This window comes from Sciurus vulgaris (assembly GCF_902686455.1).
Source record: "Sciurus vulgaris genome assembly, chromosome: X".
Classification (NCBI taxonomy): domain Eukaryota; kingdom Metazoa; phylum Chordata; class Mammalia; order Rodentia; family Sciuridae; genus Sciurus; species Sciurus vulgaris.
The window spans coordinates 17,639,758-17,783,936 of NC_136471.1; the positions used below are offsets into that span (position 1 = coordinate 17,639,758).

The 144,179-nt window shown below is 39.3% G+C and overlaps 1 protein-coding gene across 6 annotated transcripts; it reads right to left on the minus strand.

Annotated features, from left to right (window-relative positions):
• Positions 1–33,755: 33,755 nt before the first annotated feature.
• Positions 33,756–118,444, minus strand: LOC306651773 (integrator complex subunit 6-like). Of its 6 annotated transcripts, XM_079124579.1 has the most exons (18): positions 117,850–118,359; positions 117,641–117,718; positions 92,759–92,908; positions 91,880–91,969; positions 91,458–91,641; positions 91,075–91,203; positions 88,133–88,296; positions 85,419–85,571; positions 82,221–82,353; positions 47,361–47,455; positions 46,252–46,362; positions 43,766–43,984; positions 42,831–42,954; positions 41,433–41,575; positions 39,526–39,760; positions 36,219–36,593; positions 35,113–35,206; positions 33,756–34,747 (listed from the first exon to the last, which is right to left on the minus strand). In XM_079124579.1, exons 1-18 carry the CDS (start codon positions 117,958–117,960, stop codon positions 34,645–34,647), a joined length of 2,691 nt encoding a protein of 896 aa, XP_078980705.1. In that variant the 5' UTR covers positions 117,961–118,359; the 3' UTR covers positions 33,756–34,644. The 6 variants fall into 6 exon arrangements, with proteins under 6 accessions (XP_078980705.1, XP_078980707.1, XP_078980708.1 ...); XM_079124581.1 differs by lacking the exon at positions 92,759–92,908; XM_079124582.1 differs by lacking the exon at positions 46,252–46,362 and having other exon boundaries at positions 39,658–39,760; positions 117,850–118,357.
• Positions 118,445–144,179: the final 25,735 nt, after the last annotated feature.

The following is a 144,179-nucleotide window of genomic DNA, read 5'->3' on the forward strand; positions in this document are numbered from 1 at the left end:
CCCACTCCTTGGCCTATACCCAAAGGACTTAAAATCAGCATACTACAGAGATACAGCCACATCAATGTTCATAGCTGCTCAATTCGCAATAGCCAGATTGTGGAACCAACCTAGATGCCCTTCAATTGATGAATGGATAAAGAAACTGTGGCATATATATACAATGGAATATTACTCTGCCATAAAGAATGATAAAATTATGGCATTTGCAGGCAAATGGATGAAATTGGAGAATATCATGCTAAGTGAGATAAGCCAATCTCAAAAACCCAAAGGACGAATGATCTTGCTGATAAGCAGATGATGACACATAATGGGGGATGGGAGGGGTTAGTGTTAGGGTTAGGGTTAGGTTTAGGGTTAGAGAGGGGGCAAGAATGGAGGAAGGAAGGACTGTATAGAGGGAAAAGAAGGGTGGGAGGGGTGGGGGGAAGGGAAAAATAACAATGAATCAAACAACATTATCCTATGTAAATTTATGATTACACAAATGGTATGCCTTTTCTCCATGTACAAACAGAGAAACAACATGTATCTCATTTGTTTACAATTAAAAAAAACTCGAAAAACTTAACATCAATAAAACAAGTAACCCAATCAATAAATGGGCTAAGGAACTGAACAGACACATCACAGAAGAAGAAATACAACTGATCAACAAACATGAAAAAATGTTCATCATCTCTTGCAATTTTACAGAAATTCAAATAAAAACTACTCTAGGATTTTATCACACTGTAATCAAAGTGGCAAACATCAAGAATGAAAGCAATATAAGTGTTCCCGAGGATGTGGGGGGAAAGGTACACTTGTTCATTGCTGGTGGGACTGCAGATTGGTGCAACCATTCTGGAAAGCAGTATGGAGATTCCTCAGAAAACTTGGAATGGACCCACCATTTGACCCAGCTATCCCACTCCTTGGCCTATACCCAAATGGCTTAAAATCAGCATACTACAGAGATACAGCCACATCAATGTTCATAGCTGCTCAGTTCATAATAGCAAAACTGTGGAACCAACCTAGGTGCCCTTAAACAGATGAATGGATAATATTATATTAACATATTCGTGTTATATTACTGAACCTTATATTTTTATATTAATGTTATATCAATGTTATATTAACATATACATGTTATATTACTCAACCTTAAAGAAGAATGAAATAATGGCATTTGCAGGTAAATGGGTGGAACTAGAGAATATCATGCTAAGTGAAATAAACTCATCCCAATAAACCAAAGGCCAAATATTTTCTTTGATAAGTGGATGTTGATTCATAGTTGGGGGTGGGTAGGGAAGAAGGAAGGAACTTCGGATTATGCAGAGGTGAGTGAGGGGAGGAGTGGGGCATTGGGGATGGGAAGGACTGTAGAATGAGACAGATGTTATTACCCTATATACATGTATGAAAACTCACAATAAATAAATAAAAATGAGAAAAAAATAAAATTTGAGAATCTCTCTTGGCACTTCTTGCCATAGATTAAGATCACCATTTTACCATCAGATACTAGGTCACTAATGCCTTTAAATAGAATCAGATTACAGAAGGTTTTCCGGAAACCCAAAGTAATTTCAGGAAATTCATCCTTAATATTGTTTTCTGGAGTGTCTTCCAGTATCAAAGTGTCTATCAGTCAGGCTTTAGTCAGAAAAGGAAAATCAGTAGACAACAATATCAGGAGAAGATAATATGTGTCCAGATACATATAAGTACATACATGTATATGCATACATATATACACAGACGTTTGTGTGTTATGAATCTGTCACAGGGAAATGATGTTCTGCAATGGCAGAAGCAGTCCTTCTGTGGTCGATGTCCCCTGCTGTAGCAGGGCAGACATTCAAGAAGGAAAGATGAGGAGCAGGCCACAATCCATGCACATGAACTCGAGTCCCCATGAGGACATAGGCTCTTTCCTTTTGCTCTGACCTGAGGGAAGAGGGTATTCTGCATGCACAAGGCATTTCAGAAAAGAACAAGGAGCCCAAGGCCCTCCTCTCCTGTCTCAGGTGCTGTCTTCTCCTCAGAGAGGTCTCCTTCACTGCCAGTCACTTGTTGGACTCACACCATCTGCTCGTCTCCAGCTCTTCTCCCAATTTCAACCTTCTTGCAGTGCTCTGGAGGCTTAGTGTCTTATCTCCCAGTTGGAATCCGAGGTCCATGGAAACGGTGGTCTGTTCACTGTTTCTACCTCCCTGGACAAGTGCCTGGTGGGTTTCCAATAGATATTTAATGAATGAATGATTTTTTTAATCCTTACAATAAGACTAAGCGGTAGAAGCCTCTATCACCATCAGTTTACACAAGAGTGTATGGAAGCACACAGAGGTAAGGTCACTAGCCCCAGGTCACAGGCATATAAAGGCATGTCTGGAAAAACACTTCCAACAAGGTCTGTGTTGAACTCAAAGTACTATCCATTCCTCCCATGTGGCCTCACCAGACTGCACATGCATAGGCTCCTGCTGACCAACTCATTGTCTCCTATTGGTCCCTGCTCCTTGAGTGAACGTGGGTCCAGAAAGTTCTCTATTCTTGCCCTTTCTGTCAGGATCACTCAGAGGGGGGATGAACTAACTTTCATGTGCATTTGCCTCAGTTTATATTTTTTATTTTGGTAAAACACATGACATTAAATTTTCTACCTTAACCAATTTATTTTGTTATTGTTGTCACTGGGAATTGTACCCAGGGATACTTAACCACTGAGCCACATCCCCAGTAATTTTAATTTTTTTTTTTATTTTGAGGCAGGATCTCACTAAGTTGCTTAAGGCCTCACTTAGTTGTTGAGGCTGGCCTAGAACTTGTGATCCTCCTGGCTCAGCCTCCTGAACTTCTGAAATTATAGGCACTGCATCCAGTTCTTGACCATTTTTAAGTGAATAATTCAATAGTGTTAAGTATAGTCACATCATTCTACAACAGTTCTCTAGAACTTTTTCATCTGCAACACTAAAATTCTATGCCCTCTGAACACTCATTCATTCCTCTGCCCCTCCTCTTAGCTCCTTTTAACTATCTGTTTCTGCAGTTTTGACTATTTCAGACACTTCATGTGACTGGAATCATACTGTATTTGTCCTATTGTGACTACCTAATTTACTCAAGGTTCATCTGTTTCAGAGTGAGACAGGGATTTTTTTTGGTGGGGGGCACTGGGAATTGAACCCAGGGGCTTTTCACCACTAAATTACATTCCCAGTCCTTATTTAAATGACTTTATTTTTATGTATTTATTTTTATGTAGTGCTGAGAATGGAACGCAGTGCCTCACACATGCAATGAGAGCACTCTACCACTGAGCCAACAACGCCAGTCCTCCAGTCCTTTTTATTATTTATTTATTTTTAATTTTGAGATGATCTTGCTAAGTGCTGAGGCTGACCTTAAACTTGTGATCCTCTTACCTCAGCCTCCTGAGTCACTGAGATTACAAACAATCATCACCATGTGCCGCAAGAATCCTTTTTAAAGGCTGCATAGTAACCCAGGGGTGCATATACCTCATGTCCTTTATTTGCAATGACACTTGGTTGCTTCCATGTCTTAGCTATTGTGAATAGTGCTGTGATGAAGAGGGTATGCAGATATCCCTTGAAGATCCGTGTTTGAATTCATATATATATATGTATATGTATATATATATATATATATATATATATATATACCCAGAAGTAGGATTGCTGCATCATTGGCTAATTCTATTTTAACCTTTTAAGAACCTCTATATACAGCTTTTCATAATGGTTGTACCATTTTACATTCCCACCAACAACCTTACTGATTTTCTGCCTAATGGATTTGTCCATTTCTGTCTGATATAGGGGTTTTAAGGTCTCCAACAGTAGTGGATTCACCTATTTCCGCTGGCTGGTCTGTCAGTTTTATCTCATGTGTTTTGATTCTTTGTTGCTATGTGCATACAGACTAAGGGGTTTTTTTATCTTCTTGGAGAATTCATCCCTTTATTACTGTGTAATGCCCCTAATTTGGGCCATATGAAGCTCTAAAAATATTGACTCTTTGGATTCACAAGCACCAGATAGCTCTCATTTATTACTTTATTTTGATTACTTTGTGGATTCTACTTTCATTCCACTGGGGTTGTAAGACACTTTGTGTTATTTCAATTTTCTTAAATTAGCTAAAACCTGTTCTGAAGCCTAATATGTGGTATATTATGGAAGATGTTCCATGTGTGCTGTTGTTGAGTGGAAGGTTCCTTAGATGTCTTTTTAGATCTAATTGATCCAAAGTGTTCTTCAAGTGCTCTGTTTTCTTATTGTTCTTCTGTCTGCTTTCCATAGATAACTGAAAGCATTGAATTATAATATTATTATTATATTTCAGTTTATTTCTCCCTCTGGTTTTGTCAATGATTGCTTTGTATATCTGGGAGCTCCAATGTTACATGCATATATAATTGTTACATCTTCTTAGGCACTGGACTCTTTTATCATTATATAGAGTCCTTATTTATCTCTCATAACAATTTTTGTCTTAAAGTCTTTTAGTCTGATATGAATATGACCACCCCTATTCTCTTTAATTTTCCATTTATTTATTTATTCATCTAGTTTTCCATTTATTTATTCCATTTCCATTTATTTATTTACATTTGTGTGAAATATTTTTCCATCCTTTAACTTTCAACCTATATGTGTTTAGATTTAAAATCAGTATCTAGTAGACAGTGTATAGTTGGATCTAATTTATTCATTCAACTGTTGCATGTCTTTTAATTGATGTATTTAATTGATGTAATCCATTACATTTTGACTGATAACTAATGGAGAGGAACTTACTCTTTTCATGTTGTTAATCATCATTAATAACAATAATATCATTATGTCTTGTAGCTTTTTTGGCCCAAATTCCTTCTCTTGTTGCCACCCTTTATGTTTTATTGATTTCTTTGTAATGACCTTTTGATTCTGTTTGTGCCTATTCTGTAGGATTTTCCTTGTGGTTATCACTACAATTTCATAAAATTTCTCAAAATTCAACCATTTATTTAAAGTGATAAATTCAACTACATATGAAAATGCTAATCCAATAATTACTCTGTCCCTTTATGTTTTAATGACACAAATAACCTCTTTTATGTTGTATATTCATTAATATAGATTGGTAATTATGCTTTATGGTTTTGTTCTTTTAAATTCTATACCAGATTTAAATGTGACTTATGTACGTATGTTACAATACTACAGAATTCTGTAATTGTATACATATTCACCTTTACCAGGAAATTTTATATTTTCACATGATTGTGTATTGCTGTTTATGATCCTCTCATTGAATCTTTTTAAAAAGTATTGTAGATGTAGATGGACATAATACCTTTATTTTATTTATTTATTTTTCTGTGGTGCTCAGGATCAAACCCAGTGCCTCACACATGCTAGGTATGCGCTCTACCACTGAGCCTCAACCCCAACCCCTCTCACTGAATCTTGAAGGGCTTTTCAGAATTTTGTTCCAGTGGTGATGAACTCCCTCAGCTTTTGTTCATCCCAGAAAATCCCCTTGCTCCTTTGTTTTTGAAAGACAGTTTTGCCATAGGTAGTATTTTTGATTGGCAGCTTTTATTCTTTCAATACTTTGAATATATCATCCCACTCCCTTCTAGCTTACAAGGATTCTGCTGGGAAATCTGCAGATGATCTAATCAAAGCCTCCTTATATGTGACAAACTGTTTTTCCTCTTGTGGCTTTCAAGATGCTCTCTTTGTATTTGATTTTTTTTTATCATACCCAAAGAGATAACTTTATTTAAAATATATTTTGGAGAAGTTCATGTTTAAGGGTGCTCTAGAGAATCATGGAGAGTATGGTAAAAGGCAACTGAAAGGATATTTAAGGCATGGTCCAAATTGTAGTTTGGCTAGTTTGTAAGAGAGAACTATATTATAAAAGCTGGAAGTCACCACCCTGGGGTTAAAAAACAAACAAACAAAAACCTGACCCCGACAACTTCTTACAAAGGAGACAGAATTTGGTTGGATTATATTATAGAACAATTTATGCTCTGGGGCATTGTGAAGAATCGACCAATCACCAACATTTGAGAGTATGATTTTGATGTGTCATAGTGTAAGTTTCTTTGAATTTATTTTCTAGTTGGAGCTCTTTGGGCTTCTAGTGTTATATCCATTTCTCTCCTTAGATTTGTTTTGTTGTTGTTGTTGTTGTTTTCTTTTGTTTTTGTTGATAGGTCTTTAAATTGTTTCTCTGCCCCTTTCACTCTTTTCATAATCTGAGACTTCCACAGTACCTTGTTCCAGATACCTTGTTCTTCTTGATGGGGTCTCATAAATCCTTTAGGAGCTCTTCATTTTTCTTCATATATATTTTTTTATTTTTGCTCCCCTACTTTGGTACTTTCAAAAGTCTTATGTTCAATTTCATTAATCCTTTTGTCTATTATCAAGTCCCCCTACTGACTTTTTGAATCCATTTATTGTATATTTCCATTCCAGAATTTCTCTTTGGTTTTTCTTTGTATTTTCTGTCTTAATCTCTGTATTCTAATTTCATACTTAGATCATTTCCCTGATTTCATTTGGTTGTCTGTGTTCTCTTTTAATTCTTTAACCATACTTCTGATTGCTATTTGATTTCTTTGTCAGACCACTAATATATTCCTATTTTTTTTTAGAGTCTGTTTTTGGAGATTTAATTCATTACTCTAAGTGGACCATGTTTGCCTGTTTAGTGTCTCTGTTGCCTTCTGTTAGGATTTCAGCTTTTGAAAAGTCAACCACTTCTCCCAGAAGTGGTCTGCGTTCATACAGAGAACATTTTTTTTTTTTTTTTTTTTTTTTTTTTTCCTGGCTAGAGATTCTGGACACCTCTTTAAGTCTGCGGATGAATCCTAATTGTTTTGCTGATTTCTGCTCGGAAGTACCCCTGGTGTCTATCTGTGGTACTGCAGCCTCGCAGGTGCGGCACTAATCCGTGGTACTCGCCCTCCACCTAGTGTCCATCTATGATATTGCAGACTCTGGTGCACGCGGACTTCAGTAGCCTCCAATCTGGAGCCCGGTTCTAATCAGTGCTTGAATTCAGGCAAGACAGTAACTGGTCCTTTGAGCAGTCCCCTGAAAAGCCAGAACATCGAATGTAGATTGTACTTCTTTTCCCTGTCCAGGGAGAAGATGGAAGTTGAGGGTTTCCTCCTAAATATGCTTCCCGGCCCCAGAATGGGAGGGGGTGTTTCTCTGATGAGAGGGAATGTCATGAACTTTTGTGCTAGTCTTCCATGTGGTTTTATCCTCACCTGGGGTGCAGGAACTTAACTCGTTTCTGTATTTTTCTAGCAGATTTCACTAGTCTTACTGAACTATGACATTTAATTCTCAGAACCATTGTGCAAGGTGGGAGCTACTCTATTCTCTTCAATAAGAAGAAATTAAAGCACACGGTGGTCAATAGCTTGCCAGATTGATAGCTTATAAGAGATAAAACTAGCATTTGGACCCATATCTTTCTGGCTCTAGAGTCTGGATACTTCACCACTCATCCATATTAATATGTTAATGTGAAGATCAAGTAAACTGTGATCTTGATGTTAACAAACTTAGTGTGAATGGACTGTGTTCTTGACATTTCAAATTTAGTATAAACTGGTGGCAAAGAGTCTGGTTGTTGTGGTGCAAGTAGGAATCCCAGCAGTTCTGGAGGCTTAGTCAGGAGGATGGCAAGTTTGAGGCCAGCTTTGGCAACTTAGCAAGACCTTTTCTCAAAATTAAAAATAAAAAGGACTGGAAATGTAGCTCAGTGGTAAAGTGCCCCTGGGTTCAATCCCCAGTCCCACAAAAAGAAAGGAAATGCAGTTTACTTATCTTGTTTCCATTATGCAGATCATCCATGTCCCATGTAGAGAATGACTGTGTCTAAGTGTTTTGAAATATGAAGTACCAGTTAAGACTGTAGTGTTATAGCTGTTCACTTTTGGCTTGTATGGTAGGTGTTATGGACCTAATATTTGTGTCCCTGCCCCCAACACATATGTTGAAACCCCTGTCCTTGATGTGATGGTATATGATGGATGCGGGACCTTAGGAGTTGATTAGGTTAAGAGGAGATTATGCTGGGTGTGGTGGTGCACACCTGTAATCCCAGCAGCTTGGGAGGCTGAGGCAGGAGGATGGTGAGCTCAAAGCCAGCCTCAGCAACTTAGTGAGGTGCTAAGCAACTCATCAAGACCCTATCTCTAAGTAAAATACAAAATATGGCTGGGGATGTGGCTCAGTGGTTGAGTGCCCCTGAGTTCAATCCCTGGTACCCTCCTGCCCAAAATGAAGTTATGATGATAGAACCTCCATGATAGGATTAGCACCCTTATTAAAGTGGAGAGATCTTGCTCTTTCTCTGTCCACCACATGAGGACACAAAAAGGTAGCTGTAAGGCAGGAAGATACCCTCATGACACATGCTGACACACCCTGATCTTGGATTTCCTAGTGCCCACAACTGTGAGAAACAAATTTCATTTTTTAAGTTACCCAGTCTATGATATACTGTTATAGCGGCCCAGGCTGACTAACACAGCAGCATCCTAATGATATCCCTCCCAGATTCTCATATCCCATATCCAATACCAATGTGAATACTGCTATGGTGGAATTTTGCCTGGATAATTAAGGTCCCAAGTCAGTTGACCCAGATGCATAGAGATGATGTGGGTGGGCCTATCTCAGGGCAGTCCTTAAAAAAGCAGAGAGCTTTCCCTACAAGGAACACAAGAGGAGGCCACAGAGTTGAAGCAAAAGGACGAAGTGACACAGCAGGCCTGTTAAAGAATAAAGCAGTGTCCCTGCGAAGGGGTGGGGGTGGTTGAGGAATTTAAAGCAGCTCCTGGCATGGAAATTGGAACCCCATTCCTACCACCTTAAGGAACTAGAATTGAATGAGCAACAAGTCAAATGTGCTTAGAGGTAGATACATGTGCTTTGAAACATGGATTTGGCCTGATAAAATATTTGGAGGTGGTTACTCTGTCTCTGGAAGGCTATTGGGTCATGCATGATGCTAGAGCTGTTGGCAAGCATTTCTGGACTCACCAAAACATATTTTGATCTTGAGCAAGAGAGTGGACACATCCAATCAGGATATGTTTACAGAAATGTTGTCCCAAGTGAGCAGAGAGTCACTTACCCCAAACACTTCAGACTCCTGGGTCTGAGCAAGAAGTAGCCATATGCAGCAGGTTCTCTGGACACGTGGCTTCTAGACTCTGCCCTGGCCCTAGTTCCCTCGACCTTGGGTGCAACCTTTCCTTCTTGGGGGCCTCATTTGTATCTCTGTAAGATGGCGACTCCAACACAGAGTGTCTGAAAGTCCCTGCAGCCTTGCCATTCCTGTCTGGGAACCTGGCTTCCTTCCTAAAATAAATTCCTTTATTTTCAAGATTAAAGTCACTCTTTTGGCATGGCAATCAATCCCCATGAAGAACCCCAGACACAGGTTATGGTGTTTCCTTCACTCAGCAAGTACTTCTGGAGAGCCTTCTATGACTGGGTTCTCTCCTGGACACTGGGGAGATAGTGACAAAGATATCGGGTAATTGACTTTTCTCATCCCACAGTTCAGTGGTGGTGTGATTTAGGAGTGCAGCTGGCTATGACTAGTTGCCTGCCCACAGGGTTTCTCAAGGCCTCACCATTCACAAGTCCCCAAAGAGGTAGGCAGGCAGATGGTCAGGCAGGAGGGACTGGGTGGGAGGAGTAAGACACTCATCTCTGGTGCAAAATTGAGCACTTGGTAATCAAGATGAATAATAATTTATTGTAATTTTTTTAAAGTCAAAATTGATACAAAACACACATGATGAGCAAAACATTTCAATTATAAATAAAGACAGGATCTCACTTGCACAATCTGAAAGTCATGTGTGCAGAGGAGGCAGGCAAGGGCCACAGTTTCCCTTGAAATTTCCTCCAAGGTCATGCCTTCCTCCTTCCCCAGGGTGCCTGGGCTCCTCAGTGCTGGTGAAACAATCACAGAGGGAAGACTCTGGTGACCTCTGAACACACAGGAGAAATGGGGAAGGGGTAGAGATGTCTGTCATAAAATGCAGACAGGAGACAAGTGACCATACACTTTGGAGGAAAGAACAGACCAGGTATGAGATGTTGGAGCTTAGCTTTAAGCAGAATTTCCACTGTCTGGCATGAATTGGGTTTTTGAGTATCTCTTCTTGAGAGGAGACTTGTTCTAGGTGCAAATTTTTATGAATGAGAACCTCCTTTCTTCCTTGAAAAGGTCCAAGCTGCAGATGTAAGCCTTGTATTGTGGTCTCTTGAGCCCAGGAGGGGGTTGCATTGTGCTTGGAGAAGAAAGGGGTACTTGCCATGGACTTTACTTGGCAAGGCTACCTTTTTGCACTTTTTATTTTTTAAGCTCTCAGTTTAGTAAAGAATGTATCTTCCTTATGTGTAGGACAGTCGCATTGTTGTAAAGTTCTTAGAGATGGGCAGGAGTGAAAGGCACGTGGGTTTAAGTCTGGGTTCCACTGACTGCCAGGCATCTGATCTTGGGGGATGATTTAATCTCTCGGCTTCCTCAGTTGTTAAGGGGAAATCACAGCCCCTCTCTTGAAAGGTTGTATGAGGGTTTAAGGTGAACCCAAAGGCAGAATGGGATAGCTGGTGTCTGGCATGCTTTGCATGTTACATGGGAATGTGTCCTCCTGAAAAAGACTCCCTCTGAAATTAAGAGAAACTTTCATTGTTTTAACTTGTAAACTTCCTCATACTGAGAGTGGAAGCTGAAGAGCACACCACACTCCAGATGCCAAAGACATTAAGACTGACAGGTTCTGGGCTAATTCATTCTGCATATGTATATTTTCTACCTTTTGTCCCACTTTGCCAACTCTGCTATAAAAATTTTCCTTACCCTTGAGTTCTCTGAAGATGGTGATGTAAAACAAGTTTCCTCTATCTTCCTTCAAAGTTGACTTTGAATGAACATATTTTTCCTGCCAATATGACACTGGAGTATTCATGGAGCACAAGGAGTGATATGACCTAGCCTCTCGCCCACTGTGTGGTGACACTCTCAATATTGGTGATGCATATAGAAGAGTCATGGCCAAATACCTAGTAGAGGCTGCAAGTTCTGGGGCAGACCAGAATTCAAGGTGGGTCACTGACTGATTTCAAGCATCTGTTTGAGGGAACATAGAGAGGCCAGCGGTGAGGGTCAGGGATAAGCTGAGTGAGAGTAATGGGGCCATCCTGACAGGGGCAGCCCTGGGAGATCAGAGCTGATGGGTTGAGGCAGAGGCTGATTCAGGAGTGCTTGCCCTTCCTTCTCCTTGGAGATCTTATCAAGGAGGGAAAGTGAGTAGAGAATGTTCTGAATCCAGGGTCACTTGATGAGTAGGGACCAGTAGGAGACAGTGGGTCAGGAGAAGCCTAAGGGTCTATAGTCTGGTGAGGCCACATAGTTGGAGTGGAAAGTACTTTGGGTTCAGGCAGATCTGGCTTTGAAGTGTTACTCCAAGTATGCCCGTATTTACCTATGACCTGGGGCTAGTTACCTTACCTCTTTCTGTTTACATAGTCTCTCTTAAAGCTGAAGGTCCTAACAGCAAGCCACGCCTCTGATATTGTTAAAGGGAGGTGTCTAATGGAGATGACTGGTCACCTCTAATGTGCTAGAGCTCTTGGGGAAAAAAGTGATGTGCCAAGGGCTTTGCGCTCCAAGCAAAATTTGAAATGTCTTTCATTTCACATAGGTGAAATGAAATAGTCTGTGATCGCTGTGCAAAAGTAACCCAAAACACCCCCCACACACACACACACATTATCTCCTATAGCCTCAGGGTCAAGATTCATCCATCTAGGGATAAAGGACATGACTTTCAGAAACACTATGGTAAATGACTGTCTAAAGAGAGCCCAGGTATCTGTGGAGACCTCTGTGGTGGCTTTGTTCTATTGGTCAGGAATTGCTGTGGTCTTGCCTTTGAGGAAAGACCATGTGTGATGTTTTGTATGAGTGTCCCCCAAAGACCCATGTGTTCAAAGCTTGGTCCTCAGACTGAGATGTCGTGGCACCTTTAGAAGGTGGGGCCTTGTGTGTGGTGCTTAGGTCTTTGGGGGTGTGCCCCTGAAGGGGAATGTGGCACCCCAACCCATCCTCTGTCTTTTGCTTCCTGGATTGTGATGTCAGTAGATTTGCTCTACTATACACTCCTGCCATGTGCTACCTTCACCAGACGTCCGAAGCAAAGGTATCACCTAATCAGGTGATACTGATCTTGGACCAGAACCTTTACAACCATAAGCCAAAATAAAACCTTTCCCTTTATAAATTAAATACCTCGGGTTATTTCCTTACAGTAATATGCAACTAATATACCATGCTACACTGCCAAACGTTTATGCTAATTGTTGTCCCAATCTTCCTCAAATGGACCTGTGACCACTTACTAGTGTGTAGAAAATTAAGTATCCCAATTTTCAGGGATGACATGATACTGGATCTGAATGGCACTAGTTTCAAGGGTGCCAATATGACACTGTGGGCCCCCAGAGTAGAGACTTATGGAAGTCAAGTGACCAAGGACTTCTGTTTCAGTTGTGCCTTATAGTGGGCCCAGGTTTCCCGAAAATCTGCCCTGTGATGATTTGTGATATCATCAATGATTTGAAATATGCAGGGTGGTTATTATTACACCATCCATTTAAACTTATATATTTGTGGGTTGGGGTTGTAGCTCAGTGGTGGAGTGCTTGCCTGGCACATGTGAAGCACTGGGTTTGATCCTCAGCATCACATAAAAATAAATAAATAAAATAAAGATATTGTGTCTACCTACAACTAAAAATATTTTTTTAAAAACACAAACCTACATTCGTTCTATGCAGAAACAGTTGGATTGTGGAGAATGACAAGCAATTATAAACCCAATCTGACAATTGTTTTAGTTACCACTGCTATTCTACCTGTGGTTTTGATGCTTTGGCAAATCAACACATCCCTGAACACCTGATAAACATGTACTTATTGGAAGAATGTGGTTTTTGTTTTCCTTTCAGTAATTACCACAAAGAAGAGTTTGGCTTCACAAGGAAGGGTAGCAATACACCATACTTACTACTTCAGGTTGATATTAACTCTCCAAACACATGTCATGAACTACTCCTTAGGGACTTTGATCATCTTTCCCTTACACCACACATGACATCATCCTGTAACATCAATGACATGATTCTCATTAAGAAGAAAGTAGCAACTAATTCACACACTTGCAAGACAATGTGCGACATCAATTCCACACACAATCAGAGCCTTGCAAAAGAGTGAAATTTTTGATGATCTAGTAGACTAGGGGTATGTCAAGATAGTTATAAGCTAAAGAGCAAACTGATATAACTCAACTTTCTTACTGCAAAAAAATAAAGAATGCAGCAATAAGTTGGAAGTTGGACTACTAGATGCTGGAAGTAACATAAAACTTATGTTCTGTGCTACTTTGACCAATTGGCAAGTAACCTTAAAGCCTGCTAGCTTAGAGTGGGGTCCACATTAAGAGAAAAGTTCTCTGTGGTCTCACAGGGAGTTCCCTATGATGAGTCAATTGGAAAAGAAAGACACATTTTACCTGATTTTTGATTTCTTCTAAATATGCACACACCTCTTGTATTAGGTTTCTGTTACTGCATAACAAAATAGCCCTTAGCAGCTTGCAAAATCACAAATATGCAGGTCAGAAGTCCTGGCAGGCTCAATTGGTTTTTCTGCTGAGGGGCTCACAAAATCAAAACCAAGGCATTAACCAGGTTTGTGACTGAGTACTCAGTATTATGGTTGATTTTGGGTGTCCTCTTGACTGGATTAAATGACACTGAGATAGCTAGTAAAGCATTAATTATTCTCAATGCTTCAGTGGGCACTGAGCCTCTTCCTTCTGTATTAAGAGGGAAATCCAGGTGGTTGGACATTGGATTAGAGGGCTTGGACTACCCCAGGTGCGTCTGAGAGGGTGTTTCCAGATGGTATGGGCATGTGGGTCTGTGGTCTGAGAGATACACTCTCAATGTGTGCAGGCAAAAAAAAAAAAAAAAAATGTGTGCAGGCACCATCCAGTTGGCTGGAGGCCCGGATGGGAAAAAAAAGGCAAAGGGTGAATTATTTCTGTTTTTGGAATGAGGACATCTTTCACCTTCCCTTGGATGTTCGAACTTCATATTTTCTTGCTTTTAGACACTAAAAGCACACCAGCACCCTCCAGCCCAGGCTCTGCGACCCATAACATTGGCCTGACAGTTATATTCTTTGGCATCCCTGCTTCTAAGGCTTTCAGATTTAGGCTGAGTCATGCTAACAGGTTTCCTGGTGTTTCGGCTTGACCTATTGTGGGATATTTCAGCCACCATAGTCAAGTGAGTGACTTCCCCTAATAAATTTCTTTTCACATTTATATGTTCCCTATTGTTTCTGTCTCTGGAGAACCATGACTAAAACACAAAAGTGCTCTCCCCATTTTTTTGCTATTCCCACTGAGGCCAATCTAAGCTCCCAGAACAACCCTTTTATCTCATTAAGTATACACCTTAATCTTCTAAGTGGTGGTGCATCGTGGTCATGGAGTCAGGAAGAGAAGTTGTACACAGGCCCATAAAAATGAATTTCCATTTACCAAGATTGATGTTGCAATAATCACTGCCAACTGTCAAATCTACCAGAAGCAGAGACAAACTCTGAACCTTCAATATGCACCATAGCCCAGTGTGGTCAGTGAGATATCAGATTATAAGGTGATTATCTTGGTCTGTGTCCATCAGGGAAAATGCAGCTCTTCGATTGCACTTGAATAGATACCTATTTTGAATATGAATATTTATTCACACCTAATGTACATTACAAACACCACTTGGAATCGTAGGAAAGGGCAAATCCACAATGATGGTATTTCAATCACATCTAAACACGGAAATTGCTAATAGGAAATGAAGTACAGCAATGGGCTCAAGCTAGCAGATTTCACTAGTCTTACTGTTTCTCACCATTCTAAACAGGCTAGCTCAAATCATGGGATGATCTTCTAAAGTTTCAGTTATAGTTCTAGATTTATGGCAGTCACTTTGAAATTGGATCAAATAACACAAGAGACAATGTTCTCTCATGTCTTCCCACCATACACTCTTCATCCAGGATAAGGCCTGTTGCTCTCAGGGGTAAAATCATATCTTCAGCAAAGAAAGTAGCAATGTGAGGTCTCCTCTTCCTAGTGAGTACCCAGGAGCACATGTTATCTCCCATCCCAACAACTCGGTTCTTCTAGACTACAGATCTTCTTTGGAAATTGGATCCCTTTTCATAGGGGGATACAAAAACAGCTCCATAGAAATGGAAGCTGGGTCATCCAGCACGTTCATCACTGTGGATTGTTCTTCCCTTTCCATCCACAGATGCAAAGGAAGGTTTCCCAAATGTCTGGAGTGACAGAACCTGGCCATCACAGGGGACTGGGATGCTGCTAAACAGAGGCTAAGGAGGAAGATGCATGGAAGACCTGGAGTCCTCTTGGCACTCAAGGGTTCTGCGCTTACAGACGATGGAAAATGACAATTCAGCAGGACATGAAATGGCATAGACCCTTCTGTAAGAAGGCTGTATGTCATCCCGCCACGCCAAGCACCAGGACCCGCTGTGGAGCTGCAGGAATAAGAAAGACGTGGTGCAGAAGATGGTTATAAGTAGCAGCCATCACTCTGCGACCTGCTTCAGAAAGGAGGGCTTATGGTCTGAATATGAGGGTCCCCCCAAAGACCCGTGCTGATGCAGGAGTGAGGTGATTAGATTACAAGAGCTGCGATCTAAGCGTGGGCTGATCCAGCTGCTGGAGGAATTGAATGGACTAACCGGGTGGTACCTGGAGGCAGGTGGGGCACAGCTGGAGGAAACAGGGCCCAGGGAACGCGCCTTTCAGGTTTCTCTTTTGTTGTGGCCCCTTGCATTCTCTCTCTCTCTCTCTCTCTCTCTCTCTCTCTGCTTTCCAGCTGTCTGAACACAGCAACTATCCTGCACCATGGCTGTCCACCATGATGTTCTGCCTCACTTCAGGCCCAGAGTCATGGTGTAGCTGTCCATGGACTGAGGCTCTGAACCTGCGAAACCAAATTAAACTTCGGCTCTTAGGTGTTCTTGCCAAGTACTTCTTGGGTCACAATGATGAACAGCTGACTGACACTCGAGGACTAAGGTGCATCGGGCCTGAAGAGTTAAAAATATCTCCCACTCAGGTGGGTGACAGACAAACAAGCAACTTCCAAAACAATGAGGGCAAAAGCCAACTTTAATTAAGAAAAACTCATAACATCAAAACGCCGGGCCCCTTGACTCAGCCTCTGGAAGGCCAGCCTCTCGAGTAACACAGGCCAGGAAGCTTCAGTGACATGCTGCTCCATTCCCAGGCACAGCAAACTGGTTCTCCTTTCTAACTGATCACTGCGAGGACAGGATTGTGTGTTCAGGTGCGATATCTTACTTGTGGGAACCTGTTTTCTCCAGCACCTTCTCGAGTTGCTTAATTAAGTCTCGACGTTTAAACCTGAACATGAAGACACAGGCCATTAACCAACAATCCCAAAGAAGCCAGGAAGTGGAGGCGCCATGGGAGACAGAGAGGGCGCTTGCTGTCTACGTGGGGAGGGAAGATGCATGCACAGGCGCGAGAGGCCCTGGTGCATGAGGAGTGTCCACTGGGGATCGGAACCCAGCTCAGACCATGGCCAGCCGGCTGGGCCAAGTGGGCGTGGGAGGGTGAGTGGACTCACAGGAGGTGAGCTGAACAACACAGAGGGAGCCTGAACCGGGCGTGAGTGGGGGCAGGACCCAAGACGCTCTGGCCGGGCTGGCCGTGTCCCTTACCACTCGACCCGGCACTGCCCCAGCCCAAATGCCGAAAGAGATCAAGCAGTTTCTCGCTCCACCCACCTGGCTGCTTCCTTGATGGTAAACTCAACAATCTGCTTCTTGACTTCCGCAGAGCCTCGCACTTGCTCAAGCAACCTGAAGATCCTTTCATACTCTGAAGATAGTAAAAACAACTCAATCTCCCCCCAAACGAAGAAGAAACAGAACTCAGTCTTGCAGGATGTGGGCCTCGCTAACCCTGCCCTCTGGGCTAGGATGTTACGGACTGGAGGGGACAGAAAGGCTGACATGGAGATCCCTGCACGCAGCTACCAAAGGAACTCTAGGAAGGGGTAAGCATCCAAGAGAAGACAGGACGTATAGGGGGACATGGCAAGCAAGGAGGGGGCAATTGTCCCAAATTACCCAGGACTCAGCTCTGGCAAAGGCCGAGTGCACTCGGCCTGCTCCGAGCTCTTCCGAATCCCAGACTCAGAGCCTTCCTGTGTTTCCATTGCTACATCCTCCCGCCACTTACTTCGTCCAAACTGTCGAACTTCCTTCATGAGCTGATGTTTGATCCCAGCATTGATCTCCTCAAAACTCTGTGGAAACGGATCAGGCACCACCTCCACCATGGGCAGGGCTGGAATGTCAGGGCCACGTGCAGAGGGGCCACTGCTAGCGATTGCTGCCCCCAGTGGGTCCCCACCAGCTTCCAGAAGCAGCCCTGCCTTGCTGAGACCAGTGGAGTGATCAGCTGGAGAAGCCAGTGGAAACAAGGGAAGAAGACTGCCAGCTGCCATGCTGGTGGACAAAAAGCCTTCCAATGTGGGGGATCCACTTTCCACGGTCTCCTCATGGGAACCACGGCTGGCAGAAGCATCTGGAAACCAAATGGAGAGGCTCAGCTACGAGATGGGCAGGCTTCAGCACCCCACACAGACATGTGCGTGCTCATGTTCTGCTGTGCTCTTACTCAGAGCAGGTGGGTGCAGCAGAGAAATTGTCCACCTGAAAGGTGGACTCCAGGACACAGGACAGGAAAAGCACCTCCCAACTGTGGCTCTATGACTGCATGGAGAGACACAGGGACAGGACATCTATCGGCAAAGCATCCAGAGTCCTGGCACTCAAGATTCTGTGTCCCCTGGAGGCACTTTGGGTGCCAAGAAGATGGAAGTCTCACATGCTGTCAAGATGCCTGATGTGATTCATAGTCAATCACCAGAGATCCCTGTCAAGAGGACGGATCCTCCTCATCCATGCTTGCAGTATCAGAAAAATGCATTTGCTGCCCTCAAGGGTGACACCTCTAACTACACCAGCCTCCTTGGTGCCAGGAGCTGGGGATCAGCAGTGAAGAAGACAGACAGAAAATGTCCCTGCCCTGATGGAACCTGCAGCGTGATGGGAAGCCAGACAGGAAGTGCATGGCGAGCCCCAAAGCCATCCCAGCTGCACTGCTGTGCGGAAGAAGTGAGCAGGGAATGAGAGGGAGCAGGAGAGGGAGCCTGCAGGGCTGAGGGTGGTGGCGGGCACTTCTGGGTGGTGTCCTCTGAGCAGAGCCTGAGGAGGAGACAGAGCAGGCTCGTGCAGATGCAGAGGGACAGAGCCAGGCTGCAGTGGGGGTGAGGGTAAGGGTCACAGGGAGGACCTGCTGAGGACCATGGAGTGGAGGACAGAGGCAGAGAGAGAGGAGCAGGCCACAGGCACCCAGGAGAGGCCGTGGCCCACAGTCAGGACGTGAGGCTGTGTTCTGAGAGCTTGGGAAAGTGGAGGACACCCTTCCAGGGTGGACATGGCTTGGGCCCATTGCTTACCTGCCGACACCATCACGCCCACTGCAGGAGAGAGAGTGGGGGGAGGAGGGGGCGTCATGGAAAGCAACATGGCAGGGGAAAAAGGCATCGGAACAGGTGGTGATCAATCAGGTCAGAGTAGAGTAGAAGACCAGGGCAAACTCATCACAAAGGTAGATTGGAGAGGAAAGTGGAGGCAGGATGCAAGCAAGATCGGGATCCACCAAAGAGGAGAAGCAACAAGATTGGGCAGATGGAAGTCCCACAAAGTGCCCACCAAGGAGTGAGTGAACGATTGGCCACATGCAGCTGAGAAACGACTGGCAGTGGCGGCTCCCATGCTGGCCTTCTGACCCTGGTTTCAGTGGCATGAGGAGGCAGGAGGTAGGCCCCCTGTGGTTCAGTGTGAAGGAGACTGGGTGCACGCTGCGTCCCAACCCACAGCAGAGCCCAGGCAGAGAGGGGCTTCACTTGCATCTCCATGGCTGCTGTCCCGTCCTGTCCTGCCTGCGGAAGCTGCTTTATGCTGTGACTCCTGAGCATCTCCCAACAGTCCCCTGGCCTCCCAGGCATTCCGTTCCACGTGCAAACTGCAGGTTGGCCCACGCACCACAATTACCATCTCCCTGGGGCTTGGCGGAGCGCTCCAGATGGGGTTCGCCCTCTCCTTCCTCTGGCACTGGCTGCAGGACCAGAGGCTGCTTCCGCTTGAATGGTCTAGGGCTCCTGTCTTCTGCAGCACGTTTCCCTCCATTTTCAGGCCCTACAGAGAACTCATCTGCTTTGTCAGCCATGGTGTCCTGAAACACACCAGCACAAACATTCCGCTCATTGCAAATGTGACCCTCACAAGACTGCAAACAGACTTGCATGCATGAGGAACCGTGCTCTTGTGTCCCCATGTGAGTTCACCTGTGGGCCAAGCTTGGCCACGCCCCCACAAACACTGTTCTCAGAAAAGTCACCTCATTGTAGGCCTGTCCAGAGGGATCGAGGGGGACGAGAACATGCAAGGTGCTGCTCACGGCCACACACGGCACATGATTAATCAACGCCTGTGCAACGAGCAGATGTCACCAACCATGTGGGAACATGCCTGATGACCTCATTGAGGAACGCCGCACTGTCCCGGGCACCCCCTCTTTGGAGCGGGCATTCCCTTGCTTGTTCTCATACGAGAGGCAGTTCATCAGGTACGGGGGTTGGCACTGATAAGCTAGGGTGTGCCCCATCAGTGTGGGTGGCAGGTAATGGTGAGAGACAGTGACAGAGAAGACCAAACCCTGCCGTCCAAGGGAAGCTCAAGAATCTCCCCACTATTACTGGAGTAAAAGCAGGACAACCGCTTTCGGAGCCACTTACATTACCCATGAAAGAGGAATGCAAAAGGAGGAAATTGTTTTCCTGAGGCCACTTAATAACAGCCAAGACCTCTGTATTTTATTTTAAGTACTTTTTCTGATGCATTAGAATTTTACATCAGAATGGGATTCTTTTTCATATCCTCATCCATGCACACAGCATAACTTGGTCCAACGCCTTCCATGTCTTAGCTGGCTATTCGGCAAAGCCACAATTCTGGGAAGAGAAGATTCAGCGGTTAGGAAGATTCAGCCCCATTGGTTGGGATGGATTGTCCCAGAGGCACCTTGTCCTGGCCCAAGCTTGCACCCCAAATATCATCTGCTGAGCAAACCTCTCTGGACTTGGAGGAGGAACACCACGTGATGCAAGGAGGTGTGCAGAGGCGGGGCAGCAAGCAGGGAAGGAAATGGAGGATTATTGAACTCCATAGAGTGAGGCGCCATTGGCTGTGTTCGGTGACAGTTTGCAGGCACCTAGGAAGCAGGTATAGTGTGAAAGAGGAATGCAGTCCGCCCAGCAGTACCAGGCTTCTCACTCGATCCTGGGCATTCGTGGGCATCCAGAAAGCTCCCATGACATTTCTGAGTGTGACTCAACACTTGTGGCAATTACCAAGCACCTGGAAACTGCTAGACTGATGTTTGAACCCAAAATGGTGCACATCAGGCTGAGTGTCTGGTGAATGTATGGAAGCTGAGCAGCACCGTCACCTCCCAGGGACTCCACCTGCAGCCAGGGCCATGGCGAGCCCATGGGCTCTATGGTTGGGGTCATCAGCCGTGGGCTAAAGGCTTGGTCCTCAGCGTGGACGCTACTGGTTGGTGGTAGGAAGTTAAGGAGGTGGAGCCTACTTGGAAGCCATGGGACACTGGGGTGTGCCTTTACAGTCTCTACCGTTTACACACACGCATCTTATTCTCTTTCTCTCCCCCTCTCCTCCCCCCACTTCATCCTAAGCAGTGAGTCTGAGGCCAGTGTGGGCAACAGGCTGAAACCCCATCTCAAAACTATTAATTAAAGTGAAGTCAACAAATGCACTCTGCTCTGAGGAATATGTCACATAAGAAAACCTGTGGAATGCAGTCATGTCAAAGGTGGAGGGAATTTGAGGGAGTGGCAGAAAGATATTCTGAAAATCTCTAAGCTGTGACATCTTAGGAAGTTAGAAGAGGAGTCCAAGAAATCCCAATGCAAAGAAAATAGAAGAAGCTTTACCTTCTTGGTGGGCAGGGTGCTGCGATTGCAGCCAGGGCCTGGCACTGGCAGGCAGGGATTCTACCACTGAGTCACACCCCTAGCCCCAATTTACTTCTTAAGGGGAAGCAAAACTAATGAAATGCAATGAGAAAGGGACAACGCAAAGACCAACAAGGCCAAAGTTCATCTTTGAAACACAAACAAAGTGTAGACATCTGTGGCCTCGCTAAGCAACAAACATCTTAGTGCTCCCTGGGACAGCAGGTCCACTACAATTGGAGAGACGCAGGGCAGATGAGCAGTGCCCTTGAGCAAGCAGGACACGCAAATTGTGGACACATCCCGTGTTTGTAAAAGAAAACAAACAAGAGCAAAATCTTATGTTAAAGCATGCTAAGAATGGAAAAGGAGATGTGGCCACTGATCCAGGAGCAGAGGAAAAGAAGAGGTTGAGATTAATATGAAAATTATCATTTCACATTTCAAAAAATGAGATGACAAAGATAACACTTGTAGGTTAAAAAAACAAAAACTTTTTTGAAAACTCAAGAAAAGTTAACCCAAGGTAAAAGAGAAAATCTGAAGTTTCTTGGGTTTGGTAATTTTTTTTCCTTGGTACCAGGGATTGAACCCACCATGGGTAGCCCTGAGCCACATCCCCAGCCCTCTGCCCTTTGTAAGTTAGAGACAGGCTCTCACTGAGTTGCTTGGGGTCTAAGTTGCTGAGGCTGGATTTGAACTTGAGATCCTTCTGCCTCAGCCTCCTTGAGCCACTGGCATGGTGAACTTTGGAATAAAGAAAAAATTCTGACCAAAGTGATCCTACAATATGTATAAGCAGAAGAGTGAGAAATTACACTCCATTTATGTATGATCAATCAAAAGGCATAAATGCATTCTACTGCCATGATGGAAATTATAACAAAATAAAAAATTAATAAACAAAGGAAAAATTCATACCTTCCATTTCAGACATCTCCTAAATCAGTCCTCCAAATGCTCAGGAGAGACGTGTGTCTTATACGAGCTCCTTTGAAAAGTAGAAAAATGGAGCAAGCTTTTGGCTCACTTTTTGAGGCCAATGTCAACCTGAGGCCAACACCTAACAGGGACGTTAGAAGCAAAGAAAACCATGGGCCAACAACTCTCCTGAAAATACTGAAGAAATTCCTAAAAAAAGTTAAGTGCCCACTGCAATGAGAGATGAAATCATGTACCTCAAGGCATGGTGTGTGTAAGGCGGGAAGGCAAGACTTGTCCCCACTCTCAAGCCAATCACACTTAACCACGTTAACAACACCACCACCACAACCAGAACACAAAGGGAGCTGAAATGATCATTTTTAAGTTTTGTGAAAAGTTCAACTCCTATCATGATTAAAAACGATCAGTAACCGAAAATTGAAGGAAACTTCCTTAACCTAATCAAAGTTTTTTCCCCATCCCTGAAAACAACTCAAAAACTATGCAATACAAATAAGGAGAAAAATCATGGAAAACACCTAAATTAGAGGTGAAATATTGCACAATTTGTCCCTAAATTTTGTAAACAAGATGAGGATGTCTACACATATTCGATAATGTGTTGTGGGTCCCCAAAAAGGCAGTACAGCCAGATAACTATTACAGTGTCTGTACACTTCTACTTCAAGTAGAAGAATGAAATTGCCATCATTCACCAAAGACATTCTACAGAGGTAGAATATTCAAAAGGACATAAGCCATTGCAAGTAGGAAGTGATTGTAGCAAGTTCCTGGATCCAGGAACAATCATCCAAAACCACCAGCATGAAATCAGCAGAAGAGAAAATTTAAGGCAGGGTTGAAAGCAGTGCCCAAACATTGAAAATCTAGGAGCACATTTCACGAGAGATGTTCTGGGGCATTCCACAAAGAGAAAAGAGCACAGAGAGAAACTGAGAGCTGGGTGAGTGGAGACAAATGGTCTTGTGGTACACAGGTGACTGCTTATTAAAGCTCATGACTGCATCCCAGCAGCTCGGGAGGTTGAGGCAGGAGGATCTCAAGTTCAAAGCCAGCCTCAGCAAATTCGTAAGCCCCTGAGAGACTTAGGGAGGCCCTGTCTCCAGATCAAACATTAAAAGGGGTGGGCTGGGGATGTGGCTCTGTGGGAAAGCCCCCTGAGTTCAGTACCCCAGACCGAATGAAAGATGAAACAAGCCAACAAGTAAACAAAATAATCTTTGTCAATTCTTCCCAGAATGGTTCTGCCAATCTTATTTAAAATCTCTCCGTGTCAGTTTTGCAAACTGATAATCTGATCATACAAAAATGGAAAGCAAAGGTCTTAAACAATCCAAACACCCTTTAAGAAACAGGGCAGATACCAGACTTACGATAAAAGGTAATGTAAGCCCAAGAACCTGATCCTGGAGCAAGGACAGCCACATACACCAATGGAACAGCACGCAGCCTCACGACACATTTGGAAATAAAAATAGCTGGGTTTATGACACTGGGGCCAGAGAACCTCTGAGAAAAAGGGTCATCTTTCCCCTGGCTACTTGTCTGAGACTCCTGGTGGAAGCCAGGCTCCCCGTGTGCGGAGGGGGCGCTCCACTGTGGAGCTGCATCTTTGGCCCAAGACCTCCTTTCAACAAGCCCCCTTCTTGGACACCAGCAAACCCTTACCTGGAATCCCACTGGGAGAAAAAGCAGGGTGTTGCCTTTGTGGATTGGGGGTAGCCAGAGATATGTTTGTAAAGAATGCAGACACCAACCATAAAATCCAGTCTGAATAATGAAATGGAGAATTTCTGCCCCTAAGGCCACATTAAGTCCTGGTGTGTGGGCGCTGGCCTGTAATCTCAGACACGTGGATGGCTGAGGCAGGAGGATCCCAAGCTCAGGCTGCCAGGGCCACGAAACCAAAGCCCGTCTCAAACTTAAAAGTCAATACAAAACAAAGGACTGCAGGTGTCCTCTGGTGGTGGGGGGGCACCCCCCAATTCAATCTCCAGTTCGGGAGGGGTGGGCTATAAAAGCAAAACAGCGATCTGAATAGGAAACTCAAAATTCTCTTTTTGCCTATGCGCTTACATACGTCAATGTACATAAATCTAAAAAACCGAGTGGAACCCCGAAATATGAAGAATACGTCTATCTAGCCACGTCTTCAAGTACCAACACACCAACAGCGTGTGTGCAAAAGTCCCGAACAACCCTCAAACCCTCCTCAGCCTCCTCAATGTGCAGAGAAACGCAAGGGCAGACAGAGCGGAGGGCTGCGCACCCCCCAGGGTAGCGGATATTCCAGCGGGACTTCGCAGGGCACCTTCCAGTACTTCCAGTACTTCCAGTACCAGGAGCTGCTGGAACCTTCCCACACCCAGATTCACACCCAGGCGCCCAAGGCCGCGGTTTCAGACTCCCTGGGCCCGAGGCGGAGCAACCCTGCCGGCAGCCCAGCGGTGTAGTGTTGCTCCCTGACCAGGTGCCCGGGGCAAGGGCGGCAGGGCCCCAAAGCGGAATCCCCAGCAGACCCACCTTGGCTGAGACCCGACACGAGACGACGCGGCCACCCCCACCCGGTGGAGGAATCCACCTCACCTGGGGCTGAGAAAGAGCCTTCAGGAAAGAAGCCCCTTCTGTGCGGAGATCCACACTTCGGGGGACGGTCTCAAGGCCCCGATGTCAAGGGCGCAGGCAAGGAGCAAAGCCCTGGTGGCCAGAGAGCACCAAAGGAACAGTCCCCTCGTGGGGCTCACCCAGGACGCCAGGGAACACTGCCCCCTTAAGGACGGCTGCTCACCTGCGGAACACTGCCACGTGTGTGCGTGCGTGTGTGCGTGTGTGTGTGAGTGTCGCCAGCACAATCCAGCACAATGTCCCTCCCAGAACCGTGGGGGCTCCCTGAGGACACTGCAGAGCTCAAAGAGGGTGCCAAACGGAAAGCGCTCCTGGGCCCAAGAGCATCAGCCCAGATGGCATCCACATAGGGCTGAGCAGAACCACCCCAGGTAGAGTAGCCCAGACTGCACCGGGACCCCCCAAACAAGACACACCTCCCGGGCTAGATGAGTGCTGACCTTGGAGGGAGCCTCGGATGAAGCACCTCCCCAAACGGCAGTGAGGATGTGGCGCCCCCAGCAGTGGGCCTTCTAGGAAGGCGCCCTCTGGGGCTGCTGCAAATGCGCCCTCTAGGGTATCTGGGGGTCGCTGGGGGTGTCTTTCCAGAAGCATCTGGTACAGGAGTGCCAATGGGGATGCAGGGAAGCCGCTGGCCACGGAATGTGGCCGGCCTCTGTGCCCTGCCCAGCCGGGTCCAGGGGAAGCCGCGTCCGTGCCAGAGCCACGTGGGCACAAACCCGGCGACCAGCGGGACCCGCTGTGCCAGCCAGGGAAACCAGGGCGCGCCACTTTGCCTTGCGCTCTCTCTGGCGCCCCCTACACACAACCTTCCCTGACAACCGCCACCAGAAACAGCTCCAAAGGAACCGGTACCTCTTCAACCGAGCAGGACTGAGCGTGCATTTGGAGCTGACAGGCAATACAGGCGGCACACGACAAGAAGGAAGGGGCTGATCGATCCTCCTGAAGGGTGAAAACACGTCGGACAAATCCCACGCCTCGCCGGGAGGAACAATTAAACGCACTCGTTGCGAGCCCGCGCAGTGCGCACACCTGTGACTCAGCGGCCCGGGAAGCTGAGGCAGGAGGCGAGCAAGTTCAAAGCCAGCCTCAGCAATGCCCCCAGGCCCTGAGAAAATTAGCGAGAGCTGTCCCTAGAGCAAATAGAGAAAGGGGGCCCTGGGGATGTGGCTCAGCGGAAAGCACCCCTGGATTCAATCCCTGGTGCAAGGGGAAAAAAAGGAAAGGGCATGTTGGGAAGGGCACTCCCCAGAACCAAGGGCAGGCATCGTTCCGGGGCAGAATGTTAGAAGCAATCCCAGTAGAGTCGACATGAGACAAGGACGGCCTCACTTTTTCTTCATTTTGCCCCAGTGCCACAGGCCTCCCTGCTCGTACCTGCAGGTCCTTGGTGGGCAAAGCTCTTCCCACAGAGCAGGTTCTCAGGGACAGCCCTGAGAATGGTGCTTTTCAGGGAGTCGTCTTGCATGTCAAGTAGTGACACTTGTGTGGGAATAGAGATTTGGGGGCATCTCCGATCAGCTGTCCCCTCTAGTGACAGACAGACTGCTCCAGTCCTGAGCTCCCATTAAGAGGATTGCTGGTCTCAAGGTTCCTGAGGCGCTGAGGTGGGGGTGGGGACGGGAAAGTGGACACCCACCGTGCTGACGGAAGAAAGACTCTTCCTGTCGTTGCAAGATTTGGGTTAATCTTTAGACTTCTGAAAACATGTACTTTTTTTACTCTTTGAGACTGGGTCTCCCTGTGTTGCCCAGGCTGTCCTACAACTCTTGAGCTCCCGGGATACTCCCACCTCATCCCCAGAGACACTGGGTCCACAGGAGGGTCCCAGTTCTTGGAGGAAAACGTTTACTGAGATGATATTTACCAGCGTTCACGTTGTTTTTATGCAACAGTGGCTTCCCCCGCCAATTCAGTCCTGGGGATTGAACCCAGTGGGCTGTTCTACTGAGCTAGATATGCCGCCCTTTAAAAAGGTTTTTAACTTGGCAATGGACCTTTATTTTATTCATTTATTGGTATGCATGCTGAGAATCGAACCCAGTGCCTCACACATGCTAGGCAAGTGCTCTGCCACGGAGTCACAACCCTAGCCCTTAAAAATTGTTTGAAACATGTTCTTGCTCTGTTGCCCATGCTTCCCTCAAACCTGTGATCCTGCTGCCTCAGCCCCTGGAGTCCTTGGATTACCCACCCAACAGCAGTGCCTTTTCAGAAGTCCCTACTCCCCTGTTATGCAACGTGCTTTTTCTTGTGCGGAACATTTTTTTTCCTAAGGAATTCTCATTTTATTGTACATATGTATATATCAGGTTTCTAAAATTATTTCCTCTATACTTTATTCTGTTTTCAAACATTGTACAATGAACGCTGCAGTAAGAACATAACATGTTGATGACGTTTTCTGGAGACCTCTGCAACACTCCTCTGTGTTCTTGAATAGTCTGTGCAAGTGTCCCTGGAAGTGTCCCAGGATCACCATCACCATCACCAACACCATCACCACCACCATCATAACCCTAACCCCTGTGTGGAACATTTTAAGGCCCTTTACATCCAGGCTATTAGACTATAGATTATTTACATTGTTTTTCATTTTGTTCTGGTAGATAATCTTTTTTTTTATTGTAAACAAATGGGATACATGTTGTTTCTCTGTACATGGCATAAAGGCATACCATTTGTGTAATCATAAATTTACACAGGGCAATGTTGTTTGATTCATTCTGTTATTTTTTCCCTTCCCCCCACCCCTCTGGTAGATAATCTTAAAGGCAGTGTGCACATACTGTGGAGAGTTCCCTCTAAACCAGGCCTAAGTAATTGCTTCCTTAGCGAGCTTGTTACTGCAACATCCACATGATGAGATGGTGTGCTCAGCATATTCCATGTGTGTGCGTGCGCAGCCAGTTACTCTGAATTTAGTGGTTCAAAACTTACTCCTAATTTAGCAACTTACAGTAATAACCTATTATTATTTATTATATCTTATAATAACTAGGTATATGCTATATCAATAGAAATATATAGATATAAATATATATAGATATACATAGATATATAAAATATAAAAACCAAGTGTTTGTGGTCTTGACTTGGTTCTCTGCTTTGGATGTCAAAACATTGAAATTCCAATCTTGGGCAAGCTGTGTTCTCTTTCCGAAATTCTGAAGTGGAATACAGTTGAAAATTCATTCAGATTTTTGGCAAGATCTAATTCCTTGCAGTGTGGAACCAATGTGCTTGATGTCTTGCTCATTGTGACCTGCGTTTCACTCCCATCTCAGAGGCCGTTACGTGTTTTTGTGTGTCCCTCTCTCCAACTTCAGGCCAGGAAGGGCACATTATATTAAATATAGTATATAATGTGTATTTATAATTTATATAAATAATGTAAAAATATATACTGTAGTCTCTATTGTGCTGGGCTAGCTCAGACGCAAGGTAATGATGCAGAGTGAAGACCCAGACTCCGGGAATTGGGTGGACCCCTACAACATACATTATTGTATCATTTATATACACTGTATATAATATATGTGATATATAGTGTATATGTTTTATTTACACACACACACACACACATCATATATATATGCTGTTAGTTATCTCCTACTGTAATGCTAACAGTTGGAAAACATGCTTTGCTTTTAAGGGCTCCTGAGTAGTGATTAGGTCCACTCAGATAAGCCCTTATATAAATATCAAAAGACTGCTATCTTTGGTTACATCTGAAAAATTGTTTTTGTCCAGTAATATAATTTTGAGAGTAACACTAGAGGGTAAGAGTCAGGAGACCATCTTAGAAATCTTCTAAAGAAGCAGGATTTGGATCCATGAGTTGTGGCCATTACTTCATTCTGTGTACTTGTACCTTCAGTACCTGAGTCTGATCTTTCTATGTCTTTCCTTTGATAAGGAAGTATTTTTTGCACATTCATCACTATGAATTGGTGAATCAGAAAACACCTAAGATGGCAGCTCAGGTAGCATGGTAAATTATAAGGCAATTATTTCTATAAGGTACCAGAATAACATTTATGTGTCCAGGAAGTTAATGCCAGTTCAGAGATGAGTTCGTGCTGTGATGGAGAAATCTGATTTATTTCCTCCCACCTCTACCTTCAAAGTTGCTGGGATTAGAGGTATGTGCCATGCTGCCTGGCTTATGGAGATTTCTTAACCACATTTCACAATTGCATAAGACAAATTTTCTGTAACAGTAGCAACAATATACCCATCCCTTACATTTCTGGCTTCTATAGTTGAACTTTGATTGATAGGTGACTAAACCTTCTTGAGCATCATTACACCGCTTGCTTCTAAAGTTTGGCTGTTTTACTTTTTGGAGTTCTTTTACACTTTCCTTCATCAGATCAACACATTCTAACCAAGCATAACAAAATACCACTATTGATGGTAACTGATTTCTTAGAAAAGCATGATTTGATTCCATTTCATGTTTTTCTATATCAGTAGTTTGAACAGGGAGGGCATAGGCTCTCATGCTGCTTCATGTGGCAGCTGGGCTGCTCTGGAGAATTTGTTCTTGTTAATATAAAATACAATGCAAAATTTACTATTTTAACCATTTAAAAATATATATATATTAGATGTTGATAGACCTTTATTTTATTCATTTACTTAATGTGATGCTGAGAATCAAACCCAGTGCCTCACACCTTAGGCAAGTGCTCGACCACTGAGCCACAAACCCAGACCCCCATTTTAACCATTTTAAAGCATACAATGCAATGACATTTAATACATTCACATGTTGTGCAACTGTCACACAATTATGTAGTTCAAGACTTTTTTCACTTTCCTAAAGGGGAACTGTAACCATTATCAATTATTCATTTCCCCTTCTCTCCAGCCCTTTGCAACTAGTAATTTACTTTCTCTGTAGATTTGCCAATTCTTTATATTTCACACAGATGGAATCACAACATGTGTCCTATTTTGATTGTCCTCTTTCACTTGACCTAATATATTCAATATTCATCTGCATTGTGGCATGTATGAATACATTTCTTTCTTTCTTTTTATGGCCAAGTGCTACTCTGTTGTATGCATATATCACATTCAGTTTATCTAATCACCCATGGATGGACATTTGTAGTTTCTACCTTTTTGTTATTGTGAATAGTGCTATTATCAATTGTGTAAAAGTTTTTTCCAAGTACCTGTTTTTCAAGTCTTTTGGAAACGTATGTAGGAATGGAATTGCTGGGTCATATGGCAACCCATAATGGTCATAAGCCAATATTTAGCTTTTAGAAAAAGTATAAAAATGTTTGCCCCAGGGGATTTACCATTTATTTTCTTGGCAGCAGTGTATGATGATTCCAATTTCTCCACATCTTCCTCAACACTTGTTGTTTTCATTTTTAAAATTATGGTCATTATAGTAGGTGTGAACTTCTACTTTGTTGTGATTTTGATTTGTTTATCCCCAATGACTAAAGATTTTGAGCATCTTTCATGTTTGTCAGTTGTATATATTCACTGGGGTCTTCCTCATCTCCTTTGCCCATAATTCATAGGGTCATCTTTTTGTTGGTGAGTTGAAAGAGTTTTCTAAATATTGTGGATGCTTGATCCTTATCACCTGTATGCATTTCCAGTATTTTCTCCCATCCTGTGAATTGTTTTTTAATTCTCTTGATACAAAAATGTATCAACTTTTTTGATGCAAAAAATGTTTCTAACTTTGGTAAAATCAAATTATATCCATTTTTCTGTTGTTGCTGGGCTTTAAAATATTTTTAGTTGTAGGTGGACACTATAACTTTATTTTATTCATTTATTTTTATGTGGTGCTGAGAATCAAACCCAGTGCCTCACACATGGTAGGCAAGTGCTCTACCACTGAGTTACAACCCCAGCCCTGTTGCTTGGGCTTTGATGTACTAAGAAATCATTGCCAAATTCAAGGTCATGGAGGTTTACTTCAAAGTTTTCATACTAAGAGTTTTATGGTTTCAGTTCTAATATTTAGGTATTGATCCATTTTAATTTTGTGTATAATGAGTTAAATGTCCAACTGCTCTTTTTGATTTTTAGCTTGACTCTTCTTTAATTAAAGAAGGTACTTTTTCAATATTTTACAATTTGTTTTTACTTGTTTGGTGTGCTAATATATGATCAACCTAGAGAATGCTCCATGAGTTTAGAAAAATGAGTAATTGATTGTTGTTGAGTGGCTTGTTCTACAGGTGTCTATTAGATACAATTGGCTATAGTACTGTTCAAGTTATCTATTTCTTTATTCTTTTCTAACTAGTTGTTCTATCCATTATTGAAGTTTCTAATTATTATAGAACAGTGTATTTCTCCCTTCAATCTGTCAATTTTTGCTTCATTTATTCTGACACACTTTGGGGTACATGTTTATAATTTTTACATGTTCTTGATGGATTATTTATCACTACATAACATCCTTTCTGTCTCTTGTAACAATTTTTGACTTCGAGTTTTTTTTTTTCTGGTATTAGTATAGACACTCATCTCACTTTCAGTTAGTTTGCATGGAATATTTTGTTTTTATCCTTTCAGTTTCTGTCTACTTGTAGATTCAAATCTACAGTGAGTCTCACACTCCATAATTCGTCCATTTAAAGTATATGACTCAATGCATTTTGGTAGATTATATTATTAATTTAAAAATTATAGTTAAAATATATAATAATATTTGCTATTTTTACCAATTTTAAGTGTACAATTCAGTGCCTTTAATTACATTCACAATGCTATGGAACCATCACCAATATCTACTCCCAAAATGTTTTCATCACTCAAGCAGAAACTATGCAACCTAAGCAATACTCTGCATTATCTCCTTCCCATGGCCCTAATCAAAATCCCTTTCTCATAGGGAAAGTGTACTAGTAATGAACTGCATTTTTTGTTTTTCTGATAATGTCTTAATTTCTCCTTCATTTGTGAAGATTATGTTGGTCCGAGACGGACTTCTTGGTTGAGTTTTTTGTTGTTGTTTTGCAGTACTAGGAATCAAACCTGGGCCTCATCATATTAGGCAAGTGCTTTACCATTGAGGTACACATTCAGTCTCCTTTTAGAATTTTAAACATCTTTATATTGCCTTCTGACCTCCCACACTTCTGATGAGAAATCAGCTGCTAATCTTGGTGTGGATCTCTTGGTGTGACAAGTGTTTTATCTCTGGCTGGCTGCCTTTAGGAGTCTCTTTATCTTTGAGCATTTTGATTTTAATTTCTCTCAGTTTATCTCCATTACAGTTCTTTGAGCTTGTTGGGTATATGGATTCATATCTATTATTGAACTTGGGAGTTGGAGGCCAACATTTACCCCTTTATTCTTTATTACCCCTTTATTCTTTCCAGGGATCCTATGTCTATAAGTTATGCTTGATGATGTCACTTAGGCTAAGGGTAAGTTTCTTAGTTTCTATTTGTTTTTAAAATTCTTTTCCTTTTGCTCCCCACACTGGATAATTTCAATCATCCTATTTTCATATTCAGTCTTTCTTCTGTCTGCTCATATCAGCTGCAGAACCCTTTGAGGGAATTTTCCACCTCAACTATTGTGTATTCCAGGTCCATAATTTCTATTTGGTTCTCTTTATTCATACTCTCTTTGTTCCTACATCATTCTCCTGGTTGTTTGGTTCTTTACCCAGGGTTTCCCTTAGTTCTTTGATCATACTGAAGGCAGTAAAGTCATTTGTTTAAATTATTTGTTTATTGAGTTCAATTCCTATGCCTTCTGAGGGATACTTTGTGTTAATTTCCTCCTCTTCCCCAGTATTGGTCCATACTTTGTTTCTCTGCAAACCTCATATTTTTTATTGAAATTTGGAAATTTTGAATATTATGATATGATGACTCTGGAAATTCTGGCTCCTCCCAGGATTTATTGTTTACTTGTGGGTTATTTTGTCTTATTTATTAACTTTTCTGAACCATTTTAATGACTGTAATCTTTGTCATGTATAGTTTCTGAAGTCTTTGTTCCCATAACTTGAAAGTTAGCTAGTAATTCAACAGATTTCCTCAAGTGCCTGGAATAAAAAGAAAAAAAAAATACTCTCCAGGTGATAGTAGATTGGCTGTCTATTGAGATGCTTCTTTAACACTTAAACAGGCTGTTTACAACTTTGCCTTACCTTAGACTTTGTTTCCTGCTTGTCTAAAGATCAGAAAGAGATGAAATCTGATGCTTCTCTCAGGTCTTTTGTAGACAGGAGTCCTGACTGTTGGCATGCATACGGTTTCCTAGATTTCCAGGTATACGTGGGAGAATTTTAAAGTCCTAATTCTCCCAAGTGTCTTAAGCCCCAGCTTCTCCTTCCAACCATTTGGCATATTGTTTGCTGCAACTTGTTCATCTGCCTTGAAATATTTTTGAGAAATATCCTCCACATAGCTGCTGAGAGACTTTGGAGTTACGTGAAACAAAGGCAATTAATCCCCTTTTGTCAGTACAGGGAGCCCTCCAGATAGGTGCAAACATACAAACACAATTGCTTGGGAATATGGTCCATTCATTGCCTGTTTCTGGAGAAACAGGAACCCATACTTGGAATGCAGGCTGCCATCTTAAAAATCCATGGAGGGATATGGACAAAGGTAAACCAAAGTGCTACAAAGCTCACCTAACATGTTCAATGGTTTTTCTCATGATATAGCATTTGCTTGGTTGCTGTAAACTTTTGACTTATATTCCAGAAATCCAATAAACTTGATTCTGACAGTTTTTCCTCTTTAGTGTTTCTTGGGAGGGACTGGTCTCCCCTGTACTTCACTAACATCATTCAGTCCTGTGAGTGATATTTGGAAGCTTAAAGTCTTATGTTAACATCTTCTTAGTTGTTTAATAATATACATGTTTTCTGAAAACAACAAATCAGAAGAAACACACCACTAGACACTTCTCTATCATCAATAAACTGTGAAAATCAATAAAATGATTTATTTTATATATGCAAAGTCAAAATCTCTTTGAATACTTAAATTTTTACAAATAATACAAACATAACAATACTGTTCCATATAAATTTTTGTATAAACATTAAAGGAAACATACACATTATTTTTTTCTTTTAGTGCTTCCAAAGCACATAAGTCCACCTGAAGACGTTCCTTTGTCACATGCAAGAACAAAAGCCAGGGCACAGGACAGACTCAGGTGCACTTTGTAATGTCTTTAGACAAAATAGAAGAGAGTTGGAGGTAGATTGTTTGGTGACTCTCCCTGCCCCTTCCCACAGAGAAATAAGTTACCCAAATAGCAGCTTCTTACTCTTTGATTCAAACTTTCCTGAATATTGCATGGTTTAAAAGGCACAACTAGGAATTGTTGAAAGTTCTGTTCAGCACACACAAGATTAACACTTGGATTCTGTATGCTTATTCTTTCGAAAATATATTGTAAGACCATCAAGTGGTCTTCCACTTGCAGGTAGCCCCTCATCACTCTGAAAATGCCTGAAATGGCAAAGTTTAAATGAGTGATCCCTTATTACCTGTAGTAGGGGCAGCAGGTTTTTATGAATTTAGCCTGCTGAATTAACAACACCACCTTCCTCTAATTGGGGAAATCAACAAGAAAATTTAAAAATTGATGATTTCCACAAAACTTTTTAAGGCAATGTCCAACTTTTACTGTCAGATAATCATAAACTTTAAAAGCTTCACCACTTTTTCTTAGACTCTTGGAGGCTTCAACAATATCCTGACCAGTCTTACAGCTCAGAAATCTTGTCTTGTTTTTAGTTGTCTTTGCATTAACACTATGGTCTGCTGTTAATGTGATTCACATTGTTGAGAAGGTGATGGGAATCTATTTTTTCTAGTACCTTCTCAAGGTGCTGAATTAAGACTCGTCTTTTAAACCTGAAAAAAACAAGAAAACTTTATTAACCAGATGGTACTTAGAAGCACTTATGGTGTCCAAGGTACTGAATGGGATACAAAGTAGAACTTGCAATCTATAGGGGAATATACAATTTGTCCTCCCAGGAAGATATGGCTTACAAATACAATGAGTGCCAACTGAAGGCCCAAGCTTACATTAGTCTAGAGGAATGAATGAGGTAGATGCAGATAAAATCAATATAAATACCTCTAGAGGCAGCCTTAACTATGACTTAGGACCACAGTGTGAGAAAATCAAGGCAAAGCTTATTCTCTGTCTTGCATTGAGCCCTGCTGCTAAAACAAAACAAGACATACTCTGAAGAGTTTTTGTTTATACCAACCTTGCAGCTTCCTTGATGGTAAATTCAACAAACTGCTTCTTTATCTCCAGAGAGCCTTGCACTTTTTCAAGTAAAATGAAGATTCTTTCATAGTCTGAAGAGATTTAAACAGCTTTAGTATTTTTTTATTAAATTTTTAAAAATTTTTGCAGACTGCATTTTGATTCATTGTACACAAATGGGGTACAACTTTTCATGTCTATGGTTGTACACAATATAAAGTCATACCACTCATGTAATCATAAATATACATAGGGTAATAAAAATATGAATGAGATATAAAATTGAATCATCATTCATCCTCAGTAATCATTCTTCATGGGTAGAAAGTTAGATATAGTTTAAACACTCAAATGAAAACATCTGCTTGTATCTACTAAGGAAACTCTTGCAAATACCACCCAAAGGGGAAGGCTGAAAAATGGCTGCCCAAAGCTTCCCTAATCCCTGGAGCTTATGAAGGTGTTACCTTATATGTTACCTACTAAAACTTATTTGCAGATAAAATTAAGTCAAGGATGTTGAGATGGGGAGATCATCAGGTTTTTATGTGCAGGTCCAATGTAATCATTCAAGGATCCTTATAAGATGGAACAATAAATGTCAGAGAGAAAAAAGATGGAAGGACAGTAGTGGTTAGAGAGGAGAAAAAGTGCTATTGCTGTTGACTCAAACATGGGAGAAGGAGCTAAGAACCAAGGAATACAGGCAGTCTTTGGAAGCTGGAAAAGACTCTTCCTAGAGCCCTCTGAACACTGGTCTGTTAAGACCTTCATATTAACCCAGTGAAAGTGTCTTCAGAATTCTGACTTCTAAAACTATCAGATAATATATTTGTGTTCTTTTAAACAACTCAAATGGTACATGATGTGTGTAATAAACACAACAATAATTGGGTGTAGCAGCAAAAGGGAACTATTACAAGAAGCAATGAGAAAGGGGATTGTATCTTTTTAGTTAAAGTCAAAAGGAATTGTATTAAATTATATGAGAACCCAATGTTGCCCAAAATGCACATCAAGAGGTAGGTTGAATCTTTTTTGAACCATAGAATGAGAGGTACCTCTTGTTTTACTGTTATATTATTGATAGATATTCCTACTTACTTCGTCCAAACTTTCGAACTTCTTTCATTAATTGATGTTTTATATCAGCATTGATTCCCTGTGCCATTGCAGGAGTGATATGCAATGTATTTGATGCAGTTCCCAGAGAAGATACTACTGCAGTTTTTTGGTCATCTACAGAGAGATTGCAGTTTGGGGCTCCTCCTATAAGTACGTTATTACCAGGTTTGTGAAACGGTCCATCTCTCCTGAGACCAGTGAAGTCATCAGACAGAGAATTCAATTGGCTGGGTGGAACACCATCTCCCATTGTGTTCATAAGCTCTGCTGAAGCAGATTTTGATAAGAAGCCATCAGGTGGGGTTTGTCCATATTCTATATTCTCTTCATGCACATCATGAATGACAGTAGCATCTGGAAAGCAATTTAAGAATTTGAGCTATGAGGTGGGTGCATTATGTCAATCCCACAGATATAGTCCTGTGCTCCTCAGTTTCAAGGAAGTTATTAATTTCATAAAGTAGGAAGATGTATGAGGTGGAGATCTGAGACCCTCACACTGAGCTCAAGAAGATAATACAACACTACCATCTTCTTCACTCTTGCTTCTATGAAAACATCAAAACTGAGATAGTACAACTAACAAACATTTGGAAGTCCCTGGAACTCATGGTTTAGTGACGGACTGTTACTCTTTACAAGGTGAAAAACACCAATCTTACTTGATGTCATGTCTTCTCAAAGTCACATATAAACTGCCATGCATTACCTGAGCTACCTGAGTTACCTGAGCTTTAAGCCAGGTAACATGAATAGACCATTCTGCCTCCTTTCTACATCAAATATTCTGAGAAAATGCACTGGGGCTGAACACTCTTCTCTACTACATCACCCAAATCCCTATCTATATATGAGTTTCCTTATCTTTCCCTTCTGTGTCAAAGTCAGGTTTCTTTTTACTCCAAGCCTGACACGTCTATATCTTTTACTCATGTTTTGCTGTCCTAAGAGCTGGGGATCAGCAGTGAAGAAGACAGACAGAAAATGTCCCTGCCCTGATGGAACCTGCAGCGTAATGGGAAGTCAGACAGGAAGTGCATGGTGAGCCCCAAAGCCATCCCAGCTGCACTGCTGTGCAGAAGAAGTGAGCAGGGGAATGAGAGGAAGCAGCAGAGGGAGCCTGCAGGGCTGAGGGCGGTGGCGGGGACTTCTGGGTGGTGTCCTCTGAGCAGAGCCTGAGGAGGAGACAGAGCAGGCTCATGCAGATGCAGAGGGACACAGCCAGGCTGCAGGGGGGTGAGGGTAAGGGTCAGAGGGGGGACCTGCTGAGGACCATGGAGTGGAGGACAGAGGCAGAGAGAGAGGAGCAGGCCACAGGCACCCAGGAGAGGCCGTGGCCCACAGTCAGGACGTGAGGCTGTGTTCTGAGTGCTTGGGAAAGTGGAGGACACCCTTCCAGGGTGGACATGGCTTGGGCCCATTGAATGGGCTGACACCATCACTCTCACTGCAGGGCCAGGAGTGAGTTAGGAGCAAGGATGTGAATCATAGCCTGACCACTGTGGTGCTCGCCTATAATGCCTCAGAAACTGAGGCAGGAGGATCATGAGTTCAAAGTCAGCCTTAGCAACTTAGTGAGGCCCTAAGCAACTTAGCAAGATCCTATCTCTAAAAAGAAAATATAATAAGGGCTGGGGATGTGGCTCAGTGGTTAAGTGCCCCTGAGTTCAATCCCTAGTACAAAAAAACAAAACAAAACAAAACAAACAAATCCAAGAATGGGAATCAGGGAGGTCAGAAAAGAAGTTATCATAGTAGCTTGGTGAGAGATCATGGTAGTGTAGACTCATGGGATACAAAGAGATGGTAGTGTACAGGGATTATATTGAATGTCAAGTTTCCTGGACTTACTAAATGGATGGACATAAGAAAAGAATAAAATAATAATCATGGTGACTCTGAAGTGTGCCACCTGAACCACTGAGTAAATAACTGTGCCAGGGGGGTGCAGGATACTGCTCTTGAGAGTGAACTGTGCCCAATTCTTCCTGAGTCTGATTCAATAGTCTCAGATTGCTATTCTGGCATTAATAATATTAGCATTATTTACTCTAGAGAAATCTGCAAATGCTATAGGCTAGAGTTTCTCTGCCATCCCAATCCCCACAGATGCTGTAGATTTACCGGCCTGCCACTGGATGATGTCATTAATTGCCATGCATAAGGATGTCAGTAGAGTTATTTTGGAGAGGGGCAAGGTTGGGAGCCTAGTTGAAACACATGCAACCTATTGAATTTTTTAAAATATTAATATATATGTATATATATATTTTAGTTGTGGATAGACCTTTATTTTTATTCATTTATTTATATGTGTGCTGAGGATCGAACCCAGTGCCTCACACATGCTAGGCAAGTGCTCTACCACTGAGCCACAACCCAGCCCCCCACTGAGTTTTATATGTCTATTAGACACCTAAGTGAAGATGCCATGTCCATGATTAAATGAGAATCTGGAGCTAAGGAGCAAGCTGTAGACCAGAGGTATAAATATTGAGGTGGTTAAAATATAAATCAAATTTACATCCCCAAGACTGCATGGGATCAACCAGGGAGAAAACACAGTGAGGAGAGGGTGCCCTGGAATTGGACTTTGGGGCCCTCTAATTTCTAGAGGTGGGAAAGAATGGGGGAAAAAAAACAGAAAACAGAGGATGATTTTTAAAGGGAAAAGGAAACTAGATATCTGGGAACCCATGAAGTTCTTCATAGAGAAGGGAGGGGTCAACTGTGTTAAATGCTGTTGAGAAGTAATGGCAAGGTGCAGCAGACACTGGTGAGCCTGAGAAGGGTTTCAGTGGGGTCAAGGAGGCAGAGCCCAGGCTGCGCTTGGTTAGAGCATGGACAGGAGGTGATAGTACAGGGAGCAAGTGCAGATTCACCCTCTTAGCCCATCTGCTCCAACTGCCTTAGAAACCTACTTTGTCACAACTCTTGAAGCTGCTCCAAATGGTTGCAACAAACATGCCCATAACTCTCCATCTCTCCATTAGTTACTGTATTTACTTACTTGGTAGGTTATGAATTAATTAGTAATTACTATGTTAATACCATGTGTTAATCACTGTGTTACTATGAATCTCTTCTCCTCATATACCCAAAGATCCTTGAAACATGTTGTCTGCTCCCCACGGGGCCTTTTGTACCTACCACATAGATGGTTTAATAAATGATTTACTTAATGAACAAAAACTAAGCACAGAAAAAGGAATACAAAGGAAAATAAAACTGTTTAGTGTCTTAGTCCTCTAGGAGTCATAAGGAAATCACAACCACTACTCTATACCTGGATGTACAAGGGTGGGTTTTATGAGGTTTGTATAAGATGGGAACCACGAAGCTGAGAGTGGTCCCTTTCCGCCCACATGGTTAGTTACAGTAGGCGGTGTTTGTGGTTTCCTCAACTGCAGGGACATACTCCGCCTTCTCTTAGATGACATAGGACTGTTGAATTCTCCAGGACGTTTCACTTTGTTCTGTGGCCCTGCTAGAAACTCATCTGCTTCATCAATCATCATTCCCTAAAAAACATTAACAAACATATTCCATTAAAGACAAAAATTCCACTATCAAAAAACTGCAAACACTAGTCTTATGCATATAAAATCAATCAATTGCACATTACATTACTTTACATAAGTATAAACACAGGCCAAATATTTACCAACTTTGTTCTCAATAAATGGCACTCAAGGGGGCTGTGGTTGTGGCTCAGTAGCAGAGCACTAGCCTAGCACTGGGTTCGATCCCAGCACCACATAAAGATAAATAAAATAAAGGTATTATGTCCATCTACAACTAAAATATTTTTTAAAAATAATAATTCTAAGAAAAAAAAATAGAAAATGGCACTTAGACTCTAATTCAATCTAAGTGGAACAAGGAGGAAATTAACATACAAGGTGTTGTCCAAGGCCGAATATGCTAGGATAATGATTAATCAGATAGCTTCAGGAATGACCAGCTCTGATCAACCAAAACGGGAAAAACCCATAGCTACCTTTTTGGAGAAGTATCAACCACTTTGCATAACCCCTGGTAGGGGAAGTAAGTTCTCCTTTTGGTGCTTTTGTGCTTTAAATTCATCATTAAGAAACACTGATTGTCACTATACAGAATGCTACGATTATTGAAAGCAGATAGATGAGAAAAATGTAATTCCTCCACTAGAAATTCAAATTTGAATTCAAATATGTTCTCTTTGGTGCTGGAAAAGGAGTGAGGAGGCTTTTTGCTCTTGGGGGGTAGATGAAGGATGAGAGTCAGCAATATAGAAGGCTAACACAAGAGTATATACCCTATTATTTGAACAAAATCATGAAAAATGACTTTTCCAAAGGACCCCCCCGTATACTATACTGGAAGGGGAAAAAACTTTCACTGAGCATTTATTACATGCTTAGTAATGGTCTAAACAGTGTACATGTTCTAACTTGCTTAATATTCCATCGAGCTCTGCAAGTTAGGTGCAATTATTATTCCAAATGCTACAGTAAGGAAACCAAGGTACAGAAAGATAAAACATTCTTCAATTAGTTAAGCATTGCAATGAGGTGGAACACCTTAAGTCCAGTTTTGTTATAAAAAGGATTACTGCCTGGTCTGTCCCTTAATAGCAGTGGTCTCCTCCATGAGTACAAACATAATCTCATTTGTTTTCAAGCTAAAATGGTCAAGTCAGTACATCATATATATACCACATTTAGATCTCTAGTGTGAAAATTCCAAAAACTGACATCACCTAATACTTCATATTTCAAGGGGCACTCTCATCATCATCTACTCAGAGCACTGCTGATCTGATTCATGGAATTAGAGGAAATAATTGGTAATCCCAATATGAAAGAAATTAATGTGTGATGGTATAACTGAATATAGACTCTGGAGCCAGAAAGATGTGGGTTCAAATCCTAGCTCACAATATAAGCCTTTGGGCAGACAGTAGTGTTCACCTTACAAAATGGTTGTAGGCATTAAAATGTAATCATTGAAGACACCAGCTCCTACTAGATACTCAAAAAATTGCAGCTCTTATTTTACTCACTCAACACATTCTTGCATCAGGAGTCTCCCACTTCCATCCACAAAGAGTCCTGGTGTCACATTTTATCTCTTGCTTATATTCATATTACCAAAAAGAAGGGAATTACAGCACTATCACAATTTAGACACAAATATAAATAGGCATCCTACCTTCTTATCTTGTTTAAATGGATTGCCAAAAGTATGCAGTCTTTTTGGTTGATCTGGATCAATCTCTCGTAGTGGGGAGGCCACTGTCTTTAGATATTCCTGATAGTTACCCATTTGTGCAACTGGAACACTATGAAGGGAATCTGTAAAAATCACCAGCAATGAAACTGATGTTATAAAATTGGAGTGACTTTTGAGATGACATGATCAGCATCAGGTTCAACAATGTGCGTCTTGGCATCAAATAAAGTCTAAAATCTTGACTCTGGCATTCTGGGATTTTGAAACATCTCTCTCTTCATTACAATCGTTATTTAGTCTACTATTACTACTGCCTTCAGGCTCATGTCTTCAGGACCAGAACAACTCCCTTACCTTCAAACTCGGTTTAAAAATGGGCTGACCTTCTATTCTTCCAGTGGATTAACAAAGGGGAATCAAGGGAAGGAAGTTGGGAGGGAATAAGAAAGACAGCAGAATGAAATGGACATAAATTTCCTATGTTGATAAATGCATATACCACAGTGAAACTCCACATCATGTACAACCACAAGAATGGGATCCTAATTAGAATATGTTATACTCCATGGATGTATAATATATCAAAATATACTCTACTGTCATATATATCTAAAAAGAACAAATTTTAAAAAAAAAGAATGGACTGACCTGCTTCATACCTTCCACCCCAACCCAAAACACTACAATTCTGTTCCATTCGTAAGATCTTAGATCCCATGCCATTCTCTTATCATACAGAGAATCTTGGTTAGTGGGCCATAACCTCTGAGGATTTAGTTAAATGTGTACACTATCTTTCTAGAAAAGTCCCCTTACACAAAATTTTTTGAGAGATTTCAGAGGATTGGCCAAAGTAAGATTTGATGATTTTGCTGAATTGGTGAATCCATTTAAATTGAACAAAATTGAGTAAAGGGAAATTGCAAACAGCCATAATTCTCTAGTTCATTACTATTGAGTTCATCACTGTTATAGAAATGAGGTATTCTCTTTATCACAGTAGGCTGGGTGGTAGAGTTGTGGGTGTACAGATTGGGGAATCTGACATACCTAGGTTCTGTCACTTTGAGCTACACCTGGACAAACTACAAAAATTCTCAGTGTCAATTTCAATGCCTATTTTATCGGCATAAACATACTGTCTGTTGGGGTTTAGGTAAAGCATGGTGAGTGTGGTATGTGTGCTGATTAATGCACGCTTGCCTTTAAACTTGAAAAATAAATTGTGCCTGAGGAGATGTAGGGATACCACGAAAACAGGCACTTGAAACTTTAAACAAACTATTACAACATAAACTACTCATGATGAAATAGACACTTTCGTAAAAGTCATGCCTGGCATTTTCCAAGTGAAAATTACTCTGCTGTTCCATTTACCTTCATCTTGTCCAACAATAAACCTGTGCGTTTTCAGCAGATTGGATCTCATTCTGGTCAACTGGTCCAAAAGACCTCTGCGTGGAATATCATAAGCATTTCTGTGTGTCTGAGGTTTCAAATCCTGTTTGAAATGAAACAATTTCAATTACTCCTGAGAAATGTAATACCTAACCCTCTTAAAATCTTTTCAAAGAGAGCTATATTTAACTAACTATGGTAGAATTTTCACAGTGGAAAATTTCCATTTGTTGTACTGATTATTCTAAGACACCCGCCAAACTATTAAAGCCACTAGAAATATTCCTCTTCAAGTATATCATTTTAAATTCCAAACCCTGGGATTTATTCCTGTGGCCACCTTGTAGGGCCACTGCTTGTAATCTAGACATACTCTTTTGGCAGCCATAGAGGTGGGCTGCTGGAATCCCCCACAAGACAGCAATGACTGACACTGCAGGGATTACAGTGAGCTGAGTTCGGCTGCAGTGCCTTAGGCAACTGTTGCAGCATTGATCTGAGGTCCTGCTCCTCCTAAGAATGGGGGAAATGATAGGGCCTGACCAGTTCTGCCAGTGGACCGCCTCATGGGAAAACCTGACACCAGAGGTCCCCATTGGACTGGCCTAGAGTTTCTCCAAGCTGCACCAAATATCTGAGTCTCTTTGTTCCTAGTCCTCCTTCCTGCCCACTCCTCTCACAGGTGCTAGAGCAGCATGACAGCCTACAGGATCTCATGGGTGTTATTTCCCAAACATTTCTTGTACATTTAATTCCATCTTGGCTTCTGTTGGCAGGAGAATTCCTAAACTGTTCTATTAATAACTACTAACTTCAAAATAAGACTGTCATTATCTCAAAACTAAAGCAATGTGAATAACATAAATGTATCAGACAAGTTCAAACAAATACAATCTCTTTATGTCACAATTTACCTTGTTTAAGAGCCCTACTTGGAAGCCAGCAAATTCTTTGGTATTCAATTCTGTCAGTCTCAGTGCAGTTTCCCCTGTGATTTCTTTCAATAGTTTTCTAAAACTCTTATTGTGCGCCAAGGACGTACCACCTCCAGAATGATTTTTCACTTTGATACCAATTTCCTGGGGAGGTTTCTTCCCCACTGACGCTAATATTCGTTCTGACTCTAGTTTGGTCTAAAATGAAAGTACATAGTATGTTATGAAAACATCTACCTTATTACTGTCATTTTTACTACTTAAGAAAGATAATACTTTAAGAACCTCACAGAACAATTTCAATTGCAAGTCACAGAAAAACAGAAAATTAAACATTTTCCTGTGCTTCTCTGTACTACGACAGCGAACAAAGAGGGGGCTGGAAAGGCAAATAATACATTTTGTCTCCTGTCTATTGTCAAAACTATGGTTGAATTGTGGAGAGAATGGAGACCATGGGTAAGAATTTCATTCATAGTCATTTAAAAGCACATTTTGTTACTATAAAATCTAGTCTGTATCAACATATTTGTTTCAGACCCAGACATAAAGGTTTAAGAATCAGTATTTACACATGTAAATTAGTGCTAAAATTCAGATTATACAGACTGGCATTATATCTAAAAATTAAACTGTTTATTTTTAATATTGGACTATATAAAAAAGTCTTATAAGGGAATGCTTAATTTAACAAATGTTACCAAACTAATAATTTATAACATGTTCTCAACAAGCTTTTCACTAATGTAAAATGAAAAATCCTTTTAATAGACATTATTATACTATATTGGTTAATTTTGCTTGAGAATGCATTGCAGCAAGATATTTGACATATTTTGTGCTCTATATACATCTGAGATAGTTCAAGGAACACTGGTGATATAGTTATTCAAGTAGTAATTAAGTTAGTAATTAGAGATATTATAAATTATTTATGATATCTTTCTCTCTAAAAGATAAAATTCTACCAATATCCATTAAGCCCCCAAATAATTTTGGATTTATTTTGGTTTGGTCATGGATAATTTTTGATTTTCCCTAATAGTTGGAATTCAGTCTATGTTTATTAGCTCTAAAAAATTCTTAAGTCATGAAATATAAGAGTAAATGAACAGTTTGTTTCATTAAATGATCTTGAAAGCTCACTTATAAAACTATACAAGCAATGTGCCCCAGAAGGTCCCAGAGCTTGCATTAGTTTCATCCCGGTTCACTATTCTTCCTTGTGGCCACACCCTGCTGACACAGCCTTAAAGGCCTAAGGTAAACAAGAAGTTTTAAAAAAAATCAATGGATCAATAGATAGATAAATAACCAAACCAAAACATTTACAACAACAAAAAAACTTAGCAGAGAGGAAAAGGGGTTAGGGAACACTTGGCAGATAAGCTCTCTGGGTTTGCCTTTACTTTCTTTTGCATTTGGGGCACACTGGATCAGTAGGAGCCAGGAAGCTCCTGAGAGTACTTTTTTAAGGTTTTTTGCCAGTTCCTAGCAAGACGTGTCAGCATTCCAGTTGTGAACTCCTTTCAGTCTTTTAGTAAAATGTGACACTTTGCTTACTATTCTTGGTTTTCTAAAGGTCAAACTTCCAAACATACTCAGTTTGAAGCATTGCAGTCACTGCAAATGCTACTACTGTTCCCTACCTGGGAATATAATTTGCATAAGAGAGTAAAACTGTTGCCTGAATTTGTCACATAATATAGAACAACGGTATGGTAGTAGAGCGCTAACTCAATAGTGCCTAAATATTTTCATCCTACAAGATTGGGCTAGGTAGAGGTGAGAAGTATGGTAAGGAGGGGTGAGTGGAGAATGAGGTACTAATAGAGAGGGGCAGCCAAGGGACAAGGTGAAAAATGGCACATGAGGTGGGGTCTAAATGAACAGATGGAGGGTGAGGGCAAGAAGAGAGGAGGCTGCAGTCCACTCTTCAGGTTGAGGAACACTGGTCTCATCTCCCCCCTCTCCAAGGAAAAGCAGGTGGCCATTTATCCAAGGGCTAGCATGTGAGTGTGAGTCCTTTACATGCTGCCTAAAAATGAATTTCAATCAACTCATTTCACCACACCAGGCCTCAGTGTGCTGACCTACAAAAGGGGGATGCTCTAGCCCAAAGTGATTCAAGGAGAAACTAGGTTGAGGATAGACGAAATGCGAAACCAGGAGAGAATTCTATTAAGCCTCTGCCCGGCTTAGGCCACAAAATATCAGCCAGTTGTGAGTAGGACAAACTAGCAGGCAGAAGGAAAAATGGCACAGCATCAAATGATACTGACAGACCCTTAACTGCAGTTTAATGGTGAAGTTAGAAGCCATAGAAAATCACATTATTACTAGCCCATAAAGTGTAGAGATATATACACATTTAATTGGAAAAAAAATTACAATTATACTAAAGAATAAGGAAATGCACTTCTGAGGGCAAAGGATTTTTGTTTGTTTGTTTTTACCAATACTACCTGTTGGCTGAGTTTTTTAAGGTAAGAGATAACACTGTAACTAAGTCCACAATCTAAATTATCTGATATCAGATTTGGAGCTCCCATCATCCTTAGTGCTTTCTTTAATGGCTATAAGGAAACAAAATACACAACAGTAAGAATAGAATAAATCTTAAAATACTCAAAGTTCAGTTATAAGGGGCAAAGGGACATGATTAATTTTTTTAGAAGTCAAGGTGCTGCACATAAAACCAAACATGGAACATTAAAAAGTGGCAATGAAAATAGCAGAGAGGTAAGGAGCAGAAAGTAAAAAAAAAAAAAAATCAGAAGAGAGTGGGATAAGAAGAGCAAGTAACAGCAAATTCAAACAAGTAAATTGCTTTCAGTCTTAATTCCAAGGTCATAAAATTGGTTCACATTGCATTTTATTGCGGACCCCATTCCTGCCATGGTCAATACCAACACACCCCAATTTCTCCTCCCAGTGACACCAATGGTCCCATTGAAGATTCTGCCTTTTCACCTCTAGAAAATTGGCTTTAAGTTACCACATCGACCTCTGAAATAGGTTTGAGAATCTGGATTTAGATCATTACAAGTTCAAATTCATTGTGAGTACTTGCCTCAAACTGTAATACCCCAAATGAGGCCAAGTAATGGTTACAGTGCCTTCACTTCTTGCTGTGCCTAGGACATGTGTGACAGGCCATAAACAACTATAATACTGTCTTCAGAATTTTGTTTTCAGAGGGAGTTCCCAAGATTGAGAATTTCTAGAGTTAAAAAGGGAAGTTGGTATAACACATGAATCAATACCTATTTATTCTTCATTCCAAAATTACAATTTCATAGATGAGTTTTAATAAGAGAAAAATAGATGTGTTTCATAAAAATAACCATGGCAGTTAAAAGAAACAAAATAGAAAAAATAACAGTGCTCTTTTGTGCCATCATGACATCTCTAAATTCTTACATGGTTTGAGAAGACAGTGACGACACAAATATTTGTAAAATAAATAAAAAGATAACTATCTTATGGCAGGGTAAAGCTTTTGATTCATTGGCATTTCTTATGACAAGAATCATCATTGACACAGTTAATACATATACACAACAATACATACTAATAAGTAGTATGGAGGCAGAGTTTTTAAGTAGCTGTCAAAAGCCTGTCGCCACTTCAGATTTGGCTTAAGCTTGTGAACTTTAAACAAGTCATCTGTAACAGAAAACCAAATAGAATATTACATTATTTCAGCCCTGAATCCCAACATCTAAATCAAGCAATTAGTAACTTGCATCCATAAACGTCAGATTTTAATTACTGAGATAAATATTCCACCATCTACTTTATTGTCTTTTTTTGGTGGTTGTATTTATCAAAATTATATACCAATGACCCTTGCTCACAACAGATCAACTTACGATTTTTCAGTTTTACAACAATGTGAAAACAATATACAATTCGGTAGATACTGAGATTTGAATTTTAATCTTTTCCCAGCCTAGTGATATGCAACACAATCTATCCTCTCTCACAATGCTGGGTAGCAACTGTAGGCTGCAGCTCCCAGTCAACCATGCAATTGCCAGGGGAAATGACTGACACTCTACAGTGTACTGTGTTGCTAAGCTACCGTGGGGCAGTTGGTAGGTTAGGGGTATCAGATGCATTTGCCACTTAAAGTTGGTTTATTGGACTTAACCCCATCACAATTCAAGGAGCATCTGTATTGTATTTTTCTAGAAAATGAAACAAATTCTCGAGAAACACATTCCTCTTCCACCTACAAAGCCACATAAGATATACTATTAAAATATTGACTCCAATTCACTTGAAATATTTTTCCTATCTATTACATATTGATAGTTCTAATGTAGTAATTTCATCTGAGGGCAGCTCCACAGTTACTGGTGGATGGAATAACATTTCTTTCATTTAAATATAGAATTTGTTATTATTTTTGCTGAAAGGTCAAGGTAAAGAGATTTTACAAAATATGTGAGAAGAAAAGCTAAGCCTCTAGTCTCCAGGCAGTCATGGGCAAGCTCAAAGTTCTACTTTGGGTTCTCCATAACTGGCTCCTATTTGTTCAGCCATGTTTCTCTTCCTCTTCATTGCTTTGCTTTCTGTGTTCAAGCATTTTGAACCAAACTTTGTGTCATATAAATGTTAGTTACTGGGTGATAGTAAAAGCACATACAGTTGTTAGGATGAAGTTGGAAATTCTGTACAGATGAACATATTTCTTGAATACCATGTACATTAATATAACTGAAGATATTTACCTTAAATATGCAGACATTTTCTACCTTTTCACACTTTAATTATTTTGAAAATCTAAATACATTTTATATACTGCATGAAAATTTCTAAAACATCTCATTATTTCCTTCATACCTTATTATTTCCTTCCTAGGGTAAGAAAGCATATATAATAATTCAAAATTGGCATCCCCAGACTTCAAAATGAATAACACACATACTACCAATACAAAATATACCATGAAATTATTCTCTACTGTTTCTTTAGGCTTTATTAATTTTTGCTGTAAAAAAAAAACCCAAATACTTTACATCTAGAGATAAAACCGTGCTTAATTTCTCTACAATTAGGGCTCTTCTTTGAAATTCTGAATTACTTTAGTAAGAAGAGCAACTACAAGCCAGTTGTGGTGGTGCACACCTGTAATCCCAGGGACTCGGGAGACTAAAGCAGGAGGATCAAGAGTTCAAAGCCAACCTCAGCAACTCAGTGAGGCCTTAAGCAACTTAGCAAGACCCTGTCTCTAAATAAAAAAAGAAAAAGGACTGGGGATGTGGTTCAGTGGTTAAGCACCCCTGGGTTCAATTCCCAGTACCAAAAAAAGAGCAACTATATATTTTCTTCCTTTTACTGCCATAATAAATTATTCACTCCTACTGAAATGAATTTATGGATTCATAAATGGAGGTATTTTGTTCTTTGGTATAGGGTTAAAAAAGCAAAGAAGAATGATCTGAAGAGACTTCTGGTTCATGCCAGTCCTTTACAGACCATTCATATCTTGACAGAAAGAAATAAGACACCATGGAAATATCCCATCATACTGTGTCTTTACATGGAATTACACAGATTTTTGGAAACTGACAAAAACACTGGAGAGACTTTTAGATACAAATAGATTAGATAACCAGAGTCAGTAATACTCAAGTATTTCTAGCAATGCCTAGTGCAACGATTCTGCCAAGGAGCTGGACTAGTGTAAATATTTCTTGTCCATATTTTTAAAATGAGGGTCAGGGGAAGGAAGAAATCATTCCAGAGTCTAGATGAATAGTAGTGACACTGCTTTAGTTGCTACTTCTGTAGCTCAGAAAATGGTTTCTATGCTATTAGATGTCCATTCACATGGGGTTTCTAGGATGGTGCGGTAAAGACATCATCAATAATTAGCTGATTCATATTTGAAAGAACAGGAAATAATAGTATAGAATAAAGTAAAATAAAACTGCCAATATCTCAAAAGCTACTGATATTTTCTCTTCCAGTTTCTTTCTTTCTACTCCACTCTTCTACAGAGGGCAGACCTGGGTTGGAGTGCAAGCTCAGTCACTTCCTTAGCTAAGTGAGTTTGGATAAGCCATTTCAACTATAAAATGGTTTAAGTGATAACTGCATTACCGCAATAACATTCTGAGGAACTAGATTAGTATGAAAGTAAATAAACCAGAATAAGCTGTCAAGCACAAGATATACAGAAACTCATACAAAATAAATTATTCTTCTCTAGTCTTTCTTCTGACACATCTTCCTTTCTTCTTCCCAATCATAGCTGATCTTTTCTTTTTGAGGTGCTGTGTATTTAACCCACTGCCTAGTACATACTAGGCAAGTGCTCTACCACTAAGCTACAGCCCCAGCTCCCATAACAGATCTTAATATAAAACTGAAATTTATTTTTCACACAAGTCCTCAGACTTCAATTTTAAAATGGAAAAAAGAAACCCATATGACAGGCACAGTGGTACTTGCCTATAATCCCAGTGACTCAGGAGGCTGAAACAGGAGGATCATAAGTTGGAGGCCAACCTAGGAAACTTAGCAAGACCCTGGCTCAAAACTTTAAAAAATAAATAAATAAAAAGGGGCTGGGGAAGTAACTCAGTGGTAGAGCACTTGCACAGCATGTGTGAGGCCAGGTTCTATCCCTAGTATAGGTTTCAGTTGAAAAATCACTCATCATACTAAGAATCAGAAAGATTTCAAAATAAAATTTAAAACACAAGAGAGGCCAACAAGAAGATACCAAAATTAGAAATATCTATAAGAATTTCAAAGAAGTCATTATAAAACATGTTTCAATAAATAATTATGAATAGGCTTGTAACAAATGAAAAAATGGACAACCTCAGCAATCAGATGGAAAATAAGAAGTAAAAGATATAGAAAAGCAGCAAATGAACATTTTAAGACTGAATGATACAATAATCAAAATAAAAAAGCTCAGTGAAAGGGCTCAATAGCAGAATGGAGGGGACAGAAGAAATAATCAGTGAACTGAAAAACCGAATTACAGAAATGATGTAATTTAAAAAAAAAAAGAAAGTAGAATGGAAAAAAAAGATCAGAACCTCAGAAATTCATGCAATTATAGAAAAAAAAACCATTAAACATGTATGCCACTGGGTTTCTGGAAGGAGAAGAGAAAGAAAGTGGGGCTGAAAAAGTACTCAAGGTAATAATGACTGAAAATGTCCAAATTTGGAAAGACATATAAACAGACAGATTCTTGAAGCTAAATAAATTCCAAACAGAACTAATTTAAAGAAATACATGCCAAGACAAATCCTAATTAAACTTAAAAACTGAAGACAAATATGTCTTGAAAGTAAAGAAAATCAACACCTTACCTATAGGGGTAAAACAATTATAATAAAAGTGGATTTGTTCCAGAAATTGAAGACAGTAGAAGGAAGTAGCACAGAAATTTTCAGATGTTGAAATATAAGTGCTGTCATCCGAGAATCTTATATCCAGAGAAAACATCATTCAAGAAGACATTCTTTTGTGTTTTTCCCCCCAGTGATGGGGTTCAAAATCAGTGGCATTCTACCTCTGAGCTCCATTTTCAATTCTTTTTATCTTTGAGACGGTCTCACTTAGTTGCTGAGGCTGGCCTTGATCTTGCTACCTTCCTGCCTCTGCCTCTTGAGTCACTGTGAGTACAGGCATGCACCACCATACCTGGCTGAAATTAAGACATTCTTAGATGAAAGGAAACTAAGAGAATTTGTCACTAGCAGACCTGCCTATAAAAAAAAAAAAAACAGCTATAGAAGTTCTTGAAACAGAGATTAAACAATAAAAAATGAAGCTTGGAGCATCAGGAAGGAAGAAAGAACATGATAAGCAAAAATACAATAGGTTTTCTTTTTCCTCTTTAGTTTTCTGTTTGACAGTTGAAACAAAAGTTCTACCTCATATGTTTCTAAATGTATAGAGAATAGTTAAGCTAATCTTGTCATAAATGGAAAAAGGTAAAGGAAGGTGAAGATTGTATATTTCCCTTGAATTGATAATGACACTGGTAGACTGCCTAAATTATGTATGTATAACATCTAGAACAGTCCCTTACAGATCTATCCAGATAGACTCAAAAACATTACAGAGAGAACATTAGGCCTTTGATTTGTGGATGCTAACCCAAACAAGGGAGGTGGGGGAAGGGAGTAATAGAAATAGATTGGACTAGACAAAGGATAATGAAGGGAAAGGAGGGGGGAGGGGAATAGGAAAGACAATAGAACTAATTGGTCATAACTCTCCTAGCCTTGTATTTGTATACACGACCAGGGTAACTCCACATCATGTACAACCACAAGACTGGGAACCTAAGAGTATAAGTTATACTCTATGTGTATTCTGCCAAAATACATTCTACTGCCATGTATAACTAAAAATTTTTAAAAACTACAGAAATAATGAAGATGAAATTTTTAAAAATGTCCAAATAACCCAAAACAAGTCAGAAAGATGAAAATAGAGAAATGAAAAACAGAGAGAACAAAGAGAGAATAAAAATATCAAAAGGCAGACTTAAGCTCTAATATATAACAATAATTATATTGAATGCAGATGTCTAAACACACCAATTAAAAGGCTAAGATTTGAAGAATGGATAAAAAAAACGTGAACTCAAAATGTGTTTACAAGAAACTCATTAAAACTTAGTGGTCATAGGCATGTTAAAAATAAAATGAAGGGTCAGACAAGCTGGCACATGCCTATAATCCCAGTGACTTGGGAGACTGAGGCAGGAGGATCATGAGTTCAAAGCCAGCCTCAGCAATTTAGCAAGGCCCTAAGCAACTCAGTGGGACCCTGTCTCTAAATAAAACATAAAAAAGGACTGGGGGTGTGGCTGAGTGGTTAAGTATTGCTAACTTCAATCCTCAGTACCAAAAAATAAAAATAAAAATAAATAAATAAAATGATGGGAAAAGAAATCCTACATTTTTAAAAAGCAGGATTTAAAAAGAATTGGCTTTGAATGCAAATCAAAACTACCCTAAGATTTCATCTCACCCCAATTAGAATGGCGATTATCAAGAATACAAGCAACAATAGGTGTTGGCGAGGATGTGGGGAAAAAGGTACACTCATACATTGCTGGTGGGTTTGCAAATTAGTGCAGCCACTCTGGAAAGCAGTATGGAGATTCCTCAGAAAGCTTGGAATGGAACCACCATTTGACCCAGCTATCCCACTCCTTGGCTTATACCCAAAGGACTTAAAATCAGCATACTCCAGAGATACAGTCACATCAATGTTCATAGCTGCTCAGTTCACTATAGCCAGATTGTGGAACCAACCTAGATGCCCTTCAGTTGATGAATGGATAAAGAAACTGTGGCATATATATATACAATGGAATATTACTCCGCCATGAAGAATAATAAAATTATGGCATTTGCAGGCAAATGGATGAAATTGGAGGATATCATGCTAAGTGAGATAAACCAATCTAAAAAAACTAAAGGACGAATGATCTCGCTGATAAGCGGATGAGGACATATAAGGGGGGGCGTAGGAGGGGTTAGCGTTAGGCTTAGGGTTAGGTTTAGAGTTAGGGATAAGGAGGGTGGTAAGAATGGAGGAAGGAAGGACTATAGATAGGGAAAAGAGGGGTGGGAGGGGTGGGGTGAAGGGAAAAATAACAGAATGAATCAAACAACATTGCCCTATGTAAATTTATGATTTTTAATTAAAATAAAATTAAAAAAAAGAAAAAGAAAGGATTGGCTATATTCATATCTGATAAAGTAGACTTAAGAGCAAAGAAAATTAGAAGAGATACATTACATAAGATCAATCCAGGAAGAATACACAGCACTTCCAAATGTGTATGCACCAAATAACAAGCAGAGTTGCAAAGTATGTGAAGCAAAAATTGATAGAAGTGGAAAAAAAACTCACAAATTCACAATTACAGTCAGGGACATCAAGATTTCTGTCTCAACAACTGCAAGAACAAGTAGAAAAATGAACAAAAACATAGCAGAATATTAACCAACAGGAACAATTTAACAGCTATAAAATACTCCAGCCAAAAACAGTGTGCCACACATTATTCTCAAGCATCCACAGAATATATTCCAAGACAGACAGTATCATTTGACATAAAACAGATGTCAACATATTTATAAGAATGGATGTAATGCAGTATGTGTTTCATTCACAATGGAATCAACCTAGAAACTAGTAACAGGAGAGTAACAGGTAAATTTCAAAATACTTGGAAATCAAACAATATACTTCTAAATAATGTATGAGACAAAGAAGTGTCATGAGACATCAAAACATATTGAAGTGAATTAAAATGAAATATAGGATATTAAAATTTGACAATTTTTTCATTTTAATATTACATCAGTGCTGAGAGAGAAATTTAAAAAGGAAAAGTTTCAAACCAATAATCTAAGATCCTATCCAGAAAATCGAAAAAAGGTATAACAAACCCAAAGAAAGGAAATAACAAAAAGACATCAATGAAATTGAAAAAGAAAAAGAAAAATGATAAAAGAAACAAAATAGCTGCTTTTTGATAAGACCAATTAAAGTAACAATCCTCTAATGAGACTAACAAAAAATATGAGACCCTACTATCAATATCACAAATGAAATAAGTGATATGCTCATAGAACCACATACCAAAAGGATAATAACGGATTACTAAGAACTACCCTCCACAGTTAAATCTGACAATTTGGATGAACTGGACAAATTTCAGAGAAGCACAACTAACCATTATCCACACAGTGAAATAATCCGAACAACCTTATGATTATGGGAAAAAAATAAAATAATCATTTAACCCCTGCCAAAGGAATCTCTAGACCTAAATAGTTTCACCGAAAAATTCTTACTTATTTATTTATGGTGGTACAGGAGATTGAACCCAGGAGTACTCTACCACTTTTTTATTTTTTGAGATAGGGTCTCACTAAGTTGCTGAGGTGAGCATCAAACTTGTGATCTTCCTGCCTCAGCCTCCTGAGTACTTGGGATTACACGTGCATGCTATTGCACCTGGCAGTTTCACTGAAATATTCTATCAAATGTTTAAACAATAATAATAATAGAGAAGGAGAAATACGGGCACCGCACGTCGCTTGGAATTGGATCAGCTGCGCCAGGGCTCCGAGCGGCTATCCGGAGGAGCAGCGTGGGCTCAGGACTCAAGAAAAGGAGATATTGAGAGACTTGGGACCAACTCAAAGCAGCCGGGTGAGTGTTTCCCACTGGACAGGCGGACGGGGTGGTAGCCCCCCGGACAGGGCGGTAGCCCCGAAAGCAGGGATCGTTGCAAAGTAGAACTGCCGGCGAGGCGCCCCTCCCCCTGCCGGAGCAGTGATCGCAGACAGCTGGGAGCATTGGAGAGGTGGCTGTTCACCACAGCGCTTGGACTCGGCGCAACCCACCCGCGCTCTGGGAGGCTGCCCAAAGGAGAAGGTGCTTGGTGAGCTGTTTGGACTGAACGTGACCACCCCTGAACACAAGGGGCTGCCCAGAGGAGAAGGAGAAATACGGGCTCGGTACGTCGCTTGGAATTGAAGCAGCTGCGCCAGGGCTCTGGGCGGCTATCCGGTGGAACAGCGTGGTGAGTGGTTTGGTCCCAGAGCATCCGCTCCTGAACATAGGGGGGTTGTCTGGAGAAGGAGGAGGAGCGCGGCGGGGTGCTTGGGCTCGAAGTGACTGCACCAGGGCTACGGGAGGCAGTCGGGACAAGAAGGTGCACAGTGAGTTCTTGGGACTCGTGACACACCAGATCTCTGGGTGACTGCCTGGTGGAGAAAGTGGTGCGTGGTGGCTCACTTGGTCTTAGAGTGACCGCACGGAACAACGGGTGGCTGCCGGAGGAAAAGGCATGTGGTGGGTCACTGGGACTCGGAGCGATTGTAAGGGACTCCAGGTGGCTGCTCAGAGGAGGGGCCGCATAGCCAGGCGAAAAGTGCAGAGCAGGGTCCTAGACGGCTTCTTGGTGGAAGGGCCCCACAGACAAACTGAGGGGCGGAGCGAAGGCTCCAGGACTGCAGGCAGCTTCTCTGAGGAGAGGCAGCCGAAGGAGATTCGTTTGCGAAGGGTGAGGCTTCCAGGCCCAGGGGGTAGGTCCGGGTCCCTGGGAACATTGCAGAAGAAGGCTGCCCAGCCCAGGCGGTAGTTGTGAATTGAACGGAACCTCTGGGAGGAAAAACGACCAGCGAGACCTCCCCACCGGGTGACTCCTCCCTGTTGGGTGAGGTTCTCCCAAAAGGACCGTAAAATCAGAGACACAGGCCCAAACTGGTCTTGCATCAGCCCACAACCTACTTCCCTTCTGGATGACCATTCATCAGCAAGTGAAGGTACCTCTGCCCACTAGCAGGGAATATACACCACCAGAAGGCCACCACCCCTAGGGAGTCAGCTCCCTTGTGGAGCACTGCATTATCAACTTCCTCCAAGATTTCAGGCTACTGAAGACTAAGAGGGGATATAATAGAAATCTTCAGGGATATTATAAGACAATAGAGGAAATCTGCAATATCACAGTGGTCAACTGATACCTGAACAATATGAGAAAACAAGGAAATAAAATGCTGCAAACAAATCTAGATGTTACATCAATGAAACCCAACGACAGCATGGCAGAAGAAATGACAGAAAGGGAGTTCAGAATGTACATAATTAAAATGCTCAGGGAAGCAAATGACGAGATGCAAGAGCAAATGCAGGCACTGAATGATCGCACCAATCGACAGTTAAAAGAGCAAATACAGGAAGCAAAAGATCACTTCAATAAAGAGTTAGAGATATTGAAAAAAAACCAAACAGAAATCCTTGAAATGAAGGAAACAATAAACCAAATTAAGAACTCCATAGAAAGCATAACCAATAGAATAGAACACCTGGAAGACAGAACATCAGACATTGAAGATAAAATATTTAACCTTGAAAACAAAGTTGAACAAACAGAGAAGATGGTAAGAAATCATGAACAGAATCTTCAAGAACTATGGGATATCATTAAGAGGCCAAATTTGAGAATTATTGGAATTGAGGAAGGCTTAGAGAAACAGATCAAAGGAATGAACAATCTATTCAATGAAATACTATCAGAAAATTTCCCAAATCTGAAGAATGAAATGGAAGATCAAGTACAAGAGGCTTATAGGACTCCAAATATACAAAATTACAACAGACCCACACCAAGGCACATTATAATGAAAATGCCCAACACACAAAATAAAGACAGAATTTTAAAGGCCGCAAGAGAGAGGAATCAAATTACATTCAGGGGGAAACCAATACGGATATCAGCAGATTTTTCAATCCAGACCCTAAAAGCTAGAAGGGCCTGGAACAACATTTTTCAAGCCCTGAAAGAAAATGGATGCCAACCAAGAATCTTATACCCAGCAAAACTTACCTTCAAATTTGATGATGAAATAAAATCCTTCCACGATAAACAAAAGCTAAAAGAATTTACAAAAAGAAAGCAAGCATTACAGAACATTCTCAGCAAAATATTCCATGAGGAAGAGATGAAAAACAAAGAAAGAAATCAGCAATGGGAGGAACCATCCTAAAGGAATTGTCAAATAAAGGAAGAACCAAGTCGTCTCAAAATAAATAAATAAATAAATAAATAAATAAATAAATAAAATGAACCAAATGACCGGGAATACTAATCATATCTCCATAATAACCCTGAATATTAATGGCCTGAACTCATCAATCAAAAGACATAGACTGGCAGATTGGATCAAAAAGAAAGATCCAACAATATGTTGCCTGCAAGAGACTCACCTCGTAGAAAGAGATATACACAGACTAAAGGTGAAAGGATGGGGGAAAACATATCATGCACATGGACTCAGCAAAAAAGCTGGGGTATCCATCCTCATTTCAGATAAGGTGGACTTCAAGTCAAAACTAGTCAAAAGGGATAAAGAAGGACATTACATACTGCTTAAGGGAACCATAAATCAGCAAGACATAACAATCATAAACATCTATGCCCCAAACAGTGGCTCATCCATGTATGTCAAATAAATCCTTCTCAATTTCAGAAACCAAATAGACCATAACACAATAATACTAGGTGATTTTAACACGCCTCTCACCACTGGACAGATCTTCCAGACAAAAATTGAACAAAGAAACCATAGATCTCAATAACACAATCAATAATTTAGACTTAACGGACATTTATAGAATATACCATCCAACCAAGAGCGAATACACTTTCTTCTCAGCAGCACATGGATCCTTCTCTAAAATAGACCATATATTATGCCACAAATCTAATGTAAGCAAATACAAGAAGATAGAGACACTACCTTGTATTCTATCAGATCATAATGGTTTGAAGTTAGAAATAAATGAAAGAGTAAAAAACAGAAGCTACTCCAACACCTGGAGATTAAACAATATGCTATTACATGATGAATGGATAACAGAAGATATTAGGAAGGAAATTAAAAAATTCCTAGAGGTAAATGAGAACAAAGAAACATCATATCAAAATCTTTGGGACACTATGAAAGCAGTACTTAGAGGAAAATTTATTTCATGGAGCGCATTCAATAAAAGAAGTAAAAATCAACAAATAAACAACCTAACACTTCAGCTCAAAGCCCTAGAAAAAGAAGAACAGACCAACACCAAAAGTAGTAGAAGACAGGAAATAGTTAAACTCAGAGCTGAAATCAACGAAATTGAAACAAAAGAAACTATACAAAAAATTGACAAAATAAATAGTTGGTTCTTTGAAAAAATAAACAAAATAGATAAACCCTTAGCCACTCTAACAAAGAGAAGACGAGAGAAAACCCAAATCACCAAAATTCGGAATGAACAAGGAAATATCACAACAGACACGATTGAAATACAAAACATAATTAGAAGCTATTTTGAAAATCTATATTCTAACCAAATAGAAAATTTCGAAGACATCAACAGGTTTCTAGAGACATATGAATTGCCTAAATTGAACGAGGAGGACATACAAAATTTAAATAGATCAATTTCAAGTAATGAAGTAGAAGAGGTCATCAAAAGCCTACCAACAAAGAAAAGTCCAGGACCAGATGGGTTCTCAGCCGAGTTCTACAAAATCTTTAAAGAAGAGCTCATTCCAATACTTCTCAAAGTATTCCATGAAATAGAAGAGGAGGGTACCCTCCCAAACTCATTCTATGAAACCAATATTACCCTGATACCCAAGCCAGACAGAGATAAATCGAGGAAAGAAAACTTCAGACCGATATCATTAATGAACATTGACGCAAAAATTCTCAATAAAATTTTAGCAAATCGCATACAAAAATATAGTAAAAAGATAGTGCACCATGATCAAGTGGGTTTTATCCCAGGGATGCAAGGTTGGTTCAACATCCGGAAATCAATAAATGTAATTCACCATATCAATAGACTTAAAGTCAAGAACCACATGATTATTTCAATAGATGCAGAAAAAGCATTTGATAAAATACAACACCCCTTCATGCTCAAAACACTAGAAAAAATAGGGATAGTGGGAACATTCCTTAACATTGTAAAGGCCATCTATGCTAAGCCCATGGCTAATATCATTCTAAACGGTTAAAAACTGAAAGCATTCCCCCTAAAAACTGGAACAAGACAGGGATGCCCTCTTTCACCACTCCTATTCAATATCGTTCTTGAGACTCTAGCCAGAGCAATTAGACAGACCAAGGAAATTAAAGGAATACGAATAGGAAAAGAAGAACTCAAACTATCCCTATTTGCGAATGATATGATTATATACTTAGAGGAACCAGGAAATTCCACCAGAAAACTGTTAGAACTCATAAGTGAATTCAGTAAAGTGGCAGGTTACAAGATCAATGCTCATAAATCCAATGCATTTTTATACATAAGTGAGGAATCCTCAGAAAGAGAAATTATGAAAACTACCCCATTCACCATAGCATCGAAAAAAATAAAATACTTGGGAATCAATCTCACAAAAGAGGTAAAAGACCTCTACAATGAGAACTACAGAACACTAAAGAAAGAAATCGAAGAAAACCTTAGAAGATGGAAAGATCTCCCATGTTCTTGGATAGGCCGAATTAATATTGTCAAAATGGCCATACTACCAAAAGTGCTATACAGATTCAATGCAATCCCAATTAAAATCCCAATGACATACCTTACAGAAATAGAGCAAGCAATCATGAAATTCATCTGGAAGAATAAGAAACCCAGAATAGCTAAAACAATCCTTCGCAGGAAAAATGAAGCAGGGGGTATCGCAATACCCGAACTTCAACTTTATTACAAAGCAATAGTAACAAAGACAGCATGGTACTGGTACCAAAATAGACAGGTAGATCAATGGTACAGAATAGAGGACACGGACACAAACCCAAATAAATACAACTTTCTAATACTAGACAAAGGCGCCAAAAATATGCAATGGAGAAAAGATAGCCTCTTCAACAAATGGTGCTGGGAGAATTGGAAATCCATACGCAACAGAATGAAACTAAACCCATATCTCTCACCCTGCACAAAACTCAACTCAAAATGGATTAAGGACCTTGGAATCAGACCAGAGACTCTGCAGATTATAGAAGAAAAAGTAGGTCCCGATCTTCAACATGTCGGCCTAGGACCAGACTTCCTTAACAGGACTCCCATAGCACAAGAAATAAAAGCTAGAATCAATGACTGGGATAGATTCAAACTAAAAAGCTTTCTCTCAGCAAAGGAAACTATCAGTAATGTGGAGAAAGAGCCTACAGAGTGGGAGAATATCTTTGCCAATCATACTTCAGATAGAGCACTAATCTCCAGAATCTATAAAGAACTCAAAAAACTCTACACCAAGAATACAAATAATACAATCGACAAATGGGCTAAGGAAATGAACAGACACTTCACAGAAGAAGATGTACAAGCAATCAATAAACATATGAAAAAATGTTCAACATCTCTAGTAATAAGAGAAATGCAAATCAAAACCACCCTAAGATTCCATCTCACCCCAATTAGAATGGCGATTATCAAAAATACAAGCAACAGGTGTTGGCGAGGATGTGGGGAGAAAGGTACACTCATACAATTGCTGGTGGGGCTGCAAATTAGTGCAGCCACTCTGGAAAGCAGTGTGGAGATTCCTTAGAAAACTTGGAATGGACCCTCCATTTGACCCAGCTATCCCACTCCTTGGCCTATACCCAAAGGATCTAAAATCAGCATACTACAGAGATACAGCCACATCAATGTTCATAGCTGCTCAATTCACAATAGCCAGACTATGGAACCAACCTAGATGCCCTTCAATTGACGAGTGGATAAAGAAACTGTGGTACATATACACAATGGAATATTACTCAGCCATAAAGAATGACAAAATTATGGCATTTGCAGGCAAATGGATGAAATTGGAGAATATCATGCTAAGTGAGATAAGCCAATCTCAAAAAGACAAGGGACGAATGATATCGCTAATAAGTGGAGGATGACACATAATGGGGGGGAGGGAAGGGTTATTGTTAGGGTTAGAGTTAGGGTTAGGGAGGGGGGCAAGTATGGAGGAAGAAAGTACTGTATAGAGGGTAAAGAGGGGTGGGAGGGGTGGGGGGAAGGGGAAAAAATAACAGAATGAATCAAACAACATTACTGTATGTGGATTTATGATTACACAAATGGTATGCCTTTGCGCCATGTACAAACAGAGAGGCAACATGTATCACATTTGTTTACAATAAAATAAATAATAATAATAATAATAATAATACACCAATTAAACACAGTCTCTTTCAGAAAACAGAACAGAAAGAACAAGTCCTACTTCCTTTTATGAAACTAACAATTAGCCCTCCATAAGTCTGTGGGTTCCACATGCACAGATTCAAACTGGGGTATGGGTAGTAACTGTTTCTGTGCTTAACCCATACAGACTATGTTCTTCTAATTATTCCTAAACAACACAGCATAGCAACTATTTATATAGCACTTACAATGCATTAGGCATTATAAGTAATCTAGATATAATTTTAAATACATGGAAGAGAGGCATTACAACTGATGTCACAAAATGCAAATGATCATTTGAGATGATTATGAATAAATCTATATAGAAATGATAATCTAGAAAAAAATGAACAAATTTCTGGACACATATACCTTACCAAGACTGAACCATGAGGAAATAGAAAACCTGAATAGATCAAGAACAAGTAATGGTGTGGAATGAGTAATAAAAAGTTTCTATCAAAGAAAAGCCCAGGACCAGATTTTTCACTCCTGAGATCTACCAAACATTTAAAGAATCAATACCAATTATTTTTAAATTATTTCAAAAAATTTTGAGGAGCAGGGAATTCTTCCAAACACATTCTACAAGGAAAAAATTACCCTGATACCAAAATCAGACAAGAATACAATAAAAAAGAAAGTTACAGACCAATATCCCTGGTGAACAGAAACACAAAAATCCTTAACAAATACTAGCAAATGAAATCCAACAGCACATTAAAGAATATTTATCATGATCAAGTAGGATTCAGGGGAACATAGGCTTAACATACACAAATCAATAAATGCAATTTAACACATCAACAAAATTAAAGACAAAATCTATATGATCATCTAAACAGATGCAGGAAAGGCATCTGATAAATTCAACATCCCATTCATATAAACATTGGAAAAATTATGTATGAAAGGAACATACTTCTACATAATAAAGGTCATATGTAATAAGCTGACAGATAACATTATACCAAGTGGAGTAAAGTTGAAAGTTTTCTAAGATCTGGAATAAGTCAAGGAGGCCCACTTTTTCTACTTTTATTCAACATAATACTAGAGTCCTAGCCAGAGCAATCAGGTAAGAGAAATAAAGGGCAACAAATTGGAAAAGTAGAAATCAAATTGTCACTGTCTGTAGATGACATGATATATGGAAAACCCTAAGAGCCCACCAAAAAACTATTGGAACTAGTCATATCTAATAGTCAATTATCTGAACCAGAAAGCAAGAAAGCAATCCCACTTATAATAGCTAGAGGGTTGGGGTTGTAGTTCAGTGGCAGAGTGCCTGCCTAGCATGTGAGAGGCACTGGGTTTGATCGTCAGCAACACATAAAAATAAATAAAATAAAGTAAAGGTCCATCTACAACAGCTAGAAAAAAGAAATCTCTTCAAGTAATTTAACCAAAGAACTGAAAAATCTCTAAAATTAAAACTATAAAATATTGGTGAAAAAAATGGAAAGGGACACACCCCACACACAAATGGAAAGATATCCTGTGTTCATGAATTGAAAGAATCAATATTGTTAAAATGCCCACACTACTTAAATAATCTACAGATTCACTGCAATCTCCACCAACACACCAATGACAGTCTTCACAGAATTAGAAAAAAAAAATCTTAAAATTTGTATGGAACCCCCCCAAATTCCTGAATAGCCCAAATGAATCTTGAGCAAAAAGAGCAAAGAATGAGGCATTATGCTATTTGACATCAAAATATACAAAACTATAGTAATCAAATGAGCATGGTGTTGGCATAAGAACAGATGAAAGGGATCAGAATAGAGAACTAACTGCACATAAACCCACACATCTGCAGCCAACTGATTTTCCACAAAGGTTCTAGAGAACATTCTCACAGCAGAGAAAAGCCTTTTCAATAATTGTTGCTGGGAAATTTGGATATCCACAGGCAGAAGAATGCAACTAGATTCCTATCTCTCATAAGTTATAAGCATCAATTCAAAAACCAATTAAAGACTTAAATATGAGACCTGAAACTAGTAGCAGAAAACATAGGGGAAATGCTATAGGACATTGGAATGGGCAAGGAGTTTTTGGACAAGACGCCAAAGCATAAGAACCAAAAGCAAAAAAATATACAAATAAATGGGACTACATTAAACTAAAGTGTTTTGCACAGGCAAAGAAACAATCAACAGAATGAAGACAGAACCTGGAAAATGGGAGAAAATATTTGCAAATTATTTATCTGACAAGAGGTTGATATGCAGAATATATAAGGAACTCCAAAACTCAATTGCAAACAAATAACCCAATTAAAAATGGGCAACAGACCTGATAAGACACTTTGCAAAAGAAGAGATAGAAATGGCTAACAGGTATATGAGAAAATTCCCATCAGCACTAATCATCAGAGAAATGCAAATCAAAACCACACTGAGATAACAACTCATTGCAGTAAGAATGACTAATTTCAAAAAGACAAGCAATATAAGTGCCAATAAGGACGTGGAGAAAAGGGAGCCTTTGCACATTGTGGTGGGAGAATGTAAATTAGGATAATCATCATGGAAAACAGTATGAAGGTTCCTCAAAAAATTTTCTTTTAAATTAAAAGTAGAACTCGATATGATCCAGCAATCTTACTACTGGATATATATCCAAAGGAAATGAAATCAATATATTGAAGAGATATCTGCACTCCCATGTTTAATGCAGCAATATTCACAGTTGCCAACAAATGAAAGTTACTTACATGTCCATCAACTGATGAATAGGTTAAAAAAATGAGGATGAAATTCTTGAAGATGGCAGAGTAAAAGTGGTTACTTTCCAAGTTGCTCCATGGTGTGAGACCAGGAAAGCAGATCAACAGCTTCTCAGTGAGGTGGGTGAAAGGGATTTTACTGGGATTTAGTACTGAACTCTCAGAACAGCTTAGGGACTTAGAAGGTTAGATATAATAAAATAAAAGAAGAAAACCCACTGCTAGCAGCAGCGGCCACCAGAGTTGATCCACTACAGGCAAAGCAGGGAAGGAGATTAAGAGTATCTGCATTTCAGGTGGCATGGTGGCATGTCTTAATACAGAGAAATAAGAGATCAAGGACATTGCTGGACTGATTCAGACATTGTGCTACACTATATGCTGATGCAGGAAAGATGCTGCGTATCTCCAGGCTGTCCTGGAGATCCAAGGCAGATGCCATTTTTCCTGCCATGCTATGGTAGCCGGTGGCATGGGAACAAGTCCAGGATCCCAGGCCTGGGCAATCCAAGCTGGGTCCAAAAACCAGACTAGACAGATGTCCACCATATGATTCAGAGTGTGCATAGTTCACCAAGAGAAATTCAGAAGTGCAGAGTGTTTTATCCAGGGGAATACAGGTCATTGATACTGGAGACATCCTGGGTCCTTCCCACCCTTTTAGTCTGCTGCCTTGCAGGACAAATTGGGGTGAGCTGGGAATTGGATCAAGTCGGTGGGTATGCTTGGAGACTGAACCCAGGAGATCAGGAAGGACAATCCACATCTGGCAGAGAGGGTGAAGTATTAGCTACTCCACCACACTAGTGGAACATAGGAGAGACTCCAGGGAGTAGGATCCCAGTGTGGATGGGTTTCTATCCTCATATCAGATAAACTGGACTTCAAGTCAAAGTTAATAAGAAGAGACAAAGAAGGTCATTTCATACTGCTTAAGGGAATTAAACATCAACAAGACATAACAATCGTAAATATTTATGCCCCAAACAATGGAGCAGCTATGTACATCAAACAAACCCTTGTGAATATCAAGAATCAAATAGACCAAAACACAATAATATTGGGTGACTTTAACACACCTCTCTCATCCCTGGATGGATCTTCCAAACATAAAGTAAATAAATAAGCTATAAACTAAAAAAAAAAAATACAATTAACAATTTAGACTTAACAGACATATATAGAATATTTCATTCATCAGTGACTGAATACATTTTCTTCTTAGGAGTGCATAGATCATTTTCTAAAATAGATCACATCTTAGGTCACAAAATAACTCTTAGCAAGTACAAAAAATAGAGATAATACCTTATATTCTATCAGATCATAATGGAATGAAATTAGAAATCAACAATAAAATAAAAAATAGAAGCTACTCTAATACCTGGAGACTAAATAATATGCTATTGAATGGTGAATGTATAGCACAAGAAATCAGGGGTGAAATTAAAAAAATACTTAGAGGTAAATGAGAATAGTGATACAACATATCAAAATCTCCCACACTATAAAGACGGTTTTAAGAGGAAAGTTCATAGCATTGAGCCCATTCATGAAAAGAATAGAAAGATACCAAATAAATAATCTAATAAATATCTCAAGTCCCTAGAAAAATAAGAACAAATCAACATCAAAATCAGTAGATACGAAATAATTAAAATCAGAGCCAAAATCAATGAAATTGATATTTTAAAAATTCAACAAAAATCATCAAAACAAAAAGATGGTTCTTTGAAAAAATAAACAAAATTGACAAGCTCTTAGCCAAGCTAACCAAAAGAAAGAGGGAAAAAAACCCTATCAAAATTCTTGATGAAAAAAGAAATACAGGATAATCAGAAATTATTTTGAAAATTTATACTCCAATAAATTAAAAAATCTTGAAGACATAAATTTCTAGAGACATATGACCTACCCAAATTTAACCAGGAGGACATAAAAATCTAACCAGATCAAGTTCAAGTAATGTAATTGAAGACACCATCAAAAGCCTACCAACAAAAAAAAAAGTTCAGGACTGGATGGATTCTCAATTGACTTCTACCAGACATCTTTAGAGAAGAACTAACACCAATCCTCAAATTATTCCATGAAATAGGAAAGGAGGGAACCCTTCCAAACTCATTCTATGAAGCTAGTATCACCCTGATACCAAAACCAAAGACACATCAAGGAAAGAAAACTTCAGAGCAATATCCCTCATGAACATATATGTAAACATTCTTAATAAAATACTGAAAAATCACATACAAAAACACATTAAAAAGACAGGGCATCATGATCAAGTGGGATTCATCCCAGAGATGCAAGATTGGTTAAACCATATGGAAATCAATAAATGTAATTCATCACATCAATAGACTTTTAAAGAAAAGTATCACATGATTATCTCAATAGATGCAGTAAAAGCAAAAGCATTTGACAAAATACAGCATCCATTCATGTTCAAAACACTAGAAAAACTTGGGATGGTAGGACCATACCTCAACACTGTAAAAGCGATACATGCTAAACCCAAGTCCACCATCATTCTCAATGGAGAAAAACTGAAGACATTCCCTCTAAAAAGTGGAACAAGACAAGGATGTCCTTCCTCTTTTACCACTTCTATTCAACATAGTCCTTGAAACTCCAGCCAGAGCAATCAGATAGGAGACAGAAATTAAAAGAATATGAATAGGAAAAGAAGAATTCAAACCATCTCTATTTGTCCATGACATGATCCTATATTTAGAAGACCCAAAAAATTTCCACCAAAAAACTTGTAGAACTCATGAATTCAGCAAACTTGGCAGGATACAAAATTAGCACCCATAAATTAATTGTGTTCCTATAAACCAATATGAATCAGCTGAAAGAGAAATTTGGAAAACTATTCCATTCACAATAGTCTCAAAAAAATTTCAAAATCAATCTCACAAGAGGTGAAAGACTCTACAGTGAAAACTACAGAACACTAAAGAAAGAAAATGAAGAAGACCTTAGGAGATGGAAAGATCTCCCATGCTCTTGGATAGGCAGAATTAATATTGTCAAAATGGTCATACTACCAAAAGTGCTATACAGATTCAATGCAATTCCAATTAAAATCCCAATGACATTCTTCATAGAAATATAAAAGGCAGACAAGAAATTCATTTGGAAAAATAAGAGGCCCAGGATAGCCAAAGCAATCCTCAGCAAGAAAACGTAAGAAAGAGGCATCATAACATCAGACCTTAATCTATACTACAGAGCCATAGTAACAAAAACAGCATGATGTTAGCACCAAAACAGACCTAAAGACCAATGGAATAGAATAGAAGACACAGAGACAAACCCACATAAATACAGTTATCTCATACTCGACAAAGGTGCCATAAACCTACAATGGAGAAAAGATATCCTTTTCAACAAATGGTGATGGGAAAACTAGAAATCCATACATAATAGAACACCTATCTCTCATGCTGCACAAAACTCAACTCAAAGTGGGTTGAAGACCTACATAATAGCCCAGAGACTCTGCACCTACTAGAAGAAAATGTAGGCCCAACATCCTAACATGTCAGCTTAAGAACCAACTTCCTTAACAAGTCTCCTAAAGTGCAAGAAGAAAAATCAATAATAAGTGGGATGGTATCAAACTAAAACCTTCTTCACAGCAAAGGAAACAATCAAGAGTGTGAAGAGAGGGCCTACAGAATGGGAGAAAATCTTTGCTATCCACACCCTGCATAAGGTATTAATCTCCAGGATATATAAAAAAAACTCAAAAAGCTTAACACCAAGAAAAAAAAAACACTCAAATAACCCAATCAATAAATGGGCAAAGGAACTAAATAGACATTTATCAAAAGAAAAAATATGAAGAATCAACAAACATATGAAAAAATGTTCAACATCTCTAGCAATTAGAGAAATGAAAATTAAAATTATACTGAAATTTCACCCCACTCCAATCAGAATGGTAACAATCAATAACACAAGTAACAATAAATGTCAGAGAGGATGTGTGGGAAAAGGTACATTCATACATTGCTGGTGGGACTGCAAACTGGTGCAACCACTATGGAAAGCAGTATGGAGATTCCTCAGAAAACTAGGAATGGAACCACCATTTGACTCAATTAGTCCACTCTTCAGTATATATCCAAAGGTTTTAAAATCAGCTTATTACAGTGATGCAGACACATCAATGTTTATAGCAGCTCAATTCACAATAGCTAAACTATGGAACCAAACTAGATGCCCATCAATAGATGAGTGGATAAAGAAAATGTGATATATATACACGATGGAATATTATTCAGTTATAAATAAGAATAACTTTATGACAATCACCAATAAATGGATGGATCTGGAGAGTATCATGCTAAGTGAAGTAAGCCAATCCTAAAAAACCAAAGGTTGAATGTTCTCTCTGATATGTGGAAGCTCACCCACAGCAAGTGGGGGAAGAATAGAAGTTCAATGGATTAGACAAAGGGGAATGAAGGGAAGGGAAGGGCAATAGGAATAGTAAAGAAAGTGGAAGAAATCTGACATAACTTTCCTATGTACATATATGAATACACCACAGTGAATCTCAACATTGTGTACATCCACAGACTGGGATACTAATTAGAATAAGATATACTCCATGTTTATATAAACATATCAAAATAGATTCTACTGCCATGTGTAACTAAAAAGAACAAATATGACACAGTGGAATATTATTCAGCCATGAAAAGGAATGAAATCCTGTTATGCTAAACAAAATAAACCAGGCACAGAATGCCAAGAGTGATATAATCTTCCTCATGTGGACTCTAAAAGTTGATCTCATAGTAGTTGAGAGTAGAATGGTAGTTACAAGCAACTTGGGAAAGCAAGAGGGTGGGAGATAGACAGCTAGGAAGAGCTTGATCAACAGGTACTAAGTTACAGTGAGATAAGAGTAAGATGCTCTGGTGTGCTATGGCGCGGTAGACTGACTACAGATAGCTATAATGTACTATATATTTCAAAGAGTTAGAAGAAAGGATTCTGAATTTTTTTTTTTACCATAAAGAAATAATAAGTGTTTGTGGAGATGTTTGCCCTGATTTATACAATACCCAATGCATAGATGCATGGAAACATCACACGATACCCCATAATTATTATGTATTATTTTTGTTTTTATTTATCAGTTATGAATAGATTACAAAAACAAATTAAAGTGTATGGGAGGGTATGCATAGGTTATAAACACTATCTTACATCATACCATGAACTTGAGTATCTGTAGATTTTAGTATCTGTGTGTGGGGGTGGTTTCTGACACAATTCCCTGTGCATAGTGAAGGATGCTTGTATTATTCTGACACCTAAACCAAAGCAATACTAAATAATAAAGCAAACTATAGGCTAGTATCGCTCATGAACATAAATTCAAACATAACAAATTTAACCAAATAGAATTTAATAACATTTAAAAGAATTAAAATGCCATAACCAATGGGATTTATTTTTATTTCAGGAATACAAAGCTGGTACAATCAGTACAATCACATGGTCACAGTAATTGATGAATAAAAAGCATTTGACAGATTGTAACACCTAGTTGTAATTTTTTAAAACTCTAAAAAAATAAGCCTGGAGGTTAACTTCTACAACTTGATAAAGAGCATCCACAAAAACATTATACTTCACAATGAAAAAAATGAATGCTCTCCCCGATAAGACTGGGAACAAGCCATGGCTGCCTGTTCTTACCACTGCCATTCAACTCTATATTGGAAGTCCTCCAGAGTCCAATAAAGCAAGAATAGAAAATAAATGGTAACTAGCCCAGATGGGATGAGGTAAAATTGCCTCCATTTGCAGATGACATGAATGTTTACATAGAAAACTCCCAGGTATCTACAAAATGCTCCTACAACTTGTAAGTGAGTTAAGGGATGTTCCAGGATACAATATAAACATTGAAAAATCAACTCCATTTCTATATACCACCAATGATCATATGGATGCCAACATTCAAAATACAATACTAGGGTTGGGGATATAGCTCAGTTGGTAGAGTGCTTGCCTTGCAAGCACAAGGCCCTGGGTTCAATCCCCAGCACCACAAAAAAAAAAAAAAAAAAAATACAATACCATTTGTAAGCACTCAAAAAATTGAAATATTTAGATGTAAACCTAACAGAACATGCACAGTACTTGTATGCCAAACACTGTTCAAAGAGTATCCAAGTAAATATTTGCAAGTCACATATCTGACAGAAGATTGGTACCTCCAACATGTACAGACCTCTACAAACTCAACACTAATGAAAGTAAACAATCCAAGTAAATATAAGCAAAAGTCAATTCACCAAATAGGATATACAGATGGCATGTATGCACATGGAAAGATGATCAATATACTTAGCCATTAGGAAAATGCAAATTAAAACCACAATCTGTATCACCATATACCTATCAGAATGGCATATTAATGGTTGGCAGTGGTTAAGGAGGGGTGTAGACAGGAGGAAGGTTGGCAGAACTTCAACAGAGCAACATGAGAGAGCCTTATGGTGATGAAAGTGTTCTGCATCTTCATTGTATCAATGTCAGTATCATAGTTGGGATAATGTACTAGAGTTTTGCAAGAAAACCAATTGGAAAACCTAGGTGAAGGATATATAAGGGTCTCTGTATTTTTAGTGTTATTTTGGGGGGCTACCTGGTATTGAACTCAAGTGCACTCAACCACTGAGCCACATCTGCAGTCCTATTTTGTATTTTATTCAAAGACGGGGTCTCACTGAGTTGCTTAGCACCCCATAATGTTATTTTTTTAAAAATTGTTTTAAAAACATGAAGTGACACGTGGCTGCTGCTATTTTGAGACAACAGCAAGGCCCCATAGGACCCCTGGCCAGACTGACTGAGCCCCGTCTCCAAGATCCCTCAGCCAGACCAATCACTCCCTGCCTCTGGGGCCCTCACATCGACTGACTGCTCCCTGCCGCCAGGACCCCCAGACCAACTGACTGCGCCCTATCACCAGGACCACCAGACCAACTGATTGCACCTGGCCTCCAGGATCCCACAACTACACCAAACACACCGGACCTCCAGGACCCCTACCAGACCAACTGCATCCCATCTCCAGGACCTCCAGCTGACCACATCCACACCCTGAGCTGCAACTCCCCATTTGCCAACACATTTCAAAGCCAGAGCAGCCATCTTGGATAATCCTGGAAGCCATAGCTCCAATCTTTGGGTGGAGCAAATCCCATCCTGCGACGCCTGCTGGAGGTTTGAAGCTCATTGTCAGGTACCTCTCATGCATCAGGCTACTGAACACTGGGAGGTTTCATTACTATATGACTGTTATACAGTAGATTTTCTTTTATCCCCTTATAGAAAAATTTAAGTTTTTATTTCTTTACTTTTCTTGCTTCATTTTCCTTTTGTTTACCTGTTCTCTCAGAGTCTCTTTCTCCCTTTTTTGCATGCTAACATCTGATTTCTTTTGATTACACTCTCACCCTTTCTATTATCTAGGACTTCTGTATATTCTTTTCTTGTCTCTTTAACAGCCACATTCTACATCCCTCTGCTCCTCTTTGTCCTCCATTTGAAACTGCAGACCTTATTGCAAATCTGTTTGTTTTACTGAAGACAATATTTGAACTCATTTTGTTTATTATGACAATTTCGTTATTGTCCCCATAGGGGCTATTTGGTCTAGGATTGCATAGTGTCTGATTTGGGCACTGCTAATATTGATCTCCCCTTAAAGAAAGGGTTTTGGACTCCTATAGGGCCACTATAAGCCTATAGGGGGAAATCTGCAATATCCCAGATCTGCACTGCTAGAGGGGAAGATACATGAACAACATGAAAAAACAAGGGAAGAAAATGATCCAAACAAATATAGATTCTACAGTAATAGAATCCAATGACAGTATGTTAGAAGAAATGTCAGAAAAGGACTTCAGATTATACATGATTAAGATGATTCACGAAGGAAAGGATGAGATAAGAGAGCAAATGCAGGCAATGAATGTTAATAGCAGTAAGCTGAAAGAGCACCTGCAGGAAGCAAAAGATCATTTCAACAAAGAGATAGAGATTCTCAAAAAAAAAAAAAATGGAAATCCTTGAAATGAAGGAAAAAAACAAAGAAAAAACTCAATGGAAAGCATCACCAAAATACTAGACCACTTGGAAGACAGAACCTCAGACAATGAAGACAAAATATTTATTCTTGAAAATAAAGTTGCCCAAACAGAGAAGATGGTAAGAAATCATGAACAGAATCTCCAAGAACTATGGGACATCATGAACAGCCCAAATTTAAGAATTATTGGGATTGAGGAAGGCACAGAGATACAAACCAAAGGAATGAACAACCTATTCAGTGAAATAATATCAGAAAATTTCCCAAACCTGAAGAATGAAATGGAAAATCAAATACAAGAGGCTCATAGAACACCAAGTGCACAGAATCACAACAGATCCACACCAAGGCACATTATAATGAAAATGCCTAACATTCAAAATAAAGATAGGATTTTGAAGGCCGCGAGAGAAAAGCATCAGATTACATATAGGAGGAGATCAATACGGATAGCAGCCGACTTCTCAACCCAGACTCTAAAAGCTAGAAGGGCCTGGAACAACGTATTTCAAGCTCTGAAAGAACATGGTTGCCAACCAAGAATCCTATACCCAGCAAAACTAACCTTCAGATTTGAAGATGAAATAAAATCCTTCCATGATAAACAAAAGTTAAAAGAATTTACAAATAGAAAGCCTGCACTACAGAATGTTCTCAACAAAATATTCCATGAGGAGGAAATGAAAAACAACAATGTAGGTCAGCAAAGGGAGGAACTACCTTAGAAAAAACACACTCAAAGGAGAAACCAAGCCAAGTTAAAAACGAAAAATAAGCCAAATGACTGGGAATACAAATCATTTCTCAATAATAACCCTGAACGTTAATGGCCTAAACTCATCAATCAAAAGACATAGACTGGCAGAATGGATTAAAAAGAAAAGACCCAACAATATGCTGCCTGCAAGAGACTCGTCTCATAGAAAAAGACATCCACAGACTAAAGGTGAAAGGATGGGAAAAAACCTACCACGCACATGGACTCAGTAAAAAAGTGGGGGTTTCCATCCTTATATCAGATAAAGTGGACTTCAAGCCAAAGTTAGTCAGAAGGGATAAAGAAGGATATTTCACACTGCTTAAGGGAAGGGAACCATAAATCAGGAAGACATAATGATATTAAATATTTATGCCCCAAACAATGGTGCATCCCTGTACATCAAACAAATCCTTCTCAATTTCAAGAATCACATAGACCACAACACAAAAATTCTGGGTGACTTTAACACACTGCTGTCACCACTAGATAGATCTTCCAAACAAAATCCAACCAAAGAAACCATAGAACTCAATAACACAATCAATAACCTAGACTTAATAGACATATATAGAATATGCCATCCATCAACGAGCAGATACACTTTCTTCTCAGCAGCACATGGAACCTTCTCGAAAATAGACCATGTGTTATGCCACAAAGCAGCCCTTAGTAAATGCAAAAAAATAGAGACACTGCCTTGTGTTCTATCGGATCATAATGGAATGAGAGTAGAAATCAATGACAAAATAAAAACGGGAAATTACTCCAACACTTGGAGACTAAGTAATATGCTATTGAATGAAACATGGATAACAAAAACATCAGAGAGGAGATTAAAAAATTCTTAGAGGTCAATGAGAATGATGATACAACATATCAAAATCTCTGGGACACTATGAAAGCGGTACTAAGAGGAAAATTCATTGCATGGAGCGCATTCCAGAAAAGAATGAAAAGTCAACAATTAAATGACCTAACATTACAGCTCAAAGCCCTAGAAAAAGAAGAACAGAATAACAGCAAAAGTAGTTAGAAGACAGGAAATAATTAAAATCAGAGCTGAAATCAATGAAATTGAAACAAAAGAAACTATTCAAAAAATTGACAAAAAAAAAGTCTTGGAGACATGTGCTCCTCCCAGACTGAACCAGGAGGACATACACGATTTAAACAGATCAATATCAATCAATGAAATAGAAGAAGCCATTAAAAATCTACCATCCAAGAAAAGCCCAGGACCAGACCGATTCTCAGCCGAGTTCTACAAGACCTTCAAAGAAGAACTCATTCCAATACTTCTCAAAGTATTCCAGGAAATAGAAAAGGAGGGTACCCTACCGAACTCATTCTATGAAGCTAATATCACCCTCATACCCAAACCAGGAAAAGACACATCAAGGAAAGAAAATTTTAGACCAATATCCTTGATGAATATAGATGTAAAGATCCTTAACAAAATATTGGCAAACCGTATCCAAAAACATATTAAGAAAATTGTGCACCACGATCAAGTGGGGTTCATTCCTGGAATGCAAGGATGGTTTAACATCCGTAAATCAATAAACGTAATCCATCATGTCAATAGATTTAAGGATAAGAATCATATGGTTATTTCAATTGACACAGAAAAAGCGTTTGACAAAATACAACACCCCTTCATGCTCAAAACACTAGAAAAAATAGGGATAGTAGGAACATACCTGAACATTGTAAAGGCTATTTACGCTAAGCCCATGGCCAACATCATTCTTAATGGAGAAAAACTGAAAACATTCCCTTTAAAAACGGGAACAAGACAGGGATGTCCTCTTTCACCACTTCTATTCAACATTGTCTTTGAAACTCTAGCCAGAGCAATTAGACAGACTAAAGAAATTAAAGGGATACGAATAGGAAAAGAGGAACTTAAGCTGTCACTATTTGCGGATGACATGATTCTATATTTAGAGGATCCAAAAACCTCCTCCAGAAAACTTCTAGACCTCATCAATGAATTCAGCAAAATAGCAGGCTATAAAATCAACATGCATAAATCTACAGCATTTTTATACGCAAGTGACGAAACAGCTGAAAGGGAAATGAGGAAAACAACTCCATTTGCAATAGCCTCAAAAAAAAAAAAAATAAAATACTTGGGCATCAATCTAACCAAAGAGGTAAAAGATCTCTACAATGAAAACTACAAAACACTGAAGAAAGAAATTAAGGAAGACCTTAGAAGATGGAAAGATCTCCCATGTTCTTGGATAGGCAGAATTAATATTGTCCAAATGGCCATACTACCAAAAGTGCTATACAGATTCAATGCAATTCCAATTAAAATCCCAATGACATACCTCACAGAAATAGAGCAAGCAATCATGAAATTCATCTGGAAGAATAAGAAGCCCAGAATAGCTAAAGCAATCCTTAGCAGGAAGAATGAAACAGGGGGTATCACAATACCAGAACTTCAACTATACTACAAAGCAATAGTAACAAAAACAGCATGATATTGGCACCAAAATAGACAGGTAGATCAATGGTACAGAATAGCGGACACAAACACAAACCCAAATAAATACAATTTTCTCATACTAGACAAAGGTGCCAAAAGTATGCAATGGAGAAAAGATAGCCTCTTCAACAAATGGTGCTGGGAAAACTGGAAATCCATATGCAGCAGAATGAAACTAAACCCCTATCTCTCACCCTGCACAAAACTCAACTCACAATGGACCAAGGACCTTGAAATCAGACCAGAGACCCTGCATCTTATAGAAGAAAAGGATCAGACTTCCTTAACAGGACTCCCATAGCACAAGAAATAAAAGCAAGAATCAATAACTGGGATAGATTCCAAGTAAATAGCTTTCTCTCAGCAAAGGAAACTATCAGCAATGAGAAGAGAGAGCCTACAGAGTGGGAGAATATCTTTGCCACTCATACTTCAGATAGAGCACTAATTTCCAGAATATATAAAGAACTCAAAAAACTCTACACCAAGAATACAAATAACCCAATCAACAAATGGGCTAAGGATATGAACAGACACTTCACAGAAGAAGGTCTACAAGAAATCAACAAACATATGAAAAAATGTTCAACATCTTTAGTAATAAGAGGAATGCAAATCAAAACTACCCTAAGATTCCATCTCACCCCAATTAGAATGGCGATTATCAAGAATACAAGCAACAATAGGTGTTGGAGAGGATGTGGGGAAAAAGGTACACTCATACACTGCTGGTGGGGCTGCAAATTAGTGCAGCCACTCTGGAAAGCAGTGTGGAGATTCCTTAGAAAACTTGGAATGGACCTATCATTTGACCCAGCTATCCCACTCTTCGGCCTATACCCAAAGGACTTAAAATCAGCATACTCCAGAGATACAGTCAAGTCAATGTTCATAGCTGCTCAATTCACAATAGCCAGACTATGGAACCAACCTAGATGCCCTTCAATTGATGAATGGATAAAGAAACTGTGGTATATATATACAATGGAATATTACTCAGCTATAAAGAATAATAAAATTATGGCATTTGCAGGCAAATGGATGAAATTGGAGAATATCATCTTAAGTGAGATAAGCCAATCTCAAAAATCCAAAAGACGAATGATCTCACTGATAAGCGGATGATGACACATAATGGGGGGTGGGAGGGGGACAAGAATGGAGGAAGGAGGGCCTGTATAGAGGGAAAAGAGAGGTGGGAGGAGTGGGGGGGAAGGAAAAAATTAACGGAATGAATCAAACATCATTACTCTATGTAAATGTATGAATATGCAAATGGTATGCTGTCACTCCATGTACAAACAGAAACAACATGTATCCCATTTATTTATAATAAAAATAAATTTTAAAAAATTTCAAAAAAATTTAAAAATGAAGTATTTACTGTCTTAACCACTTTAAAGCATACATTTCATTAGGATTAACTATTTTCACATTGTTGTGCAACACATGTGTAGTGTTTTTATATGTTATAAAACTTCAACCTTACACCCACCAAACAACTCCTCATTCCTCACTTCCTGGCCTGTTTCTAAGAATGTGATACCTCATATAAGTGGAAGCACACAGTATGTCTTTTTGTCAGTGTCACTTTACAGGAGTTCATTCAGGTTCATCCATGTTATAGCATGTGATATATTTTTCCATTTTCAAAGTTGAATAATATGCCATTGTATGTATACATCAAATTTTCTTTCATTCTGTGCTGCAGATCAAATGCAGGGCCTCTGTGTATGATAGGCAAGTTCTCTGCCACTAAGCACTCCCAGCCCACCACACTTCCTTTAACCATTCACCCATCAACAGATGCTTGGGTTGCTTCTACCTCCTGGCTATTGTGAATAATGCTGCAATGAATGTAGATGAGTAACTATATTTTCAAAATCCTGGATTAAATTCTTTTGGAAATATACCCAGAAATGGGATTGCTGCATCATATGATAATTCTATTTTTAATATTCTGAGGAATCTACCTACTGTTGTCCATAATATTTATGTCATTTTACATTCCTAGGGACAGGCAGAAGGATTCCAATTTCTCCACATCCTCACCAACACTTTTTCTTTCTTTCTTTTCTTTTTGGATCATGGTCACCTTAATGAGAATATCTTGTTGTAGCTTTTATTTGTGTTTCTCCAATGATCAGTGATTTTGAGCACTTTTTCATAAACTTCTTGGACATTTGCATACATCTTTTAGACATGCCTATTTTTTTCTTTTAAAATAACCTTATGCCCAAAATTTGAGACAAAGTAAATATACAACTATTAATTGAGTGACAGCTTGTGTGGTATAGCGACATGACAACAGTCATCAGAGGACAACAAAAGCACAGGTCAACACCAGTAGCATCCAAATATTTACAACCCAAGTTTTATGTCGTTGTTTCTTTTTTAAATTTGTTCTAATTAGTTATGCATGACAGTAGAATGCATTTTGAAACATTGTATACAAATGGAGCACAACTTCTTCCTCTGGCTGAACATGGTGGAGTCATACCCACTGTGTAATCATACATGTACACCGAGTTATAATGTCCATCTCATTTCTACCTTCATTCCTACCCCTGCACCCCCTCCCTTCCCCTCACTCTCCTCTGCCCAATTCAAAGTGCCTTCATTCTTCCCTAATCCCTTGCCATTATGGATTAGCATCTGCTTATGGGAGAAAACATTCGGCCTTTGGTTCTTTGGGATTGGCTTATCTCACTTAGCATGATATTCTCCAGCTCCATCCATGTACCTGAAAATGTCATAATTTCATTTTTCTTTAAGGGTTATATACCACAGTTTCTTTATCCATTCATCAACTGAAGGACATCTAGGTTGGTTCACAATCTGGCTATTGTGAATTGAGCTGCTATAAACATTGATGTGGCTGTATCTCTGTAGTATGCTTATTTTAAGTCCTTTGGGTATAAACTGAGGAGTGGGATAGCTGGGTCAAATGGTGGTTCCATTTCAAGTTTCCTGAGGAATCTCCATACTGCTTTCCAGAGTGGCTGCACCGATTTGCAATCTGACCAGCAATGTGTGGGTGTACCTTTTCCCCCACATCCTCACCAACACTTATTGTTGCTTGTATTCTTGATCACTGCCCTTCTGACTGGTGTGAGATGAAATCTTTAGAGTAGTTTTAATGTGGAAATGCCTGTTTTTAATTGGGTATTTGTTGTTGTTGTTGAGTTATAGGAGTTCCTTTTTTGGGGGGATTGAACTCAGGGGCACTTGACCACTGAGTCACATCCCCAGCCCTATTTTGTATTTTATTTAGAGACAGGGTTTCACTGAGTTGTTTAGAGCCTTGCTAAATTGCTGAGGCTGGCTTTGAACTCGCAATCCTCCTGTCTCAGCCTCCCAAGCCACTGGGATTACAGGTGTTTGCCCCCACACCTGGCTGTAGGAGTTCTTTATATATTCTGGATATTATACCATTATAAGATATGATTTGCACATATTTTCCCATTCCACAGGCAACCTTTTCAAATTATTGATTATGTCCTTTGATACATAAGAGTCTTTAGAGGAAACGTGGAAGAGATGAATAGGTTTAAATCACAAACTATGATTTCATGGTTGTACACCTATCTGTAAACTCCTCATAATTTAAATATGCACTGCTTTTGTATGCCAATCATAAATCAATAATATAGATAAAAAAGTACACTTAAAAATAGAAAAATACCATTTGTGTAATCATAAACAAATGGTATGCCTTTACGCCATGTACAAACAGAGAAACAACATGTATCCCATTTGTTTACAATAAAAAAAAAATAGAAAAATACAATTAACAGTATAAGTGAAGATTAACTGGTCTAATGTCTACAGTTATGGAAACTTAAGAAAAAAGTAAATGAATACTAAAAATATAGATTATCTTACTGGCAATTTATGCATCTCCAAGACATAACCTACATTTTGTATTACTGAAAACTCTTGGAAAGAAGACTTTTTTTCAGATTGGACTAAGAAATAAAGTAGCTAGACTATGCAAAACAATCATGCTAATATATTTATTTATGACCTATTCTTAAACTTCTTAATATTTTAAAGTACTGCCTTTTCAGTATTCAATGTATGTAGTATTTATAGCATGAAAATTCTTACTCTAGTAATAATCAAACTTAGCAAAGTTTTGATCCTTTATATGAAAACTTTATAAAGATTGATCATTGTAAAAATAAAAATCAAAAAAGGATTGATCCTTTTCACAAAAATTGAGAAATACCACCAAATAAAATTTCTCAAAACTTTACAGCTAGACAGATACCACACAGTGCTCTATATCTCTAAACAGATATGGCTCTTCAAATGAGAAAAAAATCTCCACACATTTTCAAGAATCTCTGAGCAAGAGGTTTCAGAATTTTTCCGTGGTAACCATAGCTCTATAATCACAGTTACTGCAGAATTCACTTTTGTTATCAAACTTCCTACCCTGCCTAAAACAGAGACCTCAAGAGCACTTCATATTCTGAGGAGAAAGGAGTACAAGGCAATAACCCAATGGAAGTCCAATTTTTTCAATTATTAATTTACCATCAAATACATATTTTATTGGTGCACTGTAACTATACATTATGCCATTCTTTGTATATGCACATAACATAATTTGATCAATGTCATTCCAGTTTCTTTTCCCTTCCCTCTACCCTCCCTTCATGCACTAGCTCTAGTGTATGAATTTCCCTTGTATTTCTGTATTATTATTTTAATTGGTATATTACAATTATATGTAAAACTGCATTGTGATATATTTATACATGGACAATAGAGTAATTTGTTAAATTTCATTCAACATTACTTCCCATGCCTTCCCATTCTCCCTCCCTATTGACCCCCTTCCTCAACTCTCCTGGTCTTCCCTCTATTTTCAGGAGATCCTTCTTTCTGACTCCTTTTCTTTCTTCCTTCCTCTCACCCTCTGCCTCTCTCCCATATAGCTTCCACATATGAGAAAAACATTTGACCCTTGAATTTCTGAGTCTTGCTTATTTCAACAAGCATGAAGTTTTCCAGTTCCATCCATTTGCCAGAAATTAACATGAGTTAGTTCTTATTTATGGCTGAGTAAAACTCTATTGTGTACATATATCACATTTTCTTAATCCATTCATCTATTGAGAGGCACCTGAGCTCTTCCATTTTTTTTTTGTCTATTGTGAATTGTGCTGCTATAAACATTGATGTGGATGTGTCATTACAGCATGCTGATTTTAGATCTTTTGGATATATACCAAGGAGTGGTATAGCTCATCATATTGTGGTTCCATTACTAGTCTTCTGAGTAACTTCCATTACTCAGAGTGGTCGTTACTAATTTGCAAACTTACCAACAATGTGTAAGTGTATCTTTTTCCCACATCCTTGCCAGCTATTATTGTTTTTGTATTCATGATGATTGCCATTCTGACTAGAGTGAGAAGAAATCTCAGGATAGTTTTCATTTGCATTTCCCTGATTGCTAAAGATGTTGAACATTTTCTCATATATTTGTTGGCCATTTGTATTTCTTCTTTTCAGAAATGTATGTTTAGGTCCATTTATTGATTGGGTTATTTGTTTTCCATTGCTCAGATTTCCTTAGTTTTTTATATATTCTGGATATTAATCCCCTGGAGAAACAGTATCTGGCAAACACTTTCTCCCATTCTGTAGGCTCTATCTTGACCCTCTTAATCTTTTCCTTTACTGGGAAGCTTTTTAATTTGATGCTATCCTACATACTGAATCTTGTTGTGTTTTTTTTCCCCATAAGCTTTAGAGGTCTTACTAAGAAAGTCAGTGCCTGGGCCAATTTGATGGAGTGTTGACCCTGTGTTTCCTTCTAGAAGTTGTAATGTTTCTGTTCTAATTCCTTGATCTTCAGTTCACTTTGAGCTGACTTTTTGTGCAGGGTGAGAGATAGGAATCTAATTTCATTCTTGTACATACGAATACTCAGTTTTCCCAGCACCATTTGTTAAAAAAAGCTATCTCTTCTCCAACTCATGTGTTTGGCACCTTTGTTGAATATCAAATAATTTTATCTATGTGGATTTGTCCTGTGTTTCTGTTCTGTTCCACTGGTCTTCATATCTGTTTTGATGCCAGACCATGCTGTTTTTGTTACTATAGCTCTGTAGTATAATTTGAGATCAGGTATTGTGATACATCCAGCATTATTCTTCTTACTCAGGAACTGAAAACTCTGTTTTCTGAAGAAACCCTACCAATTCTTAGAATATCAATCACAATAAAGCCCTTGTTTTTCAGCCCAAACTAGTTTACCAAAAAGGCCATGTGCATTTTCAAAATGAGGAGGAGATTTTCCTTGGGGCTGACTCCCTCAAGAATAGCATAAGAATCACACACCAGTGGTCAGGTATCTCTTCTATTTGATGTACAATCAAAAAAAAGAAAATATGCAAATTCTATCCTTTCAAATCAATTTTTCTACTTTTATTTATTCTGGCATCAAGTATTATTTGGTTAATTTGAAAAGCTTACTTCATTATCTACATTTTGCTATATTTTAAAGATGATTAAACAACACATATTTTACTTACCTAAAAGAGGAAGTACAACTGGGTAGTTGTAAGGCATCACAAAGAGGTTCACACAAGTTAAAGTTGTACTGGCTTTTAAATAACCAAATGGATATCCAAGTTCATTGTATTTTCCACTACTAGTAACAAATACCTGAAAAGAACATGAATTAATGTACAGTTATATGACAATAATGATTTTATGTAAAGGCAAACTCACAAAAACATTTCATAGCAACATCTGTGACAGTTTAATTCAAGTTTAAAAAAAGTATAGTGCTTTTAGCCTATGGTTATATCATAATATATCATACAAAATATGAATGTTCAGATTATAATTTTTCCATATATTGCATTAGGAAATGAAATAAAATTATGCAATAACCATTCAGAGACCACAGGCCACATCAGCAATATGCAAATATTTACTTGATTAGCACAATGGAAAATAAGGCTGAAATACCATTAACTGATACCAGCCATTAAAACAAATTAACTTCTCAAAAGAACAAGTAGTGATTAGAGTAGACTTCTAGGAAAATGGAACATGGTTCCATGCCTAAAGCAACAACTACAAAAACAAAGCCCATTTAAAAGATGTGTAAACAGTCCTCATATGAATGACTATTAATTCTTGCTCTATTTCCCTTCACTGATCCATTCCCCTATCTTTCACTTGATAAGTATTTTTTGAGTAACCTACAATAAGGCAGGCACTGCTGCAGATAATTTTGAGGCAGCAAGGAGATGCTTTGATTCAATCTGGAGGGCATTTTCTCCTGTAAGGTACACTGCTAGAGCAAACATTCAATAAATATTAAAACACGAATCTTATTCCATATGACTGTCTTCTTATTGCTCATTGATATTCTTCATAACATAAATTATCATCCCCTGTATACTTGATTGTGCTGTGTCAGAGTCCTCTAGCTATTATGTTTTCTGTGTTCCACATTCATATTCTTTGGTCCAAATCAGGACATCAGTGCATACACTTATAAAGACACCATGTTTTTTTCCAAAGTCCTTTGGCAGGATCACTTAAGACAAAAGTTGAACCCTGATATTTAGTAACATCCATTTACCTTGCTAGTTCTTGGTACCAGCAATATCACCTACCAGTTCACCAAATTCTTGTTGTATTTAGTAATTAGAAAGAACAAATCTTTCCCATGTGACTTATAACTCCACAAAGCATGAGCTGTACTAAATCATGATTCTAGATTTTGTGTTATGTTTTGAACTTTAATATAAATGTACAACTGTAATTAAATATGCTGGATTTTATTCCCTAAGTGTGTACATTACAAGAGGGGAAAAAATTCATCATAAAAGATAAAAAAATTTTTATACACATAGCAGTCAGGGACCTGACCTGTGATTACCATGAAAGGAAAAGCACTGTTTTTGGTTTCTTTCTCTTCCACCCTTACTTTCTCCATCCCTTTCTTTCAAAAAACCCTTGAATTTTTCTAAATTTCTTATCACTCACAAATTGAGATGTTTTGGGTTATGCAGGGTCTTTAGAGACTGTCTAGTTCAGAGAAAGTAAGTGTTCAGTACAAGACCACACAGTTGGTGGCAGAGCTAGGGTAAGAATTCACTCTCCATAGGGCTGGGGAGATAGCTCAGTTGGTAGAGTGCTTGTCTTGCAAGCACAAGACCCTGGGTTCGATCCCCAGCACCACAAAAAAAAAAAAAAAAAAAAAAAAGAGAGAGAATTCACTCTGCATGATGGTTTTGCCAAATTTCCTGGCTCCTGGTTTATTTTATTCTTTTTTACTCCTGATAGTTCATCACATTAAAAATACTCTAAAACAAAGTAACATAACATCAGGATAAAGGACCATGGTATATTTGAGGTGCTAAGCAGTAATGAAGATCGGATTTCCCAAGTTTCTTCAAAGAAGATGTACAAGGAAATTCATACCATATAGAAAAGATGTTTTATTTCAGGAGAAAAGTATCATTTTTAACTTTATTTGCCTTTGTTGCAAAAAATGCTTTTTGACCTATGAATTCAAGTTTCACACCTTCATTTTAAATCAGCATTTTATTATTCATATCTCGAACTTTCCAATATATTTGGGGGTTAAATTATAAGTGTGTGGTTAAATAAATGTTTACAAAGTGCATGTACATGTGCAAACTGCACCCAGGTAAAGAAACAGAACACATCAAAAAGCATCCTCCTGTCCTTTCCTAGTTACTATTCTGCTGCCCCCAATAAGAACCACTATCCTCACTTGTAACAGATTGTTAGTTTTAACTCTTTTTGAATATAAGTATAATTAAATAATAATATGTAATAATTTGTCTCGCTTCTTTTGCTCAATGTTATGTTTCTAATATTGTTTTGTTTCTTGCCCTTGTAAATCTTTGCTTCAAGCCTGTTCCCTTTTTCGTAACTGTTTTAAGCATCTTTGGAGAATTCAATGAGCTTACAGAAAACTAGTATCAATAATGTCACATTTTAGGATGAAACAGATGGAAATTTGAAAGTGTTATTGCACCAGTAGAACTTAAAAATCAGTGATTGCTATATGGTTCTGTAGTTTAGAAACAGAACAAACATCTTTACAGTGCAGAATTTTTGTTGAATCCAAATAAAAAGACTATGTCACTACTATGTCCAGATTTTTACAAATCAAACTCCATAGGTGACTACTAAAAAATCCACAAGTCTTTCTGACTAAACCATAATACTCAGAAGAGCCAGAGTATGATATCTCTGTGTTTCATCCAAGTAAAATCCCAGTACACACATCAGTGTAGTTTGTATTAGAGGAAGAAGAGTTTATTATATTACACTAATATAGAAGTAAGTTTCAGGGCTTATTGTTTTCTGCCTTAAATATTCTGCACTTCTAATCTTTCAAGTTCAAACCCAAGAGCTGAAATTTTTACTTTAGATGCAGAGGCCATACCATAATAGAATTACAAACTTTAGGTTAGGGGTTTTTAACCTGGGGTCCATGGATAAGCTTCAGGGATCCCCCCAAGTTCTCAAATATATAGATTTCATTAGATTATATGGCCTTAGGCTAGTGATTCATATCACTCTAAAATTATTTGCTTGGCTCTATTGCCCATTTGATAGCATTTCAGAGAAAAAAACTCAGTCTAATATTTCCAGATTAACCTTTGAAACTTCTTAAAAGAATTCCCAGATCCCTGAATGGTTAGAGATATTTGGCTAATTGACAAAGATAAAAATACCTGCCAGCAGGTATGGGGAGACTTTCGTTCCAAGATGTATTGAGTTAAGGGAGAAGGTTCAAGTTCATATTTGTCGAAGGGAAGTTTGTCTATTACCATTGGCTCACAGTCTATACAGGAGAACCTCACAATAGGATGAGATGTCCGTGGAGGCTTAAAAAATTTAAAAACAAGAAGAAAACATGATCAGGTATCAAGCAAGTTTATGTTTCTGACAATTTTTTCAACCCTTTTATATTCTGTTAAACCACCACTGTAATACAGACTAGTGTTTTGAGAAAGAGAGCTACAAATTCTGAAGGAATCATCAAAGGCTTCTACAGGGGCAGGAGACCCAGATTCTACCTCTACCACCTACTTAGCACTGGGAAGAAGAAAAGCATATTACACCACTTATAACTAGAATTTTAGTGAAGTAAAAATAGTGCTTTAAATATGTTTCAGCCATGATGATCCATAGGATAAACCCTGAATTACAGATTCATTTGCAGCCTCTAAGCATTGCTTATCTTTCATTTTTTTTTTTTTTTTTGTTTCATAAAGCTAGATAGTCCAAGTACAAATGGGGAAGGAAAATCCATGAAACTTTCTACTAAGGTAATTAATGGCAAAGCTCCAGCCAATTATAAGAAAGATGAAAGATAGTAAAGGTACAGAAAAGGGCAAGACAGAGACCAAAAAGAAGCCAATTGCAACTAAGGGTCGAGGTGGAGTTCTGCAGCATTGCTCAGGTCCACACACTTGCCTCAAAGAGCTGCAGTTGGGTATGCTTTTGGTAGGGCTGCAAAGGCCTATGTGCCTGGGGTAGCCCAGCAGGCTTAATGGAGAAGTCATGCTATTTTGGTTTAGCTTGTGTGACTGGAAAGCACCAGAGAGAGAAAAGGGGACAACAAGGGCCGAGAGATCTGGAAGGTTAACATGAATATGATAAAATATCAATGCCTTTTATAAAAAGGAAAAATACATTCATTTACTTTTGTTATTTACAAACATACAAGATGTTTGAGGGTTTAGAAAAAGAGCTCTCAAATGAGCTTTAAATTAAATTAACTTTTTTTTGGTACTGGGGATTGAACCCAGTAGTGCTCTACCACTGAGCTACATCCATAATTCTTTTTATTTGTTGAAATGGGTTCTCACTAAGTTGCTGGGGCTGGCATCAAACTTGTGATCTTGCCTTATCCTCCCAAGTCACCGAAATTACAGGAGTGAACCACCACTCCCAGCTCAAATGAGCTTTTAAAGATGGAAGAATGAAAATACGATCTAACTGCAGATTATTTGGAATTTCTTTTATTCTAGATTTACCTAATTTTTCAGTTTCAATTCATCTTATGAAATATTTGAGTTCTGAGATTGGTCATGTAAAAGGGCAATAAAGACATGAGTGAAGGCCCATCATTAGCAACAATGAAATAAATTTGCCACTAAAATGTTTAATTGGGTGTTTGAAGTAGCTGAGATTTGACATATGTGCTACCTTGGAGCACCAGGGTAAGGAGGGAGCCATTTACTATCACTCAGAACAAGGACAAAGCACTCTTTAGTCTTACAATGAAAACCTTCCATGGCTTCTCCTGCAAAAAATGCAGGAGCTTCAAAATAGTAATCTAGGAGAAAATGCAGTTCACTGGAAAGTTCTAGAATTTATAATGCAGATAAGCTGAACAAGGAAGGTGTTAAACTAGAGGAACAGTATGTTTGTGTCCCCCCATCAACTCCTCAGCCCACACAAGAGTTATTACTAAGGCTTTCTTACATTAGGGGTTGGGAAGAGAGTGTACTTCACAGTCTTCCTTATTATTAGACCATTCATTTGGTACTAGGAATAACAATAATATCAAACCCTCTTCTACCAATTGAAGTGACCAAAAAGATAAGTCTTTACTGTAAACATCATTTAAAAATATTGCTTAATTATTCATTGTTGAAAAGTGCACCGCTGCTGGGCACGGTGGCACATGCCTGGGATCCCAGTTGCTTGGGAGGCTGAGGTGGGAGGATCGTGAGTTCAAAGCCAGCCTCAGCAACTTAGAGAGGCCCTAAGCAATTCAGTGAGACCCTGTCTCTGAATAAAATACAAAATAGGGCTTGGGATGTGGCTCAAGGGCCCCTGAGTTCAATCCCTGGTATACCCCCACACACATACAAAAAAAAAAATGAAAGAAAAGTGCACTGCTATAAAACAGAAGTTCATTGATTTAAATATTCTGGCATTGAAAAAAAAAGATGAAAGTAGGTCTACCATGTTCCAGTAGGGGTTTAAAGACTCCCTTAGTAGAACTCTGAAGATACTTTGAATATGTTTCTAGAACCTATACAAGGTATAAACTAGGTTCAAATTTCCCAAGGCTATGCATGAAAATAAACACCAGTACTATTTAGACATTGTAATTACAAGTAAATCAAATCAGCTTCTCTAAAATGAAAATCAAGTCACAGATTATGACAATATCAAAAATAATAATGCTTTAACATCCAAAGAGGGCAGCAAAGGCAAATGAAAGATTGAAAAGTGCCAGAAAATAAAGGAAGTCCTCCTCTCTTGATTTTAGGCACAAGCTAGACATTCAGGAAGAGACAAGAGGCAAAGGAGAAAAGATCCACTTGCCTGTGATACAGCTTAAAAGTCTCAAAGCTATTTTAAAAGATTCACTGTAATCAGCAAGGTGAAAAATCCAGAACAATGTTTACCTTTGTTTTATGACACTTACTAGTGAAGGTAAATTCTGATCTGGCCAAAAAGATTCTGGAATTGGCCAATGTCCAACTGGAACACCGGTTTTAGAGTTAGGTCGTACATAAATGAGTTTATGACAACTATGCCATGGTTGAGCAGCAAATGAATTGCTTGGCCTAGATGAATCCATAAGTCCATCTAAAAATTAAACAAAAGATAGACTGAGGCATGAATTTATTTTTATAGCTGCTGATCATCTTGTACAAATTTTCCAGTTAAAAGCAAAAAACAAAGCAAAACAAAAAGAAATTCATGAAAAAATGGAAGAAAAAATGATGTTGCTAGAATTTCTAAAATGTTCTCTCGAGCTACTCTTTATCTAATCCAACCTGTCTAGTTCAACACCTCCCACTACCTTCCACCTATTGCAAGAATACATAGTTGTGTGGAAAAATACTATAAAACCCATTTTAAATTTTATGAGACTTGGACACATAAATTAAACATACCAAAACACTACAGTTGTTTTTCAAGAAGTCAATTACCAAATTAAGCAAATGAAATCATTTGTTTCCCAGCAGAGTTTTTATATTTTTGTAATGTGATAAAATAGATCATAAATTCCATTTATATATTCTTTCTATTCTATGCTAATTAGGTGAAAAAAGTATTCTTTATGGAACAGTTAGAGCCAATGACCACATAGCAAAATAAAAGTTACCCAAATTCACTTGAAAGTAGAAGGCATGCTGAAGATACCATCTATGTAAGTAATTAGGGGTGATGATCACAAAGCAAATGCATCAAAATTATTGTGGGCATATTCACTATTGTTTCCCACCCACCATTAAAATTCCGTGGAAACTGGGCATTGTATGACACTGTAGTAACATGCATGTCTGGATGAATTTTAATTATTTGAACCAGCCTATTTCATTTTTGTCCACCCAGTAGGTGGAGTGACATAATTTATCCCATGGTACATTAGTCTAAATTATATTTGTAAAAAAATATGTTTTAATGATTTAAGTCTCATTTTTCTTAAATTATAGCCATTTGATTATCTTATTTCAGTACTACTTTAACAAGTAATTACTTCAGATCAGATTTGCTAGGGTCCCTTGTGCTCCAGGGAGAACATATAATGGCTTCAAAAGTGAGATCACAATTCTGGGGATGTGCATTTTCCTAAGAAAAGAGTTCTTTGCTTTCATCAGAATGTAAAAGGTTAAGAACTCTGGTCAAAGGGAAACTATAGCCACAAAGAAAATGTGAGCTATTTACATGACATTAAGTCCCACTAGGATTTCCACATGAAAGTTTTCAGTTCACATCAAGGTAATAAACACAAAAGTATGGCCTGGGCAGTCAGTTGCTAGCAATATAGCATGCTCTTCCAATGTGATTAAGTTAAAATAGGCTGTGAGGCCTCAGTGTTCTACAGAAGCTATTTTTAATTTAGGAATCCAAGAAACTGCTAAAATTACACATAAAATTGTTTGGCATTTTATACACACACATATACAACACACAAATGAATATTACTCAGCCATAAAGAAGAATGACATTATGGCATTTGCAGGTAAATGGATGAAACTAGAGACCATTATTCTAAGTGAAACAAGCTAGTCCCAAAAAGTCAAAGGTCAAATGTTTTCTTGGATACGCAGAAGCTAATCTGAAATAAGGAAGAGGGGGATTTAAAAAGAGTGAGAGAGAAAGGAAAAAAAAGGAGAGGTAATTTTATCAATGCAAAGGAAAGATCAGTAGAGTAGATGATGGGAATTGAGGAAGAGAAAGAAAGGATAGGAAAAGGGAACAACCATGGAATGAATCTGACCAAACTTTTGTACGTGCATGTATAGACATGTGGGACAGTGGGTCCCAGAATCAGGTGTAACCTCAGGAAAATATTTTTTTTAAAAAGGGGTAAATGGAGTCAAGAGGGATCAGTAGAGGGAGAGAAGCGAGGAGTGGGAGGGGGGAAGTGCTGGGGGAAAAACCCATTTGTGAGCTGTCATTTTTTCCTAGGGAAAGGACTCTATTTTTCCAACATCTTCTCAAAGGGATCCAAAAACTAAAGAGAAAAAAAAAGTCAGGGACTACAAGAGCAACAGAAATGTGTAACTTCCTGCCCTGTGTCCCTTAAGCCTTGGCCAAGGCAATCAAAATGTATGGATCAGATCAGACAAGCATCATGGTAATAATGGAGCCTCTATGTGCATATGTGTATATGTGTCTGAAGTGACACAAATGAGAAGTAATAACCTAGAACAAAACTCTAAGGAAGTCCTGCAATTACTATAGTGTGGTGTAGTTCCCTGGTCCCTTTGAAATCCACACATACTCAGTGGTTACAAACATCCATTCACAAAGCATCTAGAGAATAACTACGGTCAACTTCCCCCATGCAAAAGTAGCTTTGCTTTTATCTATTTCTAGATGTCAAAACTTTTTGTAAGATCTCATTTGAAAAGGTTCTGCAGTTAAAAAGTGACAAGGAAAATACTAGCATAGGACCTTATGGGATATTATAAGTTCCTAGATAAGCATTTACAATCTCTTGTTGCAGTGAAGTAACTAACAACTTTCATAAAAATTGTTAGGCACATTTAAATATGGTGACCAGAGTCCCAAAACAGACTGTTGTTGAAGTACCATACCATAGTGAATATCTGGATACTGTGTAAATAGAGTGGTGAATGAGTTAGTGCCATCTCCACACTGGGACCAGGGAATACATAGGGGGTCAGGAAAAGGAGGAATTTTCTTAGTAACATTCATGTGAAATTAAAGCTATTAGAATTTGGCTACCTGACATTTATACATAGGCAATGATTGGATGGATATTTGTAACTACTCAAATGTATATGGATAATAAAAGCTATCTCTTTTACCAATTGTTTAATATCTTCTGAATCTCAGGTCATTCTCCTATGTAACACTTAAGGGTTAAAAATAAGTTATCTACCTTACCTTCTCCAACAGGAAGTGGATCGGGTCCTGTCTTTTCAAAATTAATAACTACACCACTCTGAACTTTTTGAACTAGAGATTCTAAACACTGATTCAACATTCTTTGTGTTCTAACACAGTAGGAGCGACCTATATCAGAGAGAAACACAAAGAGCACAAGTTTGATCAAAGAAAATACTATTTTGTAACACAAGCATTTGAAATCCTAAAATAAACCTTGGAATGATCATAACTACACTGACTGCAAATATAATACAATGAGCTTAAGCAGTAGAGTTAAAAGATTTTGAAGGTAAACAAAACAAGGCTACATATGGCATTTAATGAAACTATACTCTGCTGCCCTAAATTGTCCCTTCAGAAATAGGAAATATTGCTAATACCTCCTGTGACTTCACACATCTGTGTGATGGCCGATTCATCTGTGGGTACACTCCCTAGTTGCTCTGGTTCGGTGGAAGCCACTCCAGGCAAACGTAACACCAGGGCAAATAACCTTTGATCCCAACGAAAAGGTTCTTTGGTTAGTTCACTTCCAGGCAGAGGAGAATTTAAAGGAAGATGAAGCTATAAGGCAAAATTTGAAAAGGTTCATCACAACAACCCATATAAAATGAGGAAAGAGTTAAAAGGTTCACTTTTCTTTCATGGAACTCAATAAAATTAAGCAATATTTCAAAGATTACCAAGAGGGGAGGTTTGTCCAAACTTGATTCTTAACTGGAAATACATGCCTCCCACACAAATAGCTTCGTGTTCTCTGCCATTTAAATGAAATGTAAAAAAAAAAAAAATTAAATCTCACCTCTTCTTGAACGCTAGCAGTACTTGTTAACTTGTTTCCATCTGTGATGGTAATTAAAATAGACGGTTCTAAAAAAAATGGATTTCTTCCCTAAAATACAGTTAAAAAGCATTAGAGCTGTGTAAAGTAATAAACTTGTATTTCAATTTTTATATTTGCCAATGACCTCTCAAATAAATGATAAAATCTGCTTGGATTAATAAGAAGAAAAAGATTAGAGACCAAAATATGTGGGAATCAAAATAACAAACCTTGGAGAGATAATACTTGCATAGACTGAGAAATTCTTATAATTCAAGAACTACCTAAACCCTAACATTCAAAATGCTTTTTTCTCTCTTCTTCTCAAGCAATCACAAAATAATGGCATTAAAGTGATTATAATGGCAGTACCATCTATACTCATTTATCCATTCACCTGAGTCAAAATCTTGGTACAGATTCACTCTGCGACTTGAAGAGTGACTCTGGAAACTATGGACATTTTTTAGAGTAGAAAAGGACAATGTTAGAAGCAACAAATACTTTTCAGCCTTCCTCTTATTCTAGAGCTTTCTCATCAGACTGGGAGGAGCAAGGGGATTAAGGACACAAGAGTTTTTTCCAACTGTCTTGTTCCAGTATTTCTCAGCAATTTATTCACTCCATTCTCAGATATCTGATGATCTGATGGTAGACAATTTTAACTATTTTATCATCAAACAATATACAAGAACCAAAAAAGAGGGTTTTTTTTTAAAGTATATATTTAAAAGGCATGTGAACCTCTTTTTGGGAGGATGTAAAAACTAATATAAAGCTTGGTAACCATGCCCAAATTTGAATTCTTACCCCAAGTCACCAAAATAAATTAGCTGTACTCACTCAAAATTTTTTTACCTGTCCATAATTGTCTATTCCAGATATTAATCTATTGAGATTTAACAAATCAAATGAGGATCTTAGAGCCTGACCAAGAGTAGTCAGTCCAGAAGCCTGAAGATTTTTTAGTTCGCTCATGAATGTTGCGTGATTTTCCTTCCAACCAGCCTGAAAACCAAACATTTACAAAGAAATTCCCAATTATACAATGAACAATATAAAAAGTGTGAACAAGAACTAAATAGCAAGCATCGAGCCTCTGTCTGGGAAATTAATCGCTCCTTAACCTAATTCTATTTTAAATTTTGACTGCTTAAGTGGAACTAAAGTAAGCAGTTGGAGAAAGATTTGCTAGCTTTAATGATCAACAGCAAAAAATTCAAGCAAATATATCCATTTATTATGGCAGGAGGGTTTCGACTCAAGAAGTACACTTTTGTATTCAGACTCAACCAAACCTACCAAAACAGCTCTGTTACCTGAGCTTGACACTAAAGAACAAGGAGCAGCTAGTTTTTAAATACATTATCCTCAATAGAGACAAATGGTTACCTACTGAGTGTCTCACCTACATGTATTTTGCTAGCCAAACTTCTTCCTCCCAAGCAAATTACTTTGACTTTTCACTCAGAGTAAAAGGAATTATAATAGAGCCATACTTGTCTGGAGACAACCCTTCTGGTACCCTCAAGCATTTAGAAAGCACCAAATCTAGAATAAGGGGAGAAAGAAAAGAAAGAAAAAGTTTTGGCAAAGAAGCAGCATTCTCTAGGCACCCCCAGCAGCCATGAACAAGAGCAAAGAACCTGAGGTCAACAGTCAACGTGGTTTGATTTCTGGAACAAAAGTAAGGAGAGGACGGTGCTGATTGGTCAGTGATGGCTCTAAGAACAAAGTGACACAAATTGTCAAGAGAAGCCAAAAGAAATAGGCCAAAGAAACAGATGCAGCTATGAGTACGTCCCAGGAGTGAACCAGCAAGGATGACAGCAGATAGCACAGCTTGGCAACATGGTGGACCAAACAGCCACATGAGCCTTGGTACCCCTAAAGACAGAAGGGTGATATGCAGAATGCTGAAGTCATGCCAAGCAGGCCAGTACAGCTGGAGATGGAAAGCAAGAGCCAATAATATAGAGATGAACTAAATTATTTGAATTTCATATTCAATTGTCCACTATTCATATAACTACAGCACTCTTTTCTAGATTCATGGTCTCCCAAAGCACCATGACATATGGAGGCAATGTGAAGGCTGAAAGAACAGATGATGAGAGTGAGGGAAGATAGGGCACTTGGAAAAGGCTGAAGATCCCGAGACTCAAGGGGTGGAGGGGACTACCCAAGGGAAGAGAACAGAGTTCACAAAAGGATAGGACTTACCGGAGAACCAGGAGTAACCTGATTATCATTGCTCTGGGTACATGGCAGGAGGCACAGCAGATCCAATAATTTGGGCTCTGACTGCACAGTGCTTTTGTATACCATGTTCAGTATACCATGTTCAGTAGTTTAGATTTTATCTGTCAACCTGGGAAGAGCTTGGTGTTTTTAATTAGGGGAGTGGCACAATCAGATCTGCATTTTAGTCAGATCACTCTGCTGTGGGTTGGAGGCTAAATTGTGGGGTGGAGGGGAGGCTGAAGCTTAAGGCTGGGAAACTGGTTTGGAGACTGTTGCAATAGTATATGAGAAGAGTAATGAAAGCCTGTCTAGGGCAATGAGGACAGAGAGGAGGCTGCAGATTAAAGAAGGATTTCAAGAGGTGGAGTTTTAAGGATTTAGCAGCTAATTACAGGCATATGTGAGGGAGAAAGGGTTATGCATTAGATTGGGGTTTCTGGCTTGGGCAAACTTATGACTGGTAGGGTCCTTTACCCAGAAACTGTTTTACAAATTTGACTATTTGGGGTGTTACTTCATTTAGCAACCTTCTTTCCACACTGTAACCTTATGGTTATATCTGTATTAAGTGTTGAGGACCATATGATAGTTCAGAGTATGACTAAAGGAAAATGACTGGACTATTTGACTTGGCAAAGTCCTGGGATAAAATTTGGGGTATCACTTTATAACTCATCAGTATTTAAAATTATGTTCTGATTCTTCTTATTCATCAATCTGTCAGAATAATTACTATTTAAATATTCCTTTGTACCATAATTTGAAAGCATTTTACACATAGTTCTGCCATCTGAAACTCTGACATTCTGTTTTTAGGTCAATTCTGATCCTTTGCTGGACAATATGAGCAATTTGTAATGCTTCTACCTCAGTACTAAAAAGTATGTGCACTGCATTTACTACCAAAAACAATTTCCTGCTAATGGTTCCTCTCCTATTGCAAAAGAAAAACTAAATACTCCTACATCAGTCTTTCAAAATGCCAAAGGAAAAAATAAAAGAACCACAGATTAAAATATTTAGAGAACTTACAAATAATGTGACAAATTTCTTCCCAAAAGACTATTATGAAGAGATAGCAAGAGAAAGTGTATGTTGTATTTTCTATTTATTGTTTGAAGCAAAGTTTTCCAGAAATGAATTTAGGACAGCTAATTTGTCATATTTCTGTGTGCATTGTGCTTTGGATTTGAACCCAAGGTCTCTTGCATGCTAAGCAAATGCTGAATGAGCAACATCCCCAGTCCCTAATTTGCTATCTTAATATGGTCTTTTCTTTCAAATTACTTTATTTCAAAGATATCTTCCTCTCGGATTGGTAAAAATCTTTACTCTGATAATAATGTCTACATTCTTGCAAAAGTGTAGCTTACAAAGCACCTTCACACTTCACAGTGGCTTAGGACAATCTGTAAAATAGGTACATTATAAGCTCTATTTTTTTTAAAACAAGAAAGAAGTGAGACTTAGGTATATCTTATTTGTGGGAGTGACAGTGGCGACACGTCACATTTTGGAACTGTAGTATCCGACTCAGAAGCCTTAGCCACATGTGACTATGGAACCCTTGAAATGTGGCTAGTCCAAATCAAGAAGTGATGTAGGTATAGAATACATGTGGGGGTGGGCACTGCAGATTGAACCCAGGGTTTCATGCGTGCCAGGCAAGCATTCTACCACTGAGCTACATTCCTAGCCCTAAACATGGGATTTTCAGAATGTAGTTCCCCAAAATGTAAAATATCTCATTATTCCTTTTTATATTAATTGCCCGTTAAAATGACACTGCTTTGGATATTTTTGGTTACACATATTAGTAAAAGAAGTTTCACCTGTTTCTTTTTACTTTTTAAAGTGGCAACTGGAATATTTTAAATTATGTTTATGGCTGTCATTATAGTCCTATTGGACACTGATGATCTAGAAGGACCTGAAGGTCAGGCAGGAAAGCTTGGCCTTGAGACAGCAGACAATGGATTCATTACAGGTTCCAAGACAGGGCAAACAGAATAAAAGCAGTGTCTCAGGGAGATCAGTCTGGTTCTAACATAGAAGATAGACTGGAGGAAGGAGAAACCAGTCAGAAAAAGAAGTGAGGAGGTTCAAATAGTAATCCAGGCCTGTGGGAATCAGGGTATGACTTAGGATGATAATAGAGAAGGAGTTAATTGAGAAACATTTGAATCAACTAGATAGGATTTGGTGACAAAGCAGGTACCTAACGTGGGGAGAGAGAAGAAGAGATGATTATAAAGTTTCTATCCTCAGAGACCTAAAGAAGGGAGGTTAAGGACAAAGGAGGAACCTGGCATGGGTAAAATCATAAGCTAAGGATTTTTTTTGTCTTTGCAGATCAAGTTTTAAAAGTCTCTCAGAGGTAACTGTTAATGATGATGAATAATGATAGATTATATTTATCAGTGCCTATATTCTGGGGACTCACTTATGCTAAGGACGGTCTCATATACACCTTTCTCATTTGAGTCTCCTTACCACCCTCTAGGTAGGTGCTATTATGATGTCCATTTTATACATGAGGACACTAAGGTTCAGCAAGGTGAGAGAATTCATCCACATAAAACAACTACAGTTGGTGCAGTCAGAATTTGATGCCCAGGAAGCCTAACCTCTGAGCCACCCTCCCCCCATTTAAACCACTATATTACACACTCACATACTTTGTATAGAACTGTTAGCTTAACAGTTCTTAAACTTAATGGAGTTTCCAGATTCATTTAATTTAAGCCTATTTTTCTTGATATCTAAATACAGAACAATTGGGTAGGAGGCAGACATTAAGTTTGGAATTAGAAGACCCTGGTCTATTCCTGGCTGTCACTAGTTTGACAAGTGGTCCAGAGTAATTCATTTAACTCTCTGGGGTTCTGTTTTCTCATTTAAGGAATTAAAGGGCTGAAAAACCTATTCTAAGCTCTCTTCCAATTTTCATATCCTGTAATTTGATACCTCAAAGCAATCCTTTATATAAATCAGACTTATGTGCCCTATTATTCTACACCTTGTAACAACTCTTTAAATAAATCTCACATAAAGAAAACACCTCCTGTTTTAGAAAATATGTTAATGCAGGCGTGGTTTAAATTTGCATAGTCAACTAAAAATGTCCTTCCATACTAACAGAAAAACATGGGGTTTTCAGTCTATTGATGTTCTGGATCTGGTCTCAGCTCTATCTGGCTAGCCACTAGCCATTTATCCCCACCCAAACCACCACGAAACAGAGAGAATTGGCACTTCTCTTCTCAGAAGGGCAAAAGCCAAAAGGAATGCTTTCCTATTGTTCTCTGTACCCTTGGTTCTATCTTCTTACCTGACTGCAAGATTTGGGAACAGGAAACCAGAATGCTCTCTCTAGGCCTGCTGCTAAAGCCCTTTCTCATTTTCTGTATATTCTCTGACATGTGGTTCTTTATATATATATTTAGTTGTTGATGGACATTTATTTATTTATTTATATGTGGTGCTGAGGATCAAACCCAGTGCCTCACACATGCTAAGCAAGCTCTCTACCACTGAGCCAAAACTTAGCCTTGACATGTGGTTCTTAAGTACACATATATTACAATAGACCTAAATGAACATCTGCCAATATGTAAGCTACTTGGAAGCTTTGGTGAACACACATCTAGGCTATGTCCTCAGGTCTAGCTTTTATCAGAAATAAAACTGGTACTTAGAACTCAGTCTGGTTCTTGTGCCATATTTCCATTGGTTTCAAATGGAGGAGGAAGAGGAAGGGGTATTATTTGGTGTCTTCCCCAAACCTCAGCTTCCTAGTACTTATCCTTCCTGAAATTCATCCCATTTTGGCCAGACCATTTCTCTGATTCACTGATTTTTATTGTTTTAAATTGAGGAACTCTTTCCTTCACCAAAATCTTGCCACCAACTATAAACAAGTAAAAGAGATAAAAGCAGATCAACTGTCCTTGAAGAGGATATGGGAGTGGTGTTAGAGCCCTTTCTGAAAACTCACTCTATCTCCAAAGGTCATTTGAAATGCTTTTCAAAAATATTAGTGACCTTGCTTGAATATAATGCAAAAGTTTGATAAACGTACTATTCATTTTCCCTCTGAGTTAACTGATAGAAGAAATTTAGGCCTAACTTTCCACACAAGAAGTCCTCCTTACAAAATGTACTTAAATTGAACACATGTAAATAAAAAAAATAACTGAATATAACTAAAGTTCTCTAGGGTGGTAGCTATTTAAAGGGACTGGAAGTGGATCTTTAAAAAATAGAATCCTTGTACACTACAGCAGAGAGAGAACTCCCTGGGAAGGCACCACTTGCTGTGTCCTCAACTTGGTGCTGAGCCACTGCATGGACCCATTTGGGGCACACTTGCCCCTCAGTCTATTTGGACATTCCCCTGAAGAGCTGTGCAGTCCAGCCCAAGTCTTCCCAGCTTGTCAGCAAGCCCACAAGTGTTGCTGACATGCACAGGTAATACAATGTAGCTTTCTCTTTTCAACAAACATTTCATCTTTTATTAAAGGAAATAAAATCAGCCTGATAATATTTGCCCTTCATAAGCCCAGCTTAGAGGGCTATTCTAGACTCTGGGCTTCTTTCTAGATGGTTACAAACTAGATGAGTAACAGATTGGAGTGTTTTCCCAGATGTCCCAAGTTAAAGCTGGAGAGTCTAAATTTAGCTGGGCCATCAATTCTCTTGGTGAAAGATAAACTATTTTCCTTTTTCCATTTGCTCTCCATAAGTTTAGGGGAAACTTGCTCTGCAACAACCCCGACGACTGGAATAAATCAATTTCAACAGTGTTTCTTAACCAACTTTCTTCTTTGATTTAACATTTTATCATCTTTGTCATTACAAACTGTTCCTGTGTTGGTAAACTGACTAGTGAAATGGAATGAAGTGAAAAATAAGAAGTCCTGCTTTTCTAATCAACTCTGCCTCCGGAGGAGACACATGACTTTTCTCTTGGTCTCTGCCCTTAGCCTTATAGTGAACATTTATGCAAGTTAAAATTTTTCAATAGCAAGAATTTCCTTCTCACAATTAAAATGGATTCCAATTCTGATAGACACAAGACAAGGTTTACCTGCCCTCTTAATAGAACACTGACAGCTGAATCACCTTAAAAAGTTAAAATATCTTTTCAAAATGTTTACACCTATAAAGGAGGTTGTTACAATCATGAAGAACATGTTAGGAAGAAGTTTTACCATTACAAGAATAGAATTATCTTTCTTCTTGTACCTCCTTTTTGAACTCCCTTCTTGCATTATATTTTCTGACCCTGTCTGAAACAATTTTTCCCCTTAATACTCTAGCAACTCGGCCTGATTTGATTTCCCATTTGTGTGTGTGTGATTTTTCTCTCTTAACTCAAGAACTGATCAAGTATCTCATGGTACTGATATTCTTTTAGGCACAATGGAGGCATTTCATTATTCTTTAATTTATATATACTAGGATAGTTTCTTCTTATAGAATTCTTGTTTTAAGACTGTCCAGTTCTCTTGGAGTCCCTTTTGTTTAAGTCATCTCCCAAGGGCCCTTCTTCGTGTCCTGAACTTGTTAAAACATGCAAAGTCCATTTTACTTGTTTAAATGAGTTCTCCCCCAGTGAGCTCTAAATGCTATCATTCTGTGGATCAATCTACCAATTTCCATCCACATGCTTCAGGAAATACTACCAATCAGGATCACATAAAAGAAGTCTAGCTTACTTGAGTCTCATACTTTTAAAAAATGTTCTTAAGAAGTTGTCTGACTAATATAATACAGAAACTTGTTTGACAGTCTAGGACCTCTGAATTGTTTTTCAGCAGATAGTTAAAAGACTCATAGGACCACATATTTTAAGTGGACCAGGCAAAGAAATTATGCACATTTTTATTTCATTGACAGTTCACCATTGCACATTGTCTATATAATACCTGCTATGGATATTTTAGTGGCTGAACAATCACAAAGATTAATATAGCAAATTTTTGAAATACGTTTGTGAAATTTTCCAATTCCTACCCTAAAAATTTGGATAAAAGCAGGAAGCAACACACCTCTCCAGAGTTCACTAGAGGACTGGGGGTTGCAGCTCAGTGGTAGATCACTTGTCTAATATATGCAAGGCCTCAGGTTCCACCCCCAGTCCCACATACACAAAAAAGTTCATTATAAAGTATGATAAGATCAAAAGAAATTTGATCTTCACTAGTGAATGTTAACATGTAGAAACCAATAGGTTTTAGAAATTTTTCTCCTCTGTACAAGAGTCAATTGCAGTGCTGTTGCAACAGAAATGTCTTAGAATTTACAAAGCTTCATAGGATATAATTGTTAAGTGTCCTTTACCCTGGGGCTGGGATGCAGCTCAGTGATAGAGTGCTTGCCCAGCATACTTGAGGTCCTGGGTTTAATCACTGTGTGTGTGTGTGTGGGGGGGGGGTCTTTTTCTAGACTCAGACCATTTCAATTGAAGCTATTATCAAAAAAAAAATGGAACTGTGCAGATTACATGCACATTTGCTTAAGTTCTGGCTTCTAATCTGAGGGTTTTTTTATGAACACATACACAAAATAAAAATTAAGAAAGGTGGTCTTGGGATAAAACACATGGACAGGAATCAGACTAAGTTAAACATTGCAAAGAATTGCACATAAGAAGTAGCAGAATGGCCATTTATGAATTTCTAAAGATTACATTGCATCTCTTTCCCCAGACTAATTCTTTTTTTGGAAGTCTCAAAAAATTTTATGAGCTATTTATTACATGATAAAAGTTACACACATTAATTTTTGATAATCTCAACAGAAAAACAAAATTAACCACTCTGTCCATCATTTCATAGTAACCATCAGTAGTTATCTGTCCTGAACATTCAACTGTTAGCAGCAAAGGGAAACAACATTGATAAGATAGGGTGACGATTACAAATTTAACCACTAAGGGTGTGAAATTGCACACCTAAGAACTGTTTTCTAAAGTTTAAAATAATTTTGAAATCACCCTGAATTCCAATCCTCAATTATTCCACTTCCTGCCTTTCAGTTATATAATCTCGCCAATACTTCTTTTTCGAAGGACCTCTGGAAATAATCCAGACTAATCCTTTCATTTAACAAATGAGCAAACTGATACCATAAAAGGTTAAGTGACTTGCCTAAGGTCATGTGTATAATTCTACTGCCTTCCAGTCTAGCACTCTCTACAGAGCTGACAAAGTGGCACAACTTGCCATATGATGTGGCAGTGGATGGTACGATCTACCTGAAAGGATTACAGTGGCCACTTTTTAAAAGTACCCAACAATGGTGTAAATCTGCTTCTAACATACAGCTCAAAAGCATCACTAGGAAATGGAGTTGTTGATGTCTATACATCTATGTAAGATTTCAAGAAAAATGGAAATTTTGCTCTGTTATATCACCAGCATTCTCATTCAAGAAAGAATACAGGAAGGGGATGTGGCTCAGTGGTTAAGTGCCCCTGGGTTCAATCCCTGGTACCAAAAAAAGAAGAAAGAATACAGGAAGAAGCCCCAACTTTCCAGTGCCAAATCTGTATTAAATTCTAGACATTCCCTAGAATCCTACAGTCCACTACCTAGTTCTGTGGGCTCTCTTCCTAGGAGACAGAAATGCAAAGAGAGATGGGTTTCTTATTAAATAGCAGTGGCTCCAGGCAACTTCAGGCCAATTTAAATCAAACCATCTTGGTCTAGTTCAGGCAATCAACCACTAAAGGTCATCTCCAGCTCCCTCCCCCATTCCTTCTGCTACTTCTCATCACTGTAATAGCATTTTAAAGCACCTTCTGTCACAGCCTCCCCCTCAAGTCACATCCTTAATGGGATGCTGTCAGTTCACTTCCTTTCCTCACCCAAGCCTTCAACTCCTGGTTCTGGATCTCTTTTCCTTTGTTAACTGATGTTCTAAGGGTTGTCATCAGGAGCGGGGAGGGACACTCACGGGGTATAAAAGACAGGTCTGTCTAAAGTGTAGGTCCATAAATGATGGGAAAAAGTTTATACAGACACATGAAGCAGATTCCAAAGCTCAGAACACTAAGCTGAACAATTTAGACTTGACCCCATCAGCATGGGGAGTCTCTGAAGGTTTGAGGGGAGGGTGATATGATAGAACCAGTTTTTGTGGAAAGTGAGAAGTTGGTGTCAGTTGGTGTGAGTGGAGAGTAGGAATTTGGGAAGTACTTAAGAGATAAGTTAGAAGGTTGATAGAGTGGTCAAAGCATTAAAACATGAGGACCTGGATTAAAGTAATGGCAGTAGAAATTGAGTTGAATTACTGTAGGAGACATTTCATAGGGAAGAGAGATAGTCCTTAGAAGAAGATGGAAGGAAAGAATCAAAACTGAATAATGGCTTTGCTTTTAATCCTGAGTGACTAAAAGATGGGGAATGTAGATAGATTATAGAGACACAGGAGTTCTGTGAGGTGATGGTAGGACAGATGGCCAGTGGAGATGACCTAGAGTCAGTTGAGAAATGGGTGAAAAGTTTAAAATGTTGAGGCATCAGTATAGTTGGAATATTTGAAACCATGAGTAGAGTGGAATGCACTTACCAGGGGAAATAATTTAGAAGTTTAGACCAGAATAAAAAGAGAGAGGTGGGGAGACAGAATAAAGGAGGTGACAAGTTTCTGGAAGGAAGGGGTAGCTACTTTCAAATGCAATCAAGAATAAGTAGAAGAGGGGTTGAGGTTGTGGCTCAGTGGTAGAACGCTTGCCTAGTATGTGTGAGGCACTGGGTTTAATCCTCAGAACAACATATAAATAAATGAAAAAAATAAAGGTCTATCAACATCTAAAAATATTATTTAAAAAGAAGAAAGATTATTATTTAAGTAGAAGAAACATTAGTAAATTTGCCCAAGAAGCCCTATAGTAAATCCTATTTACTATACTTTATTTATAATAAGTCATATTTACTTTTCTCAATAAGACTATTCCTCAGTTGTACAAACAAAAATGTTTTGAGGCTTGTGTTCAATAGCATTCAAATCCAGAGCTTGGTTTTGGGTATTTAGTTCACTGAACTATTCAAACTAAAGGGGAAAATATAAGCAATGAAAAGAGCAACAGGCATCAATGAATAGTATAATCAAGTGAATATGGCTTGTGATCCAGAACTGTACTTTTTCTACAAATACGTGACATGTCACCCCAAAAGTCTTCATGCAAGGTTTCCCTAGTTAAGACCCCAGTGGTAGAGTTGACAGCCTCTTTGTTTCTTTCCTGAATCCACCCCTCTACTGCAGGCCATCTGACTAAATGGTAGAGTGGAAAGCCATCTAGCTATGACAGAGATTTGGCTGGAGGAGAAAGTAGGAGATCTGGGTGAAATGAGGACCACGCCAGAAGGTGAGGCATATGAAACTCTAAAAGGCTATATGATACATCCAGGTCTTTATAAAAAATGTCTGCCTCAGTGACAGGCTGTGTGTTAAAAGAGACCAAATAGCTATTGAGGAGTACATGGAATGTCTTTCTTTTCCACACAGAAAAAACATTTATCGGGAGATTAGTAAATTAGGAATGGCATATCAATTTCTGGTGCCACTATATAGTCAAGGACTACCCAGTTGCTTTTATAAGCCTACCACTCTTCCTATAGGGCCCACTCAGCCCAGTCACCAGATTACTCTCCTTTCACCAACATATACATGCAATCTTAAGCTTCAGAATCTCAACAACTTCCAGGAAGGGCATAACTGGGACATCAAAGGCAGAAATGTAGGGCATGGTGGTGCCTACCTATAATCCCAGCTACTCACGAGGCTGAGGCAGGAGGATTGGAGGTTCTAGGCCAGCCTCAGCAACTTAGCACAGCCCTGTATCAGAATAAAAAATTAAAAGGGCTGGGGATGTTGCTCAGTGGTTGAGTGCTTCTGGGTTCAATTCCCAGTACCCCCCACTAAAAGGCAGAAGTGTTTTGCAAACAAATGCACAATGATATTCACCCAGAAACAGCCAGAGAAATAATAAAAATAATGCTAGCAGTAATAATTTTTCATCCATTGGGTGCTTGCTATATTACCAATCACAGTTCTATTAAATATAGTTATAAATAATAGCATGATGACTTTCTGAAAAACGATGGTTTCAGGACATATATGGTAATAAAAAAAATACCTGTGGGAAGTTATCAGAACAGAAGTCCTATCATGATTTAGAGAAAAGTGAAGTGGTTCATTACTGAAGTCTTTGGAATAGAGACAGACCTGGGTTGCTATCAGTTGTATTACTTAACCTCTCCAGGTCCCAGATAAAATCCCCTCCTTATCTATTAAATGGTGATAATAATAGTACCTATGACAACATAAGTTGATGGGGAAGATAAACTAAATAACACTTTATGTTCATTGGCACACTGCCCTGTACATAAGCATTACTCAATAAATGTCAGCTGCTATTATTAGAAACCAATTATATGATCATTCATGATTACAAAGAAGCAAATATTAGTTATCTCATATCTGAAATACAGGGTATCCTATAAAAGCCAGATAACACCTTTGACTCCAAGATAGGACTTAGAAGGATCCAACCTATGGTCCTACCTTTCTGGCACTGGGAATTGAGCCCAGGGCCTTACGAATGCTACACAAGCCCTCTCCCACTGAGCCACAGGCCTCTCTCACCTCTTGTATGTGGCTATTCATTACCCTATCTGTATTTCCATCCAGCTTCACAATTAGACATTCCTTAAACTGGAGCAATTATAGTAATAAAAAACATGAAGACACACTCCTAGAAACCCCACTAGGAAGTTGACTAACCAGCAGTAAATCCCTGGGAGCCTTCCTGTCCTGTGGACCTCCCCCATCCTTTTAATGCTACTGATGACTTCCTAAGATAAGACAAGGAGGGCTCTGCTAGGAACATCAAAAAAGCCTTCAGTAAGAACAATGATACAAACTCCTCTTTGTTTCCTAGGTTTTACGTTATGCCAAGCTGGAGAATTCATTCTTTATCCTACTTATCCTGAAAAGGGCTATTCTGGAGACTTCTTGGGCAAGGTAACTAAGTAAATCTAAGAAAGGGCATGCTACATATTTCTAATAACACCCAAAGCTGGAAAAATTTACATCCACCAATAACCATGTTTTATGAACAGAATTCTTAGCAACTACAGATTAGTTCACATATATATTCTTGTCGTATTTAACCCGGGGGTGGGGGGGAACAAAAACAAAACTTCTAACCCAACCAGTTGGATCAGCAACTGGATCCAAAAGTCTAAGCAACAAACTGGCTTTCAATACAAATAAGAATAGGATGCTTTCATATTCTGCCCCAGGGCAAGGGGTTATCAAGCCATCAACTCTGAACTGTATGATAACCTTTAGTGCATAAATGAGTCCTTTATAGTAACGTTCATTTTAAACAGAACTTCAAAACGATCCTCCCTCAGAAACAAATTTGAGACATGAACATAAGAAAATACCTTCTGAAAGAATACACACCAACATGGCTGTCTAACAAATACAGCGCAAGGCATGTATGTAATTTTATATTTTCAAGCAATCAATTAAAAAATAAAAGTCAGGCATGGTGGGGTGTGCCTGCAGTCCCAGCTACTTGGGACACTGAGGCAAGAAGTTTGCTTGAGCTCAGGAGATCATGACCAGCCTGGGCAACAGAGGAAGACCCTGACTCAAAAAAAAAAAAAAAAAAGTAAAACAAGCAGCATTAATAACATAATTTATTGCCAGGTGGGGTGGCATACACCTATAATCCCAGTGGTTCAGGAGACCAAGGCAGGATCTCGAGTTCAAAGCCAGCCTCAGCAACTTGGCAAGGTCCTAAGCAACTCAGTGAGACCCTGTCTCTAAATAAATATAAAAGGGCTGGGGATGTGGCTCAGTTGTTGAGTGTCTCTGGATTCAATCCCCCATACCAAACAAAACAAAAAAAAAAACATAATTTATTTAGTTTAATATATTCGAAACATTAAAAATTTTATACTATTCAGTACAGCATCCACTTACAGACTAGCAACCTGTCAAGTGCTCAATAACCACACATTGCGGGCTGGGGATATAGCTCAGTTGGTAGAGTGCCTGCCTTGCACGCACAAGGCCCTGGGTTCAATCCCCAGCACTGCAAAAAAAAAAAAAAAAAATAGAGGGCTGGGGATGTAGCTCAGTTGGTAGAGTGCCTACCTTGCACGCACAAGGCCCTGGGTTCAATCCCCAGCACCACAAAAAAAAAAAAAAAAAAAAAACTCATTGCTCATATATACTGTGCTGAAGAGTGTAGATAAAGTAATCTACACATAAAAAACACTGTCATATTGCAAGACCCATGCCAACCTCCCCTGCCATCTCAGCCCCTCACTCTTTCTGCTGGAAGAAGCTGGGAGGATGTGCTTTTAAAAAATCAAGTTGGAAACCCAAACCCATTTATCAGTAGCAGAAACAAAAATAACATGATACTTGTGGTTTTTGCTTTTTTCTTTTTGCAGGTGCTGGGGACCAAATACAGGGCCTCTGAGCACACTAGGCCAACACTCTACCACAGAGTACAGCCCCTACCAGCAAGCTGCACCCACAACCTATACACACAATAGTTCTATGGCTAAGTGACCATTAAGGGTTAAAAAGGCTTTCCTGGGGAGGAAGCTCTGGAAAGTTAATCACCATTTCCAACCTCGTACTCAGGAGATAATGTGTTCCAAGCTCCCAATACATGTACCAAGGATCTGCCTGGATCTCTCATTTACACTCTGTTGGTCAAAGGGAACTAGCCATGTTTACAAAGTTTCGGGTTCCTTTCTTCACGTCCGCTACACCAAACAGAGGGTCCTTCAATTTGGCCCTTCCCCAGAAAGCAATTTCTCCAAGAGACATGAAGCAGCTGCCTGGTTTGGTCACTCAGTTGAAACTGAGAACCCTGTGTTCTAAGCAGTTCAAATTAGCTTCCTGACGCAAAGGCAAACTGAAAAGGAAAACATTTGCCCTCTCCTTTTCTGCTCCCTGCTGCCTGCCACCACTCCCACTCCAATGCCAAGGCCAAACACTTTCAAGTAGTCAGCATTAATGCAAAACTAGGCACCTTTGACTACATCTTCTGGGTTTCCCCCACCTTTCAATTTCCCCTCTCCCCAGCCCACTTCAAGGAATAACATAAAATAATAATCAAACAAGGACAGAGACAGACAACAAACATTGCCCATTTTTCTTCAAATCTGTTTAATAGCTCTTCATCTCAAAATAAATGTACACATGCTAGCCAATAGACTTCAAAGCCCTTTTGCTGTCTAGCCTGAACTAGTCACAATCTTGACCAGATAAACTGAATTCTCACAGAGGCCTGTGCATCCTCCCTCCCTCCTCTCTAATGCTTTGGTTAAGAATCCACTGCTCTTGATAGCTCCCATACCTTCACCCACCTTCTCCAGTCACCTCTTCCCAACGACTATTCTCAAGATCCCTGATGACTAGAGCCATCTTCTACTATTCTGGTCCCCTTAGGCCACATGTTTCTTGGTGTCACTGTAGGTCCCTCTAACAAAGTCTTGTGCACAGGGCATGCTCAATAAACATATGGTAAATGAATGGCTAGATTGCTATAGCAGCAATCCACCATCATACTATCCATGGGAAAAACCATTTTGATCATATCACTACAATACTGATATAAGCCAGATCAGTATTACTGCAGGGGGGAGGAAATGCACCAAGTCATTAAGACTCTTCCATTTTACTGTATATAAACTATACTCTGACAAGCAAAAGAGAGAAAGAGGAGGAATACACTTATTTTATAAAAATATAATTCTATCATCTTATAAACCTGACTCTGTATGAAAATGCTAGCTGTAAGAAACATTAAACATATCAAACTGTTAACAAATGTTAAAAATGTTACCTTCTGGGGAACAGTTGTAGCAATGAGGGGGAGGGGCTGAGTAGCTTTCACTCTCACATAATTGCCTCAAATCTTTTTCTCCATTTATTGAGTAGCTACTAAAATCTAGGCACTACCTGAGGTATCAGAGGTGCATATATAGCAATGTTCCAATATATGCCCTTAAAAAGCTTCCATTATTGAGGTCACTATAAACTCTAACATTCACCATCTAATGCAAATGCTAGGGACTGAGGATGTAGCTCAGTGGTAGAATGCTTGCCTGCCATGCATGAGGATGTGGGTTTGAACCTCAGCATCACACACACACACAAACAACATGCTGTATGTGTTCAGATACACGTGTGTGTGTGTGTGTGTGTGTGTGTGTGTGTGTGTGTGTATAGGTAAGGAATAGAGAAAGTGTTAAGGGATCGCAGAAGTAATTGTTACACTGTTTGGAGTAGTAAATGTGGAATGAAGAGTTGAGGTACCTCAAGCCAACTAGTATGTCCCAGGAAGAGGGAACAAGGTATGAAATAGCAAAAGACATAGTGAGTTTGGAAAAGAGGGCTTAATTTCTCCTTGTGATTGGAGCCTGAGGCCTATGAGAAGAGAAGAATGTGGAAAGACATTGTTGGAAAGGTAACATAGGGCCAGATGACAAAGGGTCTTGGAAGTCAGGCCAAGGCATTTGGACTTTATTCTCAAATGTAATGGGGACCCACTGGAGGATTTTTCATAGAGGAATGATGATTTTATTCCACTTCATTATATTTTATTAAGATCATCAACCTGGGCCAGGCACAATGGTGCATGCCTGTTACCATAGCCACTCAGGAGGCTGAGGCAGGAGGACTGCCAAGGTGGAGGCCAACCTCAGCAAATTAGAAAAAGCCTGTCTAAAAATAAAAAATAAATAAAAAGGGCCAAGGATGTGGCTCAGTGGTAGAGCACTCCTTGGTTCAGTCCCTAATTCTACAAAAGAAAAAGAAAATACCAACCTGTTGGCAATGAAGAGGGAAATTTGGTGAAAAGCAAGACTATGAATTGAGTAGCTGATGCAAACAACGGTCCAGGTAAGAAACAATGAAGGTTAAAACTTGAAGTGAATAAGAGTGAATGGACACAAGAGAGGTTGAAGATACAGAATAGAGAGGCCTCCATGATTTTGACAATGTCCCTTAGTTATATTACAGTTTGGACCCTAGTCTGGAAATTGTACTTACTCCCTTGCCCAGAGATCTAGTCTCCTACATTAACCCTTCCCTTTTCTTATCTCAAAATAGCTGCTACTGCCAAATGCCTCAAATGGCCAGTTAGGAAGGTGAAAAAGAAAGCAAAATCACAAGTGAAACAATCCATCATGAGAACCATTGCACTGCCTTCCAGCATTTTGTTTTAAAAGCATCTTGCATCATCTAAGATCACTCTTACAAGCCATGCTGCTACTATGTCACCCAAAGCACTTCCACAGCTTCCTAGCCAATGAAGGGCTCCCCTCAAAGTTGCTCCTTTTCCAAATAAGGGCCATAGAATATATTCATGGGCCTATGTAAAAGGTATGTCTTAGTAAAATTCCATTAAGTGTCTATAACACGTCATTTAAAAAGCTTAAGTTCAAGAGACCCAAGATGGCAGACTAGAGGGAGGCTGCATTCCTTGTCACTCCGCAACTCAGTTTCAGGCAGAAGAAAGTCTGTTTCTCTGTGAGGCAGTCTTTGCTGCTCATGGATCCCCTGCTGTTTACCCCATTTGTCCACCTCGATTATCCACAGTCTGCCAGCATATCGACTACTTTTTGAGTGCAGATCACATTGACTGCCGCCTATCATCCGCCATTTGCCTGTTTGCCTACTTCTTGCCTTCCCATTGCCTGCCTTTCAACTACCCATCACCCACCCCCCAAGGTCCACCTGGCAATCGTCTGCTGGTAGCCTGAAGACCACCCACAGACCACCAGTGGATCACCAGCTGCCTGCTGTTGCCTGGAATTTCACTGTCACAGTACCTGCAGGTTTGGTTACATGTGGTTGCTGCCATTTTGGGACAAGAGCCAGGACCTGCAGGATCCCTGGCCTGACCAACCGTGCCCCACCTTCAGGACCCCTGACCTGACCCCACAAGGACTCAGTGCCCACAGCCCGAGCTGCAGCTCCCCATTTGCCAACACATTTGGAAGCCAGAGTGGCCATCTTGGATAATCCTGAAAGCCAAAGTTCCAGTCTTTAGGTGGGACAAAACTCATCCTGAGATGCCTGCTGGAGACTGGAAGCTCCTTGTCAGGTACCTCTCATGCATCAGGCTACTGAAGACTGGGAGGTTTGAATACTATATGACTATTATAGTGTAGTTTTTTTCTCCTTTTTGAAAAGTTTTAAGATTTTATTTATTTTTCTCACTCTATTTTCCTTTTGTTTACCTGTTTCCTCAGAGTCTCTTTCTCCCTTTTCTCATGCTAACAACCATCTTCTTTTGATTCCACTTTCACTCTTCCTACAATGTAGTAAACTTCTATATACTCTTTTCTTATCCCAGTTACATCCTCCACCCCTCCCCCATCCTCTTTGTCCACCATTAGAAACTGTAGACCTCATTACAAATCTATTTGTAATACTGTAGATAATAATCGAACTCATACTCTCTCTTTATTATGACAATACTGTTAACATCTTCATAGGGGTTATTTGGTTTAGGGCTGCATATTGTCTGTACTGGGTGCTGCTAATATTGATCTCCCCCTTAAAGAAGAGGTTTTGGAAACCGGCAGGGTCACTATAAGCCTATAGGGGGGAAACTGCAATACCCCAGATCTGCAGCGCTAGAGGGGAGGATACACGAACAACATGAAAAAACAAGGGAAGAAAATGTTCCAAACAAACCAAGATTCTATATTAATAGAATCCAATGAGAGCATGGTAGAAGAAAAGCATGTCAGAAAAGGAGTTCAGAACATACTTAATTAAAATGATTCGTGAAGCAAAGGATGAGATAAGAGAGCAAATGCAGGCAATGAATGATCACTCCAATAAACAGTTAAAAGAGCAACTGCAGGAAGCAAAAAATCATTAACAAAGAGACTGAGATTCTGGAAAAAACAAACAAACAGAAATCCTTGAAATGAAGGAAACAATAAACCAAATAAAACACTCAATAGAAAGCTTCACCAACAGACTAGATCACTTGGAAGACAGTACCTCAGACAGTGAAGACAAAATATTTAATCTTGAAAATAAAGTCACCCAAACAGAGAAGATGGTAAGAAATCATGAACAGAATCTCCAGGAACTATGGGACATCATGAAAAGACCAAATTTAAGAATTATTGGGATTGAGGAAGGCACAGAGATACAAACCAAAGGAATGAGCAACCTATTGAATGAAATAATATCAGAAAATTTCCCAAACCTGAAGAATGAAATGGAAAATCAAATACAAGAGGCTTACAGAACATCAAATGCACAAAATTACAGAGCCACACCAAGGCACATTATAATGAAAATGCCTAACAAACAAAATAAAGATAGGATTTTGAAGGCTGAGAGAGAAAAGCATCAGATTACATATAGGGGGAAATCAATACGGATATCAGCAGATTTCTCAGCCCAGACCCTAAAAGCTAGAAGGGCCTGGAACAACATATTTCAAGCTCTGTAAGAACATGGTTGCCAACCGAGAATCTTATACCCAGCAAAACTAACCATCAGATTTGAAGATGAAATAAAATCCTTCCATGATAAACAAAAGTTAAAAGAATTTACAAATAGAAAGCCTCTACTACAGAACATTCTCAGCAAAATATTCTATGAGGAGGAAATGAAAAACAAGAATGTAGGTCAGCAAAGGGAGGAAATACCCTAAAGGAAAAACCAATCAAAGGAGAAACCAAGTCAAGTTAAAAACCAAAAATAAGCCCAAATGACTGGGAATACAAATCATATCTCAATAATAACCCTGAATATTAATGGCCTAAACTCATCAATCAAAAGACATAGACTGGCATACTGGATTAAAAAGCAAGACCAAACAATATGCTGCCTTCAAGAGACTCATCTCATAGAAAAGGACATCCACAGAATAAAGGTGAAAGAATGGGAAAAAACATACCATGCACACAGACTCATTAAAAAAGTGGGGGTTTCCATCCTTGTATCAGATAAAGTGAACTCAAGCCAAAGTGCATCAGAGGGATAAAGACATTTCATTCTGTTTAAGGTAAGACATAACGTCATAAATATTTATGCCCCGAACAACGGCGCATCCATGTATATCAAACAAATCCTTCTCAATTCCAGGAATCAAATAGACCACAACACAATAATTTGGGGTGACTTTAACACACTGCTGTCAGAATGCATGAGAAAGTGCTTTCCCCTCCAGAGTCCTATCAATAGAGTATGTTAGTTAACTTTGGATTTTTGCCAATGGAGAGAAAATGGTCTTTCATTCACGGTCTTAATTTACATTTTTCTTTTTCAATGAGTGAAGTTAACTATCTTATTGTTTATTAATAGCAAATTTTATTTCCTTTTTCTATGCTTTGAAAGGGTTATGATTTTGTCAATTTACATGTTAGGAAAGAGAGTTCTTTGTAATATGAGCTGTAAATATCTCCCTTAGTGTCTTTTTAAAAAACTTTGTTTATGATGCTTCTTTCCATTAAAAAAATGATTTTTATGTAAGAGAAAGTACCAGTGAAATAATTTATGACTTGGGGATTTTGAGTCATGAAAGGTTAGATAGTTCTTGCTAACTCCAGATTTGTAAGAAAAAATTTTCAAGTTTTCTTCTTACTATTTAATGGTTGTATTATTTTAAAAATACCTTTGGTACATATGGAATTTATCATGGTATATGAGGTAAGGCAGGGATATTACTTTACTTATCCCTGTAACATTTACTGACTACTTCTTTTTCCCAGTGATTTGTGATGATGTCCTCTTTATACATTCAATTTTTATATGTATCTCAGTGAACTTACATCTGGGCATTCTGTTGTGCTAATAGACCAATATGATACTCTTAAATTATTTAGGCTTTTAAAAAAGTCTTAATGTGTTTTAGTGCTGTTCCTACTTTTAGTGTGTTTAGTGCTGTTCTATGTTTATTTTTCTCCACTAAATTTAGCATTAGGTGATATAGCTTAAAACTGTAAAGTTTTCATTGAGATTTTGTTAAATTTACAAATTAATTTATACAATAGATGGGTCCTTCTATTTGTAGAAAGTCTATTTTTTTGGCTTCAGTGGTATTTTAACTTTTATTTTCAATAGGTCTCAAATTTTTATTGACAAAGATATTAATATTTTTGGTACTGTTATATATGAAATCTTTTCTTCCATTAAATCTTCCAAAAGATTGTTTGAATATATGTAAACTATTGACTATTGTATGTTGATTTTGTACTTCATAATCTAATTGAGCTATCCTACTGTTTGTAATAGCTGTTAATAAAATATCTTGAAGCTACAAATTTAAAAAAATAAGAAATAAAAAGTTTAAGTTCACTTCCTTAATCTGTAAGCCAAAATTATGCTTTTTTTCTGATACATGCAGATATCAGGAAGCAAAGCTAGGTACAGAATGCACAAAAGTAACCTTCACAGGAAATGTTCACTTTCCAAATGTTTCAGGCTTTCAAATTGCTGGACTAGGATATTGCTTTGAAACAGTATCTCTTCCTATTTATATGTATATATTTTTAAAATTCTGTCCAGTATTTTTTACATGCGTATCAACTATTTCTAGAAAAATGACTCCATTTTATGTTAAAAATAATTTCCCTTAACAAATAAGAAATAATTTTAAGAAACTAGCTTCAAACACAAAACTATTTTGAATACTTATGCGAATATAAATCTCAGTCTGGTGGTTTACTTTCTTTCAACAAGCTTTCCTCTCCTCATCATTGAATGAAAGGAAATTATAATTCATAACAAAACAAAACAAAACATACAAGACAGCAGAACCTCAGCCAAGATGATTAAGGATTATTATGCATACACACAAACACATACACATTTTTTAAAGCCATGTCCTGTATTAGTCTTATAAGAATGTATTGGTAATTTCAAAATATTAAATAGGGTTTCATCCTAGCTATGTACACTGAAGATGCACTGCAAATAAATGTAGTGTTAACACTTGTGAACTATTCATAAAACTTATTTACAAAGCAACACTGAAAATAGATGTGGCACACTATGCTTACATTCCATATGCTTTTTATATGGTCCCCAAGTCAAGCTTAATTTCATCCATGCAAAGCTAACTGCAAATAAAAGGTATGACTAATTTTAAAAGAGCACACAGCTATGTGCCAAGAGCTATGTAGTAAAAAGTTACTAAGTCTTTGGTGAAATACTATATTGACATACTCAACAGATACACATCAGGAAAAAATCCAGTCACAGTAACTTTTCACAACAAGATTTATTGTCAGAACTTGTAAGTGGATATACTGGGAATAGTGGCATGCCTGTTAGGGAAAAATCTCCCAACCAAATGCACAACTCATGCCTGTTACAATACCAATAGAAATGGCTCCTCCAGTACAAAATAAAATTCATTTTACAGTATTTAGAGTTGGATAACCAAAACCTGAGAAGTAAATAGTTACAATGGTTCTCCACACTTAGAGAAATGGAAAAAAACAAACATTATTCTGCAAAGAATAAGCTACCAATAAAACCTTACCTAACATCACTTTGCTCACAGGACCTCAGACTCCTAATGAACAACTAAGTTTTAAGTAGAAACTAAGATGCCTGCTCACCATCAAAGAAAAGCCTGTTTGATAAACAGTGAGACAGAAAACAGACATCCATGACTCCTAACTGTTAGCAAGTAAAATACTAGACTAAATCTTAAGAAAAAAAAACACCAGATGTTATAAAATGTCCAACCATCCAAGCAAGCTAGATCCTAAAAGCAAAAGAACTAATAAGTTACCACAGAATGGGGGAAAGGGGAGTAGGAGTGAATGATCAAAAAGAGACTCGAAAGAGGAAAATATCTCCAAAATATGACCTATATTAGTAATTGTAGTATGAAGAATAAAATGACAAGAACATCATGAGATTACTTTTTTCTAGAACACGTAGTTATCACCTAAGAGTAAAATGGAAAACCTAAAAAACTGTGGAAAAGCAAAAAGACTAAGATGAAGATAATCAATTATTAATAACTAGACACATATACAAAGTAGCTTCCCATATTTGACCTACTGAGGAAAAAATCAAATGTTTTTTGCTTTAGGAAAAAATATAGTATATAAGGTAGCAGAATAAAAAGAACCAACAGATGAAATTTGCACAAAACTAAAATCCAACTTTTTTCTTCTGTTCCATCTGGATCTTCTTTAAAACCACAGCTAAGATATATAATCACTAAAAACTTTGAAGTATTGAAAACTATGTGGCAGCTGGAATAATTCATGGAATAAAATAAGTGGAAGAAGCAGAATATAAAGGAATATGTGCTAGGTGGAAAAGATGGAATGATAGTTAAACGAGTGAGATAAAACTTTGGTTTTCCTTTACAAAGAAAAGAATTCAATAAATTTTGCCATACAAGTTTTATAGATTATATATATATATATATGTACATGTATATATGTATGTGGGTGTGTATATGATATATATATATATATGTAGATGTATGTCAGTCCTAGCATTTGAGAAAATGCTAAGTAAGTTGTCCCTTTAAAGATAAAAAATAGGCACAGTGCTTTGTAATTTATCCTTTTTACTATTTGAAATTAAGGGGCATGCCTTCAAATGTTCACACTACAAATGGTGAGTTCTCATCTGTGTTAGTAGTCAAAAGGTGTGGCCATTCAGACCCAAGATGTATGAACATCTGCTTTTGTAAGTGCAAAAAAAAAAAAAAAAATCCCCACTTTCAGGAAACTGATATTTTTTAAAAATATTTTTTAGTTGTCACTGGGCCTTTATTTTCCGTATTCATATGTGGTGCTGAGAATGGAACCCAGTGCCTTACACAAGCTGGGCAAGCGCTCTACCACGGAGCTACAACCCAAGACCGGAAACTGAGAGTTTGAAAAAGCGAATGGCATTTTGAAACACATCTACTTGCTCAATTTTTCTCAAAAGACGCATTAAAAAAAATGAAAACAAAGAAAGGAAACCAGTATAGTGTCAAGGGGGACCATTCATCAAACTGTTAACGGAAGCTACGAGCTACCAAGTCAGTCTCCCTTTGGTTTTCTTATGTCTGAAGGAAACTCTTTGCAATCAGCCTGGTAGATTGCACTCATTAAAACCCCTCGCTCTGCAGAAACGGATTACAGCCCATCCAGACTGCCCCTCCGAAGCTCCACGGAGATAATTCCGAGGGGGAGAACAGTCCAGCGAAAGACGTCAAGGATTACGGTAATAACTTTACAGTGACAAAACAGTCAAGCACGACTCCTCCGCAGGTTGCTTGACCAGTTGGAGTTCTATTTTATCAGGCAACTGCAGGCGAAGAAGTTCTTTATCTGCTCACCATGGGAGCATAAACTAACTGTCGCACAGCGCCTAAGTCCTCCCTACTTCTCTCCGGTGGATCAGAACCCTGAGAATCAACTCATCGAATTGGACGGGCATAACTGCTCACATTTTAGCCTGCCCTTTCTTGCTTGCTTGTCCCTGGCCAAATCCCTACGTGGCGGGCACAAGCCTAATTTCTAATGCAAACAGGTAGGCCAGGTCCCTAAAACGTTCTGCCCCTGGCGGGTTGTGCCTGGGCACCTCTCCCCCCGCCCCACACGTAGTGGCTTTGCTGGAATCTCCGGTGAAACACTAACAGGAGCTAAGGTAACAAAACCGGGCTGAACCTGACCGAGTCCCCAGCAGAAACGGAATGGGTTTCTCTTGGCCTGGGGGTTGGGAGCTGCCTGGGCGGACAGATTTCCAATTGGGCGGGGGTGGGTTCGAGGCCGCAGAGTGTAAAAGCCCTAGTGTGGCCTTGGAAGGCGGCGGCTGGCGCTGCCAAGCTTCAGCAGGAAGGGGAGGGGAGCGAGAGGAAGAGGGGGAGAAGGAGAAGCGGCGCAGAGCCTGCGGAGGGGGAGGAAGACAGGGCGGGCCGCGGAGGGGAGGAAGGAGGAACCAGAGGAGGAGCCCGGGCTCCAGGAAAGCCCGCGCGCCCAGTGCGCAGCACCTCCCGGCGGAGTTGCAGGCTCCGCCCGTCTGCCGGGCCAGGGCTGAGCGCCGAGCGCCCCGAAGGGGCGGGCCCGCCTTACGGCCTCCCTCCCGGGCTCGGCCCTCCTTCCTCCTTCTTCTCCTCCCTCCCCTCCTCCTTTCCATCTCCGCAGCGCCCTCAGTCTCTCTCTCGCTGGCTCATACAAAAGCAAAATGTCCGCCATCTTCTGAGGCGGCTGCGGTCCTCGCGCCACGAGCGCGGCCCTCCCGCGGTTTCTCCTGAGGGCCTCCCCTCTCCCGCAGCCCGGGCGCCGCGGCTCCTCAGAAGCGGCTGACGGCACCGCTCCGCCCGCCCTCAGCGTCCCCCACCCCCGCCCGCACGCCCGCGGGAGACGCTGGACCGAGGCGGGAGGGGGCCGGGGCGCAGGCAGCCCCCGCCGACTTGCTGCCGCTTCCCGCCCGCCACCGCCTGGATGGCCCGCTTACCTTGAAGCAGTACGGGGGCTCGTCGTAGGTGACCAGCATGTACCTGTCTCCGCGGCTGGCCGGGTCCCGGGCGCGCAGCTGCGGGGCGAGGGATGACGGAGGGGGTCGCGTAGGAAAGGAGGAGAATGATAGGAGCGTTACAGAAGCACCTAAATCCACCTCCCGAGCCCTCAGGAGCCAGACCCATCACTCCTCTCCCCTCCCTTTACCTTCAAAAATAACTCCACAGCGCCTTTGGCAATGTCCAAATAGGAGGTGCCCAGGTCAGTGCGCTGGTTCATGGAGGCGGACGTGTCTACGAGGAACAGCAGGATGGGCATCTTGCCCCGCACCCCTGCCTCTGCTCCCTACTCTCCTGGCCCTCTTGCCCTCACTGCCACGTACGGCCAGCCGAACCCTCAACTCTCGCTGAGCCAGCCGGCAGGGAGTAATTGGAAGAGGGGGAGACGGGACGGGACGGATGGGACAGCTCCTGGCGTCCTCTTTTAGCAGCCCCACCTCCTCTCCCTGTACGGGAACTTGAAAGTGTGAGCGTGTGTAGCCCTCGGGGCCCTCCCCCTCCCCTCTCCTGCCACCACAACTGCCGCCGCTGCCGCTGCCGCTGCCAGGACTACTGCCTAAGCATCCGTCTGCGCTCACTAGAGTGCTCGCCTCAGACTGAGAGCTCTCTCTGTTCACCGACACACAACTTCAGTCAGCTCACCTACCGTCAGTATCATGTGACCAGAATCCATGCCATTGGCTGACAATTATCTTGTATTTGCATATTCATCAGATGACAGGGCAAAGGGAGGGAATTGGGCGAACCCAGGGTGTTCAAATTAGAACCAAGGCGGGGGGCGGGGGCAAAGGGAAATGTAAAGGACCCCTGGTAGGTTTGGGATTCTCGGTTAAAGGACTTGGAAGTCTTTAGGGTGATTCTTGCGGGGGGTTTGGATGGATTGTCTCTTGCTCCTCTCCTCAAAGAAGATGATTCGAAAGGAATAGTGAATTGAGCAACAGTTGTACAGAAGTACAGATGCAGATGCATGGACGGGCTGCACAGAAAATGTTTTACTAACTGCAATCGATGAATCCTGCCAGTGGCTAAGACCAAAACATTTCAGAAGTGGCCAACTTCTTTCCTGGCCAGAATTACTCACATTCCTTTGGATTCAGCCCTCGTCTTGATCAGTGTTTGTGCGTTGTTTGCTGGCCTTGTATTCCATGTATGTCTAGTTAGAAAGGAAACTAAGTCTTTAACAGGTACCGAAACTGGCCTTTTGTATGCACACACTTCTCCAGTTTTATTGAGCTCTTTGAAGCATTGACCTGCCTGTGATAATTCCACCACTGTGTGTCTGCACAGCCTTTACACATGGGAGGTTTGCCAACCAGATTCTGCTTCAATTCACAATTGAGCACCCACGAAGTACAGGGCAACCATGGTAGACTTATTTAATCTTTGAAATAATTATGGTAGATGACATCATATTCAATTTTCAGAATAGGAAATTGCAGCTCCTGATGTTAGGGTAACAATGGGGATGCTGTCAGGTCTGCCTCTGCGGAAGGGCTCAGTAAGTAGTCAAGCAGACATGGTTGTGACCATGTGACACAATTTTTAAATACAGAGTATTTCTAGCAACATGCTATACCCACACAATGTGGAATCCTGAGTTTCAATGACTTTGCAATTTTGGTGAGTAAAGACGATTTCTCTCACACACATATGTATAATCTTTTAAATATTCTATGTAGACATCCAATATATTTGTTCTATATTTTATATACATTCTATATACATATTTGATAGTATTTTCAGGGAAATAAGATTTCAAAAGAGGTCACATGGCAGTGTATGAATCAGGGACAAATGGTGATGCAAATAAATGTGCAGTGGAAGCAATGGTCCAGTGTTCTAGAAGTTCAGAAAGTTTCAAGGTCAAGGCACAAAGAGGGAAAGGAGGGACTGTAGGTTGGAAGGAATGGTATGAATGAAAATTCAGAGATTGTACTATGTATGGTATATTTCAGCCCAGTGTGGTGGAATGTTAGGAAAAAGGATGAAAAAGATGCTGATATGAATATATTGGAGAAGGACAATAGCTATATGGGCTAGAGTACTAAAAGTACAGGATCAGTGGGGGCCTGTGTGTTAGTTTTCTATTTCTTTGTAACAAATTAACACAGATTCAGCAGCTTAAAACGGCACATACCTCTATTACCTATCTCATGGTTTCCAGGAGGCAGGGATCTGAGTTTAACCCACTGGATTCTCTTCTCAGTCTCATAAGGCTACAGTCAAGGCATGCATCAGGCCATTTTATTCTGAAGGCTCAACTGGAAAAAGAATGATTTTCTGAGCTCATGCACACTCTTGGCAGAATTCATTTCCTTGAGGCTGGATGCCTCCCTCAGGTTCACCTGCTATTATAGTTCCCAGCCATGGGAACATGGTCTCTTCTTCAAGGCCAGCAGGGAAATCTCTCACTCCTATGTGCTAACATGGAACCTTATATAACATAATCATGAGAGTAACATCCATTACCTTTGCCATGTTCTATCCCCTAGGAGCAAGCCACAGGTCCCGCAGGAGATTACAACAGATGTAATACCAGTAGATGTAGATCGTGGGGGCCATCTAAGAATTCTGCCTATCATAAGGTAGGAAGATCATGGAAACAAACTTCACCTAGTTTAGTTTTTGTTAAAAAGTCAATTCTGAGTAATAATACGGCATGTTCAGCCTGCCAAAATAAATGCATTGGGTTGGTTGATTGCTTAGACTATCCTTTTGTTGAAGAATCATATGATTTCTTATTAGGAGTTTATATTTTATTGTGATTGATACATAGATACACACATATATGTGTATACATATATGTGATATATATTTCATATATGTATGTATATATGTATATATATATTTTATATATATACATATATATGAAAAAGGACTGCTAAGCTATGATATGACCCAGTTCACAAGTGGTATTTTAAGATAACATAAAAAATCTCCTCTATACTTTCTCTCAACTTTTCTCCAATGGATGTGCCTTACTTTAATAATCAGAAAAGCGGCTATGTTAAAAATCACATACAAAGTATTTGAAAAAGTCCCTCCCAGGTGAATAATACAAAAACTGTTTTCAAAAATGATTTACCAGTATTAGTGAAGGAAAAGTAGTTTCATTTACACAATTCTACAGTGGTTAAGGACATGCAGCTCCCACAGTGTGGACCTCTGAAAAAGGTATTCTTCCCAGGCAGGCAAATGCCTTTCAATGTATTTGTTTTTTTTTTTTTTTTTTTTTTTTTCTAAGAAGGCAGGTTATTTATTTTTTGTGGCATGAGTTCAAATGTAACTGAAATGGTGAAAACATAGAATCTGAAAAATATCCATGTCTCATAAAATACAAAAATGGTGACAATATACAAAAAACAACAATTTACTGGATGTGTTATTTATTCAGATCAAACCAAAACCCAAACCCTCAATGTTCAACCACTCTTTTTCTGGAGGAAATTAAACTCTGTATTATAGTAGATGGTGTATAGACCTCTATAGCATGTTTCTTTGGCATTCATCAACACTAAAACCCCAGAACTCTTTTGACATCTTTTTCTGCTACAGAACATCAACCCTCTTTGTATTGGGGTTATTTGTGCCTCGAATGAAACTTGTCTCTCCCACTAGAATGTAAACTCCTTAAGATCAGTCAGCACCTGTAACAAATGTGTGGCACAAAGTACTTGCTTAATAAATGGTTGTTGGGCTGGGGATGTAGCTTAGTGGTAGGGCATTTAGCATGTATGATGCTCTGGGTTCCATTCCAAGTACTTCAAAAATAAATAAATGCCTAATAAAAATACATGGCTGTTGAAAGAAATTGTCAACTATGCTGTGGTTTTCATTCTTTCACTGTTTTCCTACTTGGGTATTATCCTGTGGCTCTTTTCCTAGTGCCACTCAGCCCTGCCTTGTTGCCCCTGCCTGTCAGCCCCCTCCAGAGTCGCTTTGTAGGCCCAAGTCCTTTTCCCTAGGGATCCACAGCCTTTTAATTTGGGATACCAGTGGGCCCCTTCAGATCAAGTCCTTGAATTGACATCCTCTCCCTCCCAACTCTGGCAGTATCCTTTATGTTCCAATCATCCTACTTTATAAAGTGACTCTTGGGGACCACTGCTCACTGTCACCCTCAGTCAAATATTCTTCCTAACTGGTACCTAATTTCAGGCTCATTTTCACTGTGAGGCCTCTGGCCAGTAAACTGATTCTTTTTTTTTTTTTTTTTAATTGCAGCTCTGACCATCCTGTCTTCTTTCTAGTCTTCTCATGTTTTTTGAACTTGTGAGCTCTTGAAAATAGTTTCCTCTTTCCTCTTCATGTCTCTGCTTTTTATCTGCTTTTCGTTCACTAGGAGCTCCTAAATCAATTCCCTTTTCTACCTTATCACATTCCCCTATTCCAGACCTCTCTATGTCATGTCTGAAGCCACATTTCTCTCATTGGAAGGAATTTCTACAAGGTACTGCTCTCCTGGCTTCTATTCCCTTCACACAGATGTTAGCAGACTTTGCCCCATGTTTACAAGTCATATAGCTGGCCACCATGTGGTCCACAACCATGTAGGAGACCGACACTTTGCTTTGGTGAAGGCCACTTTGACTTCTCACCCTCCACAGATTTCTTCCCTCTTGGCTTCAAGCAGCTCCTATTCAGCGCATCTTGACAAAAAGATCTTACTTAACCTCCTCCCAAATCCTGGTTTTCATGGCTCAGAGGAGAGTTCAATCTCCTGCCTGCTTACTCCAACACCCACTCACTCCTCAACCCCATGCATTCTGGTTTCTCTCCCCAGCACTCCATGGAAACCACTCAGAAGTCCCCAGTGGCCTGCCCCTGGCCAAGTCCAATGGTCTGTTCTATATTTTCCTTTGTTGAGTGCAGAGCTATTTGTCACTTGCCTTCCTGAGCTCCCCAACCCCCAGCTACCTTGCTATTCATCGCCTGCCATTTCTCCTGGAGTCTTTTTACCCCTTGAACTATTTCTTTTTCACATTTACTAATTGCTATTAATCTCTCTCTCATTCTGTGGCTACTCATTTCTCCCTGCTGCCCTCACAAAGGACGGTGTAATTTCCACAGTCTGTTAATTTAGTCATTCTTTCTTGATTTTCTTCAAATATTTCTTGGGTGGACCTTGCAGATGACAGGCAATGAAGATACATAGGGGAGCAAGGGAAACAGCATACTTTAGTGATTAAGACCTTGGATTTGGGGGGTTGAATTCCAGCTCTGCCATTTACCAGATTGTGTGACCTTAGGCAATTACTTAACATCTCTCTGTCACAGCTTCATCATCTAGATAACAGTAAGAGTAATAGCATCTCCTAGGATTGTTTTGAAAATTATAGGAATTAATATTTATAAAGAGCTTATAGAAGTGCTTAGCAGAGAGTAGAGCTCTTCATAAGTATTAAATAAAAGCAATAATAGGCATAGTCCACTGGGCATAGTGGTGCATTCCTGTAATCCCAGCTACTTGGGAGGCTGATACATGATGATCACAATTTCAAGGCTAGCCTGGGAAACTTAGCAAGATCTCATGTCAAAATAAATTTCAAAAATAGTTGGAGCTGTTCAGTAAAATAGCAGGATATACACACTCAATAAATCAAATGCATTTCTAAACATAAGCAATGAATCCACTGCAAGAGAAATTAGGAAAACTACCCCATTCATAATAACCTCAAAAAAATACTTGGGAATCAATCTAACAAAAGAGGTGAAAGATCTCTACAATGAAAACTACAGAACACTGAAGAACGAAATTGAAGAAGACCTTAGAAGTTGGAAAGATCTCCCATGCTCTTGGATAGGCAGAATTAATATTGTTGAAATGACCATACTACCAAAACCACTATACAGATTTAATGCAATTCCTATTAAAATTCCAATGATGTTCTTCATAGAAATATAAAAGGCAGTCATGAAATTCTTTTAGAAAAATAATAGGCCCAGAATAGCCAAAGTAATCTTTAGAAAGAAAAGTGAAGCAGGAGGCATCACAATGCCAGACTGTAAATAATAGTACAGAAATGTAGTAACAAAACCAGCATGGTATTGGCACCAAAACAGACAGGAAGACTAATGGAACAGAATAGAAGACACAGAGACAAACCTACATGAAAACAGTTTTCTCATACTAAGCAAAATCACCATAAACGTATATTGGAGAAAAGATAGCCTCTTCAATAAATGGTGCTGAGAAAACTGGAAATCCATATGTAACAAAATGAAATTAAACCTCTATCTCTCACCCTGCACAAAAATCAACTCAAAGTGAATCAAAGACTTAGGGACTAGAACAGAAACCCTGCACCTAATAGAAGAAAATGGAGACCCAAATCTTCATCATGTCAGCTTAGGACCTGACTTCCCTAACAAGACTCATAAAGCACAAGGAGTAAAATCAATAATCAATAAATGGGATGGATTCAAACTAAAAAGCTTCTGCTCAGCAAAGGAAACAACCAATAACATGAAGAGAGAGCCTACAGAAAGGGAAAAGTCTTTTCCACATGCACCTCAGATAGAGCACTAATCTCCAGGATATATAAAAAACTTAACACCAAAAACACAAATAACCCAATCAATAAATGGGCTAAAGAACTGAACAGAGACCTCACAGAAGAAATGCAATCAACAAACATATGAAAAAATGTTCAACATCTCTTGCAATGAGAGAAATGCAAATCAAAACTACTCTAAAATTTCATCTCACTCCAGTCAGAATGGCAATCATCAAGAATACAAGCAACAATAAGTGTTTCTGAGGATGTGGGGGAAAAGGTACACTCATACATTGTTGGTGGGACTGCAGATTGGTGTAACCACTTTGGAAAGCAGTATGGAGTTTCCTAAGAAAACTTGGAATGGAACCACCATTAGATTCAGCTATCCCACTCCTTGGTTTATACTCAAAGGATGTAAAATCTGCATACTGCAGTGACTCAGCCACATCAATGTTTATAGCACCTCAATTTACGATAGCTAAACTATGGAACCAACCTAGATGCCCTTCAACAGACGAATGGATAAAGAAAATGTGGTACATACATACAATGAAATATTATTCAGCCTTAAAGAAGAATGAAATTATGGCATTTGCAGGTAAGTGGATAGAACTGGAGAATATCATGCTAAGTGAAATAAGCCAATCCCAAAAAACAAAGGCTGAATGTTTTCTTTGATAAGTGGATGCTGATCCATAGTGGGGGGGTGGGTAGGGAAGAATGAAGGAACTTTGGATTATGCAGAGGAGAGTGAGAGGAGGAATGGGGCAGTGGGGAATGACGGTGGAATGAGACACATTATTACCCTATATACATGTATGAAAAATTTTTTAAAAAATAGTTGGAGCTGTATCTCAGTGGTAGAGCACTTGCCTAGCATATGCAAGGCCCTGAGTTTAATCCCCATCACTTCAAAAAAAAAGTTATAGTTTGTACCCTCATAAATCTTATATTCTAGGAGGAAAATAAGCAAAAGAGCAGATGTGATAATATATTAAATGCTCTGAGACAGGAAATACAGGAAGTTATGGAAGCAACAAGAAGGAGCACATATTCTAGAAAGGGTAGAGAGGTTAGGGGTGCATGCAGAGATTTCCTGAAGGATCTGACTTTGAAACTGTCTGTTATAATTTGGATATGAGGTGTCCCCCAAAAACTCATGCGTGAGACAATGCAGGAATGTTCAAAGATGAAAAGACAGCATTATGAGAGCTGTAACCTAATATGTGGATTAATTTGTTTGATGAATTAATAATTTAAGTGAATTAATGGGTAGTAACTATAGGCAGGAAGGATGTAACTGGAGGAAGTAGGAGACTGGGGGTGTGCCCTTGGGATTATTGGCTCCTTGCACTCCAGCTCTCTGCTTCCTGGTTGCCATGTCCTGAGCTGCTTTCCTCCTCCACACCTTCTGCCATGATGTTCTGCCTCACCTCGGGTTCAGATCTATGGAATCAGTCAACCGTGGAATGAACCTCTGAAACTGAGAGCCAACATAAACTTTTACTCCTCTATGTTATTCTTGTCAGGTTTTGTCATAGTGATGCAAAACTCAAACACTCTCGCTTAGAGGAACTTAGGAATTAGCCTGATGAAAAAGGCTGCTAGAGAGCAAGAAATGGTATAGGGGAGACATGAAAGAATCCCTGCCAGAATACAGTGAGGTCAGTGAAATGTTGAGAGAGACTGAAAGAGACCCCAAAGAAAAAAAAAAGAAAATTCTGTATGGCTGGAGTGTAAGGGAGCTGGGGTGGGGAATAGGATGGGGAAAGAAGTGACCAGAAATGAACTTGGAGAGGTGAGCAGGAGCCAGGTCAGGCAGGGCTTATTTGGCCCTACAAGGAGTTGAATTTTATCTTGGAGACAGCAAAGGAACCACTGAATAACTCTCAACAGGTCATGTTTGGGTAAGATCATTCTATCTGCAGCATGGAAAATGGATTGGATGGGGTCAAGAAACGAACTCCACAAGACAGGTAAGGAGTCTATTCCTACAATCTGGGAGGTACTGAGACAGAGAAAAGTGAGGCACTGAGGCAGGAGGAACGCCAAGCCCTAGCCACGGACTGAACATGCAGTGGGAGGAAAAAGGTAGAGTCAAGGATGGTCAGTATTCTAGCTTGGGTAAAACAGAAATTGTGGGCTGAGATGGGGGACAAGGCTTTCATGTGACAGGGATGCATTCAACAAATATTAATGAAGCATCAACTATGTGTCAGCCATTGTTCTAGGAGCTAGATATACATCAGCAAACAAGTCAGCCTCAATCTCTGCCTCTGGAGACAGATGATAAATAAATAAGCAAATATCTAGTATGTCAAAAGAGATAAATCTATAGAAAAATAAAGTAAGGTAAAGGGTCACTCTGCATGCAGGGGGATAAGGTGAGTTTGAATTGCCTGTGGGCCACCCAAGTAGAAATAGCCAGGAACCAACCTGGTGTGGTAAAGTATAAAAATAAGCCTCAAAAGGAGGAGAAGCTGCACAGGCAGATTTTTTAAAAATATACTAGAGGTGTCAATTCTTCATTGCTTACACTTAACTATGTGCAAGGAAAGGAGCTTGCATTTTGCACACCTTATCTTGGGGCAATAGTCCTGTAAGGTAGGGACTATTTTTCCAAAGAAGGTGAGAAAACTGAGGTCCCTCTGTTGGTCAGCTGCCTGATCTCAAGTCCAAGCTCACAGTCCCCACTGTACAGAAACAATAGCACAATGAAAGAGTGTGTGCTGGGTGTGTGCGCACCCAGATACATAGGAGAAGAAGTCCAGCATGGAACCAGGTCGCCAGCAGAGGAGCTCAGGGAGCCAGGACAGCAGGATGCAGATGCGACACAGAGAGAAGGGCAGTAGCCAACCAGCTGCAAGCAGCAATACAGTCTGAAGAAGGCCCTCCTGCATCTCCCAAGAGATTGGCCTTCGGTAACCCGTCTTGTGGGACAATATGGGGTTTCAGTTTGCTGTGATATGATACCTGCTGACCAACTTGTGCTCAGAGAACCCTCTTTCTGAAACCTGATGGGAGGAGAGCTGGTGAGGGATGGTGATGATAGTGGGACATCAAGAAAATCAAAGTGAAATTCAGGCATCTGTCAATCAAAGGCAGCCAAGTGCCCAGCACAAGGCCCAATACAATCCTTTTTTAGCTGTTCCCTTCTGCCAGGGTCCAGGCACAGCTAGCTGTATGGACATTTATAGACCTGGTTGTTCTGAGAGGTGGTGTGGGCTAAAAATAAAATAGTTGGTGATGAAACTTGGCCCAGGGCAGTCCTCACAAAGCTCCCCAGTGGGTTTTGCCACTTGAGTAAATTTCTGCCACAAGTCAGGGTGCAGGAGTGTCTGCACTGACGCCCAAGAATCTCCATCTTTCCCCTTCATAAGTTCTGTGGAGTTCTTCTCCTTCTACCTCACTCCCCTGAGGTCACCACCCCATGCCTTCCTGTAGTATGGAATGTCAGGGACTCACCAGGCAAGAGAATCCTTATTCTGCGTGTAGAGTCCCAGGGGTGCACATGACACATAGAGTGATTCTGAGCACAGTGGTGAGGGAGACCTGTCACAGTCAGTCTCATCCTCTCCTGTCTCCAGAAACCTAGAATCTTCTTCCATCTCTCGTTTTCCCCACATCCACCAGGTCATCAATTGCTGTCTAGTTATTACCTTTTGGATATCACTTGAATCCACCTCCTTGCTGCCTTTCCTTTGTTTTAGGCCCTTTGCATCTTATTTAGCCCAGAGTGCCAATCTATTTTAGTTTTAGTTTTCTTTTAACTTCTTAGGAGTATCTGTGATGTGAAGAATTCTAAACCAGCTTTTCTACCAAACCATTTCCACTAATTAAAAAAATTTTTTGATTCCTGCTAAAGTGTAGGCTTCATCATTCTTCTCTTTTTTTCCTGAAGGCTACTTTAAAAAAAATGAGATGGAAAGACAGTAAAATGAGACAGAAAGATAGTAAAATAAAACAGACAGTATTACCCTATGTATATGTATGATTACATGAATAGTGTGAATCTACATTGTGTACAACCATAGAAATGAACATTCGTTCATTTTGTGTACAATGAATCAAAATGCAGTCTGTAAAAATAAAAAATAAAAATAAAAAAATTGACAACATTGAATCAATGTTAGAATATATTCTTTAAAATGTATCCATAGGCTCAGTGGTAGAGTGCTCACCTATCATGCTGTGGCCCTGGGTTCCATCCACAGCACTCCAAAAAATAAAATAAAAAGGAATCGTAGAATCTATTTTTACTTAGGTATAGTGAGAACCCCTGGTTTATATCTCATAAATCACTTAATTCATCCCAAGCATATTGCTAGTCTTCCCATTTTCCCTCTTCCCACATGGAACTGTTCTTGGCAGCAGAGCAAGCTGGACTTACGTGGCCACAGAAGCCATTTACTTGGTGTTCAGTTCATCAGATATTTACTTAGGTTCTGCTTGGCATTTTGCTACATGCCTGAGGTTGAAAGACAAACAGGACATGGTTCCTGCCTTGGTACACTGCTATTCCACTGGAAAAGCCTGATATAGAGACAGATGTTTTTAATACAGTGTGGTAAGTGCTCAGAGACAGAGTTACACAAGATTCTACATGAGCACAGATGAAGAGGACATAGCTGAAGAGTTATCACGGAAAGCCTCCTGAAAGAGGTGCACCTGAACTTGACCTGAGATGAAGATGAGTTAGTGGCAAAGAGGTGATTATCTCCCAAAATAAAGAAATAATAGGTACCATAGTATGAAGCCTTGAAACTGATTCATATGTGTGATGTCCCCACAGGTGGTCCTCCCAAGTCCCCAGGTCCCCAGGTTCCCTTTACTGGCCAGAGCCTCCAATCCCAAGGCTGCCTCATTTGTGTACTGCTCCCATTTCTCCAGAAAACTGCCCTTAGGAGTGGAAGTCACCTTTGGTGGAGGTCAGGCCTTATCACATCAGCAGCCTGCTATCACCCCTTCCTGCAGCCAATGACTGTCTGATACTTGCCTCAGAATGGCATCGCCTTTGTAACTTCCATCTGGACCCAAGCTTGACTGCAAAGCAGCTCACATTCTTGCTTTGCTAAGCCCCCTGCCCCATCCTGCTTCCTATACTCCCTTCTTCCTGAGAGTTCTCTATCAGTAAATTACAAGGACCAAATCCCTGCCTCAGGCTCTGCTTCTAGAGAAGCTGACTTAAGATAGTTTGATAAGCTTCTAGACATTTGGCATGCATTGGAGTTAAAGTGTGAATTAAGGAATAAATGGAAGATTAACCACAAGAATTAGGCAAGAGTCAGATCACAGAGAAGCTTGAATGCCATGATTTGGATCTGAAATGTCTCCCAAAGGCTCATGTGTTGAAGGTTTGGCCCCCAGCTAATCACACTATTGGGAGGTGATGTAAGCTTCAGGAGGTGGGGCCTAGTTGAAAGAGGTGACTTTGAAGGATGTATCTTGTCCCTGGCGCCTTCCTCAATTTCTTTCTTTGCTTTCCAACCACCATGAGTTGAGCAGCTTTGCTCCACCACGCCCTTCTGCCATGATGTTCTGCCTCACCACAGAGCAAGAAACAATGGAGCCAAGTGACCATGAACTGAAACCTCTGAAACTGTAAGCCAAAATATTTCCTTCATAAGTTGTTTGTTCTCAGGTATTTTGCTATCGCAACAGAAAGGTAACACAGCTTGTGAAAGACTTTTGAGTCTTTTTAAAGTTTTCATATTATATCTTTAAAATATCTTTTAAATCAAAGACTAAAATTTCATACTCCAACCATGCTCCCTACGATTAATGATGTTGCCTCCCCAACTTTATAGTGACTTATTTGTTTAGATTAAAACACTGGATGTCATCAGGGTCCCTAGACTATGTGCATGTTATGGCTTGGATATGAGGTGTCTCCCAAAAATGTCTGTTAATGCAGGAATACTTAGAGATAAAATTAGTAGGTTATGAGAACTGTGACTTAATCAGTCCATCCTAATTAGAATGAACTGACTGGGTGGTAACTGTAGGGAGGTGGGTCATGGCTGGAGGAGTAGGTCACTGTGGGTGTGCCCTGGAAGGGTACATCTTCCCTGTAGCCCCTTTTCCCTTCTCTCTATGCTTCCTTTCTTCCATGATGGGAGTGGATTTTCTGCACTGGGCCATGATAGGCTGACTCACCTCAGGTTCAGAGAAATGGAGTGAGCCATCTAAGGATTGAGACCTCTGAAACCATAAACCCCAAATGAACTTTTTCTCCTCTAAGTACTTTTTGTCAGGTATTTGGGTCACAGCAATGGAAAAACTGACTAACACAATGCAAGTCTATCTCAAAGTGATAATCCATGAAGCCATTAATAGTCTAATTCACCTTAAGGTCTGATGAAGTGTGACAGATTTGTTTTCCAAAGATGGGCACAACTATGCATTAATCTCACCCCACATGCTCTTAAAATATGACTAACACTCTCCCATCTGGGAGGTGGGATCTAGGTTTCTCACCCTTGAATCTGGAGAAGGGGGCTTGAGACTGCTGTGGCCAATGGTGTATAGTAGAGCCAGTGTGGTGTGATGGCCAAGGCAAGGTCTTAAAAGGCAATAAGATTTCCACCTCAATCTCTCTCTGTATTTCCGTCATCAGGATGCTCTCTCACTTGGAACCCAGACTATGTTCCCTACTATGTTGTAGGGAAGTCAGGTCACATGAAGAGGCCACATGTTGGTGTTCTGGTCAATAGTCCCAGCTAGACTCCCATCTAACACTAGTCACCAGTTGCAACAGTCATTAGACATGCTAGTAAAAAAAGTCATCAGAAGATTCTAGATTTTGGATCTTCCAGCTGAGGCATAGGTCCAAAACAAGTTTTTAAACTACTAAGTTTAGAAGTAATTTATTTTGTAGCAATAGATAAACTAATACACATGTCTAGAATCTGAAGTCATAATTTCCCCCTCAAAATCAGTTCCTCTACCTTCACTACCCAGGTTAATGCTATCTCCAAATTTCTTTCAGGATCTTAACTCACCCTCGTCTCTCCACTTACATATAATTCATTGTGAGGTCATATAGATTTTCCTTTTCACAGTGTCTCTGCTATCTGTCCTTTGGTACTTGCCTTTCTCCCCATTACACTAAGGCCAAGCTCTAATTGTTCCTGTTTATTCCTGCTCTAAAACTCTCAATTTTCACAGAAACAACTTCCAGATGGAAATGCATATATATAGTATATCTATATATGGCTATATCCATATATTATCCTAAATGTATATTTTAAATAAATGTCTTAAATATATATATTTGCAAAAGTAACACATTTTTCATTGTAACAAAATCATATTTGTTAAAATAAGAGATTGTTAATGTCTCACTAGCCTGAGGTAGTTACTATTAACATTTGTTACATGTTCCAGACATTTTTCTAGTGTGTGTATATATTGTAAGTATATACATGTGTATGTGTGTGTGTTTATGTCACAAATACACAGAACTACACATACAAATACATATACAGTAGATACAGTTACAAAACATTTTTATGAAAATGGGATCATAGCATACATATTATTGTGTAATTTAGGTGTTTTTTAACATAAAATTGCTTCCTATATATTTTTCATAATAATACATGCACATTTACTTCATTCCTTGGAAAGTTTCATAGTACTGCACCATCATTTATTTAACCATTTCCATGTTGGGAAATCATTGGTTGGTTCTACATTTTGTTCTCAAATATTGCTGCAATATGTGAAAGTGTACATATTTCTTTATGTGTGCATGTCATTTCTACAGGTTAGAGTCCTAGAAATGCAACCACTAGATCACTAGAGTGTGAACATTTTAAATATTAAGATGAAATGCAAAATTGTCCTTTTGACGTGGTTGTGCCAATTTTCACACTCATGACAGTGAAGGAACCTCTGCTTTCCCACACTCAAAGCTAATAGGCAAAAATGTTATTGCATTGTTTTTTTTTTATTGTAAACAAATGGGATACATGCTGTTTCTCTGTTTGTACATGGCGTAAAGGCATACCATTTGTGTAATCATAAATTTACATAGAGTAATGTTGTTTGATTCATTCTGTTATTTTTTCCCTTTCCCCCACCCCTCCCACCCCTCTTTACCCTCTATACAGTAGTTCCTTCCTCCATACTTTCCCCCCTCCCTAACCCTAACTCTAACCCTAACACTAACCCTTCCCTCCCCCCCCCATTATGTGTCATCCTCCACTTATTAGCGATATCATTCGTCCTTTGGCTTTTTGAGATTGGCTTATCTCACTTAGCATGATATTCTCCAATTTCATCCATTTGCCTCCAAATGCCATAATTTTATCATTCTTTATGGCTGAGTAATATTCCATTGTATATATATACCACAGTTTCTTTATCCACTCATCAATTGAAGGGCATCTAGGTTGGTTCCACAGTCTGGCTATTGTGAATTGAGCAGCTATGAACATTGATGTGGCTGTATCTCTATAGTATGCTGATTTTAAGTCGTTTGGGTATAGGCCAAGGAGTGGGATAGCTGGGTCAAATGGAGGGTCCATTCCAAGTTTTCTAAGGAATCTCCACACTGCTTTCCAGAGTGGCTGCACTAATTTGCAGCTCCACCAGCAATGTATGAGTGTACCTTTCTCCCCACATCCTCGCCAACACCTGTTGTTGCTCGTATTCTTGATAATCGCCATTCTAATTGGGGTGAGATGGAATCTTAGGGTGGTTTTGATTTGCATTTCTCTTATTACTAGAGATGTTGAGCATTTTTCTATATGTTTGTTGATTGCTTGTAGATCTTCTTCTGTGAAGTGTCTATTCATTTCCTTAGCCCATTTGTCGACTGGATTATTTGAATTCTTGGAGTAGAGTTTTTTGAGTTCTTTATAGATTCTGGAGATTAGTGCTCTATCTGAAGTATGATTGGCAAAGATATTCTCCCACTCTGTAGGCTCTTTCTTCGCATTGCTGATAGTTTCCTTTGCTGAGAGAAAGCTTTTTAGTTTGAATCTATCCCAGTGGTTGATTCTAGCTTTTATTTCTTGTGCTATGGGAGTCCTGTTAAGGAAGTCTGATCCTAGACCAACAAGGTGAAGATTTGGACCTACTTTTTCTTCTATAATCTGCAGGCTCTCTGGTCTGATTCCGAGGTCCTTAATCCATTTTGAGTTTAGTTTCGTGCATGGTGAGAGATATGGGTTTAGTTTCATTCTGTTGCATATGGATTTCCAATTCTCCCAGCACCATTTGTTGAAGAGGCTATCTTTTCTCCATTGCATATTTTTGGCCCCTTTGTCTAGTATGAGAAAATTGTATTTATTTGGGTTTGTGTCCGTGTCCTCTATTCTGTACCATTGATCTACCTTTCTATTTTGGTACCAATACCATGCCGTTTTTGTTACTATTGCTTTGTAGTAGAGTTGAAGATCTGGTATTGCAATACCCCCTGTTTCACTCTTCCTGCTTAGGATTGCTTTAGCTATTCTGGGTTTCTTATTCTTCCACATGAATTTCATAATTGCTTGCTCTATTTCTGTAAGGTACGTCATTGGGATTTTAATTGGAATTGCATTGAATTTGTATAGCACTTTAGGTAGTATGGCCATTTTGACAATATTAATTCTTCCTATCCAAGAACATGGAAGATCTTTCCATCTTCTAAGGTGTTCTTTAATTTCTTTCTTTAGTGTTGTATAGTTCTCATTGTAGAGGTCTTTCACCTCTTTTGTGAGATTGATTCCCAAGGATTTTATTTTTTTCGTGGCTATTTTGAATGGGGTAGTTTTCCTAATTTCTCTTTCTGAAGATTCATCACTTATGTATAAAAATGCGTTGGATTTATGGGCATTGATCTTGTAACCTGCTACTTTACTGAATTCACTTATGAGTTCTAAGAGTTTTCTGGTGGAATTTCCAGGTTCCTCTAAATATATAATCATGTCATCAGCGAACAGGGATAGTTTGAGTTCTTCTTTTCCAATTCGTATCCCTTTAATTTCTTTGGTTTGTCTAATTGCTCTGGCCAGAGTCTCAAGAACGATGTTGAATAGAAGTGGTGAAAGAGGGCATCCCTGCCTTGTTCCAGTTTTTAGGGGGAATGCTTCAGTTTTTCACCATTTAGAATGATATTAGCCATGGGCTTAGCATAAATGGCCTTTACAATGTTAAGGAATGTTCCCACTATCCCTATTTTTTCTAGTGTTTTGAGCATGAAGGGGTGCTGTATTTTATCAAATGCTTTTTCTGCATCTATTGAAATAATCATGTGATTCTTGACTTTAAGTCTATTAATATGGTGAATTACGTTTATTGATTTCCTGATGTTGAACCAACCTTGCATACCTGGGATGAAGCCCACTTGATCATGGTGCACTATCTTTTTAATATGTTTTTGTATGCGATTTGCTAAAATTTTGTTGAGAATTTTTGCATCAATGTTCATTAAGGATATTGGTCTGAAATTTTCTTTCCTTGATGAGTCTCTGTCTGGTTTAGGTATCAGTGTGATATTGGCTTCATAGAATGAGTTTGGGAGGGTTCCCTCCTCTTCTATTTTATGGAATACTTTGAGAAGTATTGGAATGAGCTCTTCTTTAAAGGTTTTGTAGAACTCGGCTGAGAACCCATCTGGTCCCGGACTTTTCTTTGTTGGTAGGCTTTTGATGACTTCTTCAATTTCAGTACTTGAACTTGGTCTATTTAAATTGTGTATGTCCTCCTCGTTCAGTTTAGGCAATTCATATGTCTCTAGAAACCTGTTGATGTCTTCGAAATTTTCTATTTTGTTGGAGTATAGATTTTCAAAATAGCTTCTAATTATGTTTTGTATTTCAATCGTGTCTGTTGTGATATTTCCTTGTTCATTCCGAATTTTAGTGATTTGGGTTTTCTCTCGTCTTCTCTTTGTTAGTGTGGCTAAAGGTTTATCAATTTTGTTTATTTTTTCGAAGAACCAACTATTTATTTTGTCAATTTTTTATATTGTTTCTTTTGTTTCAATTTCATTGATTTCAGCTCTGAGTTTCACTATTTCCTGTCTTCTACTACTTTTGGTGCTGTTCTGTTCTTCTTTTTCTAGGGCTTTGAGCTGTAGTGTTAGGTCGTTTATTTGTTGAGTTTTACTTCTTTTATTAAATGCGCTCCATGAAATAAATTTCCCTCTAAGTACTGCTTTCATAGTGTCCCAGAGATTTTGATATGATGTTTCTTTGTTCTCATTTACCTCTAAGAATTTTTTAATTTCCTTCCTAATATCTTCTGTTATCCATTCATCATATAATAGCATATTGTTTAATCTCCAGATGTTGGAATAGTTTCTGTGTTTTACTCTTTCATTTATTTCTAACTTCAATCCATTATGATCTGATAGAATACATGGTAGTGTCTCTATCTTCTTGTATTTGCTAACATTAGCTTTGTGGCATAATATATGGTCTATTTTAGAGAAGGATCCATGTGCTGCTGAGAAGAAAGTGTATTCGCTCTTGGTTGGATGGTATATTCTATAAATGTCCGTTAAGTCTAAATTATTGATTGTGTTATTGAGATCTATGGTTTCTTTGTTCAATTTTTGTCTGGAAGATCTGTCCAGTGGTGAGAGAGGCGTGTTAAAATCACCTAGTATTATTGTGTTATTGTCTATTTGGTTTCTGCAATTGAGAAGGATTTGTTTGACATACATGGATGAGCCACTGTTTGGGGCATAGATGTTTATGATTGTTATATCTTGCTGATTTATGCTTCCCTTAAGCAGTATGAAATGACCTTCTTTATCCCTTCTGACTAACTTTGGCTTGAAGTCCACATTATCTGAAATGAGGATGGATACTCCAGCTTTTTTGCTGAGTCCATGTGCATGGTATGTTTTTCCCCATCCTTTCACCTTTAGTCTATGGGTATCTTTTTCTATGAGGTGAGTCTCTTGCAGGCAACATATTGTTGGATCTTTCTTTTTAATCCAGTCTGCCAGTCTATGTCTTTTGATTGATGAATTCAGGCCATTAACATTCAGGGTTATTATAGAGAAATGATTTGGTTTCCCGGTCATTTGGTTCATTTTTTAAATTTTGTTTATTTATTTGTTTGACACAACTTGTTTCCTCCTTTATTTGACAATTCCTTTAGGATAATTCCTCCCTTTGCTGATTTGCTTCTTTGTTTTTCATCTCTTCCTCATGGAATATTTTGCTGAGAATGTTCTGTAATGCTGGCTTTCTTTTTGTAAATTCTTTTAGCTTTTGTTTATCATGGAAGGATTTTATTTCATCATCAAATTTGAAGGTAAGTTTTGCTGGGTATAAGATTCTTGGTTGGCATCCATTTTCTTTCAGGGCTTGAAAAATGTTGTTCCAGGCCCTTCTAGCTTTTAGGGTCTGGATTGAAAAGTCTGCTGATATCCGTATTGGTTTCCCCCTGAATGTAATTTGGTTCTTTTCTCTCACAGCCTTTAAAATTCTGTCTTTATTTTGTATGTTAGGTATTTTCATTATAATGTGCCTTGGTGTGGGTCTGTTGTAATTTTGTGTATTTGGAGTCCTATAAGCCTCTTGAACTTGATTTTCCATTTCATTCTTCAGATTTGGGAAATTTTCTGATATTATTTCATTGAATAAATTGTTCATTCCTTTGGCTTGTTTCTCTAGGCCTTCCTCAATCCCAATAATTCTTAAATTTGGCCTTTTCATGATATCCCATAGTTCTTGTAGATTCTGTTCATGATTTCTTACCATCTTCTCTGTTTGTTCAACTTTGTTTTCAAGGTTAAATATTTTGTCTTCAATGTCTGAGGTTCTGTCTTCCAGGTGTTCTATCCTATTGGATATGCTTTCTATGGAGTTCTTAATTTGGTTTATTGTTTCCTTCATGTCAAGGATTTCTGTTTGGTTTTTTTTCAATATGTCTAACTCTTTATTGAAATGATCTTTTGCTTCCTGTATTTGCTCTTTTAACTGTCGATTGGTGCGATCATTCAATGCTTGCATTTGCTCTTTCATCTCATCGTTTGCGTCTCTGATCATTTTAATTATGTACATTCTGAACTTCTTTTCTGTCATTTCTTCTGCCATGCTGTCATTGGGTTTTATTGATGTAACATCTAGATTTGTTTGCAGCATTTTCTTTCCTTGTTTTCTCATACTGTTCAGGTATCAGTGGACCACTGAGATATTGCAGATTTCCTCTATTGACTTACAATGTCCCTGAAGATTTCTATATATATCCCCCCTTAGCCTTCAGTAGGCTGAAGTCTTGGAGGAAGTTGATAATGCGGTGCTCCACAAGGAAGCTGCCTCTCTAGGAGTGGTGGCCTTCAGGTGGGGTATAATCCCTGCTAGTGGGCAGAGGTGCCTCCACTTGTTAACCAATGGTCATCCAAAGGGGACCTAGGCTGCGGGCTGAGGCAAGACCTGTTTGGGCCTGAGTCTCTGGTTTTACCGTCCTTGTGGGGAAACCTCCCCCAGTAGGGAAGACTCACCCGGTGGGGATGTCTCGCTGGTCAGTTCCCTCCTAGAGGTTCCCCTCAATTTATAGCTACCGCCTGGGCTGGGCTGCCTTCCTCTGCAAAGTTCCAAAGGGCCCGGCCCTACCTCCTGGGCCTGGGAGCCTCACCCTTCGCAGATGAATCTCCTTAGGCTGCCCCTCCTCAGAGAATCTGCCCGCAGGCCTGGAACCTTTGCTCCGCCCTAAGTCTATCTCTGTGCGGCTCTTCCACCCAGAAGCCTCCTAGATCCTGGGACCCTGCTCTGCACCTAATCGCCTGGCTATGCGGCCCCTCCTCTGAGTAGCCACCTGGGGCCCCAAACAATCGCTCTGAGTCCCAGAGACCCGCCACAGGCCTCTTCCTCCAGACAGCCGCCCAGTATTCCGGTGCGGTCACTAGGAGTCCAAGAAACTCACTTCGTGCCTCCTCCCACCAACCACCCGTAGCCCTGGGCAATCAATCACTCCGAGTCGAAGTGACCCTCCCCGTTCCTCCTCCTTCTCCAGATAACCCCCCGGGTGTTCAGGAGCGGTTGCTCTGAGTGGCTCTGAATCCACGTGACCCGCTGCACGCGTCCTCTGGGCAACCGCCCAGAGCTCTGGTGCGGCCACTCAAGACCAAGCGACCCACTACGCTTCTCCTCCAGGCAGCCCCCCTGTGTTCAGGAGCTGTCCCTTTAAGTCCAAACAACTCACCACTCGCCTTCTCCTCTGAGCGGCCTCCTGGAGCACTAATGCAGTCACTGCGAGTCCAAAGGACCCGCCGCGCTCCTCCTCCTCCTCCTCCTACTCCTCTGGGCAGGCCCCGGGGTTCAGAAGTGGTCTGAGTCCAAACAGCTCGCCACGCAGCCCCTTCTCTGGCAACCGCCTGTAGCTCTGGTGTAGTCACCCGAATCCAAGCGGCCGCGCTGCTCTTCCTCCTCCTCGTCCTCAGGGCAGGCCCCGGGGTTCAGAAGCGTCGTTCTGAGTCCAAACAGCTCGCCGCGCAGCCCCTCCTCTGGCAACCGCCTGTAGCTCTGGTGCAGTCACTCCAAATCCAAGTGGCCACATTCCTCCTCCTCCTCAGGGCAGGCCCTGGTGTCCTGAGTCCAAACAGCTCTCCTCGCCACTCCTCCCCTGGGCAGCCGCCAGAGCCCCAGTGGTTGCTCCGAGTCCCAGCGCTGTGCCGAGCGGCCTCCTTTATGCCATATTTTTTCTTATTCATAGATATAAAGTCTCTAAAGGAAGTTGGTGAATGGCTTATGCATTGTTTTAATTTTTATTTAATTAGCACAGTTGAACAGTTTTTCACAAGATTATGAGCCACTTGTATTTCACTTCCTATGAATTGACTAATATCACTTATCCCACTTTCCTATTTAATTTTGAATTTTTCTTAATACTTTCTGTGAGCTTGTTGCACAGCAGAATGATGACTTCTGTCATGTGTTGTGACAATTTAATCCAATTTGTTAATACATGTTTCAACTTCGTTAATTGTGACAGTTAAAATTTTTAACTTTTCTGCCATCAGGTTTGATTGGCATATTCTTTGTAGTTTCTGGGTTTTTGTCATGGTTTAAGGAGCTCTTCCTACCCCATGGTCATAAATATGTTGTACTTTTTCTCCTAGTATAATCATTGTTTTATTTTTAAATGTCTAAATTGTTATTTCAGAGACAAAGAACACAGTAGCAATGAAATGGACTATAATGTCTTTTAAGGGTACTGATTACATAAATTAATATCTACCTATCTATACACACAATGAAATGCCACACCATTATTAAGAAAGATAAGGAAGGTTTTTTTTCAAATCATAACCAGTTTTATTGCAAAAAGACCCTGTACACATTTATCAATTCTAGTACCTTAATAACTACCCAACAAATCATTAACACATGGAAACATGTATCATGAGAAGCAAGAAATATCATCCATCCCTTGGATTCAAATTTAAAAGGTTTTTCTCAGTAAAGGAAATAATCAATAATGTGAAAAGAGAGCCTACAGAGTGGGAGAAAATCTTTTCCACACGCACTTTAGATAGACTACTAATCTCCAAAATTTATTAAAAACTTTTCACCAAAAACACAAAGAACCCAATCAATAAATGAGTTAAGTAACTGGGCAGACACTTCACAGAAGAAGATATACAGGTGATTAACAAATATATAAAAAAGTGCTCATCAGCTCTAGTAATTAGAGAAATGCAAATTAAAACTACCCTAAGATTTAATCTCACTCCAATTAGAATGGCGATTATCAAGAATACAAGCAGTAAAAAGTGTTGGCATGGATTTGGGGAAAAAGGTACACTCATACGTTGCTGGTGGGGCTGCAAATTAGTGCAGCCACTCTGGAAAGCAGTGTGGAGATTCCTCAGAAAACATAGAAGAATGGAACCACCATTTGACCCAGCTATCCCACTCCTCCATTTATACCCAAAGGATTTAAAATCAGCATACAACAGTAATGCAGCCACATCAATGTTTATAGAAGCTCAATTCACAATAGCCAGACTATGGAACCAAACTAGATGCCCTTCAATTGATGAATGGATAAAGAAACTGTGGTATATATACACAATGAAATATTACTCAGCCATAAAGAATAATAAAATTATGTCATTTGCAGGCAAATGGATGGAGTTGGAGAATATCATGCTAAGTGAGATAAGCCAATCCCAAAAAAACCAAAGGCCAAATGTTTTCTCTGATAAGTGGATGATGAGACATAACGGGGGTGGGGAATGGGAGATGGCAGCAGGGGTAAGAGAAGAATGGAGGAACTTTGGATCATGTAGAGGGAAATGAGGTGGGAGGGGTGGGGTATGAAACATGGTGGACTGAGAGAGACATTATTACCCTACATAAATGTATGAGTATGAATTGTGTGAATCTACATTGTGTACAACCATAGAAATGAAAAATTGTACCACATTTGGGTACAATGAATCAAAATGCAGTCTGTAAAAATAAAAAAGAAAAGAAACATCACCCATCCCTTCTGCATCTTAGCAACTTGTCAGTCCCAAGCAACATTGCTCACATCACTGAGGTCTGTGAAGAGTCACTTTTCCAATTCATCCTGAGTGAAAGACGGAATGATTTAAGTACAAATGCAACATATCATAAACAATTTCTTACAAAAAAGTCACAAATTAAACTAAAGTATTTTACAGAATTTACTACACAATGCCATAAAAACAGCCTTCACTTAATCTCTCTCTCCCGGATATCTCTTAGCATGGATGGAACACAGATTAGGATCTTCAAATAAACCCACCAGGTATGCTTCACTAGCCTTCTGCTGAGGACAAGAGCCACACTATTAACTTCCTTCCAGGAGAAGCCATGCAGCTCTCCCCCATACTACAAAGCCTGGTCCCATCCCCCAAGCGAGCCCTTGGCTGCACTCTGAAACCTCAAGTTGGTTTTGAAATCCTGGGCGAGCTTTCTTATCAACCCCTGGAAGGGCAGCTTCCGGATGAGAAGCTTGGTCGATTTCTGGTAGCCGAACCCTGCTCCGGAGCTGCGGTCCAGTGAAGACCTTTAGCCGCGGAGCAAAAGAACCATGCTATTACAACGAATGACCTATCTGCTCTGCGTTTGGATGAGGAAGCTTAATAATGTTTTCCTTAGTTTTCTTAGTGCATTATAGCTACACATAATAGCAAGGTTCATTTTAACCTGCTCACACATGCATGGACTATAATTTGGTCCATTTCAATGCCCAATACTTCCATTTTCCCTCCCCGGTTCCCTTTCCTCTACTCTACTAGTCTTCCTTCTATTTACTTATTGTTTTATAATTGGTGGATAAGAAAACCTTTAAAGCATTGAAATAAAAAGATGTTCACCACATTAACAGGAAAAATAGAAGTTATATCATAATTCCACTTTTGTATATACACATAAGATGTCTGAAAGTAAATATACTACAGTGTTAACAGAAGTTATTTCTGGGAAGTAGACGAGTATATGGAGAGCTTAAGTTTTTTCTTTATTGCTTGAATCTTTTTAAAAAGTACTGTCAGAAAGAAAAGAAATTTTCCATTTTGAAAAAATTGTATAAATTATGTAATTGTTGGAATGTGCTACATATGGATTGAAGGAAAAAGGAACAAGACAGGCAAACTAGGAGAAAGTATATACAAATCTACAGTTGACACGAATTCACGTCTGTTAACTGTGGGAACCAACTCTGGAGACATAATTAGACTTAACATCAAATAGACTCTACAAATACACAGAACATTTCTCATTGTTTAAAACTGCTCAATTATATAAACACTTCATTTCTCTTTGACACATCTGTGGTAAATTAAAACTCTGATTAAATTAACTAGCTTCTACCAAAACAATGAGACATTTTAGAAAATAACATAATTTTCTTTTTTCTTTGATTATTTATTTATTCTTTTATTTATTTATTGGTACTGGGGATCTAACCCAGGGACCCTTTACCATTGAACCACATCCACAGCCTTTTTTATTTTTTTATATTGAGACAGGGTCTCACTAAGTTGCTTAGGGACTCACAAAATTACTAAGAGCCTCACCAAGTTGCTAAGGCAGGCCTCAAATTTGTGAGGCTTCCTCCTGCCTCAATCTCCTGAGTCACTGCACTGGGCTTAATATAATTTTCAATTGCAAGAGAAAAAAACCTTCGGTGGTTCTCCATCACCTAAGACTATTTTTCAAATTGCTTGAAAAATCAAAATCACTTCATGTAAATGTTAAAAGAACAGATTACAGGCACCATTATAGACCTGCATCTGATTATAATCCAAAATCTGAACCCTCACTGAAGGAGTTTGGGACTCTGTATCAACAAGATCTCGGTTTCTTCTACTTCTTTTTAAAAAACATATTTTTTAAAATATGTTTGGACAGAATTATTTGATTTAATTTATTTATTTATTTTTATGTGGTGCTGAGAATTGAACCCAGTGCCTCACATGTGCTAGTCAAGCACTCTGCCACTGAGCCACAACCCCAGCCCTCAGTTTATTCTTCTAATCAGATATGTTCAGAAAACTCTGGCCTACATAAATAGAAACAGACCCTTTACCTGGATATTAGTTAGCACTTGCAACTTCTTGTAAGGTATAATACTATATTGTTCTACTTATTGGAATATATTGGATATATCACTGGGCAAGAATTTTTTATTGCTACAAAATAGCACACCAGAATATTCATCCTTTTAAAGAGTACAATTTAGTGGTGTTCAGTATATTCAGAAGGTTATACAACCCTCGCAACTAATTCCAGAACATTTCATCACTCCAAAAAGAAATCCTATAGCCATTAGCAGTCGCTCTCTTTCCTCCTATTTCACCAACTCTGACAACCACTAAGTTTTAATAGTACAGATTTGCCATTTCTAGACATTTCGATAAGTAGAACCACAAAACATGTGGCCTTTTATGATTGATTTCTTTCACTTTATGTAATATTTTTAAGGTTCATTCATATTGTAGCATGTGTCACTATTTCACTTTTATGGTTGAATATTATCCCATTTTATGGATATTTTATTTATATTTGTATGTTTTATTTTGATGCTATATTTGATATTTGATTGTATGTACATTTTGATTATGTATTCATTTATATATATTTAGTTTACTTCCACTTTGGGGCTATTATGAAGAATGCTGCTATAAACATTCATATCTGGGAAACTTTTTTCTTTAACTCCTATTGCTTTATTTTTATGGGTGCATTATAATGAAACATAATACTTGGTTTCATTTGTACATATCCATACATGCACATACCATAATTTGGTCAATTCCATTCCTTAGTACTTCCCCCTTTTCCTCCCCTTCTCTCTTCCTCTGGTCCCTGTCTTCCACTCTAGTAGTCTCCCTTCTACTTTAATGAGATGCTCCCTCCCTCTTCCCCCTTTTTCTTCTCTAGCTTCCACATATGAGAGGAAACATGACCCTTGACCTTTTGAATTTAACTTTTATGCTTAACACAATGTTCTCAAGTTCCATCCATTTTCCTGAAAATTACCTAATTTTATTCTTCATTGCTTAATAAAACTCTATGTTATGTGTATATTTTATATATTCCTTTATCATTCATCTGTTGAAAAACACCTAGGCTGGTTCCATAATGTGGTTATTGTCATTTGCATTGCTATAAACGTGGATATGAATGTATTTCTATAGTATGATGGCTGTAATTCTTTAGGATAAATACCAAGAAGTAGTATAGCTGGGTCATATGGCAGTTCCATTCTTGGTCTCTTGAGGAACCTCCATATGGATTTCCATAGTGGTTGTACTAAATACAATCCCATTAACAGTGTATGAGTGCTCCTTTTTCTCTGGGAAACTTTTTAAACTACTGAATTTCCAGGTCTTATTCCAGAACAATAGAAACAAAATATCTGGAGATCAGGGGTAGGTAATGCCTGGACATTCCTTTTTTTAAAAAATTAAGCTCACCAAAATCTTTGCCACCTGTACCTCAGAGCATTAATCTCCAGGATATATAAAGAACTCAAACAAGTCAACACACATGAA

Bases quoted from the DNA above. Each gene is read 5' to 3' on its own strand.
- LOC306651773 (XM_079124579.1), bottom strand. From the start codon at position 117,960: ATGCCCATCCTGCTGTTCCTCGTAGACACGTCCGCCTCCATGAACCAG. The intron at 47,456-82,220 runs GTAAGTAAAATA...TTTCTGTTACAG, and splicing joins AGTTGTACTTCCTCTTTTAG to ATGACTTGTTTAAAGTTCAC. The intron at 34,748-35,112 runs GTTGGTATAAAC...TGTTTTTTTCAG, and splicing joins ACCATCAAGGAAGCTGCAAG to GTTTAAAAGACGAGTCTTAA.